Genomic DNA, 144,179 nt, shown 5'->3' with positions numbered 1-144,179 from the left:
TGAAGAAGAACCTATATGATGGTCGCACCGCGAATGAAGACATCCGGTGTGGATGGCAGACTATGAAACCAATTATTGATCTTAAAGATCAAGGGGGCATGTGATTAAAAAGTAGTACAAACCTAACCTTGTAAAATATGCCGTCCGTTTCAGAAAAAGGATAAAGAAAAAAATTGTCCACTCCTGCTATTTATGAATTGGTGGTCGCATGAGGTAACGAGATTTGGGGGAAATATGCAAATGAGATGCAATCGGTTGTTCCAATAAAAAGCCTGTCGGTCAGAGAGAGAAAGAGAAAGAGAGAGAGAGGGAGAGAGAGAGAGGAAGAGAGAGAGAGAGAGAGAGAGAGAGAGAGCGTCTCTTTGGCAGAAGTAAGTTTTGACAGATGTGCGGTGAGGTTAGATACCAAGAATTGTGAAATGGAGAATGTGACAGTCGGGAATTATTTCTTTGGACTCTTTTGTAGAAGTGAGTTCTGTCAGATGTGAGATGGATTTTGATAAAGAGAATTACGAGTAGGAGAACATTACGGTTGGGAATTCTTTCTTGGGACTTTACTTTCTAATAATACCAACATATTTAGCTGCACTCTTCATTACTAAAAGGGTCAAACAAAAATGTTGATGACCTTGTCGTGGCCCAAAAGTGCAGACTTAATTACTACAATCAAATTTTTGTTCTCTATCAGCATTTTAACAAAGTTTTATTTTGCATCTACTTTATATATTCATTTTATCTACATATGCAAAATGTTTCTGTTCTTTATGTTCAAAAGTGTCCATTTGTGTTGGTGTTGCTTTTGTACTAAAACTCCATTTTTAATCTAATTTCCTTTGCTGTCTATTTCTTCCTCTGTCTTGTTTATCAATTGTGTTGATTATGTCTATTTACATGTAGCTGGCTTGTTGCATCCTGAAAATCCAAAAATAACAAATCGACTATCAAAGAAACCCCTGTGGAACATGGCTTATAGATCTTTCTTCTGAGCGCCAATGTCTTTATTTTTGGTATCATTTTTGTCATGGTTTTTGTTGCTGCATGTAGGAACACTGTACCTAAGCCTATTTTACCTGTGATGTTGCCACAGAAAGTTTTTCTATCGCATATGTATAAATGAAAGTGTACTATCACATACATTGTAAATGTTAGATATTTGAAATGAATGTTGATCAATGATCAATCTATAACTTTAAAAACAAACGTTTCTGAACCTTTGTAGATTGGATTTTTTTTATTATTATTTACACGCAGAACATAATTCTGAAACTATGCAATTGATTTCCCAAACATATATTGTATATTTGTGTAGATTAAACTCCCAAATCAATTTTTGCTGCTATCCATGAGTTCAATAGTATACAAAATTTTTGTTAATATTCACATAAAATAATTATTGAGAAAAGTATGCAGCATGCAAATAAGCACGAGGAGTCATTGATAAGTGCCATAGCGTACAAAACCATTTGGTATGATGTATTCTAACGCGTAAATATAACAATCATAATAATAATAATAACGATAACAATAGCAATAACAGTAATAATAATAATAACAATAATAATAATAATAATAATAATAATAATAATAATAATAAATTATACAATTTTGTATAAAATAAAGGAAAATAATATATATATATATATATATATATATATATATATATATATATAGCCAAAGCTTACAACAGAAATAATAAAAAATAAATAAATAAGTAAAATAAAATTATCCCCAACTGACCCTGCCCTGTTTCTGCAGTCCAGTCGCGTTCTTTTCCGCCATCTTGAATCCACTTTTGTCTTTTGAAAAAGAGAGGTCCCTTTCTCTCGAAATTAATCAAAGTTCCATACGACCCACAGACTTTACATACACCGGACATACCAGTAACTTGGTTATAAATAATTATACATTGAGGTGAGGAAAGATAGACGAATAAAGGCTAGATACTCCTCTACTCAAGCACACCCGTCTATATTTGTTTGTTTTTCTTTCTTTACTTCCATAATTCCGGTATTTCCCCGCATTGTCTTTGGCTTAAAAAAAAATTCTATATATCTTTTTAAATGTTTCCATTTTATTACAGTAAGTTCTCAGAAATTCAGATATTCCTTTCTGGGACTAACACTTAAGATCTATAAATCTACTAACACTTGAATTCTATAAATATACAAGTGTCAATCAAGATTCTCCTCTGCCTCTCAAATGTTTCTATTTACTTTGCCTCCCCACGAGGGTAGAGTTAGGCACTAAGGTCGTTTTTTAATGTGGAGAAAAGGAGCAAAAATAAAAAATTGTCTCAGTCGTGAAGGATTTCTCTTTCACTAATTGAGAACAAAAAAATTAAAGTGCAGCATCAGAACAGATGGTATTTATTTGCTCCCCCACCGAGCAAATTAGGCACAAGGCCAATTTTTAATGTGAGGAGTGAAGGGAGGGGGAAGGGAAAAGGGGACCAGCTCCCGAGAGGTGGGAAATGGGAGCTGGTTAAAGGTCAGGCATGTGGGGTTGCCCCCACATCTGGTCTTTGCTAGTCATAGCTAGTCATAGCTAGTCATAGCCTGCAGCATCTGTCGGAACAGATACTACACTTTGATCTTGGCCGGAAGGTTAAGAAATTTCTGCCTCTCAAATGTTGAGTGAGTAAAGAAGTGAACAACACTAACGTTCCTCTCTCCAATTAGTTAACTGTGTTATTCTATATCTTTCTTTTAGGTTTTTAGACTGATGTGATGAAGTATCCAACTAAGTTCTGTTACTTGAGGCAACATCATTAGAAAGTGCGTTTTTTATCAGTATGAACCAGGATTAAGCCGTGTCTCGAGGAGACCTCATTTGAAATTCGATTACTGTATTATTTAGAATATTTAGTAAGGATTTACTTGTAGATTTAAGTATCCTTATATTAGGTTGAACTGACAATCCATTGTACAGAGATATCAAAGACATTTAAGAATGGTGTTTAGTAGCAAACTCAACCCATAAGTGAGTTAAATTGAACTATATTATTACATACTAGCAGGGCCCGTGAACCGGCGTTGTGGAAGTATGCCACCCAGCACACTTGTAAAAAAAAAAAAAACAATTAAACTACGGTTGTTAGTGGGAGTCACTGCCAGCCCAGTATAATAGCGGGCACTGGCACTGGCACCCGTGGCCAAAATTAATGCTGAAGTAACAACGTCAGTATCTATAAACCCATTCTTAACATGGGGATTTGATTATGCGCTGTGATTATTTTGTGCGTTCACCAAACGTGTCAAATAAAAGTAGAGTAGTGTGGTCTATTTGATAGCAATTGTTACCGTCCGCCTGTAATGTATAATGAAAATAAAAAAATGAACTAAAATTTAATTATAACCCAGTGCATTTATTCCGGAGGGAACATTATGTCACGAGAAAAATGAACAACCAAAAATCACTTCTATAGACCTGAACAATGACTACCGTAGCCTTTAATTTTTTCCTTTTAACTTTGTTGTAATTTTTTCTGATGATTATCATCGAGTACAGGCTTAATTTTCAGATTAAAAAAGAATTTTTTAATGACTGTAATAGTCGGGGATCAATTTGTAACGATAACGTTCTAGCAGTTTTGGAGTTTCAAAAACAATTATATATATATATATATATATATATATATATATATATATATATATATATATACACACACACATTAAAACCTTGGGATACGGTGGCCCTAGGATACGTTTTTTTTTTCAGGTTATGATGTGGAATACAATGTTTTTCCGGACTCTGGTTACAGTATTTGCTCTTCCTTACGGTGTTATTTATAATGTTATTTGATTATATACATGTGTATTATATACTGTGCTTTATTTTGCTACTAATTTTCAATGACGTCTCTCGGGGTTCTACTGTGTGTGTGTGTGTGTGTATATATATATATAGATAGATAGATAGATAGAGAGAGAGAGAGAGAGAGAGAGAGAGAGAGAGAGAGAGAGAGAGATAAAGAGAGAGACTATGTCTAGCTATATATAAATACATAATTGAGTAATGGATTGTTTATGTTCACTTATATTAACTTTTTATCAAATTGTTGTTATTACGTCATTTGTTTTCATTATATTTTTATATTTCTAAATGAGAAAAGTTTCCCTATACACTTTGAAAACAATATATTTATTGATTTAGTTATTTATGAGCTCCAAACTTCAACCTTTTTCTCCCAAACATAAATTTTTCATTCAATCTGATATCTTCAAATACCAGTATTTAGAAATTAAATATTTTCCAATATATTCTTATCAATGGTCAAATGGATACTATTGGGGACTATGTAATCGATTATTCCAGTCTCTTTCATTAAATTACACACTAATATCATTATATTAAAGGCTTGTCTTCTGTGGACGATTAAATATGAAAATATGGGGATATATGTACTGAACGGAAGACTTCTTTGGTATGGCCTCATTGAAAAAGCGCTTCAGGGTTTTGCGTTTGTAAATACAAAATAGCTTAAGCAACAGGGTCAGTTGGATGGGAAAAGCCAAGAAGAATATAATAGGAAGTAATAAAAAATACATATTATTGTAGATCCGTAATATTATTGGCAAAAGCAAGTATTTTAATGGTGAATGCTCTGAAGAACTGCAGACACTTGTGCCCCCACGACGTAGACACCCTCGACAAACCCAACAGGCAGCTAAATCCTACCCGCACACAGTAGAGATCCCTAGATGTAAAAGATCTTTCTACTCCAGTAGTTTCTTCCCCAGAACCGCTAGACTCTGGAATTCCATTCCAGGTTCCTGCTTCCCTAACTGTACTGACATGCAGAAATTCAAGTGCAACGTGAACCGACATCTTGCTGCCAAAATCCCAACATAGTGCCCCAGTAGTTGCTGCCCCTGATAGTAGCCCCCTACACCAAAATTGCAATGCGCCTTGTTTGGGGTGAAAATGTAATAAAAAAAATAAAATAAAATAAAAAAAAGCATGAAACCATAATTTCCCTTCCCCAGAGGAACATAGCAACCTTTTAGATCGTTTACAACAAAACCTATTTAATAGGTCTTGTCATATCTAGAAAAGAACTTTGAAAAGTTTGAAGGAAGGTAAGACAACGAGAAAGACAGAAAGAAGAAGAAAATAGAAAAAGAAAGGATGAATGACAAACAGAAAGAAAGGGAGAAGGAGAGAAGGGTAGAACGAAAATAGAAAGAAGGAAACAAAGACAAAAGAAAAGAGAAATTACAAAAAGAAAAGTGGGAAAAAGACAGAAAGAAAAAGGAGAAAGAAGGAAGAAAAGGTAAAAAGAAAAAGACATAAAGACAAAAAGAAAACGAAGGCAAACAGAAAGAAGTAGAGTCAAATAGAAAGAAGGCTTTGAAGAATCTAATAAAATGTCTTTCATCATTAAATCACAAAAAAGAGTTATAAATCAGACAGACCAAACAAAATCCAAATAGATATAGAAAGATTGAGATACATGGGCTTGCAAAGAAATTTAAAACAAAATGCTTAATAACAGCAACAACAAAATATATAGGAAAACAAAAATGAAAGGTAAAAAAATGTGATTTCAATTTCCAATTTTCCAGATGTTTGGCTGTTAATCAAAACTTTTATTTTCTGACATGTTTATTTCTTATCTCGGTAAGTGCAAATACATCATCCAAATAACGACAGCCATTTTGATTCTTCTAATTTCTTTTCGACGCTTAAATTAACGAAAGCCAAAAAAAAAAACTGATGAGGAGAATATTAAGTCATGCTTCTCATGTGTAGGCATGACTTTTTCAGTGTTGAATTTCCAAAAAGCAAAAACAAATCATATGGACGATAGAGACGATGCATGCGTATTTATGTGAGTGGGTGCATCCAGTGCCAACTTCAGAAAATAATGCACTTCACCCACCTAATCTATGAAATGCAGACACTGATTAGAAAATTACTCGTTTGCAAATAAACCACTGTGTAATTTGTTTTATTTAATCCACAAAAAGTCTAGTTTGTATTATTTATATTATTTGATCAACTGTTCTCATCTCAGATGTTATTCTCACAATGTTTTAGCCGATGTAACCTCTGACCTTCTCCAGGTGTATCTTGTTGAACTTTGGAATCTTTCTGTCGAACTCTGTAATTTACATGGAATTTCAAATGGAATATTTAATCCACGAGGGTAGACTGCCCTCGTTCCCAAGTTCGACAAGATATACTTGAACAAAGTCTGCATAAACCATCTATCCTTTGAGCCCTCAGCAGATTAGTGCAGCCCCCCCTACATTTTGTTAAGGGTTTCAAAGGGTGGGTAACACATACTATGTCCCTATTTACTTGCTTCCCCATGAGGGCAGAGTTAAGCACACGTTCGTTTTTAAATAATGGGGAAAATCTAGCTCCCCAAAAACAAGCAGTCTGGATTGGGAAAAAAATAAAAAAATTGTCTCAGCCTCCAAAGATTCCTCCTTCACTAATCGAAGAGAGAAAATATGAAATGCAGTGTCAGAACAGATACTACACTTTGCCCGTAGCAAAAAATGCATACTGTGTCCGTTTCTGCTCTTGTTAATGATTTTCAGTTATGCTATTTCAAACTCTTTTAGTTGCACTTATTGATCTTAATTATTGATTATTGATTGAACTGAGTTTACTTTTGTAAACATTTTCTTTATTTGTTACATTTACTTATTTTATTTATTTTCTACTAAAGCAAAAATAGATTCACTTTCAGTATTTATTATATAAAGACATGGTTACATGTATATATGGTGAAATAATCATGTACATTTACATACGCACACACTTTCTCTCTCCACCTGCATATGTAATAGTGATAAAATGAAAATACACTTCTCAAAATCAGAACAGAGTCGAATCAAGACAACATACCTTGTGCGCACACAAAAAAGGGGCTAATATTCTTTCAGATAAAACCTTATAACAATAATTAATGATTATACGGGCTTCTCTCAACACTTCTTAAATAAAAACATCTTTTACATAAAATTTGAAAAAAAAAAACAGTTAAGATATGCAGTCTTGTTTAGAATTGTCAAGTAAACTAGCAGAAAAACTCGGATTTGCCAGGGAATCAAACACTGTATGTCCTCCTATTCCTAACCCATAACACAATATTGCCAATGCTTCGCTAGATTAACCTTCTATGTGTGTATGTATGTATGCTCACTTTTTGTGTATGTCTGCAAAAGGCTTTTTTTCCGGCGGGTTCTCGAGGCAGTCGCACATTTTTAAAACTTTTTATATGCTGTCTAAATGATAATATCTTCGAGTTAACAACAGGGGTCGTCTGTCTATTTAATTTGCCCGACTTTGAAACGTTAAATATTCAACATTTTCGGATCGCCGCGTGTTGCTTTTGTTTTTCGGTATAAAAAAAGCGAAACTCGATTCAAATCTCTGGCCCATGTCGAGTGAGGTTTGGCCCTTGGGCCAAGATCAAAGTGTTTGGCGATCCTGGCAGTAGCGCGCATGGTGATTTGGATCACGTGCCTCAAGGGACATCTGTTCCAGATCGGGATCTGATCGTTTACTTTAAACATTTGCTTAAAGTAAAGATCAGATGCGATTGGAGGAGGTTGCCTAGAGTGGAATTTGACAAGAGGTGGGTGCACAGCACTAGTTTGTGCATCCGTCGAGGAGCCAAGTTTCAATACGTGTTTCCTCCTTAAGCATGGCACGGGCGGTGCTGGGGCCTTCGGAACCCATCCCACTTAGGTTCTAGCTAAGAAAAACTTAAGAAGACTCTTGACTGGTGGTATAAATGAGATCCTGTTCCTGATTTTATTTTTTGGTACTAGAGAACCTCTGAGTCTGCCCATCCCCTTTGTGCCACATCCTTGCTTTTTCAACATCCCCGGTCACTCCCCTACTCAGAGGTCACCTTCCAACCCCACTCTTTGTTTTCTCCCACTGCCATTAAGATATTTTCCCCAATCCCCATTAGGGATAGCCCTGCTTGTTTTCGGTTCCCCGGAAAACAGTGGGGGGTCTAGTCACCTAGATTAGTACAGGGGGGTCTCACTAACAACCCAGTAGGATTTATTTTTTGTTTTTGATCTGAACACTTTTAATTAGTTTTCCCCTCTCCACGAACAATCTTTCTCTTAATTCAAAAACTTTTTATTTTCTAATGGAATTGAACTTTATTTTTTCACACATGCACACACACACACACAAAATTAATATAAAAAAAAAAAAAAGATGCATACACAAACACACAGACAACTGTTTATAAATTGTAAATATGGTTTTGATTCTTAAACGCTGGGGATTTATTAGTTAGATTAAGATCCATAGAGTGAATGAGGTATTTTGGTAAATGTTGCCAGTCAAGAGTAAGACTCCAAAGTCTACATTTATTACTTTTAATCACTTTAGTCACAAAGACCCTGAACCCTTCCCCTCCCCAATTTCTTATAGGGCCTTGTGCCTAATTTTGTTGTTTGAAAATCTTTTGTGTTTTTTACTTAATTGTATTTACAAAATTTTAAAAGCAATAAAATATATAAACAAGATCAAAGTGTAGTATCTGTTCCGGCAGATACTGCAAGCAAAGACCATATGTGGGGGCAACCCCACATATAAGACCTTGGTCAATGTAGGGGCAACCCTTCATACCAATTGTCACTATCCAGCTCCCCTACTCCCTGGGGAGTTGGTCCCCATTTTCCCTTCACTCCTCACATTAAAAATCGGGCTTGTGCCTAATTTGCTCGTTGGGGGAGCAAATAAATACTCTGGCCCACTACGAATGTCGGCTTATTATCGTCATATTAGACGGTTGCTTTCATTTCGAAACAAGACACTCCCCTAATAAATGGGGGAGCTGGTTTTCCCGAAAGTTGGGTAAAAACAAACAACCGGGTTATTGACCTCGTTAAAAACTGCCTCGCAGAAAATGTTAACTGCTGAATAGCTATTGCTTACGTCGTCATAACGCTCGCACAAAATATTAACTCTATGACTTCCACTTGACGTCATTTAGTGCGGGCACCTGTCACTTCTCTTCTTAATTAAATAAATTCAAAGTTCTTGTTTTTTTCACATTTTATTTTCCAACTTCGCCTCAGGGCTTTGGGTTCGATCCTACCTACTTACCAAAACTTTTTTTTACCCCCCCCCCACCGTGTTTCTTTTTGATTTAAGAGCACACACACCTCGAAACACCCGGGCAACGCCAGATACCCCCGCTAGTTATATCTAAAAATGAAAATTGTGTCGAAACATAATGTGCTTACTGTAATGTTATAAATGACCCATACACTACATTTTTTTACAAATTCATTCAGTATTTTTACTTTTAAAAATAATATCAATTCCGTGCAAGTGTTGGCTTCATGGTACATAATTCTAAGAAGCAACACCATATCCAACATCGTGTCCAACCATTCAAGGAACTTTACAATTGTTCGTATGTGGCTCTCGCAAGTTACAGGATGGATCGATAAAGTTGCTGCCTTAAAAAAAACAACACTGCAGTTTTATTTTTAAACTTTTATTGAAAAAATCAATTCAAATAACTTGATTATGTAGTAGAGCTGACATCTATTCAACGTAGCTGCCTTCTATCATCGTTCTGATACAGGTCTAGAACTGAGAGCATGCCTTTTCCACAAGCGCTGACAGGAGCTTGGCAAATACTTGGCAGATGGCGGCGATTAGGCTGGCTTTGGTGTTGTGAGAGAGGTCATGTTGGTGATGTTTTCGACGTATGACCAAACGAAGTAGTTCAGCAGGTTCAGGTCAGGGGAGGAAGGTGTTAGCCAGTGAGAGAAGGCTACAAAGTCGTAGCACTCCTTCTGAAGCTAAGCCTGGGTCTCTTTGGACTTGTGGGCGGGCACCGAGTCCTGCTATCGCACCCAGGGTCTGCCAGCGACCATCAGATTGCACCACAGGATCACCACATTCTTCAGCACATCCACGTACACTTTGGTGCTGACTTTCAAGCCGACTTCAAAGATGTGAGGTGGCTTAATGTGACCCTTACTTGAAACCACAACAAAGACTGTAACCGTGACCAAAAACTTTGTTTCCATCACCTGGGCACGATCCTGTCATTTGTAGCAATTGAGCGATGAATTTTGAGGGTGTTGGCAATGGTCTTGTTATCATAACTTGGATTGGTAGAGAGCATGAGTTGTACAGCGGCACATCTCCAATCTCATTCGTGGAACATTGTGTCGCTTTCAGCCATGATAGAAGGCTCCTATCTTAGGATTTGTACACAACTGGCCAATCAGTAGATGGTCTCCAACAAAAAAAAAAAAACGGAAATGGAATCATGTCGTCTTTTCTAGGGAAACGATTTTATTGTTCCACCCTGTACAACAGTGGTGAATATATTACAATTAAACTTTCAGAATAGATTTTAAACAAAAACAAACTGAGCGATTGTCAGAATTTCTAAAGCATTTATCTTTAGGAAAATTAACAAGATTTGTATATTGTTTGTTTTTCATTGGTGTCAGTGAAAATTTTATTAATTAACCAATACTATGAATTGACATTTTCTATGGGTCGTTTTGCTTTGTTGTGAATTTTATTTTGCTAATCAACATTTTTATATTAATTACAATTTGTTATTTTTTTCATTATGAATGAAATTCTTAAATGTAAGTTTTGGATCGCTGGTGTAACTGTAAGATTATTCTTAAAATTTTTGTTAATAGAAATTTCAATTTTATCATATATGTGAATAAAATATTGATTCGTTAGCTCAAATAGTATTTAATGTTATCTTTTATTATTAATTTGAATAGTAGTTTACTACTATGTTTTATCGTTACTGTGAATGAAAATTTCCTCAGTATCATTAATACACACTAGCAGTTCAGCCTGGCTTTGTTCGAGCTCTATGTACTGTTCATAACTTTATGTGCATATATATACACACACACATATATATATATATATATATATATATATATATATATATATATATATATATATATATATATATATATATATTAAAAAGTTTGACTCATGTCCAAGTAACCTATATCTAAAATTTCAAGTGTTTAGTCCCAAAATTGGCAGAGGAGTTTGGTAGAATCTGTAAAGGTCAACTTTTTCAACTTTGACCTCTTGGCGGCCAAATTTTTGCCCCAAAACTCATTATAACGCTTGCTGCATCTCTGAATACCCTTTATGTAAAATTTTAAATGTTTAGACTCAAAATTGGTTGAATATTTTGCTAGAAACCGCAAAGGTCAAAACTTTTTAACTTTGACCCCATGACAGCCAAATTTTCAGCCAAAAACTGATTAAAAAGTTTGCCCTATGTCTGAATACACTTAATGTAAATTTAAAGGCCAAAAATTTGCTGAGTAATTTGGTAGAGACCGCAGAGATCAATTTTTAAAAACTTTAATCCCAATTTTGACCACTTAACATTTATTGTTTTCGGCTTAAATCAAATTAAAAGGTTTGATCTATGTCCAACTAACCTACAGCTAAAATTTCAAGTGTTTACACCCAAAACTGGTGGAGGTGTTTGGCAGAGTTTTCAAAGGTTAAATCGTTGAAACTCCTTGAAACCCAGTTTTCTGGCCGAAAACTGATTAAAAAGATTTTCCCAAATACTACTACTCCTTATGGCAAATCTCGAGTCTCTAGAGTGAAAATTGACAGAGTAGTTTGGTAGAGAAATGTACACACACAGACAATTCAATTTTATATACATACTAGCATTTCATCCTGTCGTTGCCAGGGTGTTTTGAGGTGTATGTTGAGCAAAAAACAAAATAAAACAGTCAATTTTTTTAACTTTGACCCCTATTATGACCCCTTAACATTTGTTGTTTTGGGCTTAAATCTAGTTATTAAGTTAGATCCATTTCCAAGGAACCTATATCTAAAATTTCAAATGTTTAGATCCAAAATTGTCGGAGGAGTTTGGTAGAGTTCTCAAAGGTCAAATCGTTGAACTTTTACCCCTTAACAGCCAAATTTCTGGCCGAAAACAGATCACAAAGATTTCCCCAAATCTCAGTACCCTGTATATCAAATTTCGAGTCTGTAGACTGAAAATGGACAAAGTTATTGCGTTGGAAAATGTATACACACACAGACACACGTTCACGTTTATATATATATATATATATATATATATATATATATATATATATATATATATATATACTAGCATAGGTGCCCGGCGTTGCCCGGGTATTTGGAGATGTATGTTGTGCAAAAAGAAAAAAAAGTGGTCAATTTTCTTAACTTTGACCCTTACTATGAGCCCTTAAAATTTATTGTTTTGGGCTCAAATTAAGTTATTAAGTTAGATCCATGTCCAATAAACCTATATCTAAAATTTCACGTGTTTAGACCCAAAATTGCCGGAGGAGTTTGGTAGAGTTCTTAAAGGTCAAATCGTTGGACTTTTACCCCTTAATCGTCAAATTCCTGGCCAAAAACCGATTACATTGATTCTCCCAAATCTCAGTACTCTGTATATCAAATTTCGAGTCTGTAGACTAAAAATTGACAGAGTTATTGTATAGGGAAATGTAAACACACAGACACACAGATACACAGACAGACAGACAGACACTTTCACTTTTATAGATATATAGATATAGATATAGATAGATAGATTAAACAAAAATATATACGTACATAAATATTTATGGAAATAATTTTGTATTTACTGTAAACTTTTTACGCAAATATTATGCAAGTATAAATCAAGTAGAATATCTGCATGAATATAATTACACGTAATAGTTAACTAAAGATGATCATCCCATAAAAAAAACGAAAAAACTAATAGGGAATTAATTAAAATGAATGTTTAAAAGAATATGCAAATTAGCTAGATCTTTTACTAATGAATGCAATTCCACAACCCATATATAACAAAATTGTATTTTCTTCTTAAATAACTAGAAAAGAGGTTTGCCTTTTTTTCTGTTGTTCTTGGCCTTCGGGCCGAGATCAAAGTGTAGTATCTGTTCCGGCAGATGCTGCACTTAAGATAATTTGTACCAGTCAATGGAGGGGAAACCCTCTATACTGGGACAATTATTATTTTTGGGAACCAGAGTGACCCCTTTTAGGGGAGCTGGTTTTTACCTCACATTAAAAACGGCCTTGTGCCTAATTTGCTCAGTGGGGGAGCAAATAAATACCATCTGTTCCGGCAGATACTGCACTTAAGATAATTTGTACCAGTTAATGGAGGGGAAACCCTCTATACTGGGACAATTATTATTTTTGGTAACCAGAGTGCCCCCTTTTTGCCTACTTTTAGGGGAGCTGGTTTTTACCTCACATTAAAAACGGCCTTGTGCCTAATTTGCTCAGTGGGGGAGCAAATAAATACCATCTGTTCCGACAGATACTGCACTTAAGATAATTTGTACCAGTCAATGGAGGGGAAACCCTCTATACTGGGACAATTATTATTTTTGGTAACCAGAGTGACCCCTTTTAGGGGAGCTGGTTTTTACCTCACATTAAAAACGGCCTTGTGCCTAATTTGCTCAGTGGGGGAGCAAATAAATACCATCTGTTCTGCAGATGCAGCACTTAAGGTAATTTGTCCCCGTCAATGGACGGGAAACCCTCTATACTGGGACGATTATAATTTTTGGTAACCGGAGTGCCCCCTTTTTTCCTACTTTTAGGGGAGCTGGTTTTTACCCCACATTAAAAACGGCCTCGTGCCATATTTGCTATGTGGGGAAGCAAATAAATACAATAAATAGGTGGGGGCAACTCCACATATAAGACCTTGGTCAATGTAGGGGCAACCCTTCATATCAATTGTCACTATCCAACTCCCCTACTCCCCGGGGAGTTGGTCCTCATTTCCCCTTCACTCTCCACATTAAAAAACAGCCTTGTGCCTAACTTGCTCAGTGGGGAAGTAAATAAATACCCTGTTATTCTTGGCCTTCGGGCCGGGATCAAAGTGTAGTATCTGTTCTGCAGATGCTGAACTTAAGGTAATTTGTCCCCGGCAATGGACGGGAAACCCTCTATACTGGGACGATTATCATTTTTGGTCTCAACCAGGGTTCCTCTTTTGCCTTTTTTTCAGGGAGCTGGTTTAACCCCACATTAAAAACGATCTCGTATCACATTTTGCTTTCGTGGGGGAAGCAAATAAATACTAATAGAAAAGAGGGTTTTTAATATGAATGCACACAGAGGAAAAACGAATTTATAGGAGTATAGACGAATAGATTTTCAAATTTCCTTTTGTATTTGATTCTCAGCATGAATAAAATGTTTTGCTACTTCATCAACCTTTAAATTAAATTTTAATTTATTTGACAAATAATTTGTACAATTATCAGCTAATGTATAAAAGAATTAATAAAATAAAAAAAAATCGATTTATTCAACAAGCAAGCATCTAATATAATAATAAAAGTCCACAGAACTTAATTTGAGTTTGATCGGTTTGTATTAGAATGTAACATGATTAGATCATCCTAATCCAATAATTTTTGGTGTCAAATTTCACAAATAATATCTCATCTGACACATTTGGAACTTAATTTGAACATTTAACATTTGAAAATAAATTATGATGATCTTTTTAAAATAACAAATTATTACAATAACATAACGACAAAAAAAGCTATTGATATGTGAACTAATGCTTATATATTTTTAGTGGTTCACAAATGTCTGCAATGATGGATTCTATCTAGACATCATAGACTCGTAATCTCATGCTTGCTTTAACATTCTTGTCTGACAAATAAATGGTTTGTGATTGAAACTCGCTCATCCTTAAACAAATGCTGTAACATCTGAGAAATATCATTCAACACTTATCATAAAAGCAGAAATCACAGTACATTAAAAAATAAAAAAGTTGTACACAAAAGAAGCAACACTGCAGTGATGAGATAGGAGTTGCTTGACAGTGTGGGGCCTATTAGATTGAAAACTCTTTTTCTATATGTGGGTGAATGGTGGTTTTGTAATAATATCGAATACTGTCAAGTGTGAGTATTTTACTAGTTCTGTATATATATATATATATATATATATATATATATATATATATATATATATATATATATATATATATACATAAAACGTCATCTGCTAGAAGCAGTATGAGCACTGCTAATCCACAGTATGTCAAAATATCTACAGACTTGAATTTCAAAAATCATATCTCAATTTTAACCTCTATGCTATTAACCAGCATTTGGGACCCCAGCTCATGTGACTGTAATATCTATTATGAATTGCCATGATTATTTTTAACTACTAATGTACACCTCCGTCAAAAATGATGGAAAAGCTTATGCTTCGCTTGTGTTTGCACTTATTATTTATCTATATATATTACACAAGATAAGACACTGATAGAATTCAGATGAAAAATCCTGATAGATATTACTTGAAGTAATACTTTCAAGGTGATCCTAGCCAAAAAAACAAAGAATTGGATAAATCATATAAAACTGTTCATAAAAATGAATTAGACATGATAAATATAGATGCCTTGAACATACTCAAACAAATGAACCTCCACAATTTCACCGAAATCGTTACCTCGTGAACACCAAGATTTACAATGAATACCATAAAGAAAATTTCCAAGAAAACCCCTCGTTAAGATTAATCTGCCCCTCAAGCTCTGATTTAGGACTAGTTAGTAAGAAAATCTTAGACAGAATTATACCGTGGATGAAAAAGAAAATAAAATTCCCCCTCTGGCAATGCTCCCAAACTATCCTCAATTGGTTTATTCAACTCCAAGAGAAAAAAAGACTTAACTTTATAACTTTCGATATATGTAATTATTACAAATCTATATTCCCAATACTTCTTAATAAAGCCCTGATTTTCGCTAAGAACAATTCAAATATAAGAGATCTAGAAAGGAAACATCCTCCTGGCTAGGCGTTCTCTGATTGACTTTGATGGAAAGTACTAGACTAGGAAAGATACATTTTAATGGAGTAGACCGACTCCGCACAAGTTACTGATTTGATCGGTCACTACTTGTTAAGGAAGCTCAGCTTAGAATTCAAAAACCTACAGGGAGGCCTATATAGAGATGATGCCCTCTTCATCACAAAAGACAGGCCCAGACAATACAATAATACCGTAAAGAAATTACATGAGTTTTTTAGAAACTATGGCCTTTCTATTGAAGTTGATCCTAATAAGAAGACATCAACTTCTTGGACATACCCTTAAATCTAAATTCGAAAACCTACTCCCCTTACCATAAGCCTAATTTGAGCCTTTTCTATGTGCATAAGCAATCGAATCATCCCAGATCTATTATCAATTCTATAGTACCATCCGTCTCAAATAGAATATCAAGCCTTAAAGCCGACAAGAAAACATTTAACCAAGCAGCAACTTTTTACAATAATGTGTTACACAATTCAGGATATACAGATGAGATAGAATACATAGGAAACTGTAGTAAAAAAAAAAAAAAATCGTGCAAACCTTTTACCACTGGCAACGCCCACTTCAGAGAGTGAAAGAAGAAAGAAGAAGAAGAGAATGGCCACTGCGTCTATTTATAGACTAAAGATCATGGGAAGAGTATGCAAATAACTTTGGACGGTTTTGTCCTATAAAAAGCCTGTATTTGGGAGAGAGGGTGTCTTTTTTGTTTGGCAGAAGCAATTGCTGTCAGAAGTGCATTGGACTGCAGGATTGAAGAGTGAAGATTGAGTTGTGGGGTCATTGTATTTAACCACAGAAACAAACTGTAAAACAACAAAAATAAATAATCACGCATAACATGACCCAAAAGAAAAACAATAAAACCATCCGTAACTCCTTGAACAAGCATAATCCTAATCCAGAGCACACAAAGTCTAAGACTAAATCCAACAGTAAACAAAATAAAAAGAATAACAATAAATTAAGGCGAAAAAAATCCATATGATTCAACCCACTATACAGCTCCAACGTAAAAACTAATATACCAAAGGATTTTTTAAAAATAATTGAACAATCCTTTCAACAACCCCATAGATACAGCACTATATTAAATAAAAATTCAATAAAAATATCTTACTCCACTATGCCTATAATAGCACAAACGATAATAACATCAAACAACTCTAAAATAAGAAAAGCCCAGGCTCATCCCCCGCAGATTCCACCCACACAAAATTGTAATTGCCGAAATAAACAATCTTGCCCCTTAAGAAACGATTTCATGCACAGGGGCGTCATCTATTCATGTACAGTCACTAACCCTAACCCTAACTCTCAACCACAACAACAAGTGCAACTGATAGAACACGCAAAAATCGTACTCAAAATACATTAACTACTGAACCAACAACACTAGAGAGTTCCACTGACTTCCACTATGCCAACCCCATAAATAAAACACATGATAACACCCAAGTTACTCAGGAACCCCATCCTTAAAACGATTCGAACCTAATCATCCCTTCCCCCTCTGAAAGTTTACCCCACACCCATAGTAGAAATCCCAACAGTTTAAACACCATTAATGCAAATGTAAAATCTCACACGTATATCGGCGCAACGGCAAATCTAATTAAACTGAGAATTTCCAACCATATAAGCTCCTTTAATAATGAAAATTCAAATAGCAATAGAAGCATCTCCCTAAAAACTCTGATTAAAGACCTCCAACAAAGGAATATTCCGTACTCGCTAAAATGGGATTTATTGAAAAAATTCAATTCATACACCCCTAAATCCAAATTCTGCAACCTTTGCACTTCAGAAGCAGTTGCAATAATAACATATCCTAAAGCCACGATAAACACAAAAATGAGCTTATTTCGTTATGCAAGCACAGGAAAAAATTCAAGTATAGCCAGCTCAAAACCACTTAAGTCACCATACCTGAACTAGTTTTGGAATGTTACCCCTATATATATAAGCATGGATTTACGCTTGTATGAGTGTATATGTATGCATGCATGAGTGGGTGGATGTTGCATGTGCTGTAGTAATGTTAATATTTATGTATGTCTATATGTGTACTTATACATGTGTGTGTTTGAGTAAGTATATGTTTGTATATGTCTATATATATATGGCTGTACATGTGTATATGTATGTGTATATATGTGTATATGTATATATGTGTATGTGTGTATATATATATGCATGATTTTGTCTCTATTAATTTCATTTCCTTATATATGTGGATGTATATATATGTGTGTGCTTGTAGGCGTACGTTTTGTGTTGAGTGTGTATACATATGATTGTGTGCTGGAGTGTGTATATATGGATGTATGCACGTCTGTGTGTGTGTGTGTGCACACGTATATGCGTATGTATGTTGTATTTATATATATATATATATGTGTGTGTGTGTGTGTGTGTGTGTGTGAGCATGGACATTTAATGGAGTTACACACCTTAGCCGTATGTTAGTGCACTCTAGCTATCTGTATCTCCCTGAACCATATATATGCGCAGGCAAATTGGGATTATCCTTCTCTCTAAAATAGAATCATTAGATAAACCCGATCATTTGTTGATGTATGTATATGTTTTAACGGTAGGTGCACGCTCTCTGTATTTGTATGTTAGATATATCAGTGTGCGCACCTTTATCTCTTTTTAGACATAACACTTATGTAGATGGTTATTTGCTGTATGTATACGATGGTATGCATATGAGGGTGTGACTTGCATGCTTGCACTTGATTATAGTGATGTTCGGCGGTGCATATGGGTGCAGTTATACACTCGAGTACACATGCATGTACATGCCCGGCTGTATAAGTAGCTCCCTTTTCTAATATGTGTGCTTGCGTGGTTGTGTTATGATGTGTATATATGCAATTGAGTACACATGTGCATTAGTATAAGGATGCGTGTGCATATAAGTCTGTATTTATGTATGCATGGTATGGATCAGTGTTTGTGCGTATGTGTATACTATATATATGTATATGTGTATGTATATATGTATATGTCCGTGTGTATGTGTGTCTGTGGTTATATATGTGCTTATATCTGCACTTATGTTTAGGTTTGACAGATGGATATATAAGTAATTATTATATAAACAGTTAAATTCAACCACGTTTGGGCAACCCCACACCCAGCCCCGCATTTAAATCAAATCTCCCCATTATAAAAATAGCTAATTAACCACAGTATATAAAGCACTCACTCAAACATCAATTCCAACTCAACGAACAGCAAAACAAACTCATCCATAGATCGCCTCCAAACAGAAATATATACATTTGAAATAAAATTTAAATAAACTTAATTTAACCAGGCCGCACTACGACAACAAGCGTAATGAACTAACTGTGTCTCGATTAATCAAGTTACCTTTAAATATACACTCAAAATTAAAAGAACCCAACATTAAACTCACAAAAATTAGTAACCCTCCAAGCATTCCAAAATTTCAAACCATGACTCGTCTCTATCTCCACCTCACCCGCTCACCCATCCGCACAGCAAAAACAGCACACTCACCCCATATCACGCACACTCCCATTGAAAATCACAAGAATATTCATTTCCCATTTGAACTTAAAATCAAGAGGTCAACCCTTTTAAAAAATACTAAAATACAAATCTTCCCTCCCCGCCCAAAAAAATTCCATTAAGCACCTGTATGCTCGCCCAATTTTAACCCTCCCCCTCTCTCTTTACCCTTTCTACTTCACCCCACTATCCTCTTTCCCTCATCTAAAAGACTTCCCTCACCCACTATCAACAAGAATGCGAACTATCTTTCTACCGGGACTCACAGCAGAAGCAAATCGTCCAACGTACCGTTCTGAATATCATCTCCCGGATTATTTTGCTATTTTACTACCCATACTATTGATTTCGAGGTCCATTGCATACATAACTCAATGCTCAAACTCTATTACTCACGAGGATAATTACAATGGAATGGTATATCCACCCAACATCGGATACACTTTTTCAACACTGAGAAAGCTTTTGGATTACATTAACCAACACACACTCAACGCATCAACGAATAAGGCTGCCCCGTATACTTTTCGAAAAATCAATAAGAAGCAATACGCTATATTGGAATATTACCTTCTCCCCTGAACCTATTTTCTGCCCACCTGGATTTATAATCCCGAAGGACTTTGTACCCCTTCCAATAATGGATTGCCCAGGTTGAATCAACTTCTCTTTTCGTATAATTTTTTTCCATTTCCACAACCAATTAAAAAACTATTTTCAATAACTGTGCTGAAAAGCAAAATAAGTGTCCAGCTGAACATTTTGCTAACTGCATTTCATTTCCTCTGATGATATGAGCCATTATTGAAAATCCATGGATTAAGGAAATTAACATAACCCCGTCTATATATTCCTTTTGTTAAACAATAAATTCTTAAATCGAATATATGTGTCTATATGTTGTTTCTTCAGAATTTAAAATTTAACCACCAATCTATATATAAACAATTGATATAAAATTATATAATTACGTCAGTAATATAATTTTACATATATCAAATATTCTTATTATTTGTGACGACATAAAGAAAGGAAAACACATTCACCATTGTCTTATTTTTATAGAGTAAAGAATTTCTTTCTGAAATCATTTCAGGTGGTAGACAAGAATTTGGTGGTTGTTTAACTTGCTATTTGCTTTCTCACTTCCACTCACCACTTGAAATATTTCGTCTGAAGGCCAGAAAAAAAACATTTGTTTTACTTATATTTTATACATGAAAAATATAAAAGTGAATATGAATTTCTCTTTATTATATTAATGGAGAATTACAATTAGTATTATGATTATTTTCTCTCATTCCCCAGGGGGAAATCTCATTGCAAAACTACTGGAAAAAGTAAAAACAAGCCCAACTGAAGATATTTATAATCTGATACGAAACAGATAATGATAAGATGTTGATTAAATTAGATCTCTAGAAAATTAAATTGAAATATACTGCCAATAATAGACAGCTCATTCTTTTCTCTTGTCCTTATTTTTCTATGTGTTTCTAAGCCAATTATAGGTTTCATTGCAAATGAGAATAACATTTTTTAGTCAAATATTATTTTCGTTTAAAAGAAACTTCCGGTATTTAATCTCAGGTGTCCTTTTGTTATTGGCATTACAAGATAAAGCCAAGCTAGACAAAATGCTACTTGAATCCACGCTCAGGTGTTAATGCTTTTTGAATATTCTTGAAACCAATGTTAATTTCCAGTTCTAAAACGTTTGTAATTGCATTGTCTCGTATTCTGTCCAAACAGAATTGAACCTAAAATTACAGGTAAGAAAAATTTTAATTATTTCTTTTTATGACTTGTAATCAAGGAAACAAAATGTGCTTTTGGCTTTCTTCAATCTATGAAATTTCATTTGCCTTCCCATCACTACTGAGTTACAAAAATAGTCAAATATGAATTAGTTAAATGTTTTTTATTGTTTACACACACACACACACACACACACACACACACACACACACACACACATATATATATATATATATATATATATATATATATATATATATATATATATATATCAATGCAAAGAATACTAAGTTGATGACCATCATTGTGCCAGGTTTAGTCATGATCAGTTCAGAGGTGTGGGCTGTGAGAGAGTTGTACACACACACGCACGCACACACACAAACACACAAAAGCGCTACTACTTTATATATGTACTCGATGCCCCCATTCAGCCTCGAAAAACAAAGGATACACCCTGTGTGGGCAGCTGCATATGTAATTGTGTGGCAAGGGTTGTCACAATCTCCAACTGCACCTTTCTTGAATCACCACTGCTTGAGTCCAGTAGCAAAGAGAAATCCAGGACGACAAGATAAGCAGAGAGCATATAGAGCACCTGGAAGTCCCAAATGGTCACCCATCTGGCACTGATCAGGCTCATCATTGCTTACTTTTGTTGATTTGATGGGAACCGGTGTGTCAAATATGATTATGCCATCTTATTATATATATATATATATATATATATATATATATATATATATATATATATATATATATATATAGTATATATATATAATAAGATGGCATCTTAATATATACAGTGATGATCATATTTATTGGCACGGTAAAATAAAAGTTAAATTTTTTCTAATAAATTCTAAAAAAGGGATTAAATTAAAGAAAATAACAAAGTATATTATGTATTTTTAACTGGCTTTTCCGATGCAGCAATCGGATTTTAGAAAAAATAAATAACAAAGGAACAACAAACATAATTGCAAAAAACCCTTGTTCAAAATTATTGGCACGACTTTGTTTTTCTTTTAGTATCAGTATAATATCAATCAATTTCCGGTTTACGTGCTTTCTGAACTTTTTTATAGCCATATTATGCTTGTTTAACGCTTATTCAGTGAATAATTTTTTTCAGATAATTTTTAGATAGCGATTTATTTAAACTATTATAAGTGACTAAATTATAAATTTCAATCGCCATGGTTAAAACTAAGGAACACAGCGAAGACGTCAGGAAGCTTGTTGTAGCATGCCATACCAATGGGGAGGGCTATGATGAGATTTCAAAGAAGCTAAACCTTCCCAAATCCACTGTTAGAGCCATAATAAACAAGTTCAAATCGCAAGGCCACGTTATGAGTTTAGAGGGTAGAGGGAGAAAAGGGATTCTTTCCCCAAGAGATGAACGGAAAATTGTTCGACAAGTAAAACAAAACCCAAGGATCTCTGTTGGGGAGATTGTTGATGAACAGAGCACCTCTGGAGTGAATGTATCTCGACATACAGTTGGTAGTGTTTTGAAGAGAGCTGGTTTAAAAGCATGTCGTCCGAGAAAGACTCCCTTATTGAAGCCTATGCACCTGAAAGCAAGGCTAGCCTTTGCAAAACGTCATATTGATAAAGATGTTGCATTCTGGAAACGTGTTCTATGGACTGACGAAACGAAAATAGAGTTATTTGGCCATAATAAAGTGTCTTATATTTACAGAAAATCTGGCGAAGCTTTCCTGCCTAAGAACACCATACCCACAGTGAAGCACGGTGGAGGCAGTTTGATGTTTTGGGGATCCTTTGCTGCCTCTGGACCAGGGCGACTTGTTAAGGTCACAGGTAGCATAAAAAAGGAAGATTATGTTAAAATATTGGATGAAAACCTGAAAGACTCTGCTAAAGAGCTCTCACTTGGTCGTCGTTGGTGGTTCATGCAAGATAATGACCCAAAGCATTCGGCTAAACTGACTAAGAAATAGCTTGAGGACAATCATATTAATGTTTTGGAGTGGCCATCACAAAGCCCAGACCTTAATCCAATTGAAAATTTATGGAGAACATTAAAATTGAGGGTAATGCAAAGGAAGCCTAATAATCTTATTCAATTGGAGGATTATTGTCAGGAAGAGTGGGCTAAAATTACTACTGAAGAGTGCAACAACTTGGTTGTAAACTATGAAAAGCGACTGAGGAAGGTAATCAAGGCCAAAGGCTATACAATTGATTATTAAATAAATCGTGCCAATAATTTTGAACAAGGGTTTTTTGCAATTATGTTTGTTGTTCCTTTGTTATTTATTTTTTCTAAAATCCGATTGCTGCATCGGAAAGGCCAGTTAAAAATACATAATATAATTTGTTATTTTCTTTAATTTAATCCCTTTTTTAGAATTTATTAGACAAAATTTAACTTTTATTTTACCGTGCCAATAAATATGATCATCACTGTATATATATATATATATATATATATATATATATATATATATATATATATATATATATATATATATATATATATATATATATATATATATACATATATATATATATATATATTACTAGATATATACATATATATATATGCGTATATATATAAACACACACATATATATATATATAAAATGAAGCTAATAATATATATATATAAAAACATAATGTATGTCATATATATATATATATATATATATATATATATATTAAATGAAGCTAATAATATATATAATTCGTCGAGCAAGTAACTGCTCGACAAACAAAATGTTACTTTGAGACTACTATTGAGTACTGGCGTCATAGGTACTGCTTGAAAAAACAAATTTTTAATTTCCTCGCCAAATATTTAATGAATTCCTTTGGAATATTAGTCGAGCAAATAACTGCTCGACAAACAAAATGTTACTTGGAGATTACTATTGAGTAATGACGCCGTAGATACTGCTTAAAAAAACAAAATTTTAATTTCCTCGCCAAATATTTAATGAATTCCTTTGGAATAGTAATAATAATAATAATCTCCACGTTCTTGTTTCATTTTAGATATTATTTTATATAATTTGATATAATATCGATTTAAAAAACAATTTTTTTACAAAATCAATCCTTAAAGGTTTTCCAATCGAGCGACTATTTATACTACCATAACATAACATATAACTGTCTGCTAAAACTATTACTGCTACTATTACTCTTTATAACAGCGTCACTGACTGCTTGCTAGAATTAAAGAGAGAAAGAGAGAGAGAGAGTAAGAGAGAGAGATGAGCGTGAAAAAAGGCAGTAAGTTTATATATATATTCTCTCTCTGTCTCTCCTATATATATATATATATATATATATATATATATATATATATATATATATATATGTGTATGTGTGTGTGTGTTTTAGTGCATTGAAATGTATCGAAATTCATCGTCAACTGATAAAGCTATGTATTATTGTGTGTGCTTTTTTAATGAATATGATCAGCCATTTTGCAAGGTCGAGAAAAAAATCGACGTGACAATGTAATTTGTATGGAATTATTCGTATTAATACTAAACGCACGCACGCACACACACACGACCATTACAACGTGTTTTTTCTTTCGTTCTTTCTTTTTTTGTTTGTTTGACGACATTCTGTATCGTGTATGTGTGTGTGTGTATGTGTGTGTGTGTGTGTGTGTGTGTGTGTGTGTGTGTGTGTGTGTGTGTGTGTGTGTGGATAACTATTCGTTTAACAGAAAAAGGAAACAATTTTCAGAAAGTGTTTTATTGTCTTAACAGAACAAAATACAATATAAAAAAACTGAAACTTCATCGTGTGTAAAGCGTAAAACTTTAAATAAAATATTTTTTAAAAATATTTTAAAATATCTAAATATTGAAAAATATTTTAAAATGTTATCTGTGTGTGGGGGTGTGAATTCTTATCCTTATACCGTTTCTTGTTTTGAAAGGTCTCGAGATGTGTATGTGCCATGTATAATGCGTACATACCTGGTTGCCTTGGCCAGCAGATGATGCCTTCTTGGACGCTGGTCTCTATCTCGTGGGGAGTGGTCACTGCAGACAGATGCATCGATAAACAACAAGATGGATTTAAAGCTTCAACCTTTTATTTCAAGGCAAGCCTATCATCTCGAACCCTAGTTGTCAGAGAGACGAATCTCTGATCTGCATTCTCTGCAGTGCAAAATCAACTCTCAGCACATTTGGTCGTCAACCGGAAGCCTACGACCATAATTCCCGTGTTACCCCTAATTTCCGGTGCATTCTCTCTAGGTTGACACCTGTCAAACCTAACCTTTTGTAACCCTGCCAACTCGCTGATGGGAAACGTAATATGCTTACATAACTTTTTATTTCTAAAACTACCTATATAGCATTTAAGCTGGGATTCCCAATACTACACAAGGAACCTATACCTAAAATTTCAAGTGTTTAGACCTAAAATTGGCGGAGGAGTTTGGCAGTTCTCAAAGGTAAAATCGTTGAACTTTGACCTCTTAACAGCCAAATTTCTGAAATTGACAGAATTATTGCGTAGGGAAATGTACACACACACACACCCACAGACACACCCACAGACACACCCACAGACACACGCACAGACACGCTCACTTTTAGAGATATACTAGCATTTCAGCCCGTCGTTGCCCGGGTGTTTGGGGATGTATGTTGAGCAAAAGAACAAACAAGCGGTCAATTTTTTTAAATTTGGAACCTATTATGACCCCCTTAACATTTATTGTTTTGGGCTCAAATCAAGTTATTCAGTTAGATCCATGCCCAAGGAACCTATATGTAAAATTTCAAGTGTTTAGACCGAAAATTGGCGGAGGAGTTTGGCAGAGTTCTCAAAGGTCAAATCGTTGGACTTTAACCCCTTAACAGCCAAATTTCTGGCTGAAAACGAATTATAAAGATTTTCTCAAATCTCAGTACCTATATATCAAATTTCGAGTCTGTAGACTGAAAATTGACAAAGTTATTGCGTAGAGAAATGTACACAGACCAACAGACAAACAGATACACGCACAGATACGTTTACTTTTATAGATATACTAGCATTTCAGTCCGGCGTCTGGTTAAGGATAAAATATCCAATAATGGTAAAATCCAAAAATCAAAATCCAAAAAAGTTGGTTAAGTTTCCATTTCCACAAGTAAAATCCAAGGGACTCGCGTAATTGGAAGATGGTCCAAAAATCCGTGAAATAATTCATAAATGGGGGCAAGGAAAAGATGTGTGTAGAAAAAGAATTTAAAACGACTGTCAAGACTGGGTTAATTTTGGGAGAATGAGTAAAGAAGAAGAAAAAGAAGAAGAAGAAGAAGAAAATTGAATAGAGATTTTGTTGATATTAGAATAGAAAAGACAATGTCAAAATGACCCAGACAAGATAACGTTAGAGAGGCGCCAAACTTTAAAGCAAAAAGGGGTCAACTAAAATATACAAGTTATTACTTAAGAATTAAATTATCAGCAGAAGTTATTAAATGAAGCAAATGAAAAAATCATAAGTGAAATACAAACACATGTATATATATACATACATACATACATGCATATATACATATATATGAATACATACAATTACACATATACATACATATATATATATATACACAACAAACACACACACACATATATATATATATATATATATATATATATATATATATATATATATATATATATATACATACATATAAGTAAATAGATGAGTAAATAAAGAGCTTTAAAAAAATAAGGGGAGAGGATGGCCAGTATCTAAAAATTCCGGAAAGTAAATGCACATAGTAAAATATAAGTAAACATACACGCAGAAAATAAATGTGTAGGTAGATTGATATATTTGATTGATAGGAATATTTAAGCACTAAAACGGAGATTGCATATGTAAAACTGGCCAAAAAAAGAAGAAATAAAGAATTCAATGAAAATTAAAGAATAATCAGCTAATGAGCAGGAACTTACAGGACAAAGGTTCAGTTTACCTCCAGCTGACACGTTCCTGTGTGTGTTCTATTAAGCTTAGATATCTAATGTCTTGACCTGTTTTAAATCTAGGTGATTTTTTTACATGTTAATTTATATATATATATATATATATATATATATATATATATATATATATATGTGTGTGTGTGTGTGTGTGTGTGTGTGTGTGTGTGTGTGTGATAGTTTATTTATATGCATGTTTATTTATTTATTTAAAAAACATTTTTTCTATTGTTATTGATAGTTTTAAAATTATTTTGTATCTCTATCCTAGAGTAAATTTTATCTTGTGAACACAGTTGTTCGCTATTTCTCTCCTACTCTACTTAAAAGATAACGCTAATCCAATATATGTAAACCCTAAGTCCAATCACCCACCATCAATTATAAAACAAATTCCTAACTCGATCGTAAGTAGACTCAGCAATAACTCAAGCGATGAAAATGTATTTAACAGGTCAACCAATATCTATGAAACAGCCCTAAAAAATAGTGGGTACAAAAATATTGATATCAAATATAAGCAACAAAACACCAATAACTATAATAAAATTAAAAATAGAAGAAAAGAAATATAATCTGGTATATGGCGCCATACAATCAAATGTTAAAACAAAACTTGGCAAAAAATTTCTAGATCTTATCGAAAAGCACTTTCCTGCAACCAATCCCTTACACAAAATTTTCAATAAAATACCCTAAAGTTATCCTACAGCTGCTGCAAAAATTTGGAGATGATAATTAAAGCACATAATAAAAAATATTAAATAAAGGCAATGAAAACAACAACAAAATAAACAATAAAAAAGTGGACACTGTGACAAAAATAAATCTAACACTTAAGACACATATGTAACTAGTAGAAATAATAACAATAATAATAATAATAATAATAATAAACCAAATCCGGACAATAGCAACCATACTAGAAATAAAAATAAAAATACTAATAACGAACAAGGTAAATGCAACTGTAGATACCGCACACTTTGTCCACTTCAAAATAAATGTCTAATCATAAGCATAGTTTACCAGGCCACAATATTTATGAAAGAAAACCGAAATAACAAGAAATATTACATAGGTACGACTTCCTTAGATTTCAAAACTGGATATTATGACCACAAAAGTACATTCAATAATAAAAAACTCCGTATGAAAACAAAGCTAGCAAACAAATACTGGGAACTCAAGGAAAGCAGACGTTCGCCGGTAGTTGAATGGAAAATAGTAAGACAAGTAAACACATGTAGAGACCTAGACGATCCATGTAGATTATGCCTTCATGAAAAATTTGCTTTAACGAAAACTTTAAAAAAAAATTTGCTTTAGCGAAAACTTTAAAGGACCCCAACATCTATTAAACTGTAGGAGAGAAATAGCAAACAACTGTGCTCACAGGATAAAATTTACTCTAGGATAGAGATAAAAAATAATTTTAAAACTAACAATAACAATAGAAAATAAACAAATAAAAAAAATAAACATGCATATGCATAAACTATCACACACTCACACACACACACATACATATATATATATATATATATATATATATATATATATATATATATATATATATATATATATGTATATATATATATATAAACTAACATATAAAAAAATTAACCTAGATTTAAAACAGGTCAAGATATTAGATATCTATGCTAAATAGCACACACAAAGGAACAGATCAACCGTAGGTCAACTGGGCCTTTGTCCTGTAAGTGCCTGCTCATTGGCTGATTAGAAAGGGTGCGGTAGGTACTAGAAAGCTGATTAGCTAACTAAAAACTCAATAGAAAGTGCATATATAAAAAATGCGAGACAACCACAAAATTCACGCATAAGCCTGAGGAATCCTAAAATGGATGAAATGTGGAATATGCAGTGTAGCTTAATCGCCGTATATATTTTATAACTTACTATATATATATATATATATATACTGTATAATCATGTTAACACACCGGTTCTCATCAGATCGTCAAAGTTAAGTCATGTTGAGCCTGGTGGTTAACCATTTGGGAATTCAAGGCGCTGTATGTGCTTTCTGCTTATCTCAGCATTTGTTTCCAGTTGTCTTGTACATCCACTCCACTTGCCACTGGTATTTAACAGTATCGACTCAGGAGACGTGTGGTTGGAGATTGCGCATCTCCTGCCACAAAAATTTCATGCACAGGCACCCCTTCATGGGTATCCATTGTCTGTTAAACACTGAAGGAGCCTTATATATATATATATATATATATATATATATATATATATATATATATATATATATATATATATATTCATAAGTTTGGGATTTGGTTTCGATTCAAACTGATGAACCCAAGTCATATAGATATATTTTTAATTTTGAAATCGCAACTTTAAAATATATAAAAATCGATAGAACATTAACTCTATAATATTCTATACGAAATCTGAAAGAATTAAAATATCATATTTAAGCATATTTGACGGCCGGGCTACGCCAAGCGTCCCTGCTAGCTTGGATAAATACTTTTGCAGTTTTTAAAAAAATAACTACAATAATATCAGAGAATCTCCATTTACGCTAAATATCTACAGAATGCCAATATCAATATATTACATATGGATCAGTACCCTGATGAATTTCCACAGGTCCTGCTAATTAATGCATTTACAAGGATATACTTTAGTGTTAAATGAAGACGATTTAAAATGATGTATAATACAGGAGAGATATACGTGGCGCTCATTTTCACATCTGAGATATTTTTCCCCTTTTTCATGGGCGACGGATTTAATTGCAGACATTCAAGACATCGAAAAAAAAGGCTATTTTTAGAACACATTTGTCAGAAGAGAAGATTTAAAAACCTCAAAATGAACACGATTAAAATGTTGCGAATTTAAGTCAACAGGGAATAGAAAAGAACAATACATTTGTTTGCAATGTTTAGAACGGCTGGATTTCAGAAAATAAAATAAAAAGATTGGCTTATCTTTTATACCAGAAACATTCAATTTACGTGTGTTCTTCCGTTAACGGTCAGTATTAAAATGAAAGACTTGTCTGCATACTATAAGCATGCCCTGTAATTAACAGATCAATAGAGTGTGTGAGTGTGTGTGTGGGGGGGGGGGTCACCTCTTAGTACTTATCAACGAAAGTTTTAAACTTGTGTAGAAAGTATTGTATCAATGCAAACATTCAAATATCAATTTGAAAATAGTAAAGTGGAATGGAATAATAAAGTGAGATTCCAAAATATTATTTGTACTCACTAGGAGTTCTTACACAATCATCATCAGAAATTTCTTACTAACAACAATCGATGTTGTTCCGTGGAGTTTGTGTTATAACAAGTCTCCCCAGATTTCCAGTACTGTCCCCCTCTTTCGGTAACCTTTGTAAATGAATTCACATTTTTCACAACAGCTGTTTATTTTTATTGACTTCTCCCTGACAACGACCATTTATCTTCACTAGAATTTGAGTGGCAACAAGCCTCCTCAAGGTCGCAGTTCTCTTCGCAGTCAACCATTAGAGGTTTTGTTAGTGCTTTTTCTCGTCAGTCTTTTCATCCTCTTTGAACTTTCACGACTATTTGGTATGGGACCAGTCGATGCTAACACTACAATTTTTTATGGGAGGAGCATACAATATATACGATTATTATTATTAGTAGTAATACTATTGTTATTATTATGCTAAATACAATTAACTCTCCATCTGTTACTAAATCTATAATTTAAATGGGGGATTGTTCTTTAAATGCAGCTCCATCCCAAAACTGAGGAATGTATTTTGTGTGATTAAAATATGTAGGAAAAAGACAACTCAACTTTAGTATAATAATAAATTTTCATCACTAAGTGTACAAATAGAATGGATACCCTTTTTTCTTTAGATGCGTCAAAGTATCTCTTTAAGAGGCTCTGGTCGTTGGCTGGTCGATCATGTTAAAGGTTGAAATAGAATTTTTTGTTTGCCTGTGACACTTCAGTTTGAAATAGCATTTTCTTTTATCTGTCACAATTTGAAATTTCATTTTCATCATTCAATGCTTAATTTTCAAATCGCATTTTCATTGTTTAATTATAAAACAATATTTGCATTGCTAAATGCACAGATTCGATGGACGAATCTGAAGAATATTTGTTCCAGTTTCGTTTTATGTTGTTTTTTTTGTTTTGTTTTTTTTGCTTGTTTTGTTTTATTGTTATTTTACTGACATCGACAAGTTCAACTTGATTTGTAGATTCAGCTCACCATTAATCTTATTTGAATGCAGGATCCATCTGAACTATGGGGGAGGAGGGATATTTTATAACCTGATTTGACTTTTAATGTGTCTATCTTTAAACGGTGCAGAAGATGATCATTAAATCAGAATAAAGGAACAAAAGCTCGAAATTGAACGAGAAAAAGAAAAAAAATGAAATTCAGAAAACAAATGGATTCATTGCAATGCTCAATCAATTTTAATCCGGCAAAGATAAATTGAGCTACGATGATTTGAAGACATATCCGACAATTTCGTCATTCGCAATAAATTCGCATTAATTTATTGATGACTCAGTTGTAGATTAAGTAACGATTAAGTATCGATATCATAACGATTTTCATTTTGTAATGTTTTGTTTTTTAATATTTCTGCTAAATTTGATCAAGCAAAGATAAATTGAGCTAAGAATATTTAACATGATTTAAACGTGACAGACTTTCAGTTTACTTCAACTACTTAAATATAAGATTAAAGTCAATCTCTACGGGGCTAAACCAGTACAAAACAAATAATAAAATTTTATCCAATTTCCACCACTACTGATCATTACACTGTTGTCTCACTGACCACCTTACACACATTAACCCTTATCATCGAGTAGCCTCTAGGTCTTAATAAGTGGTGACTCCCTTGTAAAAATAACAATATTCTGAATGCTAACTAAGATGACATTAGGTTTTAGCTGAGGCATATAGAATTGGCAGTCTGTTCTCATGAAAGTTCAATGTGACAACATTGAAGAAGCATTTTGAGTAATGTTTATTGCATATTGCTCAAATTGTGACTTGGTTGTGGATTTCATAATAAAATTGATTCAATATTTTTAATAACTGTTTGTTATTCCATTTTATGATGTAGCTGCATATTATAAATTTGATTAGCATGGCTAACTTAGTTATGATAAAAATACAAATTTTAAAAGGACACAAATTTCTTAACGTTTGCATGTCCTGTCATTAGCTCCATTTTATCTTTAATCGAGTTAACCGAAACTTCAGCAATGTTATAAAAGCAAAAGTCGGCATCAAATTGAGTTAAATCATTTATGCAGAAAGGAAGACGAAGAATATCCTAAATGGAATTTTGAATTTGCTTACAGGGACAATACTTTTACTATTTCATACGATAAAAATATTTTGCTGTGCTGACTTCCCTCTAAATCTTGAATATGAAACTCGATTAAGTGATTATTTTTCATAAATATGACAATGTATTCATTTTTAATAATCACTAAAAATCAGATAAGTGTTCAATTTTAATGAAATTTCAGCATTTATTCAATATGCATTATGTATTTTACTAGAGGGATCTGTGTTCCAGCATTGCCTGGGAAACATGAGACAACCAAGAATTGTAAACATTAAAAAGTAAATTCATCAGGAATGACACAAAATGCTAAGACTTTATCTATGCTATAAAAATATCCGTAAATAGCACTATGTTTTGTTTGAAAATGCAAACAATCATTCAATTAGAAATAAATAAAAACAAATGGTTAATTAATAAGCTGCCATTTTGCAAAATAATATCAAAGTTAGTTAAACTTGCAATATCAATTGCATCCACATGATCAACATATTAGAAAACTATTGTTACTGGAATTATTCTATCGATGTGTAATGAAGCACATCATTAGATCTGATGATCTCAGAAGAAGATTAAATCTTGACAAACTAGGAAGCAATGAATAAAAATGATAAGTAATAATCAATTTTAAGTGACAGTCTTTTGGAGGTTGAAGGTTCAATATTCACAAGTGATACTAAAATTATAGTTAATAATTACTTAAGACTTCTACCCGATTATTGTTGATGAAATGAAAACAATCTATTTTCATGGGTTAAATAAGTAAGTTGTAAATTATGTACAGATCTACAAATTTGACAAGATGTACCTGATGAAGGTCGAAAGTTACATCAGCCAAAATGTTGAGAGAATGAACAATAGTGTGAATAATCCGAATAATCCAAGCCATCAATCAGAAATATGAAATCAATATGTTGTTAGGTTTCAAATCTCTTTGTCGCTTCATTGAAATAAGTGTTTTTTTTTATTAGTTTACCAATGAAATTTCCAATTATTTTAACTAGCAGTAGCCACTAACCGGCGTTGCCCGGTGAAAACGTGCCCCCCCTCAAAAAAAATTAAAGTACGGTTGTTGTTGTTGTTGTTGTTGTTGTTGTTGTTGTTGTTGTTGTTGTTGTTGCCTAACCCCCTCAAAAGTAAACGTTGTTTTATAAGTAACGCGTTAACATTTACCGTTTACCATTTTAAAAACATTCTGTGTTTACATGGGTGGGGGGGGCGTAGCAAGAAAGGAAAAAAGGAAAACTATTCAAGTTGTGGTAATGCTGACTGATTATTTACCGACCTCCGTGACTAAAAATAGTTCGTCTCAAAATTGTAGTAAAAAGCATGTAGAAGGAGAAATTTATTTAAGAACAAAAACATGGAATCCTATCCTAAGGACATGAAACGAAAATTCTTCCGTGTATTTTTTATTTTTGATTATTGCAATACTTGGTTTAAATTATTTCACTTTTCACCACCACAAAAAAATAAAGTAGAAAAATAATTTGTAATAAAAGAAATTAGGTGCATTCAAAATATTAAAAAATAACAATTCACCGTTTTGGAGAATAATTAAGAGAAACCAACAAACAAAAATGACAAAGTCAAGATAAGTTACTTTTCTACGTAGCCGGATAAGTTTTGTGTTTTAATGTATTCTAATGCTTTTATTCGGTACATTAATAGCCACCACTTATAACATTTATAACCTTATAACATGTAAAAGTTGCATTGCTTAATATCCGGAAAACTACTTATTTGCAGAAAATTTAAATGCGATATTCGTTTTCAGCATAGCCGAATACCTTTGAAAGTAATTAAGTTGAAAACCAAGTAAAATTTTACAAATATCGACAGCTATTTTTTGCTTTTTGGTTGGTTTACCATAATGACTTAATAATCCCCCTCCTGTAAAAATTACCCCTCCCAAAAAAGTGTTCATAAATTGGGTGCTCATTTCACATTAAATTAATATAGGAAAGTGATCCACCACTTTTTAAAACTATAATTTCTTCATATCTTAAAAACTTTGTGTGACCATTCAATTTTAAACGTTGTCATTTTCAGCGCTCCTGAATAGTAATAATTTTGAAAGACTGCACTTGAAAAAAATGAATAAATAAAACAAAATAAACAAATAAAAATAAACACTAAAAATAAACAAAAAGAAAACCCCTAAAAACTAAATAAAGCTTATTCATTTCATTTCGTTAATAAAAAAAACAAATAAAAATGGAGAAAAAAACACAAATAAAACTGAATTCGACAATAACAAAACGAGAAAAATGAAAAAAAAAAACACGAATTTTATCCATATTTATCGCCAGACGTATTATGACTTTAGACAAAGAGGGAGGGAGGGAGAAAGAGTATGAGTATGTAAGTTGTGACGGGCTAAATTCGTTGTGCTTTCAATAACGAAAATAAGGAAACACGTTATCGGACATTTATAAATATGGACCCCCCCCTCCAAAAAAAAAAACGAAAAATAAAAGAAATGTAGATCAATTTTTTGTGTTGTTACGTAGTTTTGAATGCTTTTAGTTGATTAAAAAAGAATAAAGTTATCACGAGCTGTTCACAGAAACATTTTTTGTTTTCCTTTAGTGGTAAGTGAGGACAATAATTTTAAGTTTTCCAAGCGTTCGTTTAATAGTGGGATTAGTTTCATTCTGGAATAGGAGAATGTCACGTATCATCCAATCAGAAAGGCAGAAACCTATCTAAGGAGACCTTATTACTTTTTGTTTCAAGGAACGGAAGGTGAATGCTATGTCTACGAGTTTATGGATCAGTTACGAAGGGTGGGGTCTCAATATAAGTACCCTGTGTGTAAATTTATGCAGAGCAGAATGGGGACGGTAAGAGGACTTAGTAATTAGGGGAGAAATTGGGAGCTACTTCGTCCGTAGGTGATTGTAATGGTGATGATGTCACTCCTAGGATTAAATTCATGGTTTTATTATAACGAATGAATGTGTCTAAAATGTCGTTCGATAGTTACATAGTGTCTAATAGTGTAGACATAATATATTTGCATGTGGCATCTTTTGTTGTAAACCAACGGTATTTTGGTCCCGAGAGGAAAAACTATGACGTTTTTATTATATATAGGATTATATACAGGATTAACCTGTGTACTTATTAGTTCAGTTAGAAGATGATAAGAACATTAGAGCAATTTCCATCTGTGTAATAAACAAAACGGTATCGTTGCCATGCAACGAGAACAACAAACTATATTTATGGAAATCAAAACAAAGGAAAAAGAAACAAAAATAATAATGGAAAAATAAAATAATTGCAAACAAGGAACATTCGTCGAATACGTGGAATGCAACACTCTTTCTGATTTTACTAGTGCATAACTAATGAACATTATAATGATAATCATTATATAAGAGTAGGAAGAGAATTTTGGCAGCTTCACAACTCTTGCTTCTCTATATTGTGTCCTTTAATCCTAGCATTTCATGAGCGATGTTTCTTACAAAGAAGAAATAATTGCTGTTTTCTTGATTAGAATCCATCTAATCGTTATCGTTGGTTTGTTTTTGACTTTGAAGTAATATATTTTTTTAGTTTTTAGCTTCTTATATCAGGTGGCGTCATGCCTTCACTGGAACGAATTCTGTAAAAAAAACGTTTTTAAACTATTAAGCATTTTAAAGGATTGAACCTTCAACCTCTAGAAGACCACACAGCATAATCACGTTGACACACCAGTTTTCGTGTAGATCACTTAAGTTAAGCAACGTTGAGCTTAGTCAGTATCAGATGGGTGACAAATTTGGGAATTCCAGGGGCTGTATGTAGGAGGATGTCGACACCTCCCTGCAAGAGTTGCAAAAACCTAACTCCGTCATCTCCCCTAACAGGAATATATATGCGACTAGGGACCGCTTCTCCCATAGAACTTCCTCCTTTAGAGGAAGTCGGTTAAACCCATATAGGGTTAGTGCCGTATTTTTTCTTTAGAAGACTGGATAAGATTTGTCAACCAAATTCTCCTTGGAGATTTTTGGTCTGTAGTTCTGTGTGAGAACAATAATAATTTATGACGGTAGATGACTCCTTTTCTATTCACTAACGAAGGTCGTTTTTGGGTCAACACAGGTGAGAATATTGCAAAAAATAATATGAGTGATGCTTTCATAATCTAAAAGAGAAAGTAATAAATTAATCATGCTTTTTAACTAATAACAATATGCATAAAACAAATTACAATTGTTTAAAATGGCCCTTCTATAAATTGGCAAAAACTTTTGCACCGACCTGATAGCATTAATAATACTTTGAGTTTCAAAAGTCCTTTAGGGTCGATAAATTAAAACTGGATATTGGATTGACTTTTTGCATTCTGTTCTTGATATGATAAAAACGTGTTTGCTTTATTTGGCCAAAATCAATTTTTTCTCTTTTAATCATTTGTTTCTTCTTGTTTTTCCTGCGAAACTTTTCCTTTGATGAAATTGCTGTCGCTTTTTGTTAGGCCTTACATTTAAACAAAGTGAACAGCTCACAAAGCAGATGTTTTATTTGTGTAATTTTATCTTGTTTCATCAAAACTCTTGACTATAATGTCAATGTCTTGATGCAAAGGTCATATCGAGATGTTATTCAATTTATTTTGAAGCACTTGCATTCATACTTTCAGATATTCTGCCTTTCTTTTAAGATCATTAAAAGTGCAGAAACTGCAAATAATGAAATCATGACCCTTCTTAAAACAACACAAGAACTAAAGCTATTAAAGTTTAAAATAGCCATTATTTATCTATTAGTATGAAGAGCCGACGTTGCTCCGGTTAAATGAGCATCATTATTACATACTTTTTCACTATGTTCATAACACCATTTTGTTGGGTTTTTCCTCTTCCCCTTTTATCCTGTTTTGTCTCCAAATATAGTTGAAAGAAACTGAAATAATGTCTCGCATCTATATATTAATATGATAGCGTGTTATTTTCTGTGTCACGCTTATATCCGGGTCGTTTAATTGTTATGTACTTCAATTTCCTGTAATAAATAATTTTACCAAAAATTCTTCAAGAGTTTTGGTTTTGGTTTCAATTATAGCTGATGGCACTCAAGTCATTAAATTTTTTTATAAATAATTTTACCAAGAATTCTTCATAATTTGGTTTCGGTTTCGATTATAGCTGATGTCACTTAAGTCATCTATTTTTTTTTTTTTTGTGTGTAAATAATTTTACCAAGAATTCTTCATAACTTTTGGTTTCGGTCTCGATTATAGCTAATGGCACTCTATTTTAAAAAAATAATTTTATCAAGAATTCTTCATAAATCTTGGTCTCGGTTTCGATTTAAGCTGGTGGCACCTTAGTAACCTATTTTTTTTATAAATAATTTTATCAAAAATTCCTCATAAATTTTGTTTTCGGTTGGGATTCAGTTTCGATTCAAGCTGATGAACTCAAGTATTATAGATATATTTTTTATTTTTGAAATTCCAACATTATAATATATAAAAATCGATAGAACATTAATTCTATAATAATATATACAAAATCTGCAAAAATTAAAGGGTCATATTTAAGTATATTTTACGACCCGGTTATGCAGGGTGTCCCTGCTATCTTGGATAAATACTTTTGCAGTTTTAACAAAAAGCTACAATAATATCAGAGCGTCTCCATTTATGCTGAATATCTAAAGAATGCCAACATCAATATATTACATATGAATCAGTCCCCTGTGGAATTTCCACAGGTCCAGCTAGTATTTCATTAAAGTCAGATATACATATTTGAAGTTTTAAGAGGATTCCATCACCACAGTTTACTTAGAGCTGAGACACATAGATGTTCAGAACATAGAGATTCAAGACAACTTCCATGGTCTTCCTCGATGAATATTATACTTGTGCATTAGTGTCTCATTTGCAAAAATCTGCCTTCTTTACACTGATGAAGGTTTTAAAATATCTTGCGAAAAGCATAGGTGTGCACGTATCCAACCAATTTTTTCTTGACGATTTTATAGAATAATTAACAGAAAAAGGATTATAAAAAACAAATAGACAAGGAATAACGATTACCAAAAGCAATCAAATTTACTTTTTTATTTACCTGCCTATTTTTCTTTAAATATTTTAAACCGCTTTTACTTACATTTTTATCGTTGTGTTCGTTGTTTTGTAACCGCAAAAAATTTAACGTGACGCTGGATTTTAATCAACATAAAGCTTCAATGACATATGATTAATAACTCAAATAACGAAAATGAACAAAAATACAGCAAATACTTATGAGTAATTGGTTCAAAATTTAATTCTCAGCAGACCTATATAATTTTATTAGCTATATTTTTGCCTATTTTTTTTTTATTGGAGCGATTATCGAGGCTTAACACTGAGTAATATTTAGCGCTATGTAAGATTCATCGAATTTATAAGACTTCAAGGGCAACGACAAAAAATGTAAATAAAAGCGCTTTAATATACTTTCAAATATAAAAGAAAATTCTCTAGGTAGGTAGAAAAGTAACTTTTATTGCTTTTGGTAACGTTTTTTTGTTCCCTATTTGTTTGTGTTTTTTTTTTTTTTTGTATTTGCTTTTTTTTTATTTCATCCTTTTTTATTTTGTTAACTATTCTTAAAAATCAACATTTTACTCCTGAACGAATTATTTAAATTTCCCCCATTCCGCATTTATATTGTTAAGCTAATTTAATAGCGAATGATTTAATCATCTTTTTAATGTCTCTTTATTTATTTTTTCCTAATCATTGTGCGAAAAAAGAATGGCTGAAAAATGTATTCATTTTTTATGCTTAGTTCTAAAATTCACCATGCAATGTCGTTTATGTTCCCCATTCAAATTAATATTTAAAAAGTAAAACTCAGATGTGTGCGTGCGCATCCATTAATTTTTGTGTTATTTCAACAATTTATTTTCGATAGGAAATATTCATTTTACCCACATTCCTATTTGTTGTTAAACTAATGCAGTTTTAGTTTCTAGTGTTATCAGATCAGGCTGTTCGAAGATACCGGCTTCTTGACCTGAAATACACCAAACATTGGTGTTATTGTTTTTTTTTTGTTTTTTTTTTTACTTTGCAAAACTCAGTCATGTTCTCCAAAACCAATCTTTTACTACAATATGTGTCAGGGAGGTTTTTTCTTTTATTATAAATGTTATTGATGATGAAATGCTTTTATACATAAGCATAAAGTCTATTTTTGTAATTATTTAATTTTGTAATCATTTAAAGAAAAATTGCACATATCTAGAGGACTTAAATAGCAGATGTATAAGTGTTTGTGTATGTTTTCCTTGTATTGCAACATTAAAATATATAGTATAATAAACATGCAACAAGTTTTATTATATTTGTTATTCCCTTCCATATAAAGCTCTTTAATTTTACTAATTTGAAGGAAATCAGTGATGTGTATATTAATCATTTGAATTAAACAGTTCATTATGACACCATTGGAAATTTTCAACTCTAACAAATGCAATTATTTCATTGTACAAGCATATCTGTTCATTATCCAATGAAAATTAACGGTGAACTATTGAAAGAATTGTTAGATTAAATAGAATATGTAATCGATGACATCTATTGGAATTTTTTCACTCGAAATTCTTGTATTTCAGTGGCTAGGCAGATTCAAATATCGATTTTTCAGATGCAATGCTATTTAGGTCTAACTTCAGGAACCTGGTTGGTTTTTCTTTATACATTAGGTATATCATTACCTTTTCTTAGTGCTGGATAATGAGCTACATAACTTATTGACTCGGTCAAGTAGTTTAGATACCTACAGTTTGACTAGTGTTAAAGTGAGAAGTTGTGCAAAAAGCAGAATTAATTTTTGAGGTATAAATCGCAGTGAGTCAAGAGTGAGTGCTGTGAGCTCTCTATCAGAAGACTAGAAACCACGTGCAAAAGTTTACTACTTTGGCCAATAACGATAACAAAAAGCTATTAAAAGTTATTAAAATCAAAATAAAGATGTCTCATTTTATAGAAACACGGAGTGTTTTTATTCTTTTACATGCAGTTTCCATCTACAGCAAACAAAACCATGGAAGCTGCTATGTATATCTTCCTATCAGCCTCAGCGAATATTTCTGGCAAAGATACTTCAGCTAAGAAACTGGCATACATTTTTTTTAAAGGGAAATCGATTCAGACAAGGTATGAAGCCACTTGATGTGAGGCACTAACAAGAACGAAAGATGATTATTGCCAAGACAGGAGATGCCTAGTGACCTTAGTCTTGAAAAGACAACTGCTATACATAAGGATAAAACAATTGGTAGGAAGAGAGTTACTTTTACAAGTCTGTAGCTCTTGGAAAGAAACTTCTGGAATAGAATCAGGCATCAAAATAGCAAATTTTAGTAACCCAATCTACAACTAAACCCAGATGAAATTTTAGATTAGCTGCATATTTCAACTGATCCGAGGGAAATGGACAAGAAGCAACGTCAGAATAGGATGGTATCATCAGTATACAAGTCAATATTCTGAAAAATATTCTCTCAAAGTTTATGGATATAGAAAAGAAATGGCGTTGGGTCTAGAATAGAGACCTGAGGAAGACCAGCATTGATAGGAAAAGAGAATGAAGAGACACACTCCAGAGTTATTCGTAAGCCTTGATCAAAGAGAAAAGAACAAAGATCAGTATGTCACACTCTGCCCAATGCCTTTAAAATGTCAAGCACAATCTCACAACTCTATTCTAAATTATTAATAAACCAACAGATCCGCTCAATTACAACAGGTAAAAATCAGTACTTTAAAATCATGAACGCCATACTGAACATTACTAAAGAGGTGCACACTTTCCAGTAAATTAACAAGTTTTCTGTTGACTAACCTTTCAAAACTTTTGCTAATAAAAGAGAGCAGGCTAACAGGACGATACTTAGTTGGGTTAGAACAATCACCAGCATTTTTAAAGATAGGGACAACAGAAGACTTTTTCCAACAAGAGAGAAAACAGGACATGAGAAAGAGGGATCAAATCATTTCTAGAGGATAGAAGAAAGTTCAGGAACACAACGTTTGAGAACGACAGCAGGAATTGAACCAGAACTGAAATCCTCTGACTGGTTAAGATCAGAAAGAACTCTGGCAACTATCTTTGGAGTGATAATTACAGAATCAAGAGACTGATCAATTTTCAAAGCTAAATTCGGGAGATTAGCACAAGAATCATGAAAACGTAATTGTCAGTAAAAAGATGAGCCAAGAAATCAGCCGTATACTTAGAAGATGAAATAACCCGAAGACAATTTGAAAAAGACGAAGTTATCATATTATATCAGATTAGCGGGGGTACCCGGCGTTGCCCAGGTGTTTGTAGGTGTGTGTGGTGTTGAATAAAAAAGAAACCGGGGGGGGTAGGATCGAACCCGAAGCCCTGAGGCGAAGTTTGAAAATAAAATCGGCCAGCCAAAATGAGTTAGTGAAAGATGTTTGAATTTATTTAAGTAAGAACCAAATTGACAGGTGCGCGCCTGGAAGTCGTCGAGCATTACGACGACGACGACGATGACGTCAATGACCAGGTTTTTTTGTTATAAGCGAAGTAAAAAAAGAAAACAACATTAAAACTTAAGCGGTGGGAAAAAAATAACATAAAGCAAACGAACGATGAAAACAGATAAATGAACACGTGAAAAATGGCTTAAATAAGCCTGTTTCGATATTAAAATTAAAAAAATCGGTGGGTACCCGGGTATTTCTGGGTGTGTGGTCGGGGAGTGGATAAGTGAAGTAAGAAAAAAAAACCCAGAAAAACGAACGTTACGTGAAAAATGGCTTAAATAACACTGGTTCAATATTTAAATTTAAAAAATCGAAAAAAAAAAAAAAGACATCTCACACCACGATTCCAAACCCAAAACGTTTAGATAATGAACCAACGCGCTAATCAACTGACCTAATGTGACGTACATGAAATTTGTTCATTTTTCAACTATTTAAAGTAAATCAGGTCATGACGTCATCTGGCGCATGCGTAGAACCGCTCGTCGTCACGAGAAGACCGTTTTTGTTGACCCCCCCTGTCGAAAATTGTCGCTTTCGGGGTGAAAAAATGAACGTTTTTGGCCAATTTTTCGATATTTTTCGAGCGAAGGATTGGGCTTCAATATGATACCGAGTTTGTCGAAAGTTTTTAGCAGACACATAAACATGCACACATACATACATACATGCATACATACATTTTCGCTTTTATATATATAGACTAGCGGGGGTACCCGGCGTTGCCCGGGTGTTTGGAGGTGTGTGTTGGTGGGGGGGGGTAGATTAAAACAACCCTGTTAAAAAAAAAAACGTTGGCCGGTTGTTTGAAGGTGTAAAAGAAAAAATAGTTTTAGTATAAAGGTAGGCTTGAACCCTGAACGTTTGACGCGTAGGTGGAAAAGAAATGGAAAATAAAACCCTGCGACCTAACCATCTCGACCACGGGAACAGATGAATTGATAAATGTGTTAAGTTTACGTTTATAAACCGAAATTAGTGGTGCAACAATGTCAAGTTGCGGAAGCCAGTTTCTGTTTTCCCCGCTACGATCAAACAATAAAAAAAAACACACAAAAAACTAACGTAAGGCAAATGAACGATGAAAACAGATAAATGAACACGTGAAAAATGGCTTAAATAAGCCTGTTTCGATATTAAAAATTTAAAAATCGGTGGGTACCCGGGTGTTTTGGGTGTCGCTAAGAATAAGCGAAGTAAAAAAAAAAAAGCAGAAAAACGAACGTTACGTGAAAAATGGCTTAAATAACACTGGTTCAATATTTAAATTTAAAAAATCGAAAAAAAAAGCATCTCCCATCACGATTCGAAGCCAAAACGTTTAGATAATGAACCAAAGCCTTAACCAACTGAACTAACAAGACGTACATGAAATTTGTTCTGTTTTTCAACTATTTAAAGTAAATAAGGTCACGACGTCATCTGACGCATGCGTAGAATCGGTTATTATCACGAGAGGACCGTTTTTGTTGACCCCTCCTGTCGAAAATTGTCGATTTCGGGGTGAAAAAGTTAACGTTTTTAACCAATTTTTCGATATTTTTCGAGCAAAGGATGGAGCTTCGATGTGATACCGAGTTTATGAATTTTCGTCGCGTCTGTCGAAAGTTTTTAACAGACATCCAAACATACACACATACATACATACATACATACATACATACATACATACATACATACATTTTCGCTTTTATATATAGAGATTATCAAAGAATTATTCAGGAAATCATTTAAACCAATTTTCGTCTCAAGTATTTATTGTAACCTGCCTCACTTCTTCCCATGATTTTCACTTCAGTCTCTGCTGTGTCATGTTAGTCTTATACTTGTCCCATGACTAATAATTTGAAACTTTCAGCCATCTAATATGATGTCGCGCTACGTGAGCTCCACCTTGGACGTTTCTGAAATGCTTTGATTACTACAAAAGATCAAACAAGATCTAAGTAAGTGATTGATCAGGATGGAAATGATTGCTGAATCCAGTTCAAAATACGATATACCTGCCCAATATTACTTTTTCTTAACGTCTTTTCCATACTGAAACTGAAACGCCCCACTCTTTCATTAATCGATGTAATCTTAAAGGGGATTGGACTAATACATAAAAGAATATGCAAAATTTTCTTGCGAAGTGATGAATAGGTTTACCTTTTATTATCTGACTGTGATGAGGATCTCTTTAATAAAAACTAAAATCGATCTAATCTAATCTTAAAAATAAACTTATTTGGTAAAATTTTACTCGCTTCTCCAAACATAAACATTGATATATATATATATATATATATATATATATATATATATATATATATATATATATATATATAGTAATTTATAAAATATATATGGCGATTAAGCTACACTGAATATTCCGCGTTTCATCCACTCTAGGATTCTTCAGGCGCCTGAAGAATCCTAGAGTGGATGAAACACGGAATATTCAGTGTAGCTTAATCGCCATATATATTTTATAAATTACTAACTAGCTCTACCTATGTATTGAGCACTTTTGAAGTAAATACTTAAAGTTTACGCATAAATTTATACTTTTGTATATTAATTTTATGTGAGTAAATGAAGTAGTTATATATATATATATACATATATATACATATATATATATATATATATATATATATATATATATATATATATTATAAGGTAAAATTAAAAGCCAAGAACAATGCGAGATTTTTTTTTATATATATAGAGTAAAATTAAATGCAAACAAAAGAAATAAATTTCTTTTTTTTTGTTGTTTGTTTTTTCTTTTTCACACAAATTTTAACTCTAAACAACAGTAATTTTTTTTTTTTTTCTGTTGTATTCAATGGTGTTATAACACCATTGAATACAACAGAAAAAAAATTACTGTTGTTTAGAGTTAAAATTTGTGTGAAAAAGAAAAAACAAACAACAAAAAAAAAGAAATTTATTTCTTTTGTTTGCATTTAATTTTACTCTATAAAAAAAAAAAATCTCGCATTGTTCTTGGCTTTTAATTTTACCTTATAATTTTCTTCAACAATGCTTCAAGCAAACTACAACCTACTTATATATATATATATATATATATATATATATATATATATATATATATGTATATACATTGTGGACTAAGTCTCTATGGAGAAGTATGTGAAGCCTGTGCCCAGTGCACCAACGTGGGTCCCTAACTAGAGCAGCCAATCAATTGATTTGATTGAAAAATGGGCAATTTCACTGATTGCGATGACAATAAAATATGGGAGCGTGAAGCATTCATTGATTCTCATTCAATTCTGGGCAATGTCGGGTCTCCCTGTTAGTATATATATATATACTTGGGAATCATCACTTATTAAGTCTCGGAGGCCACTCAAGGATAAGCGGCTAAGTATTAGGTGGATGATGGCACAACATCATCAGTAATGATGGGTACAGTTAGATTATTTAAGAGGACAGCTCAACAGGGACTTATTCATATAAATGGCCATGCTATAGTAACTCGGGAAACAACCACACTATATTGTCTTCCACAGACGGATAGTTCTAGGAAAGAAACTCTGCTCAAAGAATTTTCGTTTAGTTTTAGGCACATAGAGAGTGAGGGGAATTGTTGACGGCTGTTGTAGATAGACGGTATTTGCTGCGAACGTTTTACATGCCATAAAAGTAGTGATAGAGTAGAGACAGACGTATATATATATATATATATATATATATATATATATATATATATATATATATATATATATATATATATATATATATATATGACTTAAATCACAGATTTGATAATCAACCTAATCATTGTCTTATTAAATATTGTAGTAAGATAATATGTTCAAGACGATTCCAACCAAAATTCTGTGGATTAAAACTATATATAAATATATTCAAGTCAAGAATTTATTGTTTGAAAAAAGGGATATATGGAAAAGAATTATATTTGCTTAATCCACGGATTTTCAATAATGGCTCATATGATAAGAGGAAATGTAGTTAACAAAATGATTAATTATGAATAAACATATATTTTGCTTATTAACACATATATTGAAAATGTTACTAAGAATTATTTAAAAAGCATAGATGAAGGATATCATACGGCCTAGGCAATCAAACGTTGAATTAAAGTCAATTATTTGTGGGAGATTTATTACCAGTTCGGACAAATAATAATCCAAAGAAAAAAGATCCGAAGCAATGGAGTAGTCCATAACATTTGAAAAAATCCAAACCGAGGTAACATTCAAAATATGTGGAGTTCCGAGAATGTCTGTTCCAAAGACAGAAGAAATGGTAAATAATTCTGGCAAGGTAAAAATCCGTTTGTGTTGAAAATTAGGAATGTACACATATATATTGTGTTTGCTTTACAGGTACTTCCACAGAATGGGCTCAGACGAATTTATTGCACTTGCACCTCATCAACGTAAATACTTCTGACACACTTGATTAGCAGCAAAATCACACCCCTTCACTGTTTTCAGATGCTGGAAAACTTACTACTCTAATATCTTATTTCTTCGAACTGATTGTTTTTTGGAAATTCCCCCTTCCTTTTTTGTTTCCCCGACTGTACCAGAACGAAAAAATTTAGATGTGATGTGAACAAACATTTTTGCGCCCAGCTCCCCACTTAAGATGTCACTTATAAATCTGGCTGCTAATCACAGCAGCCCTTACGTCCCATTGGCAATGTGTCGTGCGTAGGGTGAATAAAGGTAATCAAAATTTGAAATATTTTCGTTGATAAACGCACAGATTAAATAAACGCATCTTAAGATTATTTTTATTTTATTTTTTTATGTTGTTTTTACTGTTTAAATACACGTAAGCATTTTTATGGGAGGCTACGTCTGCTCGGCGGTCTGTTAGACTTAAGTTTGTAATGGCATTTATGTATAGCATTATGTAAAAATGTAATAGCACCTATGGTCAGATAGTTGCCTTAAGTGATTCACAATTGAGTATTCTTAGTATCACCTGCACTGGGGATTGAACGTTCAATCTCTAGAAAAGTATCACTTAGAACTGAAGTTTACCCAGTACTTTATCTGTTACGTCACGGACTCTTGTGGAAAATTACATCCGCCGAAATCTTGTGAGAATAACACTCGAGATGAGAACATTAGTTCAAATAATGCAAATAATAAAAATTATCAATCCTCAACTCAAAATTCAGAAACATTTGTTTTTATACATCTATGCATTTCTAGAAGAAGCTATGTCTGTCCGCCTGAAATAACCTTTGTATCGCTTAACATAAGATTTTGTAGTTAGAAGAAAAAAGGTATGCCTCAAAGTCTAAGTAGAGGAATGGAAACGTTTGAATTCTTGGATTCGAGAATGGAATCAGAAAACATGAAAGCAGAATTTTTCAGGTTTTCTTTGGAGTTTTCAAGAACCATACACTGGTCGCTGCCACCAGATTCAAATTTCAAATGTTTACACCCAAGATTTGGCTGAATAGTTTGTTTGAGACCATAAAGATCAAATGTTTTGAACTTTGACCCCTTGGTAGTCAAATTTTCAGCCAAAAACCGATTAAAAAGCTTGCCCTATGTCTAAATACACTTTATGTAAAATTTCATATATGTATATTATTAAAATTTTATAGATATATAGATTATCTTATTAATTAAAAAAAAAAAAAAGCCTTCAAAATTTTTGTTTTTCTCTTTGTTTTTCTCTTCATTAAAAGATTGGCATTGATGAATACCTGGGGCTTCGGTCGTTTAATGAGATCTTTTTTTAGATTGAAACGATAGATTTCTAGTTGCGACAAATCATAATTTTGTTTATCTAAATTAAATAAAATAACAGTTTGCTCTTTTCATTGAGCACTATCAACAACCTTGTTAAATTCAATGGTTTTACTTTTGGATATATATATATATATAAATACTACTATTTTTTATATCTACAGACACTAGAGTTTTATGCTTCCACAATCATCAGTGTAGGAAGTGCTAATTACTGCTGATTGAGATACATACATACATACATACATACATACATATTGATTGCAACGTCTTGTCAAACGAGTGCCACTCCCTCAGACACTTAGTCCATGAGCCCAAAAATGACTTTTTTTGTTTTTAGTCCTACCTGTGAATTCACATGCTCAAGCAGGCATGACACTGAAGACGGTCATTGAGATCAATTATTACATGCTTCCAGCATTTCAAGCCTCCACGCATCACAACTTTTCCATCGCCACAGGACCATTTCTTATAGACAAATGCCTGAGTATCTATACACAGATGATGTTACAGAGTCTTAGCTTTGTACGACAGCTATGTCTCTCTCTTGGTTCAAAATGTTGAGATCCAGCAACAAGCAAAAGCAAGATAGCCAGCAACAAGTTAAACTGCAGACCAGCTTAATGCGTGTACTGGTCTCCCGCTTTATGGTTTTTTAGTTTTTTAAATCAGAGATTTGCTTCTCCTAGAAAGGTTGCCTTCACCACGGCTTACGGGAGCCCTCTCCACCCCAACACACACATACATACACGCAAACACACATGGTGCTAGTTGGCCATTGACCCCGAAAAAGGGTTCATTCGGCCTTTGGAAGGTCTTGTTTTTAATCCTTCAGGGAGACTAGCCACCCTCCTCACTAAACATGTCTGGTGGGGGAACCAGTTTAGTCGCCGGTGACCCGACCATGAGGCAGGTAGTACTGGGTTACATGGTACTAGTAGCATATGGCATGACATGACCTGACATACATACATACATACATATATAATCTTTGCTTTTTAAAAGTAAATATTAATGAGTGTTTTAATTTTTTAAACCTACAAGTACATGTGTTTTGTACGTACAAACATATCAGTGTAGGAAGTGATGATTATTGTTGTTCGAGACATTCAAACCCAGTCACAATGTCATTCTTGACTTTGTAGTCTTGAATTCAACCTCCAGAGTACCAGAAATTAGCACATAAAGTAAAGGAATTAAGTTCTATCAATACTAATTAAGGGGGCATAAACAGTAAACAGTCAGAGAGTATTCAACAATAAACATACGAATATTACATTTCGCTAATGCACAGATTACCTCCAATCACTAAATTTTAATTGCGACATTTTTTTTTAATTATTCACTGTTGCATGTTTTTTAATTTATTGATATATCACTAATTATCAACGCCAAAAGCTATTCGAGGATAAGTATTATGAGATGAAATGATTGTAAGTTTGATGATGAAGAATATTATCAAAGGATTAAACATGAAATGAAGAAAATTTTGATTATTCATGTGAACGGTTTATGACACATATTTGTTGACATTGTATTTAAAGAAGACCATGCAGGAAAGCAATCAGAGTAATGTGTTCCACAGATGTGAAATTCTTGGAAACAAACTCTCTTCATATAAATTCGATTGTATATTATATGCGAGAAGAAAGGAAAGTAGTTTGCAGTTGTGGGAGAAGATGAGTTCTTGCTGTGGATGTCTTGTACATTTCTAATTTGGATTTACTTGGATTTTTTGTATTTATTTCTTTATTTCTAATTTATGTAAGATTGGGAGGTTTTTCTGTTCAAACTGTTCCAGGTAGAAATGCGATACTTTTTTAGGAAGGAAAGAAAAAAGCATTATATCTTGGAAAATAATTGATGTAGACTCAAACTTCAAAGTACACCTCTTAGAAGACCCTCTCCACTCAGCACTTGACAACAGTGGGCAGCAGCTTAATATAATAATCTGGATAAAGTTTGAGTTTTTTCGAACAAGTAGGGCAGCATTACGTGACTTTTGCTGGAAACACATCAAAGTTTAAGTGAAATTGAGCTTCGTGCTGCAAGCTAGCTCTTGTTCTGTACATTTTACTTTCTGAGAAAAATTAGAACATCTCTGGCTCGATTTGATGTTTGAGCTTGTTGATAAATATTTTAGGTTTCATAAGGCGGTTCTTTTTGGCCACAGTAATAACTAGTTGACTCTGGCAGCTCTTTTATAGGGAGTAGCAAAAATCCTCATTCAGTGTTTTCTTCATGGTAGTCATTCTAACACCTATCTCACTTTTGCTTTGCTTGAATCTTGCTGCACATTTTTTTCTTTTTGCAGCTTCTCCATAAATTTTGCTTTTTGCTAATTATGGCTTCCATATCACACTTCTCCAGCTCATATCTCATGGCTATTATAGTATTCAAGTAGGACTGAGTTGCAGCTAAAATTTACGAATTTTTAAAATCCAGTGCGAATCATCATGATGCAAGTGACTCTCTTTCAACGTTCCGGTTCTTGTTAAACCATCCATTATTATATTATACATTAAAACCTACCCATTACGCTTTATTTGAAATGATTCAAATGTTTCTGAAACACCCTCTAAATTGAGTGGGAGATGTATGGTAGCATTTAACCCTACTAAAACTAATTTGCTTTCTTTTAACAATTATAAGATACCTTCTCAAATACTCAACATTGCTGTGGCTAATAACACTCTACATGAGAGTTCATCATTCAAACACTATGGCCTAACTTTCACAGGCAACATGGATGGGAACAAATACATAGAAGACATTGCCAAGGCTGATGCAAAAAAGGTGGGTTCCTTCTACCATGCTAGAAAACTCCTTACAATAACCAATATCCCGTATTTCTAGGAAGCCATCATTCACCTATACATATTCTTGTCACATCAACCACTAGTCTCTCTCAAGGTTAAAAAAAAGTCTGCAATCTAATAGGACCTACACTGTCAGTCAAGCTCTAACCTCTGTCCCATCACCAAAGAGTTGAATCTTTGCGCTTGTCTCACAAGTCCTTTAATAGAATGTGCTTAGACAAACTCATAACATTATTGTTCCCTTAATGTAAAAACACCCAATCAACCCAACAAACAGCAAAATTCACTGTAGAGGTATACAAATGTTGGTAAGCCTTCTACTCTAATGGTTTCTTTCTTTAAACTGCTAGACTTTGGAATTCCTTCTCTGTTTCCTGCGTCTTTGACTATACTGGCATGCAAAAATTTAAATGTAATGTGAACAAATATCTCGCTACTCAAATCCCTATTTAGAGCGTCCCTGTAGGTACGTTCTCTAATTCACAGTAACCTCTTACATGTCAGTGGCAATGTGTCTTTTTGGGGGGTGATTATGAATAAAAAACAATTAAATATAGAATATAAAAAAGGATCTAATTTGGTGCGAACACCTTGTAAATTCAACATATTGTTGACTATGACACATCTCTAGCATAGCATTTACTATTTTGCAAAGCAGTGGAAATGTTAAACAGCTTGTTTAACATGTCTATGTGCTATTTAGTTTATCTCAATATTTTATTAGTTGGTCTGCCTCAAAACACTGTGTTCTTTTGTTACCACCATTTCTGTTCTTTATCAATCAGATCTCCTTCATTCTTACATGATTTCTTCCCCATTTTCCATAGCTTCTGTCAGCGAAACAATACAGCACATTGATTTAATGGCAGACGATAAAGAGCTTACTTTTTTATGTTGCTGAGCAATAGTTGCTAGGCCATTTGGCTTAGAGTCCACTCTTGTAATTTTATATGACTGATAATGTTAAGCTATTGTCCCTAAGCCAATATTAAATACTTATTTCATGCTGAAGAGAAATATAGGAAATAAAGCAAGATTATTATTATTATTATTATTATTATTATTATTATTATTATTATTATTATTATTGATTTTATGCAATCAATCAACTAAACCAAAACATATCTAACCAGTCTGTAAGGATTTATTTCTATTGAAGCAATTAAATACCACAGTCATTTAATATCCAACTCGTATCTTCTTATAATAGAGAATTGGTGTATATCTGTAACCAAAACTATGTCACATTTCTTGAATCTATATAATAAAACGCATTTGCGTTTCGTATTTGAAATACTTTCTCCCATTCACGCACATAAAAAAACAAGATCGCCTGATAAGCAAACATGTTGATTAGTGACTAATTTAATATTACTAAGATAAAAAATTCTGACTTGATCCATTTTGAAATGAATTATTTTCAAATCAAATTACATCAATCTATGGACTAAACAATTCATTCATTTTATTGGTTTGAAAAATATTTCATTGGCAATTATTTTTTTATAGTAATAAGAAAAAGAACATTTATAGTTTAAAAAATAAATGGCTACAATTTAAAACATAGAAGTGACAAAATCCTGTTGTGTAAAAAATATTTATCTGACAATAAAAATTATTTTTACAGAGGTTATTTACTTTTCGTAATAGCATTGAACCTGGCAGAATTTATTATTTCAAAAACAATGTTAGTATCATACAAATTGTCCTGGAGATGCATGTTGACCATAGTCTTGAAAAGACCAATGTTAAAGTAGGGGAAACCAATCAGCAAGAAGGGAGTTCCATTAGCCTGCGGTTTTTGGAAAGAAAGCTACTGGAATGAAGTATAAAAAAACAGCGAATCGATGGAAACCTCTAAACCAATACGTCAAACGAACAATAACAAAAGAAGCAGGGAATAACTTAGACAATTCTGAAGAACATATAATAGTATTTATAGAAAAGACTGAAACTAGACACACTACATCTGTAAAATAAAATTGCAGATACATTTCTGCACCTTATCAAAAACTTCCAAATGGGACAGAGATTCATCAAGCAAATATGACAGCAATACTCAATACATAGTTTGTTAGTAAATTTGTTGAGATAGAGACTAGCCTCACGCATGAGAAAGTGTTTAGAGCGATATAGAGAACCTATTTTACAAGAAGCAGAAAGACTAATGGATTTAATATATGTACTCCAAGGAAAATTTGATGAAAAAGAAAGAACAAGTTTCGGAGTCGTTTTTTACTCAAGAGCTGAGCCATCCATGAAAATCTCAGAAAGAATATGGGTACGCCTATGATTGATAGATACAAGCTTGAGTCTTAACAGGAAATAAGCCATTTTGTACACCAATCTCCAACTGAACTGAAGTCGACTTCTAGATTAACTGCATATTTCAACACCTGAATAGAGATTGGTATCATCAGCATAGATATTGATTTTATTAAGAATATTCTCTGAAAAATCATTAATACAGAAAATAAACAATGTTGGGCCTAAAATAGAGGCCTGAAGAATACAAGCATTGATAGGAAAAAAGAATGAAGTGATACTATTCAGAGTTACTCGCAATTTTCGATCAGAAAGAAAAGACCTAATGATGTAAAAAATCTGATCACTAATACCTGAAGTTTATATAGAAAACCAGATGCCGTACTTTATTGAATGCCTTCAAAATATGTTTACCCTTCTGAATTATCTATAAACTCACAGATCTGCTCAGTTTTAACTGTTAAAAGATCAGCTGTTGAACAAAAACCTTGAAATCCATACTAAGAATCACTTAGGAGGCCCAGATTTTCCAGAAAATCAACAAGCTTGTCATTGACGAACCTTTAAAAAACTTTGCTAATAACAGAGAGAAGACTAACAGAACGATACTTAGTTGGGTCTGATCGCCCACGAGCATTTTTAAAAATAGTGATAACAGAAGACTTTTTCCAACAAAAGAGGAAACATGATTTTGGTAAACAGGGATTATTTTAATTTTAGAGAATAGAAGAAAGTTCAGGAGCAGAATGTTTGAGAATGACAACAGGAATTGAATCAGGTTCAGAAGCCTTAGACTGGTGAAAATCAGAAAAAAACTCTAGTAACCATCTTTGGAATGATAATTATAGAATTGAGAGACTTTTCAGTTTTCAAAGGAAAATCAGGATGAACAACATCAGAATCATCAATAGAAACAAAAAAAACAAACAAAGAGATCAGCAAAATCCTTACATGATGAAATAACCTAAAGTCCATTAAATGGAAGAGTAATAGCAGATTGGCTACTATTAACCACACTATTATAGATTCTCCAAAAATCATGAAAGCCAACCTTTTGAGATGAGATAAAGTCACGAATCTTTTGAGAGAAGCTAGACTTATTCTTCGAAACTATTCTCTTGCAGACATTGCTATCTCGTATGTAGGATTATCTAAAAGCCTCATAACCATCACAACGATACTGATTGAAATAATGATTACAATAGGCAATGACAGAACAAATCGATGAAAACCAGGGAGGAGAATGAAGTTTGGATTGAAACTTAGGATGAAGAATGAAGGTGTTAATTCTAACAAGAAACCAGTCTGTAACCGTCTTTGCAGCATCATTCGGAGACATTCCAATGATAGGACCTCATGGAGTGTAACATAGGAAGCTGTGAAATCCAACCCAAGTTAGTAGTTAAACGATTTCCTATGGAAGGGACAGTCAATTGAAGACTTAACAGAAAAATCAACAGCATGACAAGAAGAATATAATGGAGAAGAGGAAACAGAACAAGTTTCGGGAAGAGAAGTGAGAAAAAGACTAAGGGTGATTGATGACGATCATTACCAGAAAGGTGTGTAGGGAAGATGACAATTTGGAACAGGTCATGAGACAGAGAAAAGGTTATAATCATGGGTCTACCATCATCATCATCATCATCATCATCATCATCATCATCATCATCATCATTTGCTGGCATGTGTTGGACGGCTTTTAGAAAGTGACATAAAAACTAACTTATCTCTGCCAGGTTTTTATTTATGCCTTTTTCTCTCAAGTCTATTCTTACCACTTCCTTTCATGTTCTCCTCGGCCTTTCCATGTGAACTGGATCTGTTACCTAAACTGTTTGGCACCTACGAACCCAAGAACTCTCAACCATTCTTTCTACCTGATTCTATCAGACCAAGCGGTCTGAAGATATTAGCTTCCTAACATATTAGGTTGATAAGTGTTTCAGTGTGAACAGGTATGGTATACTAAATTATGGGGTTTATCTATTTTATTTTTACTTTCATCATATTTTTCTTTGGTTTTGATACCCCCGAATTCGAAGCTATCTCTTTACAACCCTTCCTTTTCATAACCTATCATACTTTCATAAATCAGAGTCCATTTTCTGTAGGCTGTTTTTGAACCCAGTTAACGCGGTTACTTTTACTAGTATATATATATATATATATATATATATATATATATATATATATATATATATATATATATATATATATATATATATATATAAGCAGCAAGTCATTATTCAAGCATGGCTGATTAAATATGACAGGGTTTTCTTCTTTTTTCTATATTTTCTGGTCATTTTTTCAACATGACGAGCAATTCTTTTGGTTTCAACTGGTAAATTGTGTATTATGGCATCGAGAGTAATATTGCCTTGGCCCTTTCTCGAGCGCTTTCGACAACAATAGTAGTATTTCGGAAGAGGCTCTGTTCGTTTGATTTTATATTCTTTTCCAACGTGTCTGGCAAAGGAATAAGGATAAGAAAGAGTTGTAGTTGAGTCTAATATTTACTTATTGTTGTAATTATAAATTAGTTTTATTTAGCTAATTTTTTTATTTTTAAATACATTTGATATATATACTTATATATACTTTATATTAAATGCTATTTTGTTAATTTTACGTTGTATTTTTTATTAGTATTTTTGTACTTAAATCTGGTATTAATAGTTAGTATATTTCTTATTTCAGATATATATATATATATATATATATATATATATATATATATATATAGTCAAAAGAAGGCTTGCAGTTATTTATGCATTATATATATATATATATATATATATATATATATATATATATATATATATATACCTAAATATGTATATACACACACATATATATATGCTACTCATCCTGATAAAGTTACCATAGTTACAGATGTAGTAGTGTATTAATCTTCTTGATTTATCAGTGCATCCATATGTTCAATGCAGATATCCATCCACAGAATATTATTGAATGTAAGAAAACGGTTCAGTTATTTTATGTGAAAAATTTTCATATGACACAAAATTAACCAAGACTAAAAAATGTAATTTCCTCAAAAAAAAAAGGGGGGGGGGGAATCGTACTTATACGCCCTTTGTTATCTTTACAACCACATGTGACGTCTGAAGAGCGACAGTCAGCGATCGACTGATCAGATTTCTCAAATCGTATTTGCTCTCGGCAAGTATACTCTTCTTCTTCTTCTTCTTCTTCTTCTTCTTCTTCTTCTTCCAGGGAAGCTCTTCAATACAAAATCTTTCTTTTGGAAACGCGACTGCAATTTTCGTGTCAGTCATTCTTATCATCGTTTGAGCTTACAGTATTGATTTTTAATCTACATTGACCTATCAGCATCTACGTCTAATTCCTGCTTCATCTTTATAAATCTTTTTATTTGCAAGTGCATTAACTGAACACATTCTCTTAATCGTGTGCACGCACTAACGCATATATATTTATAATTAAATAATAATTATTCATTTATATCTACAGACACTAGTGTTTCATGCTTACGAAATCATGAGAGTAGGATAACAATTCCTGCCAATCAGGAGATTCGAACCTAACCATGAAGCAACTCCTGACTCCATTTGCTAAGCCTCTACCTCCGGGCCACCAAACAATTGCCATGGGACTGAAGGGGATTAAGAACTAATAAACGCTTAATTTGGGTGCAGAAATTAGACAATCCAGAGTGTTCGAATGACTAAAGTCCTGAACGTTGCATAAACACTTGACTGCCTCTTAAATTATACTTCCTAGATTTATGTTTTGACAAGCTTCTGGGCTTGACCTTTACTCCTAAACTGAAATGGAAGACGTATATCAAATCCATTGCCAAGGTCACTGGGAAAATGGTGGGATCCTTCTACCGCTCCAGTCGATATCTCCCTCCTGATGCAATTCTCTACCTATATAAAAGCCAAGTACAGCCAACGATGGAGTACTGTTGCCATATCTGGGTAAGAGCTGCTAGAAGCAGCTTGTCCTGCCTTGACAGAATTAAAAATAAACTCCGTAGCTTAGTTGGGATGCCCTTTTCTCTTCCCTGTAACCTCTTTCCCACAGAAGAGACTATGCCCCCCCCCCGCTAAACTTTCACGAAAAGCACTTTCTAGCCAAAACCTATTCCAAAGATGGAATACTGCTGCCATATCTGGGCAGGAGCTGCTAAAAACAGCCTATCCTGCCTTCACAGAGTACAAAATCGACTTCGTGCCTTAGTGGGAGATGTTCTTTTCTCTACCCTGCAACCTCTCTCCGACAGAAGAGACGTTGCGAGTCTATCCTTGTTTTATCGTTATTTCCATGGCAAGTGCTCGTCTGAACTCCAATCTCTGGTCCCCCCTCGCCAATCTTTTACGAAAAACACCCGTCTAGCTGAATCCACTGTGAAAAATTTTCCCCACTCTTTATCTGTGCCTAAATCAAAACGTGGATTCCATAAACAAAGCTTCTTTCTTAGAACTGCATGCCTGTGGAACTCTGTTCTGTCTGCTTGCTTCCCACCTTACTACAACTCGGATGTCTTCAAGTCCAACATTAACAAATTCCTAATGAACCGCTCCCTTAAGTAAACACTTTCAAATCTCCACACTAACATAATGTACTTGCAATAACCCTTATCCCTGAGTGGCTTCCGGGCCTTGATAAGTGGTGACCACCGTGTAAAAAAAAACAAAAAAAACACTATCAATAATTTCCCACACTCTACCTAAACCTAAATGTAGATTCCATGAACAAAGCTTCTTTCTTAGAACTTCATGCTTGTGAAACTCTCTTTCGATTGCCTCCTTTCCAGCTGACTACAATTGTCTTCAAGTCCAACGTAAACAACTTCTTGATGAATCGCCCCCCTAAGTAATTCAATTTAAAAAATTCCCACTATTTATGTTTACTACGCTATAATCACATTGACTAATGTATACCCATTAACCCTTATCCTTGAGTGGCCTCCGGGCCTTGATAAGTGGTGATTCCTGTGTAAAAAAAAAAAATAATAATTTCCATCCTTAAGTATTCTTAAAGGGGCTTGATAATTATAATTAAATAATAATTATTCATTCATACCTACAGACACTAGTATTTTATGCTTATGCAATCATCAGTATAGGATGACAATTTCTACTGGTGGGAAGATGCGAACCATGAAGCCAGCTTTGACTCCATTTACTAAGCCTTTATTTTTGGACCATCAAACAATTGCCACGAGAATGAAGGGACTTGATAACTAATAAATGCTTAAATCGAGCGCAGTCAGTAAACAATCCAGAGTGTTTGAACAACGGAAACAAAAATCCTCAAAGCTATCTACATCAAAACCCAACAACTTACAGTTAATAATTTTGCCTATAAAACCAGTAATAATATTTTTAAATACTTAACGTAATACAATTTTATCCGTAAGGCTAATTCTGAAATCACAAAATTTTAATTGTTAACGTCTTTCCTGGAACAGTGGGAAAACATTCTAATGACGTCTAATCAACTTCGCACGCTTCATAGTTATCTTTGGAAATTTTCTTGTTTTCTACATCTATTTTATTTATTTACTTTTTAACCTAATAAATTGTTGAAAAATTGAAAATGTTCGTTATACATATAGAATTTATATTAATCCTTTTCATTTTAACACATCAAAGATCATAAGAAAAATCGAAAATAAAAAGGCATAATTAATTAACGAGAAGATTTCTTTCATTTTTAATAATATTTCTTTAATATATATATATATATATATATATATATATATATATATATATATATATATATATACTAGCTGTACCCGGCCACACGTTGTTGTGGCACAGTTTGTGTAAATCGACCCCAACACCAAAAAAAAAAAAGAACAAGATAAAATTCTATTTTTTAAGAAGATATTGGTGTGTCAAAGTGGTTTTTTTTTTCATTATAGAAAAATATCTGTAAGTTAATTAATTCAGTAAATACTTACGTATTTACTTATTTGCGAACTGTTATACTCATCTCTTGTAGTTATTGTTTCATGACAATCTGTAAATACATAAGTAAAAGCAGAATGAAAAGTAGGCAGATTAATTGCTTTTTGCTTAATCGGAGTGATAGAACAGCAAGTGTGATTATGTTATGTCTATGAGTTTATGATCCAGTTACAAAGGGTACATGCACAATATATGTATAATGTGTATATTTCCTTCCAGTGTTGATTGGGGCGGTTGGAAGACTTGATATTTAGCGGGAAAAATAGGAACTACTTCCCCTCAAGATTATTGTGATTGTGATGGTGTTGCTTCTAGGATGAAATGTAGGATTTTATTATAACGACTAAATGTGTCTAAAATGCCGTTCTAATGTTAGATAAGATTGTGGTTAATAGTCTAGACATAATAAATTTGCATGTGGCATCTGTTGTCGCAAAACTTTAGTACTTTGGTCTGGAATGGAATTTCTGTAATCAATATATATATATATATATATATATATATATATATATATATATATATATATATATATATATATATATATTAAAAATCCATAGATCTTTCGTGCAATTTAACGCTTGTCAGTATGGATCATGTAACTACATCACCGGTCATATGATTCAGACTCCGGATCCAAATATTATGGACCCTGGTTTCTTACCTCTAGGCAACCATGAGGATCACACTTTCAAATGCAAGAGAAATAAGTGTTATTTATTTTTGTAAACACAAGTAATGAGATCCAGACAGTGTTCTAATAAATGAATCAATGCGAAAGTTCGACCCATTCCTTGTACTAACGGAAAAGTCAAAACATTATACTTTAAGTTAATTCAACTTTAGTCAACAAACCCACAATCTTTTTTATATACTGCTTATGTAGATGCAAGGTTAACCAATCTGTATATTAGTTTTCAAAATGAACATTTTATTAATTAACTATTATTTGTTATTGCTTATTAATTGAATGAATGATTTTATTTTAATCCAACAAATAATTATGTTTAGAAATATTATTTATTTCATATTCAAATATGTAGCAGTTATTTATAACTGCTCCTTTCGTTAGACTGACTTGATTTGAGACAAGTTGCGATCGCTTTCTAAATTGCAAGTGAAATAGCAAATTTCTTTCTTTTTCTTTCGTTATGGTCACATTCAATAGATAAATAAATTTACATCCAAATTATCCAAATTTAAATTTTTATCTGTATGAATAAATAAGAAAGATTTTGTTTCAGGTTTACAAGAAAATTACGAATGAAATGTTTATTATTATTTTAAAGTAGCCTGCGTGACCGGCGTTGCCCGGGGTATTTGGAAGTGTGTGTTGAGCAAAAAAAAAAAAAAAGTGGTAATAGGCAGGCAGACTCAAACCCATGACGCGAAGGTGGAAAAGAAAGTGAAAGAAAATCTGACGTCTTACCGCTAATCCATGATGCGAACGGAAGTTCGGAACGTTAAAATTAGGCAAAATCAATCCAACCAATACGATCTTGCAAAATAGCTCACAAAAATTCGACCGCTCCTTGTAGAAAAGTGCCCAATTGAAGGTAAAGAAAGTAATGGTTTTGGCCAATTTTTCGATATTTGTCACCCGGGACGTCGAGTTTCAAAATGATACCAATTTCATGAAAATCCGTCATTTCTGTCGAAAGTTTTATACATACATACATACATACATACATACATACATACATACATACATACATTTAAACAGACAGATGAGATTTATATTATAGATTAATGTGTTAAGTGTTTCATGTAGCGAACATTGAGAAGTGGCAGTGATCTGGCAAAGCAAGCTAGTATACACACACACACACACACACACACACACACACACACACACACACACGTCATACGGGCAGTCGGGTTTCGATCCTGGCTTGAGGTAGTTGCCTGTCTAGCCGTATTGATGAACTATGATACAGCAAAACAGTACTGTATGTGGATGACACGATATATATATATATAATATAAAGCTGAATGTGTGTGTGCGTGTCTGTGTGTGCGTGTGTGTGTGTGTGTGTCTGGTCACGAATAGGCTCCTATATGGTTGACTATTTTAAAAAACTGATTACATATAATGATAGAAGATGTATCGAGACACAGGAATGGGTATGTTTGATCCTGCAGAACAGTGATTCATTAAAATTTTGGGGTCTGCGTTCGTGCCTGGTCCACAAAGTATGGAAATAAAAAATTAAAAAATAAAAAAAAAAACGTTTACAAGTGTTTTTGATATAGATGTACATGAGAATACTTTGATAAGTATGTTTTAACTTAAATAGGGATGGTATAATAAAATTGTGGGGCCTGCGTTCGTGCCTGGCCTCCATAGAATGGAAATAGGCACACACTTTAATAAAGACTATTCATATCTATCTGCGTAAGTATACTTTGATAATTATGTTTCAGTTTGAAGAAATATGGTATAATAAAATTATGGGGTGTTCGTTCGTACCTGACCTCCATAGAATGGAAATATGTCACAAAGTTTAACAAGGTTTTTTAATATAGATCCACAGAATATTGTGATAAGTGTTTCAGTGTGAACAGATATGGTATAATAAATTATGGGTTTATCTATTTTATTTTTACTTTCATCATATTTTGTTTTGGTTTTGATATCCCCGAATTTGAAGCTGTCTCTTTACAACCCTTCCTTTTCATAACCTATATAAATATTAATTAATAAATCAGAGTCCATTTTCTGTAGGCTGTTTTTGAACCCAATCAACGACGGGTACTTTTGCTAGTATATATATAAAAGGCACATTGTGTGTATGTGTGTGTGTGTGAGAGAGAGAGAGAGAGAGAGAGAGAGAGAGAGAGAGAGAGAGAGAGAGAGAGAGTTCCCTATGAGGCCGATTTTTATGAAATTTAACACAAATATACTTTATGTGGCTGGAAGCTTTTGTATCAGTATACTTCTGATAAGTATTAAAAATCGATAATCGAAAATTTCACTTAAGGGAGGAACAGTCCGATTTGAACAAGCTTAGCACCTTATAATGCCTAAGATCACAAGTGTATTTGAGAAGTTTTATCACTGCACAAGTATGACATCAACAGTAGGTTATTTCATAAATGTTTGGTTTTAGGACACAATTGTACCATAATACTTGACTTTTGCATTTTAAACTTTAATTCAGGTCATGATATAAAAAATAATTTTATAAAATAAGCAGTAGATTCAAACTAATGAATCTTGTTTGGCAAAAACTAAAATAATGAACTTTATTTGCAAAAGGGCAAATAAATTTACATAAGATTGGATTAATAAATCTCAATATGTAAACAGGAAAAACTTCTTTTTTTAAATGTTCTTTACAAAATGTCAGTCATAAGATTTGATAAACGAAACCAAAGATTTTAAAAAAATTAAGACGGTGTGTGGATGGGCCAAAATAACGAAGGAAGGGTGCCAGATGATGTGAATAATCGAATAACTATACTGAAACAATTTCCCAAACGTAAAACCAGATAAAAGAGATATTTTTAAAAACTTTTTTTTCCTTTTTAAATGTTTATATATTTTGATATATATCACATTTTCAACATAATTTAGTTTCATTTCAATATTTATCTTTAAAATGATACAACTGAGTTGTAAAATCTGGTTCTGTAACAAATTCTCCATAAAAATTACAGTTGCTAATCTCTCATCCAAGTCGTTTTAGAGTTGCTATCATAGTTTGGAGTCATTTTTTATTCTAAATGGAGAAATCACTTTACATACCAATCACTTAAACTATGATGAATGTTGAATTTAGCAGTCAGCGCTCAACTGTCTGACCAGTTGAATTTAAACTAAGATTCTTCTGGCCAGGTGTGTGTTTGTATCAAGTATGCTTTATTCCTGCTTAGTGACATTTCTAGTACACTCGATGTAACTTTCTTCAGGTGAATCTTGTCGAACTCGGGAATCTTTCTTTCAAACTCAGGAATCTGCACGAAAATTCGAACAGAACTCTTTATTTAATCCACCGGAATAGTATGCTATTGTTCTGTCAGTAATGATTGTGTAGAAGTCCTAATTAATTTGCAGTTGTATTTTGAGCGTCGTCCGTAATGAAAATTGAACCTTCAACCTCCAAAAGAGTGCAACTTACAACTGAATTTTACCAAGTATCTTATTCACTATGTCTGAAACTGGCTATTTGTGTTTCTATTACGTTTCGGTCAATGTACTATGCGGCCTTCTTCAGGTGTATTCATTAATTTGTAGTGATTTTAAATGGGATTGTTTTTGATTATTTGTGCACATTGATGTTTCTTCTGCACTTAGTCATACTCAGCCATAGCCACTTTAGATCCAATGAAATATTTAATTTGACATTTGTAAAAATATTAATGGACTCGCATACTCAGCATGGCATAAGCAATCATGTGGAACATAATATGATCGTTCTTATAAATATATTTCCCTCCCCTTTTCTTCTTTTTTTTTTTTTTGTTTTTTATGCTGGATTTTATGCTGGATTGTTTCAGGCATTGTCAATCGGCTTGTTGCAGATGTGGGTCCTGTGTGGGAAACATTGATTGAAGAGAATAACACCAAATGAACCAAAAAAACAATAAGGACACACATCTAAACCGCCATATCACGCTCGCTCCTCATGGATGTTCATGAATTTTAAAATAACTAAATAATCGGTTTGTCAGATTTAGGTACAGAGGAAATATTAGCATACAACTATAATAAGCAACTATTATATTTAAATATAACGAAAACATAACTGATAATTAATAAACCATGTAATATATAAACTAAAATTAGTCTCTACATTTTCGCTATTGAGCATTTTATCAGACAAAATTAGTTTCTAGTAAGTTTTGGTGGAATCTGGCTTAATTGTATCTAATGACTGCACATCAAATGTAATGCAAATCTTAGAGATTTGAATTTTCAAATAGAAGATTGTGCTGGTATTATTCTTATAAAATCAACTGAAATTGGTAAAATTTCACAATAAACGGTAATATCTGATTTTTCATATTTCCCACTGCACTTTTATCCTCTTTGTATAAAACTAAATTAAACTAAGCATAACTCACATTGCAAGTCTTTATGCCTTGCAGCTATGTTCAAAAGTTTATTATGTTTTGTTAATTTATGTGTGCATCGTGTGTGTACAAATATATAAATACACACACACACACACACACACATATATATATATATATATATATATATATATATATATATATATATATATATATATATATATATATATAATCATGCAGACTTGACGTTGCCCAGGATTGAATGGTGGTGAACGAATGTTTTACGATAATATATATTTGTTGTTTTCAGTGAACTCAGTGAAATTGCCCATTTTCCAATCAAATCAATCTAGTTGGAAACCCATCATGGTGCATCGGAAAGAAGCTTCATACGCAGTAACTTAGTCCAAAATACATTGTATTCTACAGTGTACTGTCGAGAATCTACTGTTGATTTTATAAAATTATTTTTATATATAATCACTTGAATTAAAATATAAAATGCAAAAGTCAAGTATCATGGTTCAATTGTATACTAAATAGAAAAATTCATTTCAAACGTGCCCCTGTCATATCAAAGAACTTACTGTTAATTTTATATGTCTGTGTGGTAATAAAACTGCTCAAATGCACTTATGATATTAGGTTGTATAAGGTGTTAACTTTGGTCAAAATCGCATGTTCTTTCTTTTATCGATTATTTCAATTATTATCTATAGTTCAATAAGTATCAATAAATCTGATACAAAACCTAAGAACACTGCCAGATACATAAAGTACATTTGTGTGAAATTGTTTTACATCGGCCCACCTGTTTTGGAGTCCATATGGAATGAACTCACACACACAGCCATACATACAAAGTTCCTTTTATATATATATATATATATATATATATATATATATATATATATATATATATATATATATATATATATAGGGGGGGGAATGTCACTGTATAAGAAGAATTTCACTCCTCATATACTGGGGTATAATATGAAGGAGGTATGATCAATATTTCAAATAGAGAATAAGGGAACCTGACAAACGCTTTACGGATCTCGGAATTAAACACATTTCTGTGCAAGTGTGAATACTATTTTTATTTCTTTTCTGTGTTTAAAATCAGTATATACATTTCTCAGTCGCACAGTTACTTGTGTATGGATATAGATGTTTGACTATCAGTCCAACGTCAAAAGTATGATGCATGCAGTCGGCGGATCAGTTGTATAACCACACGGATGAGTCATTAAAAGACAAAACAAGAGCTTGTAGACATAAAATACTTAATTATTGATATACATACATACATATATACATACATGTATGTTTGTATGTATGTATGTATGTATGTATTAAGAAATTCAATTTAAACTCTGCAAATTAGAATTTACAAAAATGTATTATTCGACAAGGAATGCAATTGAAAAATTACAATTTTTCTTATTACATGGAGTTTAAAAGAATGGCTCCTATCCTTAGAGGAAAATAGATATCAAAATAATATTCATAGGTCAGCTATAATTTTGCTGTTTAGTACACTAATTGAAAACTACAAAATAAGAGAGAAGTCATATTTGTATAAAAGTTGTTAATAAGGCAGAACTGTATAGGTTAAAAGGATATTCCAAATAAAGTCCAGGTTCAGTGAAGGAAAAAGTTAAATGAGACGTATATGTAATGATTCAAATTGTTGATCAGTAAATGTGAGTAAATTCCAAGTACGAAGATAGCATCTTAAAGTTGTAATAAAAATTTATTTGAATTTGTATATATATATATATATATATATATATATATATATATATATATATATATATATATATATAACATTTTTTATAATAAATAGCAATAAATATTTTTAAACCTACAGATACACTGTTTTTTTTTTTTCGAATTTACCTTCTCATCAGTGTAGATAGTGCCAGTCGGGGATTCGAATCCCCTAACAAAGTCAACATTGATTTCATAGATTGGTATTTAACCGCTAGACTATGAGAAATAAACAATTAAGGGAATTTAGTTTTATTAATATTGATTAGGCGGGCATAAACAATCAGATAGTATTCAATGACAGATGTCAGACTATTGCATTGTGCTAAGATAGATTACTTATTCCTAATTACTGGAAGTGGACTTGCTCTGTTCTTAAAGGAGCCTAACTAGGCCTGTGACAACAGAATATTCTTTTCATTCTTTTAACTCTCGAGTATATATCCAACATAGACACACTTAATCAACCGAGAACCACATCTGTCTATGTAAAAACATATAAGATATTAACGGGTATATACTCAAAAGTCAAAACAATGAAAAGAATATGCTGTTGTCACAGCCCTACTTATAATGATAATATTTTTCAAATAAATATTAATAATTATTTTTAAACCTATGGGCAAATGTGTTCTGAACTTACGTAGTGTAGGAAATGATAATTATGACCATGTGAAATACAAACCCAAAGAATATGATCATGGCTCATTTGTCGCCATGGAACAATCATCATATGTGTGTGTGTGTGTGTGTGTGTGTGTATATATGAGTATGTGTGTGCATGTATATATATACACACACACACACACACACACACATATATATATATATATATATATATATATATATATATATATATATATATAGCAACTACCAGGCGATGATTGTACTTTTTTTTAGTTCTGTCTCTCACATGATCATGCCAATCACTCATGTTGAATTTCTTCATCTCTGAATCTTTGTCTGATCTTTCCCTGCTCCTTTACCTTTCACACAACTGTCCTACCCCATCTGCACTTCTTCTACATTAGATATAGCCGATAGGCTAACATGTTCCCATATTTCTTGGTTGTCAATGTATTTTTACATCATGCTATCTCTTAATTTCTGGAGATGAAAACTTATATTCACACTTTTATGCTATTAGCGAGCACGTGTTTGAGTATATCTTTCCCACAATTTTGTGTGTGTGTGTGTGTGTGTGTGTGTGTGTGTGTGTGTGTGTGTGTGTGTGTGTGTGTGTTGTGCTATGGTGGATAACATGCATGAATGTTGAAAGAAAGAGCAAATGACAATAGTGACGAAAGAGTTTTATGACTGCGCACATACATTTATTCAAATATAAAAGCAGGATACAAAATATATAAAGTGTTACATGAAAATATGAAAAAGAAGAACAACAGACTGAGTGCTAAAAAATACATTACTGTCCTTGTTACGAACTCGAGATTTGACATAAGGGGTATTGAGATTTGGGAAAGTATTTGGCAAGAAATTTGGCTGTCAAGGGGTCAAAGTACTTGGATATGAGTCAAACTTTTTAATTTGATTTGAGCCCAAAACAATAAATGTTAAGGGGTTTAAAATGGGGGTCAAATTCAAAAAATAATTTGACCTCTGCGGTCTCTATCGAATTACTCAACGAATTGACATTTGAAATTTTACATAATGGGTATTTAGAGATAGGGCAAGCTTTTTAATCGGTTTTAGTCGAAATATTGAGCTGCCAAGGGGTCAAAGTTCAAAAGATTTTACCTTTGTGGTCTCTAGCAAACTGCTTAGCTAATTTTTTGGTCTAAACATTTTAAATTTTACATAACAGGTATTCAGACATGCGCCAAGCATTTTAATCCATTTTGGGCGAGATTTTTGCTGCAAAAAGGTAAAAAATGCAGGAGTTGACTTTTATAGATTCTACCAAACTCCTCGGACAATTTTAGATCTAAACACTTGAAATTTTAAATGTAGGAAACTTGGACATGAGTTAAATTTTTTTTATTTTGATTTGAGATCAAAACAATAAATGTTAAGGGGTAAAAATTGGGATAAATTATTTTTCAAAATTGACCTCTGCGGTCTGTACTAAATTACTCAGACAATTTTGGGCCTAAATATTTGAAATTTTACATGAAGGGTATTCACACATGGGGCAAGTTATGAGCAGAACATAGGGCCCGAGTAAAGCCAGGCTGAACAGCTAGTTTGTATAATAGAATGAAAATATTGTAATAGTGAATTGCATTTAATTTTTTGTCAAGATAAATTGAGAAATTTGTAGGGCACTGTTTTTGGCGGGGCGGGGGGAGTCAATATTATTTATAATTTGCATGGACATAAATAACCACATGTTTAGTATTTTAATGAGTATTACCACTTTCACTGAAGGGATAGTATAGAGAAATGTATATGGAGCAGATTATTTAATTAGTTTAATTACATTGACAAATGGATGCGATCTTTTGGGTTACTATTTGTTGAATAGTTGAGTAGTAGAATCAGTTGGCAGGAGGAAGCCAAGAAAATATAGGATGAAGTGATAAAGATGGACTTAAAAGAAAGAAGGATAAGTAAAAACTACTTTGTAATAGGTAAGTTTGGAAGTCAATCTCTAAATCCATTCACCACATGCCAATATGTAAAACGGATGTTAAACTGAATATAGATATTCTTTCTGTCTACAAATTTACCAACATATATAAAGTAATGATGTCATATTTGGGCGAGTGAATCTCTGTGATTTGCAGGTTCTCGATAAGGTGCAGAAACGTACCTGTAATTTGATTGGTTCTCTCACTCTTTCTTCTTCTCTACACTCTCTCTATAACAAGTATGATGTTGCTAGTCTCAGTATTTTTCTATAAATACTATTATGGCATGTGTTTTTCAGAATTGTTTGATTTTTTCCCGGCTTCTTTTATCCCAGCTCTTTTGATTTATTTGTCTAGTGGTCTCCATTAATTTGCTGTTTTGATACCTCATTATAATACAGCTTCTATTCTTGTAGCTTCCTTCCAAGCTTGCATAACTCTCTACCTGTTGACTGTTTTCCTTCTACCTATAGCCTTGACCTTTTCAAGACTAAGGACAATAGACATCTACTATTTTTGCGATAATCATCTTTTGTTCTTGTTATCTCCTTAACTCGAGTGACTTTACACCTTGTCTGGAGCAATTTCCATTAAATAAAATATAAGACACCGTTCAAAAGGATGGTTTGGAGATATTGTTGTTTCATTTTTTTCCTCGTTACTTACAATGTTAAAGAATATAAAAACAAAGATATTACAGGTAGGTGTGTTGATCTGGTCCAAACTTGAATCCTTTCATACTTTAACATCTTGTAAAAATCGTTATGATGTATATTTAAAAACTAATAATTCCTTATCAAATTAAATATCGAAACTTTTATTAAAATTGGATAATTCTTTGATTTCTTATGATTAAGGAGTATTAACGCATTGGTTTGTTAAGAATAGCATTCTACTAGTTTGGAGGTGAGCGGAGCAAGGGATGTGATAAACTAAGCAAGAGAGAATTGATCTCTTAGTGCTAGCATTAAAAGAGAGATAACAACATAGTTTCCTTCAAGAGTATGCCACATTTGAAATTGAACCTACTTGTCGCCCCCCCCCTACAAGGGCAGACTTAATGTCCTCTCAATTATTAAATCCTTTCTCTCTGATAGGCTTATAACAGTAGTTGTTGATAGGCAGAAATCAGAAATTCATAGTATTAACGCTGGTGTGTTTCAAGGTTTCATCCTGGCCCAACCGTCTTCTTGATCTTCATCAATGATCTTCCAAATCACATTCTTAGATCATTCATAGATATCTATGCAGACGACACCACAATCTATGGCAACACTTCAAAAGCTGGCAATGGTTAAGATCTTTCATATTCTCTCTCTTCTGACCTTGAGAATGTAATGCAATGGGGAAAAAGGTGGTTGGTTAATTTTAATGCATTGAAAACCAAGTTTCTCTTCTTTTATCATAATCACTCTGACCCTCATCACACTCCAATTGAAATGAATGGCTCTCGTCATGAGGAAGTTCCATGTCTTGATAAACTTTTGTGACTGATCTTATCTCCTGATCCGAAATGGAATACATACATCAAATCTGTTGCCACTGGAAAAAATTGTTGGATCATTCTACAAATCTAGTAGAATGAATCCTCTATCTGTATAAGAGGCAGGTACACTTTAAAATGAAGTACAGTTGACACAGGGGCTGCTTGGTACGCCCTATCCAGCTTTTCTAGAGTTCAAAACCGGCTTTGAAACCTAGTAGGTGATGCCCTTTTCTCTCCCTGCAACCTTTTTCCCATGGAAAAGATATCGCAAACCTGCCTCTGCTCTATCGCAATTTTTATGGTAAGTGCTCAACTAAACTCCAATCTATGGTCCTCCCTTGCCAAACTTTCGCAAAAAGCGCTCGACTAGTTACAACCACTATATACAATTTTCCCCACTCTCTAACTGTGCCTAAATCTAAACGCAGATTCGATGAACAAAACTTTTCCCAGAACTGCCCATCTATGGAATACTGTTCCACTGACCTACTTCCTAGTTGAATTCAACAAATTAGCCTTCAAATCCAATGTAAACAAGTTCTTGTTGGGCCATCCCCATAAATAATCAAATCCTATGAAATTTACATAATTAACGATTACAACATTACATTTATTAACCCTTATCCTTGAGTGGCTTTTGAGCTTTGATGTGCTGACTCACAACAAGAGAAAAAAATAAAAGGAGGGGCATTCTGCATTTGGATAAAAATTCAAATTGCCTCTGTGTAGAAAGATTTTTTCATTGATTACAGATAGAACAGATATCACACTTTGAAATATTTTATTTGCTAAAAATAAAAAAGAAATTGCATTTGAAACAAAATAGGCATAAGCCACTTCAAAATGGATGTTGTTGGTCGTCTTTGGTCACAAATACTAACAAATGTCTATGCTACTCTTTACTAGAATTATCTTAGTTGCCATAATACCACATTTGCACTAGGGTCCGTCCTACTTAAGATATTCCCAAGTTAATTTCGGATTTTATTGTCTGCATTTCAATCCAAAGCCGAGACGTTGGACTAACTTTTATCGATTGTAATATCCAATTTATAATATGAATATCCTGCTCTTACGCGGCCTGTCTAAAAAGTATCCGACTTTAGGCTAGAAAAAATATTTCACATACTTGACGGGATTTGGACCCTAAGCCCCTTTAAAGTAGGTCCCTTGTACTTGCACACACTTAGCCCACCGAACTTTTCACTGCTGAAAACACCTCTGGAAGTCTTCTTTTGGAATGGTGTTCATCTCCGCCGTCACATTTTGCATTATCTCTACTCTCAAAACGGGATCCTTTCAGTGGCGTCTTTAGTTTTGAAAATAACCAGAAGTCGTAATAACTGGAGATGAGTCATAGGTGTATGGGTACAATCCAGAAACAAAAAGACAGTCGTCGCAATGGAAGCATCCCAAATCTTCAAGGCCGAAAAGCTGTGACAAGAGCAAAGCAAAATCAAAGTGATGCTGACTGTCTTCTTTGATATCCGTGGAATTGTGCATCATGAATACACATCAGAAGGACGAATAGTTACAAAGGAGTACTATCAAGATGATCTCCACCATCTCTGTGATGCAGTTCTGTGCAAAAGACCAGACATGTAAACTGCAAAAATTTGGCAACTGCACGATGACAACGCCCCCGCACATTCATTCCATTTGATCCAACATTTCTTTGTCAAACATGGAATTCCAGTCGTTCACCAACTTCCCTAATATCCAGACATGGCTCCTTGCTACTTCTGGTTGTTTCCAAAATTGAAGAAGCCACTGAAAGGATCTCGTTTTGAGAGTAAAGAAAAGATAATGTGGAATGTGACGGCAGAGATGGACGCTATTCCAAAAGAAGACTTCCAGAGGTGTTTTCAGAATCGGTGGGCTAACCTGATGAATTCTGTCTTTGTTAGATATATTTGTTTATTCAGTTTTAAAATATACATATACAAATAAAAAAATTCTTTAAAAGAAGGAGAAAAAAACCCATCGTGTCTGATTGGCAACCAAAGGAATGTTATCCAGTCAAAGTATTATATATTACATTAGTTTGAATAAATGTCTATGAAATAGGTTACATTACATTTTTATTTCCAAATCCATGATACGTCTGTCCAGCATCTGGCGGCAAGTGGTGTCCTGACCTCTGTGTCTGAAAGTATCTTTCGACAAGTCAGCACTTTTGTGAGAAGGACACTCAAGAAAACCCGCAGCTGATACAGTTATCAGTTATTCTGCACTTGTCATTGGATTCTGACTGTGGATATTCAGAAAATGATGCATGTGTCATACAAGCAGTTATCATTTTGTACAGATATCTTTTCTTTACAAGTCCTGTGGCAATAGAGACAAGGCAACGTGTACAAACCTAACAAGTTGGAAGTATGTCGTCGTCATAATTCTTCACACAGTCGGCTTAAGCTCATTTTAACATAGCTGTTAGTTTGGAAGGACAGGAACTAGTTTCAGTGGGGCGTTTTGCAACTGTGCAGCCGTTTTAAGGGACAATGCTGCTCACCCAGATCATGGAAGAGGTCTAGAAAAGATGACCTAAATGTCGTCTGTTCTTATTTTCAGCTGGTCAGCTACCTGCAGCTGACAGATGTTCATTTCTGCAGGTGGGGGGAAACAAAAAAAACAATGAGATTTATTCTAAAAAGAAAATTAAATTGAATATTGCTACCTGGAATATAAGGATACTTCTTGATACGAAAGAGTCGGTTAATCCAGAACAAAGAACAGCTATTGTTGCCAGAGAATTAGCTAGATACAATGTGGATATTGCTGCTCTCTCTGAAACCCATTTTAGTGATGAAGATCAACTTACTGAAAAAGGTGAAGGGTATACGTTTTTTAGAAAGGCAAACCCAAGGGAGTAAAAAGGGAAGGAGAAGTTGGTTTTGCTATCAGGACAAAGATCACATCTCAGAACGAGCTTGTAGAATTAGTGATCGAATCATGTTACTGAGGGTACCTTTACTTTGTGATTGTAATGTGTCAGTTATCTCAGTATATGACACTACTTTGGATAGTAGGCAGGATGTCAAAATGGGGTTTTATCAAGATCTATGGAATTGTATCAAGGGATACCAAAAGCAGATAAGATTTTGTTGCTTGGAGAATTTAATGCATTGGAAGTGATCACAACACCTGGGGTGTCTTAGGAAAATATGGCCTTGGTAAGGCAAATGACAATGGGATTCTTTTTTTGCACTGAACATAATCTTGATTATGTCATCATGCACAAGTGTGATCTTCAGGATATGTGTACTATAAGGGTGGTGTAGACTATGACACTAATTACAAACTTGTTCGTGCTTAACTTAAGCTGCGTATAAGGATAACAGGTCAGAGCCAATAGAGTAAAAGTGCCTAAATGCATCAATGTCTGCAAGTTACAAAATAAGGAAGTGTGAACCTCACAGAATAATAATGCATTTGATTGAACTTGGAAACTATTCAAGTTACAAGAATATAGCAAAGGAGCTAAAATTCTTGGCTTTATGAAAACCAAACATAGGGACTGGTTGATGAAAATAATTCTTCAATCACCAATCTTTTGGAAGAGTAAAGGCTCACAAAATACCATACTGTACTTACAATAACCCTTATCTCTGAGTGGCTTCCGGGCCTTGATAAGTGGTGACCACCTTATAAAAAAAAAAAAATGTTTGTGTTCTAATGGATCAGCTAAAATAACTTCAGAAAAAGTGTATAAATAAGCAAAATTAAAAATACAGCGTGAGACACTTCGAATGAAGAACAAGTGGTGGGGCAAATTGTCAGCAGACATCCAAACAGATTATGATCACAAAAATTCAAAAGATATGTATTACAAAATCAGAAAAGCTTTTGGACCGCATCCTCCAACATTGGTACCTGTGGAATTCAAAGATGGTTCTGCCATTTTCAACACTGTTGAGGGTATTATGGAATAATGGACAGAACATTTTCGAGATCTTTTGGATAATTCATCTGAAGTAAATGATATAGTTATTGATAGTCTCTCGAAAAAGGAGGTCGTTGATGAGATGATGATTGATCCCAGCATTAAAGAGACCAAAAACACATTAACAGAGATTAATAAGGGGTCAGCACCAGGACTTGATGGAATACCTGTTGAATTATTGCTATTTGGAAGTAACAGCGTTATCAATGCGGTCCATTCACTCATTCTTGCTGTTTGGCATGGTAATGCTATCCCTCAAGATGGAATTGATGCAATAATAATTCCAAGCATAGGAGTTAAAATCTGAGTGTGGTTATTATAGGGGTATTACCTTGTTTGAAGCAGTGGGAAAGGTTTTATCAAAGACATTAAATCGTTTGCTGAAATGGATTTGTCCCTCTATCGTCCCAGAGAATCAATGTGGTTTTAGATCTGGCCATGGCACAATGGACATGATATTTTCTGTGCAAGTTAATGGAAAAATGTATGGAGCAGCGAGTGCCTTTGTATCAAGTTTTTGTTGATCTGACAAAAGCTTTGGATACCATCAATCGTAATGCATTTTGGAAGAATCCAAGGAAACTAGGCTGTCCTACTAGTTTTGTTGAGTTACTTCAGCTTTTACACCATAATATGAAAGCTCAAGTGAACTTTAATGGATTTCTGTCTGGTCCAATTTCAATTGAAACAAAGTGATATCCTTGCCCCTACATTATTTTCCATATATTTCACTCTGATGCTGGTGCATGCTTTTAACAACTGCGATATTGGGGTGAAGTTTCGGTTTCGTACATCAAGTAAACTTTTTAACTTTAGATGTCTTAACTTAAAGTTGTAAACTTTTCAGAACCTTGTTCTTGAACTTTTATATGCAGATGATGCAGACCTTGTTTCATGTTCAGAAGTGGATACACAGATGATTATCAGAGGCTTGTAAAGCTTTTGAACTTACTATCAGCCTCAAGAAAACATGTTATGTATTCACCTCCTATAGGAATGCCATATGTTGAACCAAACATCTTTGTAGATGGTAAGAAGTTAAATATCACGGACAATTTTGTATATCTGGATAATACACTGAATAAAGACTGTACACTTGATGCTGAGATAAATCACAGAATAGCCAAAGCCAATTCTGCTTTTGGAAAAATGGAGAAACGTGTGTGGTCACTATGCTGCTATATGGGTCAGAGACTTGGACAGCATATAGAAGGTATCTCAAGTTATTGGAAAGGTTTCATGAAAGTTGTATTCGGAGAATACTTAATATTAACCTGGAGGACTCTAATGCCTCACACTGTAGTTCTTGAAAATCATTCAAAATCAGATGCGCTGGACTGAACACTTTGTTAAGATGGAGGACAAAAGACTTCCTAAACAACTGTTTTATTGCAAGGTAGTTAAGAATAAAAGATCACAACATAAAATAAGAGAAAGATTTTAGGTTCTCTGAAAAACAATTTGAAAATACTTGAGATGGATGTACATAACTGAGAAGCCCAAGCAAAAGATCGATTACTGTGGAGAAATATCACCAGAGAAAGTTGTAAGATTTTTGAAGAGCAGCATGTAGAGCTTGCTGTCTTAAAATATGCTTTAAGAAAGCAGGATGAAAATATAATGTCCGAAAAATTACAATAAGGACTGAACTGCACTGTATGTGGCAGATACTTTTTGTCAAAGCTGGTTTTGTAAAACATCTGAAATCACAAATTCAAAGACAGGAACGACAGTCTTATGAGGAGGTTTTTATAGCACATCTGGCGATGCTAAGTTGTCATTTTTGTGGTCTAATTTGCAAATCTAAAAGTGGCCTGAAACGGCATTCAAGGATTCACAATATTACAAGAAGACAAGTTTTTATGTCACATATATGTACTTTTATGCAAGACTAAAGCTGGATTAAATAGTCACCTACGTGCACACAGCTGCACAACACTTAACTGAAGAGATGGCAAACTTCTGTCAAAAAGTAGCAATCATATATATATATATATATATATATATATATATATATATATATATATATATATATATATCCTAAGATGTTGCACAAAGAAATGTTCAACTTAATTTTGTTCTTAGAATGTAGAAAAGAAAAGTGTATTGTCAGAAAAATTTTGAAAATAATTATAGACTTTTTCTCGTAATAATTTAATTAAATCATGCAGTGATAAATTAGTATATAACATCGTCATCAGAACTGCAATATCTCTCTCTCTCTCTCTCTCTCTCTCCCTCTCTCTCTCTCTCTCACACACACACACACACACACACTTATACAAACAGTCGGCATAACAAGAAATAAATTGTAGGGAATCTTTTAGCTGCCTGTCAACAACAGACGGTGCTTATTAACTGCTGAAGAGAAGACAGTCCGTCATGAACCACTTTAATAAATTCTGTTTGGCATAGTTTGATGACAGACTTGGAAGAGTTATCTCCCTTGAAGTATTATGCTCAACAACATTTTGCACGATCGATTATCCGACTTCGTCTCTACTGAATCTATTTGTGATATTCAACATATAATTTGGTGTGAACTTTGTTATCTCAAATAAATAAATGAATAAAAATGTCCACACCTGCATACACAATACAGTCGTAACTGTTATCTAGCTGTTTTTCTACTAGGTTGGTAAGTGACACATGGTTAAGAAGCTTAATGTGGGTGTGGGCGTGTCGCCTTTTCTGAATGTCAGTGTGTAATAATTACATCTCGGACCAGTCAGCATTTCCTTGCAAGGGTACCTAAGGCGACAAACTCCCCATATTAGAGGGGGGTGATTCCTGGGTGGATAGTCATCTGAAGTCAAATAGAAGAGTTGCAACACTTTATTTGCTAAAATAATAGAAACATTTTTTAAAAATTGAGCACAAGGGCCTTAAAAGGAGGAGTGAGGGTGGCAGTTGCTTATCCTCTGTCTATCCTATTCTTAACAAGATGCGTTCTAACCCATTCGTTCAAGTACTGTTCTTTTCTTTCTTTCATCATTTGTCCATCATTTTCATTTCAGTAGTCACCACAATACCACATTTACTCTAGGGGTTACTCTACTTAAAATATGCCTAATCGTTTGAATTTAATTTTGCTTTTATATATATATATATATATATATATATATATATATATATATATATATATATATATATATATATATGAGAGAGAGAAAGAGAGAGAGGGGAGATAGAGATAGAGAGGGGGAGATAGATATATAAGTAACGTGATTATGCCAGTTCGGATGTATTTAGAAATGAACTTAAAATCAAAACTAATACTTTTTTTGATAGTGCTCAATACTAGGTAGACTTTATAAATATTTATTATGTAAACATCTGTGTGGGTTATGCATTTGCAGTTGTGTTTCAGTGTTATCACCTCTTCGGATCTCAAAATGATTATTTCACCAAAAATTGTTGTGTAATCCCCACAAATGTTTATGTAATAAATAAATAAGTAAATATATTTGTTTGTTTTCTTTTGTTTTTTTTTGTTTTTTTTTTACAAAATAATTGCATTGCATTCATTTGAATTTTTACTTTGAATCGATATGTCAATATTGCCTTTTTTAACTCGGACTACTTCCTATGAGAACATTGGATCTTATGACCCATTCACCTCTTTGTAATAATCACTGCATATCCTTTCATTTGCATTTTTCATTTTTCTTTCTTTTTTCTGCATTGCATAAACTCTTTGCAATAACTTTTCTGTATATATGATTAGTGTTCATATAATGCAGTTTCCATTGATGCCAGTACCAGAAAATTCATAGCTTTGCTATAATATCTTTCCTCTAATAAAAAAAAATGCATTATTTGAAACTCTGTGGATTAAGGAATTGTTAATATTTCTTTTTGAGTATCCTGTAAAACAATAAATTCTTGTAAATTATAATTTACAGTCTATAATTGCATTCTTTCACACACATATATATATATATATATATATATATATATATATATATATATATATATATATATACATATGAATATATATAATTATAAAACTCAAATGACCTTGTAACGAGTGATGTAACCCACTTTCTGGTTTACGACATCCGGTTGCGCATGCGCGCATAAACATTAACTCATAACAACATAAACAAATAAACACAAATGCTTCTTTTGCAGATTTTGACCTGCGCACTGAAATATTAACGTTATTATTTCAAAATTATTATTTAACATGGGAAGAGTGGAGGTGTTTTGCAACTATTCTTTATTATAACTATATTCTTGCTATTTTCTTACAACTTTAACCCATTGACAAACATAAGAACAATTGTAGTAAAGCCAAGACTACTACTAATACTACTACTACTACTACTACTACTACTACTACTCTCTATCCGTCCCTTTTCCTTCCTTCCTTCCTTCCTTCCTTCCTTCTTTTTTTATTTTTTGTTTACATTTCTAGACACAAAATAGTTGTGAGAGAACGGTGAATTTGTTGACACATTTACTAATCTGTTTCAATATTATTTTTATTTTATTTTATTTATTTAGGTTTTATATTTTGCTTCAGGTTTTATTAATTATTTTTTTTTAGATTTTAAGTGTCTATAACTTGGTTGAAGGATTCCAATATGGGTTTTTCATTCTTATATTTCTCATCGGTATGTTCATGTGCGTTTTTGCTGCTAAATGACTTTCGTCGGTGTTCGATTTGTAGGAAAATTATGTTTAATTTTCGATTTTTGAGCGATTATTCGGAAAAATAGGTAACTTTACACAGATAGGGAGGATTTTTTGTTTCATGTTTGAGTGATCTGTCCGTGACTTTTCATTTTAATATACTTTCATAGAAATGTTTCTGTTATGTAAAAACAAAACTATTTTCTTTGCGTCACAAGTGTCACGCTCATACATGAATTCCATAGCTAATATAATATACTGACCCAATGGGTCACGGGTAGTCTAGTATATATATATATATATATATATATATATATATATATATATATATATATATATATATATATATATATATATATATATACGTCATGGGACGTAAAAAATGAAAAAGAATCTATATTTCCTAATGAATATTCTGTTATGGATCGAAACATCAAATTTAATTATAATAAATAAATATGCGTATTTATTGAAAGAGATTCTGCACTTGTTTAGTCTTTAAACCGTTATATTTTTTGTATTTCATATCAACAGTGTTTTAAATAGTAGACTTTCTATGACTTTACACAAAAATACTCAACCGGCGTTTTCTACTATATCGAAAATTTGAACCTTACACTTCATTAATATTTGAAGGAAAACGTGCTAAGCATTACCATCGTCATAGTATGTAAAAAAAGAAAGAAAAAAAAATATTTCCTGATGAATATTCTGTTATGAATCGAAATATTAAATTTTATTTAATAAATAAATGTTTATTTATTGAAAGATTCTGCACTTGTTTGGTTATTAAGATATGCATCCCGTGTTTGCTATAACTTGAAAAAGAAATGGTAGAACACCTTTTCTCTTTTCCATAAAACATATATATATATATATATATATATATATATATATATATATATATATATATATATATATATATATATATATATATATATATATACCAGCGAAATACCTATTCCAGGATGTGTAAAATTAATTGCCTGGACAGGAACAGTTTTTGACCACTTTTATGTCCCCTTATGAAGATTCAAATCCATATATAATAATTCTTATGTCTAGAATCCTTATTCTAATTTTAATCAAAATTGGGCCTTTTCAGATAAGCAAACTGGTTGAGAGTTTTCGCCTGACTGAAAAATGAAAAATCCATGGGCCATTTTCTTGTTACTAAGAAATGAAGAGAGTAGGAGGAGGAACAAAATTCAGTGCTATCGCTATATTTGTCAATTTTTTGTTGCTTTTTTTCTTCTTTTTTATTTTAAGATTTTCTAGAGAGATTGCTTTATTCTTTATGTACACAATATATATATATATATATATATATATATATATATATATATATATATATATATATATATATATGAAATAAAATGGAGGTGGAAGGACCTGGATACTCAACGTTTCGCCCGATTTATGCGGGCTTCTTCAAGAGGGATGGTCATTGACTTGAAGAAGCCCGCATAAATCGGGCGAAACGTTGAGTATCCAGGTCCTTCCACCTCCATTTTATTTCATATCGTCGGATTTAATCCAGCTCAACAATCATATATATATATATATATATATATATATATATATATATATATATATATATATATATATATATATAATGAATTATATAGAATACTCGTCGAAGGACTGGTTTAAAATAATGAGACAAACTTAAAGCTTTTAAGCAAGGGATAATTCCTCCCCATCCTAAGAAATTTCAAAGAAATCAAAAACGTTTTCATTTATAAAAAAAAAGGTCTTGTACTCACGGTTGAAATCTCATTAAAATAAGTTTTTTATATAAATTCAGTAGAAGAAAAAGAAGTCACATTGATATTTATTCGCTTTCTTTCTCTGCTTTGTTGGAATACGCTCCTGTCTTCACTTCCAAAAGCAAGTTAGAGTTTTCACAGAAACGTGTTAACTCAGTATTTTTCAAGCAATTACAATCGTTTGAAACCCCATAAATTTAAGAAACCGATGCAAACTTCAAAATCCCTATAAAAACAAGGAAATAATCCAGTTCTCCAGCCGGGTATCTCAAAGAACCCAAGAACGTATGCGCATGCCCGCACTTTGTTCCTTTAGCCAGTGGATGTGAAAGAAAGAACATTTCAAACACTCAAACGTACAGCTCCATCAGCTTGCGCACATCTACACACACATTAACAAGAACAAGGTCAACCAATTCACACTGCACCATACTGCCTAATACTCACACACGCATATTCACACTAATATACAGAAGTCAACCCTTCATGTCTGATATTCACTCAACATCTTCTTACCAAAACCATGAGTTTTCCCAAAATGAGAATTTATCTTTTTATATACTCATACTTATCTAAATGCTTTGTTATTTAATCACGTTTTCTTTGATTATTCATTTACCAAACTCTGTTCGTATTAAGTTAGCACTTGCTAACTGGTGACTCTAACATTTCTCACTGTTTCATTTCCTTTTCAATATGTATGCACATCCATTTAATATGCTTAATTTTCTTCCTTCGCTGCAACGTAACTTTTATATGGACAATTTATATTAAACATTAGCTTTTTGGCAACATGCAAAGATGCTATTATTGTCCAAAATAATATTACCAAGGCGAGAGACCATGCCCCTTCTCCCACCAGGCCACACATTATTTCCTATCAAACAGATACTCTTATAGTTAAAATTATGCACAAAAAAGATTTCGAATTGAAGTTATGGCTATTTATTTTGTCATATTAATCCCCATTAGAAAATTATAAGATAATATAAATTTATTCAAAGTTTGAGAACCTGTTTAATTTTGTATGATAGTACATACGATCATCAGAAATGTATGCCTATCCTATTAAGTTCTTATATTTTTTCATGTAAAATGTATAAGGACTTATAGATTATTCATACACTTCGGATTTACCATGAAACTGCAGTAAATTATTAAAATAAGCTACGTCTAATTAATTATTATTGTTATAAAACTCTGTTTGAAAGGATGTCGTTCTTTTGCATGTGCAAAATATGCTGCTTTGAATCGGCTCTTTCGATTTCAAGAAGTTCAGGTTATATGCATATGTATTATGCGTGTGTGTTTAAAATTATTGTTATCTTATAATATTTAAAGTGAAACTTATTTTGTATCATTTGATTTGAAAACGTTTTTTTGATTACTTAAGTTATAAGCGGTTTGGTAAAGGAAAAAGATTAAAAATTTTAAACTTATTTAATGGGTTTACTCTCACATTAAAATAGTTACAATTCAAATTAAAAAGCTCAACTTCAAATTAAAATGATTGAATTAGAATTTGATGAAAACTAGATGTCAATTTTCTTTATACTCCTTTCTTTGTAGCCTTCGATATTAACCGACTCATCATCACAGCCTGTATTAATCGTAAACCCCATATAATTTTAAACCACCTGTTTACAATTTCTCTGCTTATCAGAATAATTATGCAACAAATTGTTCTTAAAACCAACCAGTGTATCGGCCATTTAAAATTGACTATTTAATTTGATAGAGAGGCATCATTTTAAGCTCTAGTTGATTAAAGTTAAAGATTTGTTTCAAAACAGCAATACTTTAGCAATTTACTGCAGTCTCGTGGCAAATTTGATCATCAAAAATGTGTGAATTTGAAATCAGCATTTTTAAAAGTTGAAGCTAATTTATTTTAATTTTTCTTTAGCCTAGAACGGTGTGATCTGAAGGCACAACATCGTCTATAAACAACGTGTAAAAAAAAGATATTACATTCTCATCCACAGATGGATGCTGACCTCGAATATCTACATATTAATACGATAGCGTGTGTGTTCTTTTGTGTGTCACGCTTCCGAGTGATTGTCGTTGCATTGTTATGACCTTCAATTTCTTGTAATAAATAATTTTACCAAGAATTATTTATTTGTTTCGGTTTCGATTATAGTTGATGGCACTCAAGTCATCTATTTTTTTATAGATAATTTTATCCAGAATTCTTCATAAATGTTGGTTTTGGTTTCGATTATAGCTGAAGGAAATCAAATATATATATATATATATATATATATATATATATATATATATATATATATAATATTTATTACGACACTATATATACATGTTTCAAGATTTATAGTGTCGTAATAAATATTGTATCTTCAGTTCTCACATTCACGCTTGAGCACTTTATTGGATTTTTTTCATCGCCCCCTAACACGCTATATATATATAGATATATATATATATATATATATATATATATATATATATATATATATATATATATATATATATATAGATAGATAGATAGATAGATAGATAGATATTCTCCATATGTTTTGGTTTCGATTTCAATTCAAGCTGATGCACCCAAGTTATATAGATATATATTTTTTACTTTTTAAATCACAACTTTATAATAATCGAATTGACTCTATGATAATATATACAAGCATATTTAAGCGTATTTTACGACCAGGCGTCCCTGCTAGCTTGGATAAATACCTTTGAAGTTTTAACAAAAAAGCTATAATGATACCAGAGCGTCTCCATTTACGATGAACATCTACAGAATGCCAACATCAACATACGAAAGAGGCCGCTGTGGAATTTCCACAGGTCCTGCTAGTTAAGCATTAAAATATTAATTAGCATCACTCTTTCAATTGGATGAATTGGTAAATTTCGAAGTGATGTCTTGATAATCACAAAAAGATTAACTTTATTCACATAATTTCAGAAGTTTTCAGTTTAATTCACCTTAACTACCTTTGGTATCGCATTTACTAATTTACCATGGAACAATCAAGGTCAAACATAATCAAGTGACGTATGTATTAACAGATCTCAGACTGAATCCAACAAAGACTCAATACCGAAAACTCTAATATAACTCATAACAAGACATTCTCCAAAATTTGTACATCATTTTGTTTGTACCTTCAAAAAGTGATATTTTCTAATTATGTTTTATGCTGTAGACTATAAGTCGAAAGGCATGCGAGACAAGTGAAAGAAAAAGGATAATAGCTTGTATGAGCTGCTCTCTTTCTTCTTCGTTCGTTCGGATTACTCCCTCCTTTTCTTTTCTTTACCATTTCTTCATTTTGCACTGAGTGGCAATGGAACGCATCAAAATCAATTGCTTTGTTCGACGAATGCAGCAAATTCTATTAATGGAAGATTTGTTAGTTCAAACAAAGATGAACAATTACAGAAAACCTGGAAGAGGAAATGCTTTAAAACCTGGGCTTTTGCATGAAAGAGAAAGAAACAGATCGACGGCTTTGGTCGCACACAATATAATTAATATTGTACTTCAACTCTTACCCTATTTATTTTGTTTTACATAGGCATAACCACTTATCAAGGCCCAGCGACCACTTGAGGATAAGGGTTAAGGGTATACAGTAGTCAGTTGGACAATAATTGTGCCTTTTTGAAAGACGAAACCTTTTTTGTGTCTGCTTTGCTTGAGTATGTAGCTGGAAAGTGAAAAAAGAATCCTTTTTTCCTTGAAATCAAGCGTTTTCGTGATTTCTGTTTATTCGCTAAGGTCAACCCCCTAATTATTAATCTGTCAATCATTCTCTCGTGGCTTTCGATATATAAAAACAGCATACGGATATTGGCAAACAGCTTTCAACTCATTAGGAAAGCAAAAACGCTGACAAAGTTAATTTATTTCTGGTGAAGTAAGATCATCTCCATCTATTTGATCTTGTCATTTGTGCGATCAAACAAAAGAGCAATTTTCTGACAATAAATGTCATCGTTTTTTTCATTGTAACAAAGAAGCAGCTGAGACCTACTTCATCGTAACAAAAATCCCTTTCAAAGAGCGACGATCATTCTTATCAAATTATCATATTTTTAGTCGATGTTTATTCATATAATAAGCAAATAACCCATTTATTCAAAGTTGGAAAGTGGTAATCGACAAAAAGACGAAAAAGGAAATCAAAAATAGGAACAAGTTTCACAAAATACACCAATGATATTCAAAACAAATGAGACCAACGAAAATTAATATAAACAGAACATAGATCCGACGACTATTGATTTTGGTGTGTTCCATTGTCACTCAGTACAAAATGAGAAAATAGTAAAGAAAAGGAGGGAGTAATCCGAACGAACGAAAAAGAAAGAGAGCAGCTTATACAAGCTATTATGCTTAATTAACATATTTCTATAAATTAATAGTCATTAATCATTCCGAAAATAAGTTTGTTTTTCGATCCATTTGTGTGATAATGAAGGGACAAATGGGATGAGTAATGATGGGATAAAGATGAGGAATTGAGGAGGAGGAATACATTAAACACAAAAGTATAATCTGAAGAATAAATGTCATCTCATTTATATACATCTAGGTCGCAATCATTCAGTTTTCATCCCCTGACTATTGACAAAACTATGAATTTTCCATGATAGTAAACAATTCTTTAAAAACTAAATATTCCTTTGAAACCTTATTTTTTGGGATGGGTGCTAATCTAACCGCCCTGAAGAGCTGTGATACCGTGAAACAGTCTTTCTATGGATGACTATATATAAGCCCCTCCCCCTTCTGAGGTAGAGCACTTTCGTTAAATTACTTACTTGTAACTGCAAGCTCTTAGTTTGTAAATAAACAAACGAAGCACCTTTAAAATGGCGGTCAATGTTTATATAAAGACATTGGAGATAGGATTTATGAATGCCAATCCTATGACTTGAGGGTAGAATTGCTGATTATCGACTATTATGGATGATTGCAAATTCGATTCCTGGTTTGGAATGGGTGCTTATCTAACCGCACTGATCAGCTGTGATACAACGAAACTATCTGTCATTGGATGATATATATATATATATATTATGAGGTGGTCACCACTTATCAAGGCCCGGAAGCCACTCGGAGATAAAGGTTATTGCGTGTACAGTACGTTAGTATTGGAGACTTGATAAAGTGTCTTACTTAAGGGGCGGTTCATCAGGAATTTGTTTATGTTGGACTTGAAGACATCCAGGTTGTGTTCAGATGGGAAACAGGCAAACGGAACAGATTTCCACAGGCGTGCACTTCTAAGAAAGAAGCTTTGTTCATGGAATCTACGTTTTGGTTTTGGCACAGATAAAGAGTGGTAAAATTTTTGACAGTGGTTTCAGCAAGACGGGTGTTTTTTGGCGATGGGGGACCAGGGATTGGAGCTCAGACGAGCACTTAACATGTAAATGACGATAAAACAAAGACAGGCTCACAGCGTCTCTCCTGTGGGAGAGAGGTTGCAGTTTTCAAGAATTCTGACGAAAGAATTGACCCAGTGAATTATCGCCCTATTAGCCTCCTCCCACTTTTCGCCAAAATATTTGAGACCATAATTAATCAAGCTCTAGTCCATCACCTTACAGATGCTAAACTTCTGACTGACCAACAATATGGATTTAGGCAAGCCCGTTCCACCGCAGATATCCTAACTGTAATTTCAGAACATATATACCAGTCACTGGACAAAGCGGGGAGGTAGAGCAGTAGCTCTAGATATATCTAAGGCTTTTGACAGGGTATGGCATGAGGGTCTTCTCAAGAAAATCAGATCATACGGCATCACTGGAAGAATACATAACATAATTAGATCCTTCTTGGATAAGAGAAAAATCCAGGTTGTCTTTGACGGTCGTACATCTAAACAATATGATATAAATGCAGGAGTGCCTCAGGGGTCTATCCTTGGACCTCTGCTATTCTTAATATTCATAAATGACCTCCTTGACAAAATTGTTTGTGAGATGGGTATGTATGCAGACGCCACCATGCTCTATAACAGACACAACAGGAAAACAAATGAACACATATCTAAAGAAATGGCAGAAACACTAAAGGATGACCTCCGATCCGTAGTGGAATGGGGACAAAAATGGATGGTCACCTTCAATGCTGCCAAGACTAAACTTGTTTCTTTCAATAATAACAAGAACCCTTCCCTACCGCCAATAGCAATGGCCAATGACTCTTTATCTGAAAGTACATCTTTTAAACTCCTTGGCCTAACGTTCACAGGAAACATGAGTTGGAACAATTACATTGAGAACATTGCCAGGGTCGCTGCGAAGAAGGTAGGTTCTCTCTACCGTGCTAGAAAGTTATTAACGCCTGAAAGTATCCTATACCCCTATAAGGCCACTATTCGTCCATGTATGGAGTATTGTTGTCATATTTGGGCCGGTGCATCTGCTACTAGTCTCTCACTCCTAGACAAGGTTCAAAAGAGAGTCGCCAATCTGATAGGTCCTGAACTGTCATCTAAACTTCAGCCTCTGTCCCATCGACGAAATGTTACATTCCTCTGCCTGTTCTACAAGTACTTTAACGGAGAATGCTCTGACGAACTGCAATCACTTGTACCCATGGACGTAAATACACCCGACAAACCCGACAAGCAGCTAAATCCCACCCCTTCACAGTAGAGTTCCCTAGATGCAAGAGTGCCTTCTACTCCAGTAGTTTCTTCCCCAGAACAGCTAGACTTTGGAATTCCCTTCCGGATCCCTGCTTCCCCGACTGTACTGACATGCAGAAGTTCAAGTGCAACGTGAACCGACATCTTGCTGCCCAACTTCCTACAAAGTACCCCTGATGCTTATGTCCCCGATAGTAGCCCCCTACAATAAAGTGGCAATGTGCCTTGTTTGGCGTGAAAATGCAATAAAAAAAATAAAAAAAGAGAAAAGGGCATCCCCCACTAAACCACGAAGCCTATTTTGTACTTTGTCAAGGCAGGATAGGCTATTTTTAGCAGCTCCTGCCCAGATGTGGCAGCAGTACTCTATCCTTGGACGTACTTGGCTTTTATATAGATAGAGAATTGCATCAGCAGTGAGATATCTTCTTGAGCGGTAGAAGGATCCTTCCATTTTTCCAGCGACCTTGGCAACAGACTTGATGTATATGTTCCATTTCAGATCAAGGAGTAAAGGTCAAACCCAGAAGCTTATCAAAACATGAAACTTCCCCTAGACGAGAGCCATCCATTTCAATTGATGCCAGATGGGGATCAGAGTGTTGATGATGTAAAGATAGGAGTTTGGTTTTAGATGCATTAAAAGTAACCAGCCACATCTTCCCCCACTGTACCACATGCTCGAGATCAGAGGAAAGAGAATCAGAGAGAGCTTTGTCATTTACGGCCTTTGATGTGTTGTCATAGATGGTCGTGTCATCAGCATAGATGTCAACGAATGATTTAAGTATGTGTTTTGGGAGATCATTGATGTAGATCAGGAAGAGAGTTGGGCCCAGTTTGGACCCCTGAGGGACTCCAGCATTAATACTGAGGGCCTCTGATTTCTACCCATCAACCACTACTCTTATGAGCCTATCAAAGAGAAATGATTTAATGATTGAGAAAACATTTCCAGTTATACAATAGCTGGAAATCTTGTGAAGTAGGCCCTTATGCCATACCTTATCGAAGGCCTTTGATATGTCAAAAACAATTGCCCTAGAAATGAAGCCTTTGTCGAGAGATTTGCTAATCCTATGAGATATAACCATTAGCACATCTGCTGTAGATCTAGCAGGACGGAAACCATATTGCATGTCACTAAGAAGGTTATTTCTGCTGAGGTGGTTGACTACTTCTCTATTTAATATTATTCCAGCAACTTACTCATGACACACAGGAGACTTATTGGTCTGTACTGAGAGGGAGAAGACTTATCACCTGAATTCTTAAATACAGGGCATACTGATGAGATTTTACAGGGTGTTTGGAAGCACTTCTTCTTAAGGCAACACTAAAACAGTTTTGTAAGTATGGGGGCAAGTTCTGGTTGGAGCTTTTTCAGCACTATAATTGGAATGCCGTCAGGGTCATTTGCTTTAATGGAATCAAGGTTCTTGATTAGCTTGGCAACCTCACACACAGATATTTGTATGTTGCATAGCATGTTATAGGAGGAAATATGGGGAGTCGATAGCCTTCATCTCACAGAGTAGAATTAGCTGCAAAGTTCTTGGCAAATAGTTTAGCCTTGTCTGCTGCTGACGAGATTACCTCAGGTCCATTGATGATGGTTGGGATAAAACGCACACTTCTGTTCAGGATCCTGCTTGCTATTTGCCAAAACTGGCGGGGACTAAGCCGCTGCTCAGCTACTTTAGATTTAACAGACTGAGCATATAGCTCTCTTGCATTTTTTATTACTCTTTTACAGTGCTGCTGGCAGTCCTGAAAGCAACTTTAGTCACAGTGCATCTATTACGTTCTGTGCGCGATGGCAGCAGCACATTCTGGGAAGAACCATGGCTAGCTGTATATATATATATATATATATATATATATATATATATATATATATATATATATATATATATATATATATATATAAAGGCAAAGGGAATGAGGTGTTTACCTGATACAAACAAAACTTCAATCTAATAAAATATCAGTATTTATATATATTAATCCCAACCAAATAAAAAGCTCTATCGAAACTCAAAAGAGAGTAGAGCTTGTTATCAGAGAAACGAAATTAAAACTGTAAGTTAAAATTTATAATTAAATTTATTATTTGACAGAATACTCCCAAGAGCAAATTTCAAAGTCCTTATTTCGTGGAGTCTCAAAGAATTCTGTTCTTGTTGTTCTTCTCATCAGAAAACAGAAAGAGATGAGCGAATTATAATTGTAGCTGGACTAGAATTCGCTGGTTGATTCATTAGATGAAACTACAATTCATGATAGTCATAAATTGCAGCAATGTTCATATTCATTAAAAAATGCGTGAAGAAAAGTGAAAAGAATGTAGGAAATGTGGGAATGTGGAAAAGAAGAAAAACAAACCGGGAATAAAATTCCTGTGTGTTTGAAGGCTCTTTCAATGGTAATTCAAAAAAGAGAATTCTTTAAACGGAATCCAATAGTCAGAATTTAAAATCTTACAACTTTCTCTGATGATTTTTCTCCACAGTGATCGATCTTTCATTTGGGCTTCTCAGTATTTTCAAATTGTTTTTCAGAGAATCCTTAAATCTTTCTCTTATTTTATGTTGTGGTTTTTACCCCTATCTATCTCACCACAAAACAGTTTTTGTCCTCCATCCTAACTAATGTTCAGTCCCGCGCATCTAATTTAGAATGATTTTCATTTCTATACTAGTACTATTTGATCGTTCAAGAACTGTCAGGCGGTTAATATTACATATATCAACTACAGTGCCCCCCAGTTAATATTAAGTATTCTCCAAATACAACTTTGGTGAAACCTTTCCAATAACTTGATATGCCTTTTATATGTTGTCCAATACCAGCATAGTGATAACACATGCTTTTTAAACACTTAGCTTTGTTTTTGATCATTCCCCGATTGAACCGCATGCGTATTTCCAGTTTGCCAAAAGCAGAACTGGCTTTGGTTATTCTGTGATCAATCTCAGCATAAAGTGTACTGTCCTTACTCAGCGTACTACACAGATATACAAAATTGTCTGTGATAGTTTTTAGTAAAAGGTACTGGTTTGTACCCACTAATAAAATATATTTAATGAACACAGCACTAAATAAACAACATACTTCTTTTCTGCAGTACCAACGTAAAAGGATATTTATTTGCAGCAGAAGTTGAAGGTTGGACTGAGATAGTGGAAGAAAGAATAGAATGTTCTTTCAGGGTCGGTTTCGGTCAGTTAGGATATTTCCTGTGTTGTCCCCCGTTAGCAGTTGTCTCTAGTGAAGACCGTCGAGGTTAGGTCGAGATGTCCAGTGGACTGGGAATAAGTGAGGAGAGGTGTTGCTAGGCTGAATGTTCGGTCCTGACTGACTGACGTTCCTTCAAGACTTTTGGGGAGCAGATGAATGAATCAATGGGCCCTGTTAACTGATAGGTCAACCTATGGCCAAAGAATTCAGAGGAGGGGTTACTGATTCTCTAGAGAAAGTAGTTCTTTATAACTGCTACAATTTAACTTCTTACTATCAATTAAGATGTTTGGTTCAGCATATGGCGTTCCTATATGTTAGCAATATATACTTGTCTAAATTCGTATATGGTCTAGTGGCATGAAGTGTTCTTCTAAGGAATGTGTGCAAAGAATGTATATACGTTTGTATATACATGTCACAGTCATCTATATGATGTGTTTATATACGTTTGTTCGTCTATGACCGTCTAGTATTGTGATTGTCTAATCTAGTTTTTCTTTTCTTCGTTGAATGGATGCTTGTATAACACTTACGACAGTGTTGATATATTAACATACAGTTTAACAACGGACATGTAACATTTACAACAGGAAGGGAGAAATAACAGTAAGTGGAGAAACATACCTGGTCCATTCTTAGTCTTTATTTAATGGATCCTTGGAAAAGATGAAAAAGAAGATTCGTACAACTCAAAGTCTTAGTGGTATTTATAGCAGCTTTATTCCAGATGCTTGGCCCATTGAAAAGCTGCAATGCTAGTCTTAGACTATCACCATTTCTGATCCCCTCTACTTGGAACCATCACGATCTGAAGACCGTCTCTGTCTCTCTCTTGCTACCGACTCGGTCTTCTCTCTCTCTCTCTCTCTCTCTCTCTCTCTCTCTCTCTCTCTCTCTCTCTCTCTCCTGACCCTTGACTAAAAATGATACGTGTCTTATTAAAGTTCTCTCCTAAAGCTCACCTCATCTTAAATGATCTCTACTTCATGCTACGTCAGACTTTAGAAGTTAACCTATTTTCAAATAATTCTTTGTGTTCTAACATTCTTTTTTATTAAAACATCTTAGCATAAATAATTTTATCTGCAAATGTGTATTTCATTGTGATAACATTCTTTCAAACATTCTCCTTTTATAAATTTAATAACGATCATAATAATCCCTAACCAGCACATCTTTCGGCATTGCCCGGTCAATACATAACAATATGCAATAAATTCTAAAAACTAAAATCCATTATTTTGAGAGTTTAACTTTTTGAGAGACATTTATTTGGTTCAATCAAGTCATGAATGTTGAGCCAGACAACAGTTTCTTTGGCTGTATGGACATCTCGTTTCATCGTTTGGTTTATGTTGCCATATTTGTATGGACATCTTGTTTCATCGTTTGGTTTATGTTGCCATATTTGTATGGACATCTCGTTTCATCGTTTCGTTTATGTTGCCATATTTGTATGGACATCTCGTTTCATCGTTTGGTTTATGTTGCCATATTTGTATGGACATCTCGTTTCATCGTTTGGTTTATGTTGCCATATTTGTATGGACATCTCGTTTCATCGTTTGGTTTATGTTGCCATATTTGTATGGACATCTCGTTTCATCGTTTCGTTTATGTTGCCATATTTGTATGGACATCTCGTTTCATCGTTTGGTTTATGTTGCCATATTTGTATGGACATCTCGTTTCATCGTTTCGTTTATGTTGCCATATTTGTATGGACATCTCGTTTCATCGTTTGGTTTATGTTGCCATATTTGTATGGACATCTCGTTTCATCGTTTCGTTTATGTTGCCATATTTGTATGGACATCTCGTTTCATCGTTTGGTTTATGTTGCCATATTTGTATGGACATCTCGTTTCATCGTTTGGTTTATGTTGCCATATTTGTATGGACATCTCGTTTCATCGTTTGGTTTATGTTGCCATATTTGTATGGACATCTCGTTTCATCGTTTGGTTTATGTTGCCATATTTGTATGGACATCTCGTTTCATCGTTTGGTTTATGTTGCCATATTTGTATGGACATCTCGTTTCATCGTTTGGTTTATGTTGCCATATTTGTATGGACATCTCGTTTCATCGTTTCGTTTATGTTGCCATATTTGTATGGACATCTCGTTTCATCGTTTGGTTTATGTTGCCATATTTGTATGGACATCTCGTTTCATCGTTTCGTTTATGTTGCCATATTTGTATGGACATCTCGTTTCATCGTTTCGTTTATGTTGCCATATTTGTAACCGCATAATGTTCGTCTAAGTCAAAATTTACTATTTTTTGTGAGGTACTCTGCATTATAGGTTAGCAATATATATATATATATATATATATATATATATATATATATATATATATATATATATATATATAATATTATATGTAATTAATAGAAAATTAATATATAAATTACTAATATTTCTCTTTCTTCTTATTTTTTAGGTAAGTACAATTGTATATTCAATGTTCATATCTGGTGAGTTTTATCTTTTTTATAAATTTTGATGATCAAATGAGTCAAGTTATCAAAATATCTTAGAAATTGATTAATGGTGAGTATTTTCTTTTAAATGGAAATCAATTGTAAGCATAAAAACACATTTAAATCTGTGTTTATTCATTTAAAGTTAATCTTTATTTTTAAAGAAAAACACAAACTGATTTTTGGCTGAAGAACATCAAAAGGTTTTTTAAAAATTGAAAAAGTAGGAAGAAAACGAAGAAAAAGTCATAGATAATAGTAAAAGCAAGAAGTTATTGAATGTTGACAATTTCAAAATCCTTGCATGACTACTAACACTTTTGTGGCTGGAATAAAAATCTAGATGGAAACATCTTTTTTAAAAAATCAAATACAAACTTTCCAGACACAAGCACCAAGAAATTCAAAAAGCGATCTAAAAATAAAAAAGAAGCATTGACTGCTGATTTTAGTGTAACCTTGTTAGTCCAAATAGATTAACAGATGAGGAAGAAACCTTTCCAGCAAATTGGAAGCAGAGTCTTTAAAAGAACAAAAACCGGGTGCCAGGGTTTTCTGTCATTGTTAAGAAATCGATATTTGATGAGAAAAGGCTACATATGACTGACTTATCCTCTCTATGAAAAAATTGTAGCAGGTGAAATTTTTCTCCTCCAGCATTATTAGGTTTACCAAATCCTTCCATTTTCAACAAATTCATGCATGCAAATTTGTTCCTCTTTAGAAATTATATTTATGAACTTCTCCAATTATTTAAAAAAATATATGTATGCAAGACCATACATGTCCCTCCTGACAATTGCTTGGTGATCACTGAGAGTACGATCACTAGTTTACAGGTATAAAAAGTATAAAACAACAGAAATTCACTGGAGAAAACACGACACCAATATATCGTGTGTCTGAGTGTGGGATAAAGAACCCCCAATAGCTGTGTGTCAAGGCATCTTTATTGGTTAGCTAATCAGTTTATCTTTTGATCTACTTGCTCAATCTGCTCTGACAAACTGCTTCAAACTTGTCAGCTCCTGTAAACTAACTCTGAATCCTACATATATTAACTCATGACTGGAAAATCCTAAACATCTCGTCTTTCTGCCACTGCCAGCTGACTATCCGTCTTATTTCCAATCACCTTCATGTGCTTTGCTGAATCATTTTCTCCCATTGTTTTCTGGCTGTGAGAAGATGGACAATCCCTAGTATCACATATATACTTTTTCTAATAATTACTTTCTTGATAAAGAATGATTATGTTTATTGAGGTCGGCCATCAATTTGTTTTTGTTTTTTTTATTTTTGAAATTTTACTAATGGGTCATTGTTGATCAAGATCTAGGACCACTTAAGAATAAGAATTAAAAGGACTGATGGCTGGATGATGATAGTTGTCATAGAAGGATTGAAAGCAGCAGATGGAATGCGCAGGAGATTACTTTAGAGAACTGGATTTTCCAAGAGAATAGTTCGACACATATTTATTTACATTAGACTTGAATACGATCATGTTGTAGTCAGTTAGGAAGTAAACCTATGGTATCTTGTTTCAGAAAAATGAAAATTTTTTTATTGTGATTAAAGCCAGACGAGTTCTTGCTCTAAATGTTTTACACACTGACCAAGGATTGGAGCTCAGTCGAGTACCTACCATCAACATAGTGATAGAGGCTAACAATATTCCTTCTATGTAAAAGTAAAGCTGTAGGGATGGGAAGAGATTGTGCCCCACCAGATTCTCTACATTATCAAGACAAGAAAAAAGACTTTGAGTAGCACTTCCACAGATACGACGGCAATACTTCATTTTAGGATAAATCTTCACACAGAGTCAGATACTTCTTTACTTTTTCTTTTTAAAAATCGTTCATGTTTATAAAAGATTTTTATTTTCAATTTCAAATACATGGATATCATCGCATTCTTTTGTATTTTATCATTATTCATTGTTTGTTAAGCCTCTTCCAGGATCTCCCTTTTTAAAGCATCTTCTCGACTCAAATATTCAAAAATAATTAATGAAATTTACAGATCAAATTCTCTCATCCGATATGCTACATGGTGGATATATGCTAGTCTTAGCAGAAAGTGTAAAGCCTAATAATACAATTTATAAGTAACAAAATTGCTATACAAAAGAAAAAAAAAAACATTTTTTATAACAACAACGAAAGATTTTATTTAATTATTTACACCGTTTGGTGTAGGTTGAAGAAAGTTAGACAGTGTCCACGTGAAGAAATGAAGAGAAAATTCGGTCGACACTTTTCTTCCAGTGGTTAGTTAGAGATAGTTCTTCAGGGAACAAATAAAAGCGCTCTAAAAGCTGATTGGTCAGAGTGTGACCAAATCACATCATAGGCACAGTTCTCCGAGAGAGAAAAGAAGTCATCATTTATGATTGCTATATTATCCCTTGCTTGGACAGTAAGTCAATAGAGAAAAAAATAGTATTTTGATAAATGTAACAGTTGGAAAGAACAAAATTACAAAAAGTGTTGAAGTAACAATCAGTTCTAAGTAACAATGTTCTAGACGTTGATGGTCCAATACTCACTACAAGCAATAAATACGAAATAAATACTTAATAAAAATATTTTTTTTAAAAATACTTAAGACTTTTATCTAGTCTTAGCTGACAGAACGAGAACAATCGACCTCATGGATTTAATAAAGGGTTAACTTCAAAATTCTATATAGATTCTTAAGTTTAATATAGAGATTTCTGAGTTTGACAAAAATGTACGGCATAATCACGTTGACACACTGGTTCCCGTCAGATCACCAAAGTTAAGCAATGTTTAGCCTGGTCATTACTAAAATGGGTGACCAATTTGGGAAGTCCATGTGCTGTATGGACACCTCCCTGCAAAAAGTTGCAAAAACCTAACGTCGTTATCTCCCCAAACGGAGATATACATGCGACTGGGGACCGCTTGTGAATTTCATACTCCCATGAAACTTCCTCTGAAGGAGGAAGCCGGTAAAACCCTGAATAGGGTTGGTGCTGACTGCACAGATTGACAAAATGCCTCTGAAGAGGTTCGGAGGTTATATCAATCGAAACGTGAAAATAACATCCAAAATTAAAAACTTGAGTGAGCTTGAGAGAACCAAGATCAAAGTGAACAGAGAAATAGAAATGAAAAGGCTGGAACAGAGTTGGAAAAGGCGAGAATGGAACAAAGACCTCAAGAAATCAAAGATAGGAGAACGCTGCATAATGATAGGCGAAATGAGTTTGATTTTGCTAAACAGATCAGACTTGTACCAGCATTTAATGAGGATGATATGAACAATATTTCAATCACTTTAAGAAGATCGCCTCAAGCCTGGACTGGCCCCTCAAGATCTGGACCTTATTGTTACAAACAGTAATAAAAAGGTCAGAAATAGTATATATATATATATAAATTTAAAGGAGATTAGAACAATAGTCTAAAGAGCTGAGTGTATTTTAATGTAATAATGAAATTACTAGTTTAATTAAAATACAGGAAAGAAAAAGTGCTCGTTGTAATTTAGATATATAATAAGCTCGATAGGTAAATATCCTAGAGCTAATTTAATATTTAGTAATGTGATTGATAATTTAAAATTTAAAAATCAAATTATAATTAAATTAAAAATCCGTTTCATAAGAAGGAACAACAACAAAATCAATTATTTGTACGATCGTTTGTTCCTTCTTATGAAACGGATTTTAAATTTAATTATAATTTGATTTTTAAATTTTAAATTATCAATCACATTACTATATATATATATATATATATATATATATATATATATATATATGTCTCTATCAGCAAAGGATTGCGCTTGTAATGTTATGAGATAGTTCTAGATGCGTACTGACAAAAGTTTAGAGGTAATAAGAAAAATGACAAATAGATATACTTCCATCAGAAAGAAACCTACTTTGTCAGATGGTGTGCAGCTAAGAACGTGGGAACAGGCCACGAGAGACTAAGACAACTTATACTGATGGAAGAGTTCAAGCGATGTGCACAGGATGATCTCAAAGTTTATCTTAATCTGAACACAGCGTATGACATGGAAACCCTCATGGACGAATATACATTGATGCATAAACATAGGGCAAAAACAGGTTAAATGACCCTTTTGCCGGTGGAAGTGACACTAACCTTAGAAGGACGGCTAGCACTGGTCCCAGCATAGCAGTGAATTGCTCAGCAAGGAGGAAGGATGCAGAAAACAGAAGTGCTGAAGGTAGTGATATCCAAGCAAGGATTAAAGTTTATGCTCAAAATATTCCAGTAGGCCATGAGCAGCTTGGGTATCATGATCATAAAATCCAATGCATACCATGCCTAATCTCAGGGAACTCTTGAACGGTTCCATTCTGCCTTGAAAAACATAAATCGGACATATTGATTGATCATTACAGTGACTAGGACAAAGGCCTCCAATTCTTAATGTTTGCAACACGAGATGTTACCCAAGAGTCACTGGGATTAAGCCCATGTGAGTTCGTTTTCAGCCATTTAGTGTATAGTCCATGATAAATGGATGCAGGAGAGTTGCAAAAATAAATCTCTGCTTGATTATGTATCACGTGATTGCAAGAGTGATATAGCTCAAGAAAAGCTCAAATCGGTCCAAGGCAAGATAAAGAAGAGGTATGATTGGAACACCATCACTCAAACCTTTGAAGTCAGGGACAAGGTCTTAGTTTTGTTACCCATACATGGTCAACCTCTAAAATCCAGATTCCCTGGTTCATACAAGATTGCATGAAAAGCCAGCGACCTCAATTACATTGTAAGTATGCCTGGCTGTTACAAGTCCATACAGATGTGCCACATAAATATGATCAAGCCTTACCATGAGAAAGACAAATTGAAACCTGCCCTAGCCGCTACTAGATCTGACTATGTACACACAGCCAGGTAAATATCTCAGGAAGCTGTATGAAGAATATAATTTTCCATTTCTATTTCTCTGTTCATCTCGATCTTGGCTCTCTCAAGCTCAATTTGAACATGTGAAAGTCTATCTTAGTTTAGCACGAGGTCGTCTAATACATCTTTTTCAAAGATATTGTTATCAACCATTCTTATCAACATTATTCTTACTAATTGAGATTTTCTCGTTAAGGTCTCTATTACAGACATGTTGACATTATACTTTCCTGCTCTGCCTCTCTTTATGGAGTCCTTATAAAGAAAAAATTCCCGGACGATGCCCACAATCTTGTCATCGTTGGGATTACGGTATTTTTGCACATGAAAATAATAAATGGGTTAGATTTTTCTAATCAAATGCAACAAAATCAGTGGTTTCCTACCAACATGTTTTTATTTCTTTTCTCGGTTTACCTGGCATCATTATTCCATTTCTAATGCAGCCAATGGCAACGTCCACCTCTTCCCCTCCCTACTTGCACTGGTTTCAGGGATCGGTTATCTCTAGCCAATCTAAAATGTCAGCTATGAGCCTAAGGAGAAATTCTCTGCAGTTGTAGAAGAATCGTCATTATTGCAAACAAAGATTGTTTTGAATGTAAACTATTGAGTGATTTGTTGCAACCGCAGGCATGAGTGTCGTAGCTATACTGCAGAGGCAAATAACAATGGATGGAGTGTAGCTAGAAATAGCATTTAGAAAGAAAAACAAAATAAAATAAATAAAAAACGAAAATGCATACGTTATGAAAATATCTACAAATAAGAAAAGGTTTTTCTTGCAGAATAAGCATTATCTTTACATGAGTCACATGATCAGCATTATCTTTACACGAGTCACGTGATCAGCCAGAGATTATGATCATAATCTTCAGAATCACGCCTTTCATATTTACTTATGCAGCTGTACATATACTGTACTAATCCCCACAAAAAAAGTAGGTAATGCCTGTGAGGATTGTATCATAACAACAGATACTACACTACCTCTAACCCCCCCTCCCTAAATTTAGAGTTAATGTCTGTAATAATGCTATCATTAGGAACGCTTACATACTTCACTACCGACCCTGGAGAATGTTGTCATAAGATAGTCTCATGACAACAGATACTACACTATCCATGCACCCCCCCCCCAAAAAAAAAGAGCATAGAGGTAATGTCTATGAGTATATATAATTAATAGACTCAACCACCAGCCTTCCTCATCCTTCTCTCTCTACCAAACAACTTAGAAGAAATATTTATATAAAAACAACCGAACAAGACCACTTCAACAACAACAAAAAATACTACTCCTGATGACGATGAAGTGAGCGAAGGTGCTCGAGAAAAAATTACCATATCATCCGATCTCAAAAAACATAATTTACCAGTAGATATTAAAAGAATTACTTGTCAAATCGAGAAATTTACCAGAAAAGTTAAGAAAAACAAAAAGTCTGTTGTCTATAACCAGATATGCTTGAATAATGATTTGCTGCATATATATATATATATATATATATATGTATATGTATATATATATATATATATATATATATATATATATATATATATAATTATTACAAAAATAACCTTTAATACCTACAGACACTAGTGTTTCATCCTTTCAGGAATCATCGGTACACGGTGACATGATTACTGCCAATCGGGAGATTCAAACCTGAAAACGAAGCCGTCTCTGACTACTTTAGCGCAAGGAACAAACCTCGCAGCCAATCTTAACCGTAATATATATATATATATATATATATATATATATATATATACTAGCAGGGGTGCCCGGCGTTGCTCGGGTGTTTGGAGGTGTATGCTGTGCAAAAAAAGCAAAAAAACAAAAAAATGGTTAATTTTTTAAAACTTTGACCCCTATTATGACCCCTTAAAATTTATTGTTTCGGGCTCAAATCACTTTATTAAGTTAGACCCAGATTCAAGGAACCTATATCTAAAATTTCAAGTGTCTAGACCCAAAGTTATCGGAGGAGTTTGGTAGAGTTCTTAAAGGTCAAATCGTTGAAATTTGACCCCTTAACAGCCACATTTCTGGCTGACCCCCGTCACATCGATTTTTCCAAATCTCAGTACCCGGTATTTCAAATTTCGAGTCTATAGACTAAAAATTGACAGAGTTATTGCGTAGGGAAATGTACACAGACAGACAGACAGACAGACACGTTCACTTTATATATATATATATATATATATATATATATATATATATATATATATATATATATATATATATATATATAATGGCATTCTCAACTATTATTTATAATTAACTAACCGAGCTATCCATATTGCATAATCACGTTTGACACCAGTTGCTGTCAGATCACCAAAGTTAAGCAACGATGAGCCCGGCCAGTACCAGTTGAGTGACCATTTGAGACTTCCAGGTGATGTATGTGCACTCTGCTTATCTCGGTATTGTTTCCAGTCATCCTGGTCTTCTCCTTGCCACTGGACTCGAACAGTGCCAATCAGGAGAGGTGTGGTTGGGAATTGCGCAACTCTTGCCACAAAATTACATGTGCAGCTGCCTCTACAGGGTGTATCCTTTGTCTTTCGAGAGTAAACGGAGTCATCGAGAGCTACCCGGCGTTACCCAGGATCATAAAAATAAAATAGATGTTAAATAGTGTTAATTTCCACCACCCTAAGAGAATCTTTTTTTTATGTAAGGAATGAAAAATAAAATTTAAGAGGAGGCTTTCAGAGCGCTACTAAAAGCGCCAAATAAAATTAAGGATGTATCTAGACCATTACTAAAAGTAGATTACTCTTTCCTTTCATTATAGAGAAATATCAAGAGGTTAAGAAACGATAAATTAAATCTGGTGTTAGTCTTTCAAACTGAAAAAATGCTGACTCATTTCCTGGATACATGATAATATGAAAAATCCGTTTTAATTTTTAATAATACTTAGTGATACAAATAACCATTTAAATTCCAAAAAATAAAATTATTTTTTCTAAATTTTAGATATTATTTTCCCAGAGTTACACTGATTTAAAAAAATACCAACTTTGTAGGAGACTGCTGTGTATTTTTGAAGTTTTAACTGGACATACAAGCATACAAACACGCAGACAACTGCCCTGTATATAATAGATGATTCCTCTATTGCGTTAAACTCTATACTAGGTCAACTTAGGAGACAGTTGTCCAATGTATGCGCTGCTTCTTTAAGATGTCTTATTTTGTACTGTTCTTTTTTTTATAATTTTGACTTAATCCCATTAACGTTATAACGATAGCAGTAGTCTGAATAATCTGAACAATCCAAATCACCAATAATTCTTTCATGTAAATAACTATTCATCATAAAGAAATAGATTTTGAACAAATACTAATAAAGAGGATGTTTCATATTTGCAAAAAAAACAAAAAAACTATTTTCATCATTTTAGTATTTTTAATTTTCCGAAGTTTTGATTCAGTCACTTTCCCATGTTCATGGTTATATAACGTCATGCAAAATTTCATGAAAAAAACTGGATCAATTTGGAGAAAATCAAATGAATGACGAAATAACAGAATAATAAAATAACAGAATCACGGAATAACTGATAATGAGAAAAACAAGTCTTTTTCAATTAATATTGGATATCAAGCAAAAAAAAAATAAAATAAAATAAAATAACTAAAAACGAATGAAAATGGTTTTTCAAGATAATACTAGATTTGTGTTCGGTTGATTAATTGTCTTCATTGGCATTTCTCGTACTTCTTTTTGCAGAATCACGTTAAGTAGTTCCGGCTTCTTTTCCTTCTTAATGATAAGAAAGAGAAGATGCAAGCATTTCAGATGAGTAGAAAAAGAAAGAATCTTAAGGACTTCTCGATGTATAGTTTGGTATTATCAATCTCTGGTCATCAGGAAATCTGTGTTTTAGTTATCAAATGCCACTGATTGCATAAAATCCAATCCCAACAGCAGAGCTATATCTTGCACCTACTTGTAGGCATGCGTTGGTAGATGTGCAGGTTTAAAACGGAAGAAAAAGCACCGGTGCCGGCAGCATCTTTTCTTTAGACGCGATAGACAGCAAAACAGTGGAATAAAACTTGGAAATATTTAGAAAGAGAAGATATATTTAAAAGAAAAAAAAGAACAAGGAACGAAAAACAAATTTATCTTTTTTTTTGTTATTGTTGTTAAAAAAGGGAAGAAACAAAGGGTTTCTACTGAAAAAGTAAAACAGAAAAACTCTTTGAGGAAGAGGAAAGAAAAGAATGGCTAAATGTGAAAGAATTCAAGTAAAATGGGAAGAAAACAAAATCTACAGATAAACTTAAAAGATACAACGAAAAGGGAAGATTAACAAAATTAGGTTTCGGAACGGACACAAATTGTTGAAGTGAGGGAAAAGAAGAAAAAGAAAAGAACTAGTAAGAAAGACGGAGAATGAATTGACTTCGCAACAAAAAAATTACAAACATAGTTGTATAAAGCGACAAGGAAAGAAAAGGAAGAATGTACATATTGTAGGGAAATAAAAGAATAAAGAAAATAAAAAGAAAAAAGATTAAAAAACAACAAGATAAACAATATAAAAAAGTAGAGAAAAAATATTTGCTCATAAAATTTAAAAAAGAGACAAAAAAAAATAATTTAAAAAATGCAAAGAGAAGAGAGAAAGAGGATTTCATTAGAAAACAAAAATTAAAGAACGACGAAGTGATAAACCAAAATATAAAACACGACAAGCCTTCAATCTAAAATAAAAATGCCATACTTGTCCTAGTGCTTCTTTTGGGGAGCAGGATATTCTTCATATTAAAACCCAATTTTGTGGCTAACTTTTCCCTTGTGGGGAGACAGAGGGAGGCGAGAAAAAGAACAGCCAAGAAAGAAGAGAAAGAAAAGAAGGTACATTAAAAAATTACAAAAAAAAGGTACATTAAAAAATTACAAAAAAAAAAAGGAAATTGAGAAAACGTACAACAAAAAAAATGAATCAAATGTGGAAATTGCTCTTCAATAGGTAAGTTCATAAGTTTTTAAGATGGAAAAAACACTGTATTTTACTTATAATTGTTATCACGTCTCTTTTTGACACTTTCCCTTTTTTTTCTTTTGGTTAACAAACAAAACTCTAAAATCATGAGTTCTTTAATAGCATTCTTTTTCTTACTTATTAAAAATTTATCAATTAATCACTAAGTTTCAGATTATTGAAACAAACTTTTGAAAAAAAAAACAAATTTAATTTGTACGTAAGGCTCATTTTACCACATACGTTTATCATAAAATGATCATGTCTTTCAGAACAAGCATTAGTTTCTTTCATCTTCTTTCATCCATACACACCAGAAAACTTGGTGGTCGTCGTCGTGAAGTCGATATCGATATGAACTGATGACCTGAAGTGTTAAATTCGAACTTTCACTAACAGATGTTGGCAACCTTCATGTGGTCTCTCCTATAAGTACCTGATTCTAAAAAGGGAAACCAATACTAAACAATGGAATCGAGCCGGTCCAAAAAATCATATTATGCTGATTCAAATGACATACCGTTTTTTATCATGTGACTTATCTCTCTTCTTAAGTCTAAACTTGATTCTTAATAGACTCTGACAGCCTTATTCAGGTGATTTTTTTCAACAAACAGCACTTGCCGGCCTCTGGCTCGGATCCAAGTGTAAATTAAAACTTGCAGAAGAGAACCCCAGTCGGAATGTTAAATAATTAAGAAAAATTCAAAAATAAGGACGTGATATTTATTTATTTCTATATGTATTACAGAAGATCAGAAGAACATCAGTATAAATAGACGCTGATAAGATGATGAGTCTAGCATAGGAGACCAACTATAGGTCTCTTTTGTTTGGATTTGAAACCGACGGTACTGATGTCGTCCTGATCGTGTGTAATACACACACACACACACACACACACACACACACACACACATATATATATATATATATATATATATATATATATATATATATATATATATATATATATGAAAATTTTCCGGGGGGTACAGAATTTTATAACGGCAAAATACAGACCAAAAAGCATAATGAATTTAAAAAATAAAAAATGAAAATAAAGGTTAGCTAACAGGTTTCGTTCCTCACTTATCAAAGCTAAATCGAGGAAAATACGATTTAAAATAAACAAAAAAAAGTCATGAATATGGTGGGGGTAGGAATATATATATATATATATATATATATATATATATATATATATATATATATATATATATATATATACTAGACTACCCGTGACCCATTGGGTCAGTATGTTATATTAGCTATGGAATTAATGTATGAGCGTGACACTTGTGATGTAAAGAAATTAGTTTCTTGTGACATTACAGAAACACTTCTTTGAAAGTATATTAAAATGAAAAAAGAATATAGATAGATTTCTATGAGCCGTTCTGTTTATAATTGTTTATTTTTGAAAAAAAAAACTTACAACGATCGAATTATTAGTAGTTTGCCATACTTATAGGTAAATGTGCACTGAACATATACCATAATGCTTAAAGTTAAATTCAAATTTGGATATATAGTTTTTAATTAAATTGTTAGTTGAAAGTACAGAATAGTTAAAAACACTCACCCCATGTTAAGAATGGCTTTTTAAATAGGAATTGAAAATAAATGTAACTTTTTTTCATTTATTTTAAACAAACATTCATGACCCATTGGGTCAAATATTTGATTTCTATGTTAATAATAAGGTCAGTAGAACTAATTAAGATAATATGGAAATGAACAATGTAAAAAAAAAAAGCAGAAAGTATTAACAATTGCTTCTTTGGATAATCTAAACGTGAAAAAAAAAAACAATAAACAAACAATTGGGACGCTAAAAACGTACACAGTAAAACAATACATTTTATTGTCGATTATTTATTTATGCTGTTATGGGAAAATGAACAATGTAAAAGAAAGCAGAAAGTATTAACAATTGTTTATTTGGATAATTTAAACGTAAAAACCCCAAACAATTGAGACTCTAAAAACGTACATAGTAAAACAGTTGATTATTTACGCTATTATGGGTTAATGCTTATGCGCGCATGCGCAACCGGATGTCGTAAACCAGAAAGTGGGTTACATACATCGTTACAAGGTCATCTGAGTTTAATAATTATACTAGACCACCCGTGACCCGTTGGGTCAGTACGTTATATTAGCTATGGAATTCATGTATGAGCGTGACACTTGTGGCATAAAGAAAATAGTTTTTTTTTACATAACAGAAGCATTTCTATGAAAGTATATTAAAATGAAAAAAGAATATAGATAGATTTCTATGAGTCGTTCTGTTTATTATAATTGTTATTTTTTTTTAAATTACAGTTACTGAATTATAAGTGGTTGGTCATACTTATAGGTAAATATGCACTGAACAGGTATCATAATCCTTATTATAGTTAAATTCAAATTTTGATATATCATCTTTTAAATGAAATTGTTAGTTGAAAGTACAGAATAATAAAAAAAACACTCTCCACATGTTAATAATGGCTTTTTAAATAGAAAATGAAAATAAAATGTAACTTTTTTCATTTAATTTAAGCAAACATTCAGTACCCATTGTGTAAAATATTTAATTTGTATGTTAATAATAAGGTCAATAAAATTAAGACAATTCTTTTCTATTTACATTTTTTGTACAATTAATTTTTTTTAAAGAAAACTTTTGTTATCTTTTTGCTTAATTGAGACTTCTTATCAGGTTCTAACTCTCTTATATCCAGATTAATTATATTAATCAATTTATTTTATTGAATATGTATCGCTGAAAAGCACGGGTGCTTAAGCACTTATTGTACAGAAAATAAATATTGTATTCATATGCTAATAATAAGGTCACTAAAACTAAGACAATACTTTTCTATTTACAACATTTTTTGTACAATTTGAGTGTTTTAAAAAAACTTTTATGTTTTCCTTTCGCTTAACTCTACTGAGTGCAACATATAGTTGACCATGTTGAAAGACAGGTTTGTCTAGATAAACTAAAACTTTATGTAAGGTCTGTCCTTGAGACTTATGAATAGTCATAGCAAATGCTAATTGTATAGGAAACTGGACTCTGGCAAACGGAATATTGTCACCTTCAGATAAGACCATTTTCAATCTTGGAATTAAAACGATTTCTCCTTCAAACTGTGATGCAATAATTTTAGCAACAATCAAATTATTATACAGCTCCTCTATTATTAGTCTTGTACCATTACATAAGCGTGGTGGATCAATATTCATCGTACATATGATTGGAGCTCCTTTCTTGAGTTCAAGTTTATGTGGAGGTAATCCTGATAACTCTATCGAATCAAGAAATTCTGTTGGGTAATGTGTAGCTTCTGTTCCTTCAAGAACAGAATTAAATGACAAATATTCTTTGACTTGTCCAGGAAATTTTTCAATACAATTATGATTTATTGCTCTAACTGTATCATTAAATGGTACTAATATGCAATTTTCCGCAAACATTTCTAGATTGTCAAACGAAGGATAAATGTATTCAATGCATTGGTCAACATTATCTGCACGGATTATCAAATCTTCAGGCAGTTTAATCTCACCATTTTCATTTTTTTCAAGTTTGTCTTCACCAATCTTTATAATAAATTTAGAGTATTCATCATCATCATCTTGAACTCTCATGTTTTGTTTTAAATAAAATTTCTTAAATTTACGCCACAAAAACGACTCTTTGATGCAAGCATTGTAAATGTCAGCATCATTTCCTCTTTTTATGACTGGTAGTAGTTGCCTGAAGTCACCACTGCACACCGTCAATATCCCTCCGAATGTTTCATTGTTTCCACATATATCCTTGAGAGTCCTATCGAACGTCTCTAAACTCTCCCTTCTTATCATTGGACATTCGTCCCAAATAATAAGTTTTGCTGCCCTTATCAAGTTGGCTGTTTCTGATTGTTTATCAAAATTACAAACATCATTTTCTCTTACATTGAGAGGAAGCTTGAATCTGGAATGAGCAGTGCGACCACCAGGCATCAATGTTGCAGCAATACCTGATGATGCTACAGCCAGTGCAATTTGTCCTAAGCTCCTTACTTTTGAAAGAAGAAGTTTTATTAAGAAGGTCTTTCCTGTGCCTCCTGGAGCATCGATGAAAATCAATGAAGAAGAGTCTGTGTTTAAGCAACTGCGTATAAAGTTGTAGATGATCGATTGTTCGTCATTTAATAAATGTTGATGTGTCTTTTCATATGTCATTTGCTCTGCTATATTGTAACTTTGCTCATCCATTATGGCTCTATTTATGTGAATCACATTAGGTAAATTCTGAGGCAAAGGCAATCCAAAATCTTGCAGTGATTTGTCAGCAGCACAAAGTTTATCATTTATGTACCTCAACGTGTTGTTGATGGCATTTTTATTGACCATGTTCTGATTGTTGACTTGGATTTGCATTGCATTGTAGTAATCCATTGCCATGGAGTTGGAAAATCTTTCCCACAACTCAAGAGGATTTGAACATTCTGTGTTTAAAAGTATCACAATGAACAGATCCCTTATCGCTCTTGGCATTCTCGTTTTATCTGCATCCTCCATTGTTTGTATCCAGTGGTTGTCATGAAGCAGTAATCCTCTTTCTTTGCAAGCAGTTTTAAATAATGGACATACATGACCTGCTACAGTTCGCAGAGATTCAAAAGAATTAGGCCCTTTTACATGGTGAAGTAGTAGCCGCAAAAAGTACAATTCACCACTATTTGGTGAGACTGTGTACATACGACCAAGAATATTTGCTTCACAAACTCCTGGGTGGTCAACTATTCTTCTACCCATTTTTCTTCTTTGCTATTTCTTATTTTGCCACACATAGTATTTTGGGACATCCGAGTAATAGAGTGTTCTGGCAAATTCATCATTCTGGCAAATATTGAAAAACTCTGTTAGAGTTGTGCAAGAAGCATTTCTATTAAGGTCTCTGTTGATTGTCCTTTGAATATAGATCATATGTTGATCAGGGAGATGTATCTGAAGACGAACAACTGCAGGTTCTCTAACATGAATTGGAAATCCCAGTATCATCGAAACTGCTTCTGATGGTCCAATATATCTTCCTGTCAAGTATTGCTTAATTTCGTCTTTGCTTACACTGAAAACTGCCTGATCGCTTCCCTTTAATGTATATTTAATTACATATTTAATGGATTTTACAGAAGTGCATATTTCTACATTTAAGTGACAATTAAATAACTTCAAGAGAGTCATGTTGTAAGGTACAACCCATTTGGAAGTTATAGGTTCATTTCTACCTTCTTTATAGCCTTGATGACCTCCCATTTCTGGTGACCTTCGCCTATAAATAGGGTAGGAATCATATCCACATCTTGTTTCATCACTATATGGTTTTGGGTACCTCTTTGAACAGCTCCCATTTTTCCAGCACAGAGATGTACTGTTGCAGTTTGGTCCATGTATCATATGCGTCAATACCAATTCATGTTCTTCTGGATGTTCGACTTTATTTGGTATTTCAGCTTGAACAAAATCATCATAATTCTGGGGTCTGGGTTTAGATTCTTCTTCCATCCATAGCAGGCAATGTAGGTGTGGTAAACCTCTTTTCTGGTATTCAACACTTATAACGTAGGCAATACAATTACCCAACAGACCTTGTGTTCCTGTTAAATATTTAATGAAAAGTTTTCTTTTTAAATCAAAAATTCTTGCAATTATGTCTGGTCGATCGTGAGGAAATTGGTTCTCAATGAGATTATCCTTAATCTCAGGCCAATTTGGATTGCATGTCATTGTGATGAAGTAAGTTGCAGTCCCATATTTTCTAACATACATCATAGCATCTTGACATCTTTCCATCATATATCGTGGACCACCAACAAATGTTGATGACAAAATAACTTTTCTGCCTATGTTACTAAGATCATCATTATCATGTAACGCATCGACAAAACCTCTGTATGTTGTAGATCTAAGAGAGGATTGATTCAATCTAATGTAGTTCAAACGATCTACTTCAATTTTCCTGCCATATCCACAACATACTGCTGAAACAATCTCCCACCTCTTAATATTTGGTTAAATTCATCATCACGGATCTTAATGTGGTAGGCATAATAACGCATAGCAGTTAATTTCCGGTTATTTGTCATTGTCATCTCGGGATGCCAGCCATCCTCACCATCAGGGAAAAACAGTACATACTGTAGTGGATCATATGATCGATGATATTCCGATATTGTTTGAAGCTGACCACCTTTTTCTCTCAATATTATGTGGCGTGATGTTGTTTGCTGTTCATTGTTATTTTGAATAATAATTCCTACTTCATTAAAAATCTGATTATTGTATCGCCTTTCATACTCATTAATCGGTTTCCTCGTAGGATCTATAACAATAACTGCATTAGGTATGTTGTATATCATGTCCTTAGTTTGTTGAAATGCAGTCACGTAGATATTAGCACGTCTTAGAATATACTCAATATTTTCTATGATATTCCGACGTAACTCAATGTTCGGGTACATATTCATCCGAACATCAATACTATATTCTTTGTCAAGAAAGTATATCGTAATAAACTGAGCTTGATTGTCTGGCTCAGGTAATAATGATCCAATATAGTGATGAATCTGCCCTTGAATAACTATAGATGGATTCCATCCGTGTTGTGGCTTGATTTCTTTGCAACCAAAAGATGTCATTTGAAACAGGCTATTATATTGTCTCAGGTGTCTTCTGAAGTGGCGAGCTTCTTCACCTTGATCAGCATACAAATAATAGAGTTCATGTGGCAACTTGTGCAACTTTGGCAATCTAACCTTGCCATTCATGCAACAAAAATGTGCAGTTTCTCCAACAAAAAGTTTTGCTTTACAATGAGAACATAGCTTATTCAAATTTCCAACATTTCCCTGTAAGTTTGCTCTGCACTGTAAATTATATTGACTATTTCGCAAAGCAAGTATGTTGTTTATTTCCACAACATTCTCGTCACCTCGGTTTCGTTCATCTCTTATTCTTTGGCTACTCAGTCTCTCTTCTCTTTGTTGTGCTGTCTCGCTAGCTCGTCTTTGCTCAGCTCTAATTCTCTGCCTGTTCAGTCTCTCTTCTCTCCTCTCTGTTGTTTCATTATTTCTTGTCTCTTGTGTTCGCATTCTTTGCATGCTCAGTCGGTATTCTCTTTGCTGCGGCGTTTCTAAATTTCGATATCTATAATCTTTTTCCCTTTGTTTTTTCAAGCGAATTTCTCTTTGTTCACTTGTTTCAGAAGCTCTTTGAAGTTTATACGTTTCTCTAGAACGAATCAGTCGAGTTCGTCTTTGTTGTTCAGTTTCAGTAAGTTGTGGCATGCCAGGGGGACCAGCTTGTTGCTGATCCACATTGGTTTCGTCGTTGATTTTGGGTTTTTTACTTTTTATTTGGTTGTGTGACATATTAGTAAAGTTCTACAAAGAATGTAAAATAATTTGTTACAGCTTTGTGTAACAACTTCTGAAAAATTTAAAATATTAAATGTGTTAAAAAATGGATGTAATATGTGTAAAACATATGATTCAAGTATTTGTTGTTAAAAAAACAACAAAAGGAAACACTATTTAATGTAATAGAAACGTGTGCATTTAGCAATGCGGCTTTCCGTTTTTGTGTAAAAACTTCTGATGAATTTAAAATATTGGATTTAAAAAATATATTGGATTTAAAAAATGGATTTAATATGTATAAAACATATGATTCAAGTATTTGCTGTTTAAAAACAACAAAGTAAAACACTATTTAATGTAATAGAAATGTGTGCATTTACCGATTCAGCTTTCCGTTTGGAAATGTAAGCAGACGACTTTAAAAAACATGGGAAGAAGAAAAAGAAATTTTTTTGTAATAACGCCCTCTAGTAAAAAGGTCTGCATTAGTTAAGGGGGATAACTCTATCCAGTTTTACATCGCTCCCTTTTTCTCTCTCTCACACATACACGTAACTATTTCTCGCGTACGTAACGAAAACAGAGGGAGTAGGAGTGTTGAAATCTATGAGAGTGAAAGTGAGAGGTGTTTTCTTTCACCGCCGCTGCTTCTATTAATAATGAGTGTTGTTTTTCTTGTTTGTTTACTTTTGTTTTTTAAAAGGGAGAAGTTTTTTTGAAACTGCGACAGACTTTACGAAGTTGAATGTTTTTAGCCGTTAAAAAAAAACAAAAAACTACGGTTGATTTTATAGAATTATTTATTTATAATGACATGAATTAAAGATTTCTCGCGTACGTAACGAAAACAGAGGGAGTAGGAGTGTTGAAATCTATTAGAGGGAAAGTGAGAGGTGTTTTCTTTCACCGCCGCTGCTTCTATTAATAATGAGTGTTGTTTTTCTTGTTTGTTTACTTTTGTTTTTTAAAAGGGAGAAGTTTTTTTGAAACTGCGACAGACTTTACGAAGTTGAATGTTTTTAGCCGTTAAAAAAAAAACAAAAAACTATTTGATCAAATTAAATGAAATTGTTTGTATTAAAAGCGATATAAAAATTCCGGAATTGGAATAACGGATTGAAGACGTTGCTATTTACGCATGCGCAACCGGATGTTGAAAACCGGAAATCTGATTGCAAACATACAAGATCCATAGAGTTTTAGTATTATATATATATATATATATATATATATATATATATATATATATATATATATATATATATATATATATATATATATATATATTACTTGAATATCCTCAACAATTTTAATTTTATTTTGTTTATGTATATATAATGGACGCCGGTGAGATGAGATAAACAATATGAAATAAAATTGGGATATTTTCAACAAAGTAGTCCATAGAGTAAATGCGGTACTATGGTCAATGTTGAAAATGATAGACAAATAATGAAATTGAGAAAGTGCTTGTACGCATAGATCAAAAAGTATTTAGTAGGATAATCAGGGGTGATGACCGATATCTTCACTCTCCACCCATTTTGGGAGATTGTGTTTAATTTTTTAAATTGTAACAAGGAGGAGAAATTCTTCTAGACAGACGTAATTTTAAGTTTTGTCCCAAATCAAGAGTGGCCATTTTTAAGAAACTGGATTTTCCCCATATTAAAAACCGATCTTGTATCTAATTTTTCCCTCGTAAAGTAAAAATAAACTTTCAAATATGTGCAACCGTTCTGCAACGGATATCTTTCTAGTTGGACATCGAAATGTAAGTTGACACCCCATGTAAATGAGTTATTTTAGAAATTTATTTTCAAACTGAAAATTTGGAGTTTTGCCAAAAAAAAAAAATCACAGATAAAATTTTAGAGTTCGATTTCAACCGGCTAAAGTTTATCCTATTTTCTTTTTGTTATCTAAATTTTCATTTACGTACACACAAGTCCTTACTATCCCGTTTCTCTCGAAGATGAAAAAAGAAATAAAATTCATTAAATTTTTACGAAATTCATAATTTGTGATATGCATATTCTTTATGTTTCTGATATTTTTAGATAAGGATTGATAATTTGGATTATTCGGACTGCTGTTCTCATTTTCAGTGTTATTTTCACAGTCTTTTTTCTGGTGAAACCTTGTCGCAATGGATCATGTAATAAGTAAAATTCACTTCTATGCAACACTCTCTGGAGGTTGACAGTTCAATCTTCAGTGAAAGCGACACTAAGAATACAAATGTGAATTACTTAAGACTTCTACACGGTCATGACTGACGAGTGGAGATCATGCTATCCTTATGAATTAAATACAAGGTTTTGTTCAAAATTCGGTACAGATTCCCGAAGTCAACAGAAAGATTCCCGAGTTTGGCAAGATATCGTTGAAAAAAGTAAGAGGTTAAATTGACTCAAATGTTGTGAAAATAACACTCAAGATGAGAACAGTACTCTGAATAATGCAGCTAATACAAATGTATGTTTTTAACAATAAAAAAGGTATTTACATCAAATAAGAAAAAAATGGTTTCTAATTCGATATTATTGTGATGTAGATTGGACATTTATTTCATAGCGGATGTAATAGGTGTTTGTTTAGAATTATACTTGATTAAAAAAATATGCAGAAATTTTTTTTTATAATGTATGTACTCGCCACGGAACAAAGATGTCATATTCCAAAAATTACGTAAATTGATTAAGTAGTTTTTTTGTTTTTTTTAACTAAGAAAATCAAATTTTAAGACGAAGTATGATGTAGGCTTTTCATCAGCCATGGTGAATAAATAAAAGGAAGACAAAATGTCTTATTATCAATACATAGTATTAAAATAGCTAAAAATCATAAATGTATATTTTCTTAGTTACAAAAACTGCTTGATAAATTTACGTGAAATTTTTATTTTTGGAATACGACATTTTTGTTCTATGACTAGTACATACATCGTAAATATTTTCTTGTACTTTTTTAATAAGTGTAATTCTAAATAAGCACCATGTAATATTTTGTAAAAAAACTTTCACACTTCAGTAATTGAGTAATTATTTGATGTTTTAGTAAAAGTTTTTAAATTTTAGTTGATTTCGGTTGCATTCAAAACGTGATGTGTTTTAATTATTTTAGCTTGAAAAAATGTCGTCACAAAATTCAAGCTTTTTAAAATTAGATTAAAAGAAATAATTTCCATATGAGTTTTTTTGCCTTTCTCCATAATACAATAAAATTATGTTGAATTATGTTTATTGTATAATTTGTTTTACTTTATTTTTGTAATAAGCACACAATTTTGTAATAAGCACACAATTTTTTAATAAGCACACAATTTTGTAATAAGCACACAATTTTGGCCATACCTTAAATCTGGTGCTATCAAATACAGCTATCTAAAGACACTGGCTTCCTAACCTAAAATGCACCATTGATATAGCATAAAACAAAACAACCAAACCATGCCTAAAATGGACTCAGAATAGTTAAAATATTTTAAATAAATTTGAATTTTAACAAAGAATTATAATTTTAAAAAAAATTTATTTGAATATATTTTTTAATTTGTATCGAAATTGTCTGCACATATTTACATTTCTCATATAATCGACATTCGACATATTCGACATAAATATTGGTGTTTGTTAATAGGCCAAAAGAGCAAGGTTCAATTTATACTTAAACTTAACATATAGTACAGAGTGGAACGATAAAACTGTTGTCCTGGAAAAGACAACATGATTCAATTTCCATTTGATGAAAACCGAATTTTCTTTTTTTGTTGCAGACCATCTATTAGTTGGCCATTGTGTACAAATTCCAAGAGCGATAGGAGCCTTTTATCATGCCTGAAAATGACACAATGTTCAATGAGCGATATTGGAGATGCGTCGCTATACAACTTATGCTCTTATGCTGTTATGACAACAAGACCATTGCCAGTATCCTCAAAATGCATTACTGGATTGCCACGAATAACAGGGGCATGCCCAGATTGACGATAATAAAGTTTCCGGCCACAGTTATGGTCTTTGGTGTGGTTTCAAGTGAGGTCCACACTATGCCACCTCACACCTTCATAGTCGGCTTGAAAATCTACACCAAAGTGTACCTAGATGTGCTAAAGAGTGTGGTGATCCCCTAGTGCAATCAGATGGCCACTGGCAGACCCTGGGTGTTACAACAGAACGATGTCGGCCCAAAAGTCCAAGGAGACCCAAGCTTGTCTTCAGAAGGAGTGCTACGACTTTGTACCCTTCTCTCACTGGACCCCTCCCTTCTCACCCGACATGAATTCACTGGACTACTTTGTTTGATCATACGCCAAGAATATCACCAACATGACTTCCCACAAGACCACAGCCAGCCTGATCGCCGTCATCTGCTGAATATTCGTCAAGCTCCTGCTGGCGCATGTGGAAAAAGCATGCTCCTAGTTCTGGACCCATATTGAGGTGGCGATTGAGGTTGAAGTTGGCTACATTGAATACATGTCATTCTATCGCACTGCAAATTGAATACGAACTCATTCTCCTAAAAACTGAATTCGGTTGTATTTTATTGTAGATCTAAGTAAGTTGTACAAAAATATCAGTTTAATAGCAAATATTTCGTTTACCCATGCAACTTATTTTGAATAGTTTTCGGAAAAGCCAGATCTTTTACGGTATGGTAAATTTTTAATTCAATGAATGTTGGTTGGATGAACTAATTTCACTAAATTTGTCACTATTTTGATAATGATTGTTATGTCAGAAAATTATATTATGAGTTGAGTCCAAATGTGTACATAAAAGTATGTTACTTCATATAAATACCACCCATAGAATTAATCGTTAATAAAATATACACTCTATTCGATAATCCAAGCATATTTTGTATAACTTTATTATATAACTTTATTATATAACTTTATTATATAACTTTATTATATAACTGACTTGTCAACAACGTTTTAGTCTCTTTAGATTATTTTATCATTTCTACTCAATGATATGCAAAAAAATAATTTAGCGAAAAGTAGTGAAGTGGAAATCCACCGTCTTTCATTCACCTCGGATAAAAATGGAATGTAGAAAATAACATGTTGAAAAAAAAAAACAGAAAGAGGAAAGCTCCTTTGCTCAGTTTGTGTAAAAGTACTCAGATGCAACTTAACGTTTTGCAGTACTTTAAAGCATTCTGTACACATTACTATTACTATCCAACAGAGTGTTACCAGGAGAATAGTTTGTGAAGCAAGTGTACGTAATGTGAGCATGTATGGAAACGAAAACGCATTAGTGACACATGTGTTTCATGGAAGAAAATAAAATGAGAATGATACAACAGATATGTAATTTGAGTATTAAAGACAGATCTCAAAGGAAAATTAAATATGGATAGTATAGTGAGATGTGCACCAAACATGAGACTTGATTAATATAGTCAGTTTGAAATAATAAATGAGTGTTCTTAGATTAATGTATGTAGAACAGCTGATGTAAATGGGTCAACAGCCAAGAAAAGGACGGCCAAAACATGGGATAAAGTGATACGGACGTATTTGAAAGAAGGGGGGGGATGAATATAGATCTGGTCAGAGATAGACTAAGTTGGAAATTAATTTCTAAAATCCACTCAACATATGCTAACATATAAGACACTAGCAAAGATACACACACAGGACTTTGCTGTACGCTGGTATACCTGCTTCAACCAAACAGCAAAGTCCCGAACTTAACCTTTGACCTTGACCTTGAACATGGTGTGCACTATCCCAAACTCGGAGACTATCATTATGTTAGGTTTGGTCATGCTCGGTCCAGTGGTGTTAGCTGTAGGAAAGTATATATATATATATATATATATATATATATATATATATATATATATATATAGGCTATGGCCTTGACCTTTAATCATGACCTTGGAAAATGGTACGCACTGTCCCTATGTAGGGAACCATCATCATGCCAGGTTTGGTCATGATCAGTCCAGTGCTGTGGGTTGTAGGAGTGTTGTACACACACACACCAACGCTATTACTTTACATATATGTGTGTGTGTGCAATCAGCACCAACCCTATTCAGGGTTTAACCGGCTTTCTCTGGAGGAAGAAGTTTCATGAAAGTATGAAATTCACAAGCGGTCCCCAGTCGCATGTATATCCCCGTTAGGGGAGATGACGACGTTAGTTTTTTGCAACTTTTTGCAGGAAGGTGTCGACGTCCTCCTACATACAGCACATGGACTTCCTAAATTGGTCACCCATTTTAGTAATGACCAGGCTAAACATTGCTTAACTTTGGTGATCTGACAGGAACCGGTGTGTCAACGTGATTATGCCATATACTTTACATGGAGGTAAATTAATCAATGCATAACATTCAGTTTAATCTATATATTTTACATATATAGATTAAACTGAATGTTATGCATCGATTAATTTACCTCCATTTAAGTTAATTGCTTCATAAATTCCCAAGACTTTATGCTGTACAATCGGTTAATCATGAGAAAAAGTTATTCCCGTGACTACTTACTGCTAGCACTGCATCTGACTTAAAACATAATCACCTGACTATTTCAAAAGTACTAACTGTTGAACCCCATATCATCTGACTTAACCAATCAGAGCCTTGAGTATCCATCACTCATACTCATTTCTCATCTGATACGAGTATCTTTCAATCACACAAGCATCATATTCTTTAACTAGAGTCCTCACTGAATTCTTGATCATACTTTTTAGCCTTTGGATTAAGATCAAAGTGTAGTATCTGTTTTATTTGTAGCCAGATGCAGTGGCATGTTGAGGTTTGGTGAGTCCGTGATTAAATCTCTGATTGTATGCTTCAAAGATTCAAGTATAAATTCTATTTTTGAGAAATATTAAAAGAAAAGTAGACAGTTTAAATATGGTTGGGTGTTCCTCCAATTTGAATGCATACACTGGTTAGAAGTTATTTTGGGCCATCCATCCTGCCTGTTTTTTGCATGTTAGATATGTTTACCTAAAAAAAACTGACCTTGTGTCATACTTTGGCCAGTAAATAGGAACTTCATGAAAAAGTCATATCCCAAGTCCTATTATTATTTAAACCAATCTAGATAATATTTTGTTGCCTTTTCTTCATCTTCATTGTAACCCGATAGGAGAAAATGCTAGAATAAATCATAACGAATTGCTGTCTATTTGACCTTTACCAAACAATGTCTAATCATATCTATTTCGAGCATACACACAACCCTTGATATTTATGCATGAAAGAACTTGTATATTTTTTCTATTGCAAAAGTCTTTCTCTTGATGCAATTTAGAATTGTGCTTTCCTATCTCTCTCTCTCTCTTCCACTGAAACTCGAGATCATCAGAAGGACACTTGCCTCAAGATAAACTGTGTTGCTCAATTCACATGCTAGGTCTGAGAAACTAAACTTGGAATTTTTGATTCCTCCAAATTTGCTTCATTTTTTACAAAATGTTTTTAAATGAGGCCTCTTCATTAACACTTGTTTATACCAACTGCTTGAGCGCTTTCGGTTTACCTAATTTCAATCACCTCTATTATTGTATGTGCTTTGCACCACTTCATTCTTATTTTATGTGATATCAATTTCATTTTCGTCTCTCTCGCTCTTTGCTTATTACCAGTCGAAGGTAATATTAAATGCAAGGAAGAAATATGAAGATTGGAATCGTCCAAACTGAAATATCACTACAAGTAGTACTGTTATTTAATTAAAAACTAAGTTTCGAGTTTGTATTATTATTTTTTGTCCAGTTATTATACAAAAGAGGCTCCATACACTACTGCATTCTTAAAGTGTCTGTTATTGTAGTCGATCATAGTATTATTCATTTAAATGTATACCTTTTTTGTCTTTGTGCCATTGTCACTGGTGATTTGATATTATTAGACTGGGCTAGGAGAGATAGAGAAAACTTATAATTTACTGGTTTATATCCACTTATATACAGCAATGTTTGTACAGTATCTGAGTATTCCATGATTACCTAACGCCTATCACTTTATAATTAGTATGAAGAAAAAAAAAACAAAGATTCATGTTTACATTTGTAATTTAATATCAACAAAATAAATCCAAATTGTGTAAGAACTATTTTAAAGTTTGTAGTAAATATTTGAGCATATTTTAGAAGAGTGTGTTAGAGAGTAAATAGTGGCCTAGAAATACAAAGCTGTGATTGGTAGAACAAGATCACGTGCTATTTGGTGATAATAGATTTTGAAATAGTGAGTCAGATAAGTTTCACTAGAGACAGAATGTTAACTTTTAGGAGTGCTCTGTTTTTGACTGTCGATTTTCATAGCCACATGAATAAAAAATGTAATTTAATGTTCTACGAATATATGATGCCGTAGCAGTATTATTATTAGTATCAGTAGTAGTAGTAGTAATATTAATAACAAGCAAAACCCGTGGAAATTCCATGGTAGTTGAAAATTTTGTAAAGACATAAATAAAATGAATAAAAAAATAAAATAATACAAATAACGACGAATTTAAAACAATTCTTTTCGTAAATTATTTTTTAACCTTTTAAAGCTAAAAAACAGTAATCTTAAAATTTGCATTTTTTTTCAATGAAAATTCAACAGACAACACATTGTTTTTTTTTTCTGGATACTTTTTAATATAAATTATAAAGGAACAAATTTCAGTTCACTTGCACATGTTTTTTTTTTATTTTATAATAATAAAAAACTCATGATCTCATCTCAACATGATTTCATTTTTTAAATTATCAAATAAAATATCCAATTTAAAACACAGCCATGTTTTTTTTTAAGTTTAAAAGTAGACCTTGTGTCTAACTGTGCTCTGATGAGGAGAAAAGTAGATATGGGCAGGTAGCTATGTTTTCTTTAAAATGAAATCAAAGTAGATAAAGACCGATTGTTTTGTATTTAAAATTATCTGGAAGAAACTTTTAACAGGATACAACTAGTCGGTAAATACCGTTTTTTTTTTTATCTATTTTCCATATGTTTTTTAATATAATTTTTTATCTATTCCCCCACCCCACATTATAAACTGATCTTGTGTCAAACTTTGCCTTTGTGGGGAAACAAGTAGATAAGAACCCACACTCTACTTCCTCCCAGTTTGTGTTGAAACAGCAACGTCTGCTTAACTAATCGTTTACGATGTCTCGTTTGCAATAGGCATTTGTTTCAGCTTTAAATAACACCAAAACTGTTGATATGTCATACAGTAAACAAACTAATCCTAAGAAGCAATCATTATCATGATCTATTTGTGTTCTACTCGTGCACTCTATGAACTGGTTTCAGACGCTACCTCCACATGAGTTGCAAAGAAACACTCATTAATTTTTGAAAAATTGCCTCCAGCAGATAAGAGACCAAAATGGAATATCGACCCCCCCCCCCTTACCTACTGGATTTCCTGTCTCGTACACAATACGTCTCACATATCTGTTTGCTTTCAAAGAAACGAGACCATTAACAACATAGGTTAATTTTTTTTGCTTTCTTATGTTTCCTTCGCCATAGATTGGACATGGCCTAGTGGATATAAGTATTGTTCAAGAAACATCCTGAAGTTGAATTTACCTAGAGCTTATGAGGTCAAAGAAAGCGTTAAAAAATACAAATAATTGATTAAGATCTTTTTAAGGCATGGAACACGAATTGAGAATCTCTGATTAAATAAAAGGTTTAGTTTGGAATCCCTAAAAGACTACATTTTGTGAACTAAAGATGGCAGGACCCTCCTTTTTATTCCCCATTCCCTCAACAACCATGAGGAATTGTGGAGGTACAAGCTCTCCACCCTTTTCCCAGCCCTATAAATGACATCAGAGCCGGAGATGTGGTGCGGTTGCTTTTGCTTCCTGTCTTTCTATGTTCCGCTTCATCTACACACCCCTTTCCAATCTCATCGGAAAGAGGGTATTTTAACAATCTTTTTAGCTTTGGTGGTGACTCATTAGAAAAAAAGCATACTTCACTCCTTTCAGTTTTTAGAAATATGAATTAACTTGTAAACTTTATAAAAGATGTTGTCTCTTGATAAGCTTTTGTTCCAGCATGCATTCTAACCATTCTTAAATTCGAGAATCCATATGTTTACAGTATGTTGTGAACATAATAAACCAAACTGTGAGTGAACAATCGTCTGAATAAGGGAGTTATATGAACTTTGCACTTCTTACCTTAAAATGCAAATAAATAGACAAAAATAAATTCTACAACTAATAATCATTTGCTAGGTATAAATTGGCGAAGACATAATTTGCATTTACATGGCAAATAGATAACAATCATTAAACAAGCTAGTTGAACCAAATGTCTTTTTTCTTGCCCCAACTTCTTTCGTCTTCTTTTTTTTTTCTATTTTCTTTTCATCTCTTTTTAAACATAACATTCTATTTATCGATATCACAAAGTGGTATTCACTCAGTTTCAGTGCATTTTTATAAGGAAAAAATCTTTTAATTTAATGTTTAATAACACACACACACACACACATACACACACACACACATATATATATATATATATATATATATATATATATATATATATATATATATATATATAATAAATTCCACAGCAAAACAACGTCACAGCCTACAAGAACCATGAAAGTCAACGAACCGGAAGTCTAAGACTCGAGTTTATATATATATATATATATATATATATATATATATATATATATATATATATATATACATATATATACATATATATATATATATATATATATATATATATATATATATATATATATACTGATCCACAGACTGTTTCGCTATATCACAGCTTTTCAGTTTTGCTAGATCAGCACCCATCTAAAATCTGGGATTGAACCAAAAACCATTCGGTCAATAATCATTAACCACCAGGCCACAGAGACAAGTGCAGCTACTGAATGATACTTAAAACCAAACGAACATTTCATGAACAAAACTCCTTTCCTCGACCTTCTTGTCTGTAGAACACTATACTGTGGAGTTGCTTCACAGTCGAATATAGCACGGTCCTTTCAAATTCAATGTAAACAAATTCTTATTGAGCAACCCTCTTAAAAAATCAAATCCTACCGATTTCCTCTATTAATGATCATCACAGTCTTGTCTCACTAGCCACCTGACAGGTATCAATCCTTATCCTCGAATAGTCTTGCGCCTTGATAAGTGTGACCCCCTTGTAAAAAAAGTATCTACATGAACTACAATTCCTACAATACTTTATTTGTTTATTTACAAAGTGTTTTGCATTATGTTAAAGTAGTAGCCAGTTATATCATTTGTTGTAGGGTCGGGCTATGTATAAACAGGGTCTATATCTGATGTCTTTCTTTTGCGCCAGGAGGAAGATTCTCATGCCTCCCTGCAGTGATTTAGTCCATTTAGTGTATTGACATTGTAATCTACATTGCACTGTAGAGAACCTACTGTTGATTTTATAAAATTATTTTTATATATAATGACTTGCATTAAAAAGTCAAGTATCATGGTTCAATTGTGCTTTCAACAGAAACATTCGTTTTGAATGCGCCCCTGTCATATCAAAGAACCTACTCTTGATTTTATACTCCAGGCCTTTATGCTTGTGTGGTAATAAAACTTCTCAAATGCACTTGTGAAGTTAAGCTGTATAAGGTGTTAACTTTGATAAAAATCGCCTGTTTCTTCTTTCATCTGATTTTTTTTACTATCGATTATCGATACTTATCAAAGACACTCAGATACAAAACCTGTATAAGAAGTCTGCCAGATACATAAAGTATATTTGTGAAATTGGATAAAAATCGGTTTAGCCGTTTTGGAGTCCATAGGAATGAGCACACACACACACACACACATACACAAAAAAGTCCCTTTTGTATTATTATATATAAGACGTCGGAACACCAAGGCCAGGACGTAACCCACAGTGCCTAGGATATCCAAGCAATTGGGCCAGTGGGTGAGTTGAAACTCCCCAGAATCAAATTTCCACTGGCTGACAATTCGGAAGAATAGTGTATGCTTGATCATACAATAAGCAATTCATTATATAAAGAACTGGATAGAAATAAGTATGATCAACGGTTAGAAGAGTCGGTAATATTATATACCACATTTGCATTGCATTGTATGGTGAGAAAGTGAAATCAACTAAACCACCCGTCAAGAAAAATAGATGGCAGGGGGAGATGGCAGATCTTAGGAATAAGAAAATACATCTGAAACGACAACTCTGCGTTTCAAATCTTTTTGAAAAAGTGAGGTTATTAAAGATCTGGAAAGATCTCAAAGATAGACATAGCGCTCTTAGCAAGGCAGAACGCATCAGGGAAAAACGACTGAAGCGGAGAAAAGAGCGCGAATGATTCATTCAAGGACCATATAAATATACCCCAAATCTATTTGAACGACCAAAAGCAGGAGTACTAAAAACAGAACAACATGTCTTAGAAACCCATCTAAGACACACATACTCAGACCACAACTGGCACATCCCACTGGAAGAAAATAGCAAATTGATATGGCCAGAAATTCCTCAAAAAAAGTTTAATATGAACATATTGACGTATGAAGAGGTAAAACGCGTTGTCTTTAAAGCTAGAAATAAATCTGCACCAGGCCTTTATGGAATCCCTTTTTTATATTACAAGAGATGCCCAAAAGTACTTAAACGGCTTTATATTAACTTGAAGTTAGCATGGAAAAACCGTCATGTCAGTAACCAGTGGATGAATGCAGACGGTATGTACATACCTCAGGAGCAAAACGCAGAAGCTATAAATCAATTTTGGCCAATCTCACTTCTTAATGTAGAAGGAAAAATATTTTTCGCAGTAATGGCTTCAAGAATAACGAAATACCTACTATCAAACAAATATATCGATATTTCGTGCAAAAAGGTAGTATCCCTGGAATAGCAGGTTGTCTGGAACATGGGAGTATGGTGATATGGGAGGCTATCCAAAGAGCGAAAATAAAAAAGATTGACTTGGACGTGATTTGGCTCGATTTAGCTAATGCATCTGGATTAGTGTCTTATCAAATGATGCAACTATCCCTTCAAATGCACCACATCCCAGAAGGAATACGCAAGATGATTGCAACGTATTTCGATGGGTTTCACATGCGGTTTACCACAAATGACTACATAACAAACTGGATGAGACTTGAAGTGGGAATTGCAATGGGATGTACAGTATCGCCTATACTTTTTGTTTTAGCGATGCAAGTAATACTCAAAGCAGCAGGAAACAATCTAAGCCCTACTAGGCAAAGAATGCGAAATGTCACCATTAAAGGCTTATATGGACGATACCACGATCCTCACATCAAAAGAAGCTGACACCCGCGAGTTACTCAGCATTATGGATGAAATGATGGTTTGGTCCAGAATGACTTTCAAGCCTAAGAAGTCCAGAAGCCTCTCTCTTAGAAAAAGAAAAGTGCATGAAGATATCTGTTTTTCAGTGGGTGGTCAGAAAATTCCTACTGTCTCAGAAAACCGATAAAAAGCTTGGGAAGATGGTACGATAACCCCTTGAAAGGCTCCAATCAGGTTAAAGTGACAAGAAAAACCGTCGATGAGAGTCTAAAGATTATCGGGCGCTGTCCACTTCAAGGTAAATACAAGGGATGGTGTCTTCAACGCATGCTCATCCCAATTCTTTTATGGCCTCTTCTCATATATTAGACACCGCCAAAAATGGTCGCAAAATCAAGTTGTTGTTGTTGTTTTTTAAAACGAAATTACATTTATTAAAATCCATTATTTCTGAGTAACTTTTTTTTTCCAGAAAGATAAAACCCTGAATTTTATCATATAGAAAACAGAATAATGTAAAACTTTTTCTACTATTTTTAATTAAATTTTAAATGTTAAATTTTCCCAAAAAGTTAACAATTGAAAATTTTTGTCTTGCACAAAAAAGTACATAAATATTTTAAAAAAAAAAGAAAAGGTTTTTGAACTAATTAATTTATTTATTTGTTGTCTAACTAAGATTTAGGATGATTTTCTATCAGAATATGCAAAAATATTATAATATAAGTACCTGGATTTCAAATAATTCCACTTATTCATATAGGCAACCAGTTACTTCACGTCGATCTAGAGTCTAGATCGACAATGTTTACGTTTGTGTTTAATAAAAAGCAAACTATGGAAGACCAAACAGGCCCCCAAAAAACTTATTTTTCAGTGACGAAAATTTCAATGTATTATTAACGCTGAGGCTGGCCAGTACCAGATGGGTGACTATTTGTATGAGTTTGGTTTTTAATGTGTATGTGTGTGGTGGCCAGGCTCCCCAAAATGGGGGGGGACAATTTAAAGCAGAATAAAAAAAAAATATTTCAGCGCGTTTGGTCCACCATAGTCGAAAGGCGGCAAATGTTTTCAAACGGGATCGAAAAAATGCTATTTTTAACACAAAGGGCACAATATTTATCGAATTTTTTTTTTTTATCGATTCTTCAAAGCATGCCCTGTTTAATAATGGTCATGCATTATTCGGCTCGCTAAAAAAAAATTGCTAATTTATTCATCAAAGATTTTAAAATGGCTTTTTTCGTATAAATATAAAAAAAAAAATTTTTTGTTTGTTTTGCTTAACTTAAATTGATTATTTTACTTAACATATTTCACCGAATTTCACACTTCAAAACTCAAAAGCGGGATAATTAAACACAATCGAAGTTCTGATATTCAGACGTCAAAATAAGGTATGCAAACAATTTTTTTTAATCTATAATTCTGTCCCTTACAACAACACAATATGTTGTGTTCAGTTTCAGATGATTATTTTAAGCATATTTGTACCCTCTCAAAACAAGGGGGGGTTGTAAGCAAATATATATATATATATATATATATATATATATATATATATATATATATATATATCGTTTATGAAAAATAAGTACACTGTTATAAAGTTCATTCTTCTCTTAATAATCGCTGAAAATTTCGTATTGATCGGATAATTACCTGATTTTTGGTAGATTTTTAAAAAGACGGTCCGTCAAAAAGTACTTACCTCCCCTCCAGTTTTGGCGGTGCCTATCATATATGAAGTAACTATGAGTACGGTTGAGGCAATCAAAGCGAAAATCAACAGATATATGAGGAAATGGCTAGGTTTGCCTCCAGGATTGTCAAATGTTGCTCTATATAGCAAACAATCAAAACTAAAATTACCGTTCAAGTCTATTGCAGAGGCGTTCAAAGCAGAGAAAGTCAGATTCCAGATGATGTTGGACAATTCCAACGACACTGTTGTAAAGACAGTACAGTCCTTTCTTAAAACAGGAAGGAAATGGAAAGTCCGAAATGGTATAAATGAGGTGAAAGAAAACCTAGCCTTCAAAGAAGTCATTGGGCTCACTCAGACAGGGAAGTCTGAACTGGGAATGACCAGCATTCAAAGATGGTCTACGGCTACAACTAAAATCGCGCCGAGCTCTGGTCATCGAGGAAATAAGGAGCAAGGAGGAAAGTAAAATACTCTTAAAAGCCATTCAACAGTTACAGCAGGGACAATGGACAAACTGGGAAGAAGCTATGCAAAGATCCATTACGTGGAATGACATTTGGCAAATGTCGCCGCTAAGGTTGAGTTTCATAATACGCTCAACTTACGACAGGCTTCCATCAATGACTAACCTTGTCAAATAGAAGAAGGGGGATGATCCAACCTTTCCTTTCCTCAGACTATGGAACATGTTCTTAGTTCCTGCAGAGTGGCTTTTGCTAATGGGCGATATACGTGGCGACACAACAGGGGATTGGAAGAACTGACCACAACAATAAATAACCATATGAAGCCCGAAGCAGCTAACATAAGCCACAAGTTTTTTGCTGGGGGAGGAAAAATGTGGATCGGATCAAAACGTATAATTAGCCCATTGCTAATACAGAGCCAAAATATTCTTGGAATCAATGATGATTGGATAATCGCCGCAGATCTCCATGGCTGGCAAAGTAATTATCCAAAAATTATAAAAGGAAAGGGTCAACGGCCAGACATTGTTCTCTCGTCAATAACAAGAAAAAACTCGTCTTGATTGAATTGACAGTGCCTTATAAGAGCCGGGTAGAGAAGCAACACCAATACAAGATGGAGAAATATGAAAACCTAAAAAGAGAGTTGGCTCGTGAAGGTTACGTTACAATTCTTCGAGCCGTTGAGATTGGAGCAAGAGGTTCCATTTCAGGCTTTTTATATCAACTTTTAGGACAGCTTGGAATTAAAGTCCGAAAAAGAAGCGCAGCTAATAAGCGTCTAACAGAAATTACTGAAAAATGTGCCATCTGGCTCTGGGTGCAAAGAAATACCGAGTGGTAATATGTGTCCACAGTGCAGATTTATTTATTCATTTATTTAATGATTTTCATTTTCTTTGCTTTTGTTTAATTATTTTTTACAATTTTTAGTTATTTATTTTCTTTCTTTTCTTTTTTTCTTTCTGTTCTTTTCGATATGAGCGCGACTTAACTTAACGGACTTGATAAACGCAGCCTTTAAATTTAAACGTCACGCGCAGAAACCCACAAACCGTTGCTCGTTACATGAAACGCGAATCATTAAACATTTTTACTGCATTCTACAGTTCGTTCAAATGCGATTCAGCGAAAGTGGCCGATGCGAAAAAGCCGTAACAAGAAAAATACTCACCTAGATTGGATTTACAATATCTTATAACAGCCGGGTAGAAAACGACATTAATACGAGAAGCATGAAGTCAAAAAAAAAAAAAAAAAAGAGAGAGAGAGAGCGAGAGCGAGAGAGAGAGCTGACGCTACAATCTAGGCGAAAAGGAATACCGCATTATATGTTCGCGAGAGTTTACAGTGTAGTTATTACTGTGAGTAGATTTATCTTTTTTTATGTGTTTATGTATACATATATATATTTTTTATTAATGTTATATATATATATATATATATATATATATATATATATATATATAGTATATTATTATTGTTTATTATTATTGATATTAACATTATTTTCTTCAATATGTGCGCGTCCTAACAAATATGTCAGACGTAGCCTTTGAACATTGAACGACATGTGCAAAGCCGTTGCTCGTAACAAGAGCCGTTTAATTATCAAACGCCTTTTCTTTTAACGGTATTGAGCAGATAATTGGACCTCACATCAGTGAGGGGCGCCGATACGCACACAAGCCGTAAAGCAGAAGGCCCCGAAACGGTGCATATTCTCTCCTGATGATCCAATATTATCTATAAGACGAAATACCCCCAAACATGACGATATAAAGTTTTAAAGATAAGCTATGAAATACCCCCCAAAAAGCACCATCTTATAAAAATTAGACGAGGAAAGCCCTAGAAAGGCGCTTTATCTCTCCCTTAACATTGACTTCATCAAAAACAAAACAGCTAATAAACATCAGTATATACAAGCCTATAAGGTAAGCTGTTTCTCTCAAATACATCTTCTGTTGTTCGCTTGCTTCATAGCGAGTTTCTACTACTGTTCCAGTAGTAATTTTTATCCTCTATATAGATAGATAGATAGATAGATAGATAGATGCATTAAAAGTTCATAATTTTATAAAACACAAACATTTGCGTATGTCAATTAATCTCTTGGAACAATATGTAAATACTAAACATAAAAAGTGAAGCGGACAGACAGACAAGCAAACCGACGTAGATATCATATAGAAGACTTTTTTAAGGACGGGCAGGTTATAACACCTTGATTTTAAATGGGTGCTTTATGTCAAATTGATGGTTGAATATGGTTAAATTTGTACCCATTTTTGCACTAAATACTAATCACTATAAATCCATGATTGTGGATTGAATGGATACCATAATACTTAGTTCTCTACACCTTATCATAACAAAAGTCCATACAAAATTTCAGCTAAATCGATCTAGTAGTTTCTGAGAAAAGTAAAACAGACAGTTTAAGAGTAATATGATATAGACAAGTTCTTCAAATAAAAATTGTCTTTTTATGGCGCTCTCAAATGCTCTTTCACGGATATGGATTTATAGAATGTCATAGCAAAATCCCGCTTTTATGAATTTAGCTTTAACTTGAACCCTTATTTCATTATGAACTTTCTAATTTATATTTTCACAAAAAACTGAATTATAATAATTCTAGTGGCTTAACTTCATGAATAAAAAAATTCCCACATCAAATGCACGCTTTATATAGCCATTCGGGGGGGGGGGGGGGGTATTTGGTGCTTTCTTTCTTTTATTCCTCTTTTTTATTCCTATTCCAAAATTAAGACCGACCTTACGTTAATCTTTATTGTTCATCCAGTAGAAACATAACGTTTACACTGAGGTCTACATGACAGTTAAGAGAAATAGGGTTAAAGGATGACAATACGGGTTTCTTGGATACTTCAATTCTCGACCAATTCTATTTTTTAGATCGCTTGCTCACAGAAATATTTACAAAATATCATAACTGACAAAAAAAAAAAAAAAAAAAATACACCGGTTGTAACAACTACAAACTTAATTTGAACTTTTATTAAATTCTTATTTTATTTATAAATTTATAGTTTATCCAATTGTATATCTGTTCTGTCTAAAGACGGTATGATGATATTGTGGTCTTTTTGTTCGCGCCAGATGTCCATACAATGGAAATATGTCATAGACTCCTATAAGGATATTAGCTATAAACAGTAATAACAAGATATATTCTGGCACTACATTAACCAGATTACGTAGATAAAGACTGTTACAGTTTAAACAAAAGGACTACAATAATATCGTGGAGTCTCCATTCACGCTGAACGTCCACAGAATGCTCAGTGGCAATACATTACATATAAAAAATGCTGCTGTAGAATTTCCACATGTCTTACTAGTTTATATAATTACGGCAATACCTAATGGTTCGATTACTTTCCAGATTTAATCTGTTCTTTATTTTTATTTCAAATTCTTTTTAGGAATAATATTTTGGGATGAACAGATGATAGTATATAAGGTATTTATTGTGTTGTTAGTTCAACCTTTTCATTTTACCTTTTATTCTTTGCTCCGTCACAGATTTGTTCCTTTATTTATTTTCTCTTTTCATTTGTAAAAAAAAGGAATTCCAATGTATTTTTCTAAATATTTAAATAACGTTTTAATACGTTGAAAGGGGGAAAACTCAATTAACTGTCTCTATAGTGAGAACTAAGTTTTTTGTATTTTCAGAAATTTCACTGAATCAGTGCCAAAGTAGTTCAGTTCTGTTAGCCAATATCAAAGTTTTAAATGTTAACAATATGTTACAAAACCAATTAAATTTAGGCAACACCAAATCCGAGTTCCTGAGTTCTGTTGAACAGCCTTTGATGTTTATTCGTCCTACATCGGTAAATTCTCAAAACTGAAGCAGGATATTTTTTATTTTAATAATAAAGTCAGTTTATTGCTTATTGACAGCCCTCATGACAAATATGTTATACTGTTAATTGTATTCCAATATTCGTTTATAATTTTTTTTCGATCTTGTGTGTTTTTTTCATTCTTTTCTCATTTTCTACACAACCTTCAATCTTTCTCGTACGCATCTTATCAGTCATGGCATTAATATGTCTCTCCTTGCTCGTTTGATAGATTCTCACGCCAACTGCCCAAATATTCTTTTGGTTAAAACTTCCACTCTGAAATTCTTGACCGAACTAGTTAGCATAACTCCTTTCCTAATCTTACGGTTTATTTGTCTCTTAACTGTTCAACCCCATATGCTCCTGACTTAATCGGATATCAACATATTATGCAACAATTATCGTATTTTCACCGTTTTGTTACATTCCAGTACTACCCCAGTTAACCTTTATTATTTATCTTTAGCAATCTTCCTGTCCAACACGAACATTCCGCTTATTTACTTACTACTTATACTTTCCACTAACCTATTTTGTTTGTAAGCCGAACCATTAAAAGAAATCTGATTCTTTCAACAACATTCACGCTACAAACAAATTCGTCGTTATCAGCGTTATCCATTTGTGTATCCGAGGATTATAAGTATTTCAACTTTTTAGTGGACACTTATCTTTCTACCAAAGCAACAATACAACTACTACATCTTTTTCTCATAAAGAGTTTCAGTTTTAGGATCAACAGATAATATTCTGTTAGCATCAAGTCGCTTACTTGACCCCAAGCAATTTTCCTTGCCATTAGTTTGAAAATTAAAGATGACATTAAATATTGATATTTCTGTGTTCGGTATTAGATTTATATAAATCTAAATAACTTAATACTGAAAAATAACAACAACAGACACAGTTTAAAAACCTACACAAAAAAATATTTATAAGTTCCTCAGCATAGCCTGTGCTAAGAATTGGACGTCTGTTTTTTCTTCAAACTGTAATAATCCGTAAAATAATAAAAAACAAACTGGAGATATTATTTTCACCTGAGAGTCGGACATCACTTAAACAGACCAAATACAAATTTATAAGCGTATAAATATTTTCATTTATAAATGTTTAATTCTAAATTCTTATTTAAAACTGAATAAGCTATTTGCTATGTTAAATACGATTAAACTATTTCCCCAATAATATTGTATAACCGATTTGTAATACTAGAACTTTTGTTTTTACATTAAAGATAATATTGAATGTGACCTAAGGTCCCCACAAAGCCCCCTTGCACAATGCATTGCATATTGTTTTTTAAAAGTCTTTTATTTCGCCATGTAGTTAACAAAACCCTGCTGTCTCAACACATGCTTAAAAGTCTTTCCAGACACCATGAGGCTACATGTCTTGGTCCTTACCACATAGTCCATTTTTCCTTTTTTTTCTTTCCCTTCTCTTTATCCACTCTGACGTCACATCACACACCGGCTTGGTCATTTGCATATGTGTCATACGGCAGTTGCTGCCAACACGCATCAGTGACTCTGCTTCAATTTGTCAACCTGTAATTCTGCTGCAGTTCCTGTACAATCAATGCTTACAATGCGTTTCCTTTTCCATGAACTAATCAGAGAAAATTTCCTCTTTCTGATGGCTTTCCAACGCAGCATATATTAAGCATATGAAAGATCTTACAAAATTGAGTGCAATTAATACGTATTATTCGGATTGTTAAGACTAGTGTTCTAATATCGGTTGTTATTTTCACAACGTTTCAGCCGATATAACCTCCGGCCTTCTCCAGGTGTGTCCTGACAATGGCTCTTATATTGGTCAATGGTGTAAAGAATGTTTTGTTTGTTTTTTTTGTTTTTTCAACAAATCGTAGCTGTTATGCTACAAAATATGTGATAATGAAATTAATGTGCCACATTAGAGACCTTGTTGCCTAGAATAGATATTCTATAATTGATAATTCAATCATAAGTTCAATTTACCACGTGCATAAATATTTAACTTTCTTTAACAGGCAAATGCGAAGTTGGGTAATAATAATAATGTGCCAACGTTACGCACCAGATTGCTAAGGATATATATTCTAAAGTTCATAATAATCAATTCATAGAAAATTAAAATTAAATTTACAGAAATATGTACACACTCTCTAAATATTAACATTTACAAAATAATAATGTGTTGATGTTACTCACTATGTTACCTAGAATATATATTCCAAAATTCATAATGATCTGTTCATTAGTTGAGCAGATTAACTTATATATATATATATATATATATATATATATATATATATATATATATATATATATATATATATATATATGCTTCTGTTTATGAAGAATTTTGTCAGAGAAAAAATAATGTTTTTCACCTTAGCAAGTTTCTTTTGTGAAAAATTGACCCCTCTAAATATCTATCAATATCGTATAAGGCCAAACAAATGAGTACAAAAGTCTATTTAAAAACGATATATATCTTTCCACTAACAGCAGCTGGCTTGTCGGCTCAAAGGATAGAGCACATGATTGTCACGATCAGTCGGGTCAAATTTGTCTGTGGTGCAAATATCAAGGATAATGTGGGGGGGCCAGTGTTCAATTTCACTGTATCTTTAAAGAAGTGTTAGTTCATAGGTTAAATGTTTTGAAAAGTAGAAAAATGCCAATGTTTATTTTTTCACTTGCAGTAAAATGAAAAAATATAACTTTCTTAGGTGATAGGCTGCAGAAAACTAAAATTGTTAACTGAAAACCGAAGTGAACTGACTTTTTCGCCGGAAGGATACCAATATCTGAGTAGTTGGAGGGTTAATTGAATGTTCTATGATCCAGCCGGTGTTCATGTCAAACATTGGCTCCATTATTCACGTTTCTCAATATACACAAAACCGGATGTTCCATTTGATGCAAGTTAGCTTAGCAACACAAACAGAAATAAAAACGGTAACAGTTTATTTCTGGCTTATATAAAGAAAAGAAATTGGCACACACAAATCCAAAATAGATATTTCTTCTCTTTTGTCTGGTTTTAATTCTAACTAAATAAAATTTGGATACTAAATAGGAACACACACACACACACACACACACATATACACACATACACACACACATACACACACACACACACACATATATATATGATGAAAATAATGGAAATAGTATTCCGACAAAATAGAGAAATAAAAAGGAACAAACCGTATTATGTGTTCATCAACGTTTCGTCTTTATTTCGAGACTTCCTCTGGATGAATGAGATTAAGAAACAAAAAAACACCAGTACAAAATATTTGAAAATGTTTCACATGCAAAGTGTGACGCTGTTCTATTTCAGAAAAAACGGAAAAAGACGTTGGAAATTCAAAACGGGGGGGGGGCTTGCACTGTTAAAGAGAGGGAATTTTAGTGACGTCATATAGTCGTTAATGTAATTTTAACAGATATGAACGCAGTTAATATTCTTACTGGAAAGAAATATATCTGTTGAAATTCAGATATAGGTTTGTAACAAAAATGAAATAAATGTTTTTTGTTTGCTATGTAATTTATTGATTGAGATTATATGTATTAATTATTACAGGGGGTGTTTGAATGGTGTGAGAAGGTTAACCTGTGTCTACAGTTAAATTATGTTCTTTTAATAAAAGTTTACTTATTAATGGCGCTATGTTATAGAAAATTATTAAACAGCGTACAGGTTTCTATAACATAGCGCCATTAATGAACACATAATACGGTTTGTTCCTTTTTTATTTCTCTCTCGCTCTCTCTCTCTCTCTCTCTATATATATATATATATACTAGCCGATCCTTGTCCAGGCATTCGTCAGGAAATTAAATTTATTGAAGAAATTCCATGCCTCAACCGTGAACTATTGAATATTATTACTACTAATAATAAAACCTTAGACTTTTTTCTCCAAACGTTCGGTATTTTTGGAATGCCAAACGAGTCAATTTTGGTCTCATATGACCAAAGCACGTTGTGCCAAAATTCTAGAGGCTTACTTACATACGCATTTGCAAAATCAAGCATAGCACGAACATGCTTTGGCTTAAGAAGGGGAGTTTTCCTTGCTGATCTAGAGAAGATGTCTTTAAGGTGAAGGGTTCTACTGATTGTGTCCTTGCTACCTTCATTGTTTTCCAAGTCCTTCTGCAGCTCTCCAAGAGTAATTGTAGGCGAATTCATAACATTTCTTGCTAATGGCTTTTCAGCACGTTTGGTTATTTTTCGAGGACGACCTGATTTGGCCAAAGGAAGAGTTGATTTGTGAGACTTCCAATGCCGAATTATTGTTCAAACAAAATTCAATGGAACCATCAACTGTTTGGATATTGTTTTATATCCCAATCCACTTTGACGAAGACTTAATCTCGTTTTCGGAGCTCTTGACCAATCTGTTTATTCTTTCCCATGATGTGGTTGCTTACAATACGGTTATTAGATAAAGAATGACGCAGTACTTTTACTAATTGCTTACTTCGATGTCTATTTATTGTGGGACTCAGTTGGGTCCACAAGAACGACACGGGAAAACACATAGTAGGTGGTTTGCAAGTATATTAAGGAAAGGTACAAGGATATAGAGAAAGATAAAGAGAATAGTACTAGTTGCAGGTATCAGTAAGATCTCGCTCCCCAAGGTACATTGAGATCTTGCTCCACTGTACCAGCCTTAAGAGCTGATTATATAGGATCTGGACGAGTCCATTATGGGGTGAGATCTGGTCTCAAACACTATTGCATATTCCTGAACATTCTAGAAGCTTCTAATGATTTTACCATGATAAACCGTCATAAAATTATTGAGAAATCTAATGAATTTGATGTGTTGTAAACTTTTGTGGTGCTAATTACTGATGTTAACATCCCATCCCATTTATCCTGCCCCAGGAAAGAGTGACTATCTCCCCTTATATGAGGAGAGGGCCGCCAAGGGTAAAACCCCGGATGCGACTAGTCAGTTAGATTTTCCCTTTGAGACCAGTCGCACGTGTTAGCGCTTGCTATAATAAAGTTTTATCTCATAACACATTCATGTCTGGACCTTGGTTATTTCATCTTAAACATCTGGTAGCAGAGCGTACGAAGATAAAAAAACAAACAAAAAAAAACAAAAAAAAACATAATGAGTTCCAGAATATTTGAACCACCACGACTAAACCCAGAATTTTACGATTCATGGAAACGAGAAATTGAACTATGGAAGATAGCAACGAACATTCCGCCTTCAAAACAAGCTCCCGCTGTATTTCTTTCGCTCACCGGACAGTCTCGCGCTGCTGTACTAGAAATGGACATTTCATTACTGAATGCCGAAGAAGGAATGGACAATCTCATCGAAAAGCTGGATACACTTTTTCTTCAGGATAAAAACCAGTCTGCTTTCATATCCTACGAGAACTTTGAAAGTTATCAGCGTGAACCTAACGCTTCCATAAATGACTACTTAATCCAGTTCGACAGGCACGTAGCGAAACTCAGGGAATTTAAAATAATTTTACCAGAACCCGTATTAGCCTATCGCGCGTTAAAGTCTGCCAATCTCAACCCCGAAAACGAGAGATTAATACGCGCGACAATAAACAACCTCACTCTAAAAGATATGGCTCAACAATTTAAAAAAATTTCATGTGAAAACTTAACCACGGCTAGACCACAAAACATTTCCATAAAAAATGAAACTGACAACGTCGTTTTTAGTGAGGCAGACACACAGACACAGGACAACAGTGAAATACTATACACGAGACGACGTCATGCGTATAAGCCTGCCTCTCCCCCTCACTTCACGCGTAGTAGCAGCACAAATAATGGCAGAGGCCGGCCACACAATTATAACCGCTACCCAAATCGAAATTTTTCGAATAGTCAGACTCCCGTTTGTTACGTCTGTGGATGCAAATTTCACTATGCCAAAAAGTGTCCTTATTCCCCAAATAATCACCATTCAAGAGAAAATATGGTATTATTAAATGAACATAAAAACGATGTTTCCGGCAGTTGTGAAGACATCGCTAATATAGTGTTGCTTAATCGACGGGAGTCGGAGAACTCGCTTTTCGGAGAAACCATAAATTGTGCTATTTTGGACTCTGGTGCGTCAGCGACGGTATGTGGAAAGAAATGGTTGGACTGTTTTCTTGAAACCTTGTCCGAGGACTCAAAAAAAGACATTCTTTATGATGAGGGCACAAAATACTTTAAATTTGGAGATGGTATGAAAATAAAATCTCTACAAAAGGTAACTTTGCCATGTGTCATTGCAAAGATGAAAATTAAAATAATGAGTGATGTTGTTGACGCTGATATCCCTTTGCTACTAAGCAAGATGGCCATGAAAAGAGCCCAGACAACCCTAAACTTTAATTATGACACAGCGGAAATGTTTGGAAAAAAAATAAGGTTGCTGTGCAGTGTGCACCACTTCTGGCCACTACCACATCCCTATATCTACACCTCCACCAGACCGGGGTAAGTTACGATATATTTTATTTTTAAACAAAATTAATAAAAAGAGCAAAGTCGAGAAATTAAAAATTGCTACCAAATTACATCGACAATTCAGCCATCCCAGTGCACAAAAATTGCACAAAAATGTAATCTTGTCAAAAGCTCTGGTTTAAAAGATGCTGAATTTATGGATATACTGAGGAAGCTTCCTCTTGCTTGTCAGTCCTGCCTCAGGTATAAAAAACCTGCACCTCGACCTGTTGTAGGATTTCCCTTAGGAACTCATTTTAACCAGACTGTAGCCATGGACATAAAGGAAATTAATGGACATAAAGTACTACACTTGGTGGACCATGCAACCAGATATAGTGTCGCTGTTAGGCTTACAAGTAAGGAGAGCTCTGATATACTCACTGCCATCTTCAAACGCTGGATTGCATATTTTGGTGCTCCAGCAGCTTTTCTTACTGATAATGGCCGGGAATTTGACAATCAATTCTTCCGAGACATGGCTCAAAACTTGAATATCATAGTCCGTACCACTGCTGCAAAATCCCCCTGGAGTAATGGATTGAATGAAAGGCACAATGGTGTTCTGGGAGAAATGGTCAAGAAGACTTTAGAAGATGCTCGGTGTAACTTTGATGTTGCTCTCTCATGGGCGGTCAATGCCAAGAATGCACTTCACAATTCACACGGCTATAGCCCTAACCAACTGGTTTTTGGAAAAAATCCCAACCTGCCTTCTCTCCTGAATGATCAACTTCCTGCACTAGAAGGTGTGAGTACTAGTCAAATTGTTGCTGACAACCTCAATGCCATGCATGCTGCAAGAAAAGGTTTCATAGAGTGTGAAGCCTCTGAAAAATTGAGACGAGCTCTCCGTCATCAGGTGAGAACCAGTGTAATTGATCAATACAAGAATGGTGACCTTGTCCTTTTTAAAAGAAATGAATCTGATCGATGGCTTGGTCCCGGTGCTGTCATAGGTTGGGAACATAAACAAGTACTAGTCAAACATGGAGCCACATACGTTAGAGTGCATCCTTCACGCTTAATTCCATATCCTGACACATACCACAACACCTCTGAACACCAAGACACCAGTGTACGAACAAAACCTCAGAGGCACAACAATGCCACCACAAGTGGTTATGTGCCAATAGATGAGGGCAGTGAAATTGATGACCCTGAGCAGAATGAGGCCAATGAATGTGACACGTTACCCAAAGTGGCCACCAAATCTGTACAACTGCCTAAACCAGGCCAAACTATAATATGCAAATTCACCAATGATGAAGACCAAGAATGGAGAAAATTGAATGTGATCAGTAGAGCTGGTAAAGCCACTGGCAAAAATAAATATTTAATGAACGTTGCTATGGAGGAAGGTGACCCATTCTGGCTAGATTTTGAGAATGGGGTCTTGGAATGGGAGAAAACAAAGATGACCAACCCCTCACTAATGAAGCCACGGAGGTAAATCTAATGACTGACTCCTCTAATGACCAATATGATAAGGCCAAAAAGAGAGAACTCCAAAGTTGGGTTGAACACAAAGTCTACACACAAGTATTAGATCAGGGCCAACCAAAAATATGCACAAGATGGGTCTACACCAACAAGGAGTTGAATGGAAAACAAACCTTTAAGGCCAGACTTGTTGCGAAAGGCTTTCAAGATAAAGATGCCTGCAATGTTAGAAATGACTCCCCAACATGTTCAAAAGAAAGTTTACGATCAGTCTTAGGAGTTATATCAGCAAGTGGTTGGGTATGCAAATCCATGGACATCAAAACTGCCTTTTTACAAAGCAAGCAATTAGATCGACCCGTCTACCTTCTTCCTCCCAAAGAAGCCAATGTATCCCCTGGTTACATCTGGAAATTATCCAAATGTGTTTATGGTCTAACAGATGCATCTCGATCCTGGTACCTTACACTTAGAGAGAAACTAGTAAAGCTAGGGGCCACACCATCAAAATATGACCAGGCTATTTTCACTTGGCATTTCAAAAACAAGCTTCAAGGCATAATTGCCACTCATGTCGATGATTTCTGCTTTGCTGGTTCAGAAACCTTTGAGAACAAAGTCATTAATGAACTTCGTAAACTTTTCAAAGTGAAATCTGAAGAAGTTGCCAAGTTCCAATATATTGGATTAGAAATAAAAAAAATTCAATAGTAACATCAATATTGGACAAGATGAATACACAAAGAAACTCAGACACATTCCGCTGCAGAATGGAAGAAGGCTGGAAGACAAGCTGACATCCACTGAGATCTCCGAGGCCAGACAGCTAATCGGTCAACTCAACTGGCTAGCCACTCAAGCTAGACCTGACCTCAGTTTTGATGTCAGTGCATTGAGTTCCATATTAAAACAAGAAAATGTGGAATGTATAAAACAAATAAATAGGACTATCAAAAAGGCAAAAAAGGATAAATCCCAAATCCATATTCCCAATCTTGGAAACCCTAAATTGCTTCAAATTATAGCATACAGTGATGCATCCTTTGCTAACCTAACTGACGGTGGATCACAAGGTGGCTACATTATTTTTCTGATTGGTAGTAATAACCAATACATGCCAATAGCCTGGCAATCTAAACGCATCAAAAGAATAGTCAAAAGCACGCTTGCTGCGGAGACTTTGGCCATGGTTGATCTTACTGAAGCCTGCCATTATTACAGAAAATTGATACTGGATTTGCTGCAAATGGAAGATCACACTACAAACATCAAGATAACATGCAAAACAGACAATTCCTGTTTGTATGATGCAGTGCATTCTACCACACAAATCCTCGATAAAAGACTAAGAATTGAAATGGCCATCCTTAGAGAAATGGTTGACAGAGGAGAAATTGCAGAGATATCCTGGATACCCACTGACAAACAAATTGCTGATGGCTTAACAAAAAAGGGAGTCCCCTCTTTTAAAATTCTAGGATTCACATCTGAACCCAAGGAACAATCTCTCTAATCCTTAAAACACAGTGTCACATAATTTTATTAAATTCTTCTTTTTCTTTCCCTTTCCCTGCAGATAACCCTTTGATGATGTCTCCTGAAAACTTTCATCAGCACAAGAAAGGAAAGCGGGGAAGTGTTAACATCCCATCCCATTTATCCTGCCCCAGGAAAGAGTGATTATCTCCCCTTATATGAGGAGAGGGCCGCCAAGGGTAAAACCCCGGATGCGACTAGTCAGTTAGATTTTCCCTTTGAGACCAGTCGCACGTGTTAGCGCTTGCTATAATAAAGTTTTATCTCATAACACATTCATGTCTGGACCTTGGTTATTTCATCTTTAACAATTGAGTTTTCTGTTCGCGTTGTGTTAAATTGTTATTTTTTTATTTTTCCCACTGTTCTTATTTTAGTTTAAATACATTTTCTATTTCATAAAAAAGTTTCATTGCCATTTGGAAGCTAGAAATACAAAAACTGACAGTTTCAAATGTGTATTGTAAACTTTTGCGAGGCACTGTATATTTGTGTGTGTGTGTGTGTGTGTGTGCACGTGTGCGCGCTTGTATGTATGTATAGTAGCCTGTGTGTGCATATGCACATGTAGGTGTATATGTACACATGTGTATGTATGTGTATGAGTATTTATGCGTCTGTGGATCTGTGCATTCTTGCGTATGTGTGTATGTGTATATATATGTGTACATGTATACGTATGCATGCATGCTTGTCTGTTTATACATATGATTATTTATATATACTTGTATGTATATGGGAATGCATGTATGTTGCATATAGCTATATATGAATATGTATGCATATATGTAGATGTCAATTGGAGATGTATGCATGTATATCTGTACACTTATGCACACAATTTTTTTATGTAGGCGTTACTATTAGTTCGTTGTAAAAATATGATAATAATAATAATAATAATAATAATAATAATAATAATAACTATTATTATTATTATTATTATTATTATTATTATTATAAATATTGTCATTATTATTAATACGCACAGAGTGGCCTTCGAGCCAGGACCACATTTAAATATCTGCCCTGATACTACACTTAACCTTTTCTGTCCTCGGTCAGTGAATGAGAAATCCTTCATGATGGAAACAATTTTATATTTATTTTTATTTTCATATTTATATTTATTTTTGTCCCTATCCTGTGTGCCCTTTTTCTAAGAGGAGGGGACCGGGATTTACTCCACATTAAACACCAACGTTGTCTCTAACTCTGTCCTCGTGGGAAGGTATATTATTATTATTATTATTATTATTATTATTATTATTATTATTATTTAAAACTATCACCATTTTTATTAATACTTTACTGTATTTATCTATTAATATTTTTGTTTTAACTATTATCATTATGATAATTATTAATAACATTATTTTTACTATTCAACAAATTTATTTAAGTTTCTAACCATTTATTATACATATTGAAATCAATTGCGTTTCTTTTTTTGCCGTTTAAAATAAATGCTAATGCGTTGCAAAAAATTTTTGAAAATAAAAAAATATAAAATATAACATTCTTCTTCCACAAACGGCAAAAATAATTCACGCGAACTCTTTCGAGCATTGTTGCAAGGAATGAATGCTGTTCAAATTACAGTTTCAGTTTTTTTTTCAACGTTTTTCATTTTCATTTCGATATTTTTTGTGACCAAGGGCGGAGGACCACTTAGAATATAAAAAATAAAATATCAAATATAAAAAATAACATCGTTTTCATCCTTCAAAAACCCTCATAACCTTGAAATCACTATTCTAGAAGCATGCATGGACTTTTAACATTAATATATATATATATATATATATATATATAGTGTTTTATCCTTTTGGGAATCATCAGTGCAGCAGGGTGTTATGCTTACCGCCGGTTGGGAGATTCGAACCCAGTAATGAAGCCATCTCTGACTCCATTAGCAAGAAACAAATCCACATGGCCACCATTGACCATAAGAAACACAATTGAAATTTCAACTTAAATTTTAAATGTCAAGACGGTGATAGTAATCTTATGATATGACATCATGATCTGTGCATATGTGTGTGCACTTTACTTTAGTCTAACTATATTGATTTTTTTCCCTCCCATTTCCTTTGTCAGTACGAGTTGAAATACTTTCACATTGACTGTTGAAGAAAAAAAAAAACTTTTTTTTTTTTTTGCAATTAAAAAAAAAACAAGTTAGTAAGTTTTTGCAATACTAAGAATAAATAATCTCTGTACATTTAGAACAAGAAACAACAAAAAAGCAAAATATATAACTTTATGCTAAGCATTACTTACTGAATCGTTTTTTTTTCTTTCCATAACGCAAAATATTTTATCTAAAGTGCTTCAGAATATGGTAAATATTTTTTAACACAGTTTTCAACAGTCTGATCACATAAAGACACTGTGAAAGTGAGGTTTTTCAGTTGGATTTTCAGGCTGGGAAGTAGCTCAGTGGTAAAGTACACGATTTGCATATATAATGTGCAACATTTGAATGTCAATATCTACGCTTATCACAGTCGGATTAATCTACACTACTGGCCTTAAGTGGTTTAAATGTGATCTATATTTAGTTTAATTTAGTTTTATACAAAGAGGATACAAATTTAGATATCTTCTATATTTGTGGAAATTTAACAGTAGGTATTAGATATCAATTAATATATGTTCCCAAGTTTCAGAATCTTCTATTTTCGATTTTCATAGAATTTGATCCATCGTCATTTGATACCAATTAAGCAAGTGTTTCTGAATTTCAAGTTCTAAAGCTTAAGCCTTAAATAGTAGACATTCTGTAGAATTAAAAGCACGTAATGAACTTGCATAAGAATTAGAATAAGTATTCTGGGATAAGGATTATAAATATCACATCTTGATTTTAATCTTCGTAAATGTATGTAAAAGAGGTGCAAAAGTGTTCTGTTTCGGAAATTAATTTTGTGTCGATTTTAAATTACCTATCCCAGCTAATTTTACTTCTCCATCATGAGAATCCCCACCTCCAAAACCTTTTTCCCCAGGATATTTTGATAGAAAATTTTAGTCCGGAACGGCCACATCTTATTGCCTTGAAGCAGTCATATTTTCTTTGTATGTTCGAGGTTAATCATATTTCACCTCGTTAAACTTCAGGGCCATTTACATTTGCAATAATAATTTCAGACACCCAGCAGTGAAATCAAGCGCTCAACTCTAGCTTAGTTTAACCGAAACTCCAGTTTTGCCTGCCATTCGTTTGTAAACAAGTTTTTTTCTCGGTCAAAATTTCCAATAGCTCGTAACAAAAGAAACATATTTTTATGTTCAAATGTTCCAAATACAATGATTTGACAGGGAGCGATTCGGTTCTCGCTTAGTGAAGTTGGGGTGAAAAAAGAGTTATAGGGCACACATAGACGGAGATTAGGATAATATTTGTAATGATTTAAATAGAACAATAACAAAGAAAGTTCTGGCAAAACTGATTGTGTTTACAGCTTTTGAAGTTCAACTTTAATCACAGGAAGTTCTTCTACGTTCAAGAATAAACGGCTCTTAAAATGTTCTAATAGATAGTCGCGTTCAGTAAAAGAGAAGAAGGTTCGTACTTGTTGATAGCTGGACGTCCCATTCGAAAAAGACGAAGAATAGAGCGTCCACTGATTGGTCAAGGAGGAACGACTTGGCTAATCAAACAGGGTATTTCTTTTAGAATAGGAGGAATGGGCAGAAAGAGAATTATTTATTGGAGAAAAGAGAAGTAAGCCTTCTTTTTATAAATCGCTTAAATCGTTCCTTTTGAATTTTCCTAACCTTGTTACATATATTAATAGATGCGATTTTTTAACACTAATATAGTACAAACCTTAATCGTAAATCAACCTGGTTTTGCATTTATATACTTGAGTGTTAACTTTTTTGTTGTTATAGTATTTTGTTGTTGTTTATTTATTTATTTATTTTTGCTTTCAAGCTGTAAATTGCTTTGATCATTTCGGTTCATTCAGTAAATCGTAATTTGAAACATTCTGGTCAATAAGGGTCCTCTTCTATAGAAGCACCAATGTTTCTTTTTCTACACTGGTCTCACAAAAGAATGGAATCTAATATATTTCAGATCAATGTTCGAGAAGTGTTTTTATTATTGAAGTGCGTTTTATTCAGTTGTCTTTAGCATAACACACTTGTACCTAATCATTCTTCCAGTTCTTTCCGTTTTCTTTCTTCTGCTGCTGCCGTGTTCTTTAGTTATCCTCTCATTAGTTCTCTGCAGAGTTCATTTGCCTATGTGTAACATTCAGCTAGCTTCTGTAGGCTTTATTTCTTGTTTATTTCGAGCAGGAATTTATCTGACTGGCTTAACAGTGTTACCTTTTGCCAAACCTGTCAATGTGCGAACTGAGAACGTAGGCGAGAACATAACGTGGGGCAATTTTCTTTTAGAGTCAAATATTTGAATATTTTACTTACACTAAGAGTTGCCTGCACTAAAAGAATAAGAAAGCAAGACACGAAAGAGAGACAGAAAGAGAAAAGCTGAAAATGAGTTTGTAAATATTTTAATCTCTTCTTTTTCATCAAGTAATAGTTGCTTATTTTTGTATGCAAGAAGTCAATGAAATTTTAAAATATGGCATGGCTTTACTTATTTTCTCAATATTTAATCTTATATAAAACAAAGTGATATTTTTGTCTGTATGAATCTGTTTGTAAGTAAGAAACTACACAAGGTATATATATATATATATATATATATATATATATATATATATATATATATATATATATATATATATATATAAACTTTACAGTATCAGATTTATCTCTTTCTTTTATATAACAAAATGATTGCAGAAATTCCCCTCTGGACCAAAGTATCGTTGGTTTGCTACAACAAATTCCACATACAAATTCAATACACCTATGCTAATAGCCACTATATAATGTAGCTTTCGAACACCATTTCAAACACATTATGTCGTGATAATAAAATGCTACATTGCATCCTAGGAGCAACACCATCACAATCGCAGCATCTTCAGAGGAAGAAATCCCTATTTTTCTCTCTAAATATTTTATCTTCCCATTGCTACCAGTTGTCACCAGAATTAATTCTCCATTCTCCACAGAATCTGTGATTACACCGATCGTAACTGGTTCACAGATATATAGACCTAGCATAATCTTTCCAATTACCGATTCATAACTAATAAATGCTACCTTCCAAAGTCCGCCCATTCTGATTGGTATCAACCAATCAGAATGGACGGATTTTGGAGGGTGCTTTTATTAGTTATGAATCGGTAATTATGCTAATTACCTAACATTAAAATATAATAAATATATAAAATAAAAGACATGTTTTTATGCCGAGAGTCAACTTCATTTAATGCCTATGTCATTTCAGACATGTAAGACGGGCAAATACACGAGAGAGAAACTCATTAAACAAACGTTAACTAACCCATTCACTTGCTTCTTTTTTTTTTTTTTTTTTTTTTGAAAGATGGTTTATCGCTATAAGATTCTCCTACGGCGATGACGACGACTATGTGAAAGATTATCATTCTTTGTCGTCATTGTCGTTGTGGACGCCATCTTT

The 144,179-nt window shown here is 33.4% G+C and overlaps 1 protein-coding gene across 1 annotated transcript; it reads left to right on the top strand.

Moving 5' to 3' along the window:
* Nucleotides 1-138,185: 138,185 nt before the first annotated feature.
* Nucleotides 138,186-138,584, top strand: LOC145261147 (uncharacterized). The gene has a single exon (XM_080119450.1). The coding sequence runs from the start codon at nt 138,186-138,188 to the stop codon at nt 138,582-138,584; it is 399 nt and encodes a 132-aa protein (XP_079975576.1).
* Nucleotides 138,585-144,179: the final 5,595 nt, after the last annotated feature.

This window comes from Euprymna scolopes, chromosome 3, assembly GCF_053919585.1.
Source record: "Euprymna scolopes isolate OS-2025 chromosome 3, ASM5391958v1, whole genome shotgun sequence".
NCBI classification, from domain to species: Eukaryota; Metazoa; Mollusca; class Cephalopoda; order Sepiida; family Sepiolidae; genus Euprymna; species Euprymna scolopes.
The sequence above is the reverse complement of the archived record's forward strand: the minus strand, read 5'-3'. Positions and strand labels throughout refer to the sequence as shown.

Coding starts and splice junctions, on each gene's coding strand:
- LOC145261147 (XM_080119450.1), top strand. CDS start 138,186: ATGCCAATAGCCTGGCAATCTAAACGCATCAAAAGAATAGTCAAAAGC.